Source organism: Pan paniscus, chromosome 13, assembly GCF_029289425.2.
Source record: "Pan paniscus chromosome 13, NHGRI_mPanPan1-v2.0_pri, whole genome shotgun sequence".
Lineage (NCBI taxonomy): Eukaryota > Metazoa > Chordata > Mammalia > Primates > Hominidae > Pan > Pan paniscus.
Window position 1 is genome coordinate 138,773,887 of NC_073262.2, and position 129,510 is coordinate 138,903,396.

Consider the following 129,510-nt stretch of genomic DNA (forward strand, 5'->3'; position numbering starts at 1 on the left):
CATTTATATACACTGATGCATGCACAGAAACAATTTCTCCAAGAAACACAAACCACTGTGACCTATGTTGGAGCACAGTGAGTGGCGTCACCATCTAGCGCTCAGGGAGCAGAGGTCCTGTGAGATGTCAGTTACCCGAGCAGTGATGTGCTGGCGGTGGCTTCCACCGTCTCCCACGAGCTGCTCTTGAGTACCTCTTCCCAATTCTGTGTTCCGTGACATCACATGGGTAGCTGGGAATGGGCCATGGTGGGAGTATTTACACCACGGAAATTGGCAAATGCTACAAATCAAGGTCCTCCCCGCCACAGACACCCACCCCCAGAGCCGGTTGTTAAGCCTTTACCGCCACACCTGAAATAAAGTGTTCTGCTCTATGGAACCTCAAAGAGGACTTTGTGGTCACATACATATGTGGAAAATGCTGAATATGGGACTTCAAACAGCCTCTGGGGGCTCAGGCCCCCCATCAGCATAGTGAAGCCTCCCAGAAGAGGTTGAGCAAGGAGGTCTAAGTAACTAACTGATTTTTACACGATACATGTTTTGTCACTGTGTTCTTGAGGACATCCTAAGGAAAACACAGTTTTTTGAGTTAAAATCTTTCATGATCTATTTAGACCCATTTGCCTATAGAGCGTGCCATCCCCTCTAACACCATGATCCCCTCTAACGCCGTGATCTAAAGCCAGGGTAGCAGAGCCACGAAGCAGTTAAGCATCCCCTAGCTAGGAGCTCATAATTGTCTCCATCTTACAAAAAAACAGAATGAGGCGTCAAGAGGTCAGGAACCTGCCCAAGGCCACACAACTGTGTGAAAAGGCAATGCTGAGGCCTGAGCACCCCTTGAAATGTTACTAACTACATCCCTGGGTGAGGGATCTAAGCCCTGGCTTGGTGGGGTGCATGTGTGTACACATGCTAAACTGAAACCTGATGTAGCAGTAGATTAAAAAGCAAAGTGAAGCATCCCTGGCAAAGTCAGGAACACATCAAAGATGCAAATTATCACCACTACCACGCATTACTATATTAGAGGGTCTAGCCAGTGCAATAGACAAGAATAAAAGGGGGTATAAATATTGGAAAAGGAGAGAGAAAACCCACAAAAAAATCAACTGCACACTGATAACATCTGAAATTTTCGTGTAAGATAAAGGTTCCCATTTATAATAGCAACTGATATTTGTTAAGCACCTAGACGTGCATTGCAGAAGGCATGTGTGAGCCTCACATGAGCAAAATTCTAAATCTTTCCAGAAGCACAGCAGAGACCTGAACAACAGGAGAGCTGGCCCGTGATCGCGCGCAACCAGACCGTATTGTGAAAATGTCACCTTACTTACCCTCCAGTAGCCTATAAATTCAGCACATTGGCAGTCAAAAGTCCAAATGGGTTTTTCAAAACAACTCAAATAGATGATTCTAAAATTCATTTGGAAGAGAAGATGCAAAAAATTAGCTAAGAAAAAGTGGAAAATGAAGAACAAGGAGGAACTCCCCACATCAGATAACAAAACTAGAAAAATTAAGATGATGTGGCGTTGGAGCAGGAAGTAACAAATAAATCAGGCCAGGCGTGGTGGCTTATGCTATAATCCCAGCACCTTGGGAGGCTGAGGCTGGCGAATCACCTGAGGTCAGGAGTTGAGACCAGCCTGGCCAACATGGTGAAAACCCATCTCTACTAAAACTACAAAACTTGGCCAGGCATGGTGGCTCACGCCTGTAATCCCAGCACTTTGAGAGGCCAAGGCAGGCAGATCACGAGGTCAGGAGTTCAAGACCAGCCTGGCCAACATGGTGAAACCCCCGTCTCCACTAAAAATACAAAAATTACCCAAGCGTGGTGGCGAGCACCTGTAGTCCCAGCTATGCAGGAGGCTGAGGCAGGAGAATTGCTTGAACCCGGGAGGCAGAGGTTGCAGTGAGCCAAGATCTTGCCACTGCACTACAGCCTGGGTGATAGAGCAAGACTCTGTCTCGAAAAATAATAATAATAAATAACAAATAAATAAAATAAAATAAATATGAAACTTAGCCGGCCGTGTTGATGCATGCCTGTAATCCCAGCTACTCAGGAGGCTGAGGCAGGAAAATCACTTGAACCCGGGAGGAGGAGGTTGCAGTGAGCAGAGATCATGCCACTGCCTTCCAGCCTGGGCAACAAGACGAGACTCTGTCTCAAAAACAAACAAACAAACAAATAGATGAGAGTTATATCTAGGTTCTGGAAGGTGGACCATAAACATATGGGAATTCAGAATTCCATAAAAGTAGCACATCACATCAATGGAAAAAATGAACTATTTATAAGTAGGGAGGGACAGTTAACCAACCATTCAGGGACAAGTATCCTTAGACTCCTACCCTGCCACAGGCAAAAATAAATTCCAAATAGAATTCATCTAGCAAATGCAAAATCCAAAAGTATTAGAAAAATATGGCATATTTTTAGAATTCTGGGCTGAAGAAGGCTTGCCTCATCAAAATATAAAAATCAAAATCTTAGAAGAACGGACAGATTTTGCTTACATAAAAATTATACAGTAAAATGCATCATTTGTCTCTTCTTAGAGGCTTTTTACCCCTCAGAACTTTAAGCAAGGCATCAGCAATAGGAAATACAAAGGCTAGAAGAAAATAATACTTTGACAAATCTAGTCAGGAGAGCATTCATGAGGATACTTGCATGAAGCCTTCAAAAAATCAATGCCATGGAAGGGGAGGTAGGTGTTCTAGAATAAGAGCGACTCAAATTCGGCTGGGCGCTGTGGTTCATGCCTGGAATACCAGTGTTTTGGGAGGTTGGGGTGGGAAGATTGCTTGAAGCCAGGAGTCCAAGACCGCATGGGCAACATAGTGAGATCCCATCTCTACAAACAAAAATTTAAAAATTAAAAAAAATTTTTTTTTTGTTAAATGGAGTCTCGCTCTGTCGCTCAGGCTGGAGTGCAATGGAGCAATCTCGGCTCACTGCAACCTCCACCTCCTGGGTTCAAGTAATTCTCCTGCCTCAGCCTCCTGAGTAGCTGTAATTACAGGCACCTGCCACCATGCCCAGGTAATTTTTGTATTTTTAGTAGAGATGGGGTTTCACCATGTTGGTCAGGCTGGTCTTGAACTTCTGACCTCCAGTGATCTGCCTGCCTTGGCCTCCCAACGGGCTAGGATTACAGACGTGAGCCACGGCACCCAGCAAAACTTTTTCTTGAAAGACAGACTAAAAATCATAGTAATCAAATGCAATTTATGAACCTTGATTGCTGTTTTTTTTTAAGCTATAACATATGAAGCACCTGAGGAAATCCAAATATGGACTGGGAATTGAAGGCTACCGTAAAATTACTGATAATATTTTTAGGTGGGTGATGATTTCAGAGTAAACTAGTCATATGTCTTTATTCTCAGAAGATGCATGAAGGGTTTAGAGTGATTCAACCACAAACAACAACAAAATATTAGCGACTATTGAATGTAGGTGATGTGTATACAGGAGTTCACGTGCTATTCTTTTAATTTTCCTATATATTTAAATTTGAGAAATAGATTTCATTGGATAAGCTGTGATGCTAGAATGGGATTTATATAAGCTATGACAGTGAATAACAAAATAACCCACCATCCTACTGAAGTGCTGGAAAGTTACCAATGCCCCTGAGTATTTCTCCCGTAGAGGTAACCTCTATCTTCAATGCTGTGCTAATTGTTCCCTTACTTTTTTTTTTTTTTTTTTGAGACAGTCTTGCTCTGCTGGCCAAGCTGGAGTACGGGGCACAATCTCAGCTCACTGCAACCTCCACCTCCTGGGTTCAAGTGATTCTCCTACCTCAGCCTCCCACATAGCTGGGATTACAGGCGTACACCACCACGCCCAGCTAGTTTTTGTATTTTTAGTAGAGACGAGGTTTCACCATGTTGGTCAGGCTGGTCTCGAACTCCTGACCTGAGGTGATCTGTTCCCCCTTGGCCTCCCAAAGTGCTAGGATTACAGGCATAAGCCACTGAGCCCAGGCTGTTCCCTTGCTTTTTAAAAGATAGTTTAGTTATTATACATAACAAGTACTTTTGCTTATTTCTGAGCTTTATAAAACTGGAAGCATTCTCTTTTTACATTGAACAGATTTTCCAAGATGTGTCCATGTTGTGTATTACTGAATGGAGTTCATTCATTTGTACTATTCCAGAATGCAGCACAATTCGAGTTTCCAGTTTTTACCATCACCAACCAGGCTGCCAGGAATGTTCTCACACACTTTTCTAGTGTGCAAGAGTTTCCCTAGGTCTATGGTCTTCCAACTCGCCCCTCATGGACTCCCTAAAAGAATTTGAAAAATTATATATCCACTCACATATTTTAAAGTTGAAATCTCAATTTTTTAAATCATACGTGTAATCATTGAAAAATATATAATCTTGGCACATTGTAAATATTAACATTTAAAGATAATTACACAAACCTTTAATTTTTGAAATAAAATAATTTTATTTTATTATATTTCAAGTGTACTATACAAAAAATTAGGAATACCAAAGTATTAGGAATTTTGTCAAATATTTAAAGCAAGAAATGGCCTAATCTGGTTTTGTTTTGTTTTGTTTTTGTTTTTGTTTTTTGTTTTTTGAGACGGAGTCTCACTCACTCTATCTCCCTGGCTGGAGTGCTGTGGCGCGATCTCGGTTCACTGCAACCTCTGCCTCCTGGGTTCAAGCGATTCTCCTGCCTCAGCCTCTTGAGTAGCTGGGATTACAGGCGCATACCACCATGCCTGGCTGATTTTTTGTATTTTTAGTAGAGATGGGGTTTCGCCATGTTGGCCAGGCTGGTCTCAAACTCCCAACCTCAGGTGATCCACCAGCCTCAGCCTCCCAAAGTTCTGGGATTACAGGTATGAGCCATCGCACCCAGTCCTGATTGTTAATAAATATGATTTGCCTCTCTTAGTGGCTTTTTTATTTTTAGCTTGAGACAGGATCTCCCTCTGTCACTCAGGTGGTGGCACAATCATAGCTCACTGCAGCCTTGATCTTCCAGGCTCAAGCAATCCTCTCACCTCAGCCTCCTGAGTACCTGAGACTACAGGTGCATGCCACCACACCAGGCTATTTTTTTAATCTTTATTTTTAGTAGAAATAGGGTCTCATCTCACTATGTTGCCCAGGCTGGTCTCAAACTGCTGAGCTCAAGAGATCCTCCAGCTTCAGCCTCCCAAAGGGCTGGGATTGCAGGTGTGAGCCACCACGCCCAGCCTCTTCACAGCAATACAGCTGTTCAAGCTACACTTTTTTTTTTTTTTTTTTTTTTTTTTGAGACAGAGTCTCACTCTGTCACCCAGGCTGGAGTGCAGTGGCATGATCTTGGCTCACTGCAACCTCTGCCTCCGAGGCTCAAGGTATTCTCCTGCCTCAGCCTCCCAGGTAGCTGAGATTACGGGCAACTGCCAACATGCCCCACTAATTTTTTTTGTATTTTTAGTACAGATAGGGTTTCACCATGTTGGCCAGGCTGGTCTCAAACTCCTGGCCTCAAGTGATCTGGCTGCCTTGGCCTCTCAAAGTTCTGGGATTACAGGTGTGGGCCACCGCGCCCAGTAAACTACACCGTTTTTTAAAGTGTGGATGCTGGAATACAAATGCCACCAATGCAGCGTCCCTGGTATCCAATTTGAAACTTCATGAGCAGCCTCTTCAACACTCAGAAATCTTACATTGCTCCATTTCTTTTTCTTGAAATTGTATATTCATTTTATTCTTCCCTCAATTTTTTTTTTTTTTTTTTTTTTTTTTTTGGAGAGAGTATCTTTTTGTATCTTTAGTAGAGACAGGGTTTCACCATGTTGGCCAGGCTGGTCTTGAACTCCTGACCTCAAGTGATCCGCCCACCTCGGCCTCCCAAAGTGCTGGGATTACAAGCGTGAGCCACCACGCCGGGCCCAAGTTTTTATTTTAATATTTGTTTCCTTAAAGTCCATTTATTGCTCATATTCTCTATGCTGGAAATATGTACATAGCATGAATTTTTAATTTATTTTAACTTTCTCTGACCTAATTTCTCAAATTATTAAACAATATTTTTGGCCAAGCGTGGTGGCTCACACCTGTAATCCCAGCACTTTGGGAGGCCGAGGCGGGCAGATCACCTGAGGTCAGGAGTTAGAGACCAGCCTGACCAACACGGTGAAACCCCGTCTCTACTAAAAGTACAAAAACTTAGCTGGCGTGGTGGTTTGCGCCTGTAGCCCCAGCTACTCAGGAGGCTGAGGCATGAGAATCACTTGAACCTGGGAGGCAGAGGTTGGAGTGAGCTGAGATCATGCCACTGCACTCCAGCCTGGGTGACAGAGTGAGATTCTACTTCAAAAAAAAAATTATACCAGCTGGTAACTTTCTTACTTCCTCTTCCATGTCATTGAGCACAATGCATTGAAAACCACCTGACTTGCAATAGGTTTATAAAGCAATCACTAGTCATTCACTTTTTCAATTCTGACATCAATATGTCTCAGTGCACCTAAATCGGACAATCTAGAACTTTCTGCAACCTGCGCTGATGCATCAAAGAAAAGATTTAGGCATGGGAAAGGGAAAGTAGGAAAATCACTTGTGAAAGGGGAAGCGGGAAAGGGGAAATGTAGAGAAGAGGACATTTGGAAGTTTGTCTGAATAGATTCCCTGAAGACTGTCAGTTTCTTGTAACTCCTTGGAAAATCATTGTGTGCATCCCTGTTTGAAACCATTGTTCTAGAATACATCGCTAAGAGTAGAGTTGCTGTGTGGTAGGATATGCATGTGTTTGACTTCACAGTACAAAAGCCAAACTGTTTTCTTACGTGGTTGTACAAATTGACATCCCCAAGTATGTTTGAGAGTTCCAGGTACTCCATATCTTTGCCATCCCTTGGTATTGTCAGGCTTTTTAATCTTTGCCAATCTGATGAATGTATAATGGTATACCATGAATGAATGTATAAAGGTATCTCATTAAATGGCTTTAGTGTGAATTTCTCTGATTACAAATGAGGTTGAGCATATACTCATAAATGTACTTGCCAAGCATGGTTTCTCCTTTGTGAAATCCCTATTTGTAGACTTTTTTTTTTCCTATTTTATATGGACTAATTTGTTCCTTTGTCATGAGTAGCTGTTCTTTATCATTGTTTAGACCAACCCCTTGCAAATATTTTCTTCTAGTTTGTGGCTTTTTTTTTTTTACTGCCCTCATTTGATGAACAGTGCTTTTACATCCTGTTTAAGAAATCTGTCCCAATTAGGCGTGGTGGCTCATGCCTGTAATCCTAGCACTTTAGGAGGCTGAGGTAGGAGGATTCTTTGAGGCCAGGAGTTCAAGACCAGCCTAGACAACATAGTGAGACCTCATCTTTACAAAAAATGAACAAAATTAGCTGGGTGTGGTGGTGCGCACCTGTAGTCCCAGCTACTCAGGAAGCTGAGGTGGGAGGATCACTTGATCCTGCAAGATCGAGGCTGCAGAGAGCCAAGAGTGCTCTGCACTCCAGCCTGGGTGACAGAGCAAGGCTCTGTCTCTAAAAAGAAAGAAAAATCCTCTCCTCTAGAAAATATATTCTTCTAAAATTTTTAAAAATTTACCTTTTACATTGATGTCTTTAATCTACTTGTAATTAATTTGTGTGTGTGGTATGAGGGAAGCCTCCAGTTGAGTTTTTTTTTTCCTGGTAAGATAATCCAGTACGGCCAGACATGGTGGCTCATGCCTGTAATCCCAGCACTTTGGGAGGCCAAGGCAGGTGGATCACCTGAGGTCGGTAGTTTGAGACCAGCCTGGCCAACATGGTGAAACCCTGTCACTACTAAAAATACAAAAATTAGCTAGGCGTGGTGGTGCATGCCGGTAAATCCCAGCAACTTGGAAGGCTGAGGCAGGAGAATTGCTTGAACCTGGGAGGCGGAGATTGCAGTGAGCCGAGATCACACCACTGCACTTCAGCCTGGGCAACAAAGTGAGACTCCATCTCAAAAAACAAACAAACAAAAAAGGTAATCCATTATCTCTGTCATAAATCAAGTTTCCAGAGATGCATGGGGTATATATATTGGCCCTTTCCTTCTGTTTCCTTACCTGGTTTCTTCATTCCCATGTCAATACTATGCTTTCTTCCTTAAGATAACTTTACAAGTCTTTTTTTTTTTTTTTTTTTTTTTGCGGTGGAGTCTCGCTCTGTCGCCCAGGCTGGACTGCAGTGGCGCGATCTCAGCTCACTGCAAGCTCCACCTCCTGGGTTCATGCCATTCTCCTGCCTCAGCCTCCCAAGTAGCTGGGACTACAGGTGCCTGCCACCATGCCCAGCTAATTTTTTTGTATTTTTAGTAGAGACAGGGTTTCACCGTGTTAGCCAGGATGGTCTTGATCTCCTGACCTCGTGATCCACCCGCCTTGGCCTCCCAAAGTGCTGGGATTACAGGCATGAGCCACTGCACCCAGCCTACAAGTCTTGATATCTGGCAGGATATTTCATCCTTCATCATCTTATCTTCCTCTTCTCATGGGTCAAGGCTATTCTTTTTTTTTTTCTTTTTTTCTTTTTTTCTTTTTTTTTTTTTTGAGACAGAGTTTTGCTCTTGTTGCCCAGCCTGGAGTGCAATGGCACAATCTTGGCTAACTGCAACCTCCACCTCCCGGGTTCAAGCAATTCTCCTGCCTCAGCTCCCAAGTAGCTGGGATTACAAGCATTTGCCACCATGCCCAGCTAATTTTTTGTACTCTTAGTAGAGACAGGGTTTCACCATGTTGGCCAGGCTGGTCTCAAACTCCTGATTCGCCTGCCTCAGCCTCCCAAAGTGCTGGGATTACAGGCCTGAGCCACAGCTCCCAGCCAGGTCAAGGCAATTCTTAATCCAAGCTCCTCAAATACCTTCAGGGGTTTTGATTGGTATCCCACTGAATGTTATAACCCAGTCTGGGAATAACTGACATGCTTATGACATTGAATCTTTCTGCCCAAAACTGTGGTGTCTCTCTCCATCTAGTCTGATGTTCTTTCATATCTCCGAAAAAAATGTTATAATTTTTCCTATGTGCTTTATATTTTTGTTGGTTTTAAATGTATCTTTCATTAATATGCTTTGACTTTCCCCTTCTTCATCCTATGCCTTTTATTTATTTTTCTTATCTTATTGCTTTGGTTATGATATATAGTAACAATGCTGAATAAAATTAATAATAGTTTTCCTATTTTCTTTTTAATAAGGCTAGTCAAGGGAAGCAGTCATAATGGAGAAGGAACAAAATAATCTGTAACTCATTGTGATCAATTAGTTGTAAACACCACTGCACTCAGACCACCCCATTACTGTTTTTGATAGTAAAGTGTGTTGCTTATTGTTTAACAAATATAAAATAGACTGAGAGAACATTTTTGCTCTACCTTCTGAACACAGATCCCTTGTCTCTTTTGTCTGTTGCTGCCTCCCCAAACCCCCCAAAGATTATCTGGCTTGGAAGGGCATGGTGGTTTATGCCTGTAATTCCAGCACTTTGGGAGGTGAAGAGGTGGGGATTGCTTGAAGCCAGAAGTTTGACATATGGCTGCACTTCAGCCTGGGTGACAGAGTGAGACCCTGTCTCTAAAAAAAGAACAAAACAAAACATTATCTGGCTCATGGCTCATGATGGATGCTCAATGACTATTTATTGATTTAGTAAGCAGATGTGTTTCCTCCAGCCATGGACAAGTGTCCATCTAACTGCACCATTTCAGTGTCCAGTCTTAAAATTTTTTGATATTTCATTTTGGTTTTAATTTTTATCTTTCTGAGTTGGAACAATTTTATATGTTTATTAACAAATAAGGAAAAAAATGCACTCGTCTGCTCTAACTCCACTAATGTCTTCCCGTACCGCTTGAAATAAAATTCAAACTTCTTTGCAGAGCCTCCAAACCTCCTCATGATCAAACATGATGAAGTGTCTGGCTACCTCTGTGAACCCATCATTCATCACTCTCCTCCTTGCCCAGTTTACCCAGTCACATTAGTCTCATTGCCTGTCCCTCTGCCTGGAATGTTCTTCCCCCAGATCTGTGCATTTCCTGAGCCCTTGCTTCTTTCTTTCTTTTTTTCTTTTCTTTTTTTTTTTTTTTTTTTTTTTTTTTGAGACAAAGTTTCACTCTGTTGCCCAGGCTGGGGGTGCAGTGGGGCAATCTTGGCGCATTGCAACCTCCACCTTCCAGGTTCAAGTTATTCTCCTGCCTTAGCCTCCTGAGTAGCTGGGACTACAGGCATGTGACACCACAGCCAGCTAATTTTTGTATTTTTAGTAAAAACGGAGTTTCATCGTGTTGGCCAGGCTGGTCTTGAACTCCTGACCTCAAGTGATCTGCCCGCCTCGGCCTCCCAAAGTGCTGAGATTACAGGCGTGAAACACCATGCCCGGCCCCTTGCTTCTTTCAAAAAGTTACCCAACAGTCACCCTATCAGCAAGATGGTCCCTGACCTCTTCATCTAAAATAGCCCATTCCACTCCCTACCTCCTTACTGTGCCTTATTCTCCTTCCTGTCACTTACATGTCTTCATAATACCTGACATTATATTACATATCACCTGTTGGTTTGTTTAGCATCAGCCTCACCCCATAGAATGCAAGCTCCATCCCCAAGACCAGAACGGTATCTGACAAGTCATGACCGCCCCACATATATTTGTGGAATCAATGCATTTGCTTTTCACCGTCCATGAACTGGCCATCCATGCCCTTTCCCAATTTTCTTTCTCTTTCATTCTAGCTCTTTATGTAGAAACATACTAATTCACCTTGTCATGTTTCTGACAAGCATTTTTCCCAATTGTTCCTTGTATTTTTCATTGTTTTTGATCTTTGGAATGCACAGAAACCTCTGTTTTTTATGTAGACAGCTTCGCTATTCTTCCATTGTGTCCTCCCCACACAGCAGATAATTATCCAGCTAATCCTCTTTCATAGTTTTAAAGGTTTCCTTTTATACACTGAATACTTTAATCCATCTGTAATTGATCTGCGGCAAAGTGGGAGGTGAAGATTGTTCCATCTTTCCCTCCAATTAGCCAGTTTTTCCAAATATCATATATGCAACAATTTTTCCTTTTCCACAAATTTGCAGAGGTTTCCTTATCATCGATTAAATTTTCATCTATTCTAGAGTCTATCTCTGAGTAACATAATCTGTTGATTATATAACGTAATCTTATGAGCACAAGCCGTGCAGCCAACCTATCTGGGTTTAAATTCCGGATCTACCAATGGCGCTGTGAGACCTTGGACCAGTTCTTATTTCCTCTGTGCCTTGGTTTTGCAAAATGTAGATGACAATAATAGAAAATTGCCATTTCATAGGCCTCAAAATCATCAAATACCAGCAATTTTGTATGGTTAAAGGTAATACCTACTTCCTAGGGTTGTTGTGAGCTTCAAGGTCAAGTGCTAGGAAGAGTGCCCATCACCCGTGCACACTGGGCAATCACCCCTATTGAAGCAAATGCCCCTCTTCATTATGTGTCTCTTTAAAAATTCTCCAGCTGGATTCATATGTTTATTCTTCCAGATGTGCTTTAGAACCATTTGGTCAAGCTTCCAAGATAACTCTACTGGGATCTGATTGGGATTGCATTGAACTAATAAAGGAGTTTGGGGAGCGCTGACATCTTTGCGATCCTTGTCCTCCCACCCCATGCCCACTGGTCTCCCTGCTGACTCCAGTCTCCTCTGAGGGCCCCAGCAGAGTTGGTTTCATCTGCTCTGGAAGGGAAAGGAAGGGAGAAGGTGGACAGGGCTGAACATCTGGAACCACTCCCAGCTTGCATCTGGAGGGTCTAACACAGGGCTGGACAAGGAAGGGGGCTCATCTTACTAAATCAGGATTTTCAGACCAAGGCATCTCTGTCAAGTAGAAATCATGTCAATGAGAAACTTTCCAGAAAACCTCACCTAATTCCTCCAGCTGGAGCGCTGGAGTGCCAGGGTGCAGGCAGCCTGTGGGCTTAATGTGCTGAATTACTCAGAAATTGTAGACTTGCCCTCACCAAGGACTTCGCTAAATGACTCCAAATTAGACTGCTTCCTTAGCTGTCAGGTGGCTGAGGCTGGGTAATGTGGGGAGGAAGGGTTATTATTATTTTTAAAAATTTATTATCATCATCATCATCATCATCGTCATCATCATCATCATCTACTATTCATTCATTCATCTTGAGAAAGCATTCCAAAGGCCTGTGGGGTCAGCACAGCCACCTCAAGAGCTCTGGGTGACCAGAGCAGACCCCCAGGAAGGCCCTCATGCCCCTGACACACCGGAGGGTCCTGAGCCCAAGGAAGTGCCCCTTGAACCAAAAAAGTGCTGTCCAACCTTGGCAGAGGAGAGGTGCCTTGAGAAAAGAGGGAGGGCTCGCTGCACAGAACTGGCCAGGCCCAGCCCTGAGGACTCGCCCTGCGTTCAGTGTCAGCTGTGAAACCCGGGTGCCCACAGGGCCAGGATCCCTCAGCCACTGCCCCAGCTCTGGTTGGTTGCAATCACTGAGCTCAAATGGGCCAAATCACTCCCAGAGCTTCAGAGGCAGAGTGAAGATCTCCAGGAGAGCAGGACCGCCAGAGCCCAGAGGGCACCTGCGGGGAGGAACCGGTGAACTTGGAGGCCTCTGGGCACAGAGCTCCAGGTGGCCAGTCTGAGTGAGGCCTGAACGCAAACCCCGTTATGTTGACTCCAGGCCATGGGGTCCCAACGCATCTCCACTGCAAAGTCATTCCCTGGGGTGACACCTGCTCATCCCACAGCCTCCACCCAGGGCTCTCTGGCCCTGAGCACCTTTCTCATCCACGCTGGGGATGAGGCCCCTGTGTGAACTCAGGGCATACTGGTCTCCTCACACTGGGTTCTACCTGTCTTCCCCGTGGGTTCTGAACGCCTGAGGGCATGTGTTGCACACAGGTGCCTGTCAGCCCCTCATGCCTAGCACAGTGCCAGCAGAGGACACTTAACTGGGGACAGGTCTGCTTTCCTTTGGGGCACTTTTGGCTGTCACATGACAGGGTGCCCCTCTGGCATTCATGGGCAGTCCCACACCACAAAGAATTGTCCTGTGCCAGTGCCCACAGTCCCGGTGGTAAAACCCTGCCTGTAGGTGGTGTGGGGGTAACCAGAGGACAGCCCCCGATCCTCTGTATGGCTGCCACCCACTCGGCACCAAGGGCACTGCCACAGTCCACCCAGCTCGCCCCCGGTGGCCTCTCCTTCGCTGCAGGCCTGCTGGGGGGAGAGAGTAATTAGAGGAAGAATGGAAATCTCCTGACTTCACAAATGTGACTTCGCAAAATGAGGCGGGAAGACAAATCTGTCTTCACTACTATTCATTAAAGAAAGTCCTTTATAAATCCCAAATTAACAATTTCTCATTTAAAGATGGGTGATTATCATTCTTTTCTGGCAATTTATAGCTTTCAAAATGCTGAAATGTGAAAATTATTGGGGGAAAAATTCCAGCTGTGGTCATAGAAAATGGAAATCCACTTCAAGACAATTGATAAACATATTCGAAATGATCAATAACCTCAGGTTCAAAAGTAATACTCACATACATATGTGTGAAGTGACTGCTTTGGTAATAGAAACGCTCTGAATGATCACATTAAGGTCGACATTCTGCATCCAGGCGGCTCGGAGCCCCAAGTTACCGGAAAATCAAATGATTCATCTGGAGGGATCTTACCCAGCTTGGAGATTCTTTGACTAAGGATGGTGACAACACAGGGTTGAAATTCTTATCTTAGCTTTTGCAATGCTTGGGCTCCTGCCATCTTTCTAACTAATCCACCAGGCACCTTTGAGGGAGGTGGGTGACCCTGTGCAAAGGAGGATTTGTGCAAATACTAGGAACGGAAAAGGCCTTTCTGAAATGACACTTCATTATTCATAATTGATACCTTCATTGAGACCTCCCCTGCCAGGACTAAGAATAAGACAGAGCCTGAATCCTGCCTCTACCCTGTGCCAACCCCAGGGACCCCTCTGCCTCTGAATCTAAGATATTAAAGTAGGTCCAATAAGATAGAACATGAAGATAATTGAGACCCTCTGGTTTTGTGGGGGAAACTGAGCTGAGATGGTATATAGGGGTTAAAGAGGTGCGTAGCCATCCTACGGAAGCACCTCTGGGTCACCAGCCCACAGCGCCATCTCCTTCCACAGACCTCAGGCTCCTCAGGCGGAGGGCACCAGCAGAGGATCTGAAGCCTGTTTGCCAAGTGAGTAAAGATGCTACTATGAATTCCAAACCATCTCCACAAAGGATAGGATTGAATGACATGGCCTTAAAATGTGGCAAGACAGACCTGGGTCGAGCAGGTGGAGGGGCTGTCATGGGAGAACCTGAACCAGACACACAGCAAACCCTAACCAAGGTGGAGCCACACAGGAGGACTGCCCTGGAGCCTTGTTTCTGTTCAGTCTTCAGCAGAAGAGCCAGCCTCTGTGTGGGTGGCGAGAGAAACAGTGGCTGATGGTGACCGGCACTCACTGTGTGCCCAGCTTGGCACGGCACCCTTTGCTTGCATTGGACCAGCTGGTGCTGAGGAGGAAACTGAGACTTGGAGAGTTAATCACCTGAGGATGGAAAGTCAGGTGGTCTGAGTTCAAAGCTGTGTACCTAGCCCTGAGTGGGCCGCTCATGTGGTGTGATGTTATCATGCACTTCATCTCTACTACACCATTCCCCTCCCCAGAAACCAAGCTGTCTGGAAGGCTGTACACCTGTGCCCTAGAAGCAAAGGGGAAGAAGTGCAGGTTCCGCTGGGTGGAGCGTTTTGATCGGGTTAGCTAAGGAGAGCCTCTGCCAGGAGCTAGACGCCTCTCTGGCCTCTGGACACAGCTGTTGCACCTCTCCCACAATTTCTATCCAACTTCAGATAACGATGATGAACTCAGCTGAGAAGAGAAGGAAAAGGAAAACTTGAAACAAGAGCAAACATCTGCAGCTTCCCCCCAGCACTGTCCGGTATCCAACAGCAGGGGTGGTCAAAGCTCTGCCTCTCCCCTCTCCCAGGACAGGCGTCCATTGTCCCACCCTTCCCCCACAGGCCAGGGGCTCTGCCTTGGCCCCTGACCCTGGAAAGAAGTCAGTGCCAGTGGCCTTGGCTCAGAACCCAAGGCTTGTGGGAGGGGACGAGGTCAGGATTTGGAGGGATCCAGGCCGGTTTCCGCTGCAAGTGCGGCCCAGCCCGAGTCCCCTGCCCAGGTCTGGTTGCTCTGTCTGCAGAAAGGGACCCTCACTCTTGCCTCTGGGCGGCTGTGCCATACGGGAGGGCAGGTAAGGTGCTGGGTGCAGGGACACCTCTTTCTCATTTCTATCGCATCCCAGGCCCCAGCTGGCGCGGTGGGAGAGGTGCCTCGGAGGCTGCCACGCAGGGCCACCAAGCATGGCTTCTGGCAGTCTGGACTGCACACACCTCTGCACGCTCGGAGGCCCGGCCAGGATGGGGTGGGGTCTGCTCCTCCTTTCTTTCCTTCCTCGGCCTGGTCAGGCTGGGCTTTTGTTATTCAGAGCCGGGGTGCCACTCTCTTCCTGGGGTCAGGCGGCCACTTCCAAACCCTCATGGCGCTCAGCTCTCTGCCGGGTCCCCGCCGAGCCAGGTGCATCGGGCAAGTCGGATGGGGGGCGGGGAGAAGGGGAACGCGAGAAGGTGGGGGTGGGAGATCCGTGTTCTCCCGGGCCCTGGCCTGGGGGCCCGGCCGCTAGCGGTCAGGCTTAATAGGATCATGTCGGTGTAATCCCATTTCAGCCATTGTCATTCAGGAGGCCGCGGGGCAGAAGCTGGGGGGCCGGGCCCTTTAGGACGAAGGCGGCCACACCAGAGACGCACCGGCATGACAAAGGCCGCCAGGGACCCAGTGGCTGTGAAATAAAGAGATGAAGGCTTTGGGGGTGGGTGCCCGGAGTGACGTCCGCCCCCCCACCCTGGGCCCGGCCCTGCCTCAGGCTTTTGCCTCGGGCCCAGGCCGCTCTCGAGCCGTGGGCGCGCCCTCGGGGCTTGGCCCCCGGTTTCGGTCTCAGGCCCCCGGGAGTATCAGGACAACAAGGTCGCCCGAGATGGGGCGCCGCGCCCCCCGACTGCCTCCCTGCCTCCCTGAGTGTCCGAGCCGCCAGGCTGGTAGGGCAGCCGGGCCTCCTGCCTCTCTCCCTCGAGGACCACGGGGTGCACGGCTTCCTGCAGGACCAGGCCTGGCGGCCTACCCCTGGGCTACCCTGGCCTCGGTTTCCCTCGCCCTAGCCTAGCACGTGCAGCTCTGGGCCGCACACTGGCGTCCTTCGGTGCCTGTTCCAGAGAGGGGATGAGGGTGTACCCGACCGCGGCACGAAGCGGGTGGGCTGGGGAGGGGAGTGCTGGGAGTCAGTTTAGGAGCCCTAAGTGTGTGTGTGTGTGTGTGTGTAGGGGGGCCTCGCGGTGGAGGCTAGGGTGTTGATGGTGGGCTGCCGAGGTGGGGAGCCGGAACAGCCCATAGGCCAGACCCGGGAAGAGCTCTGAGGTCCAGGTGGGGGTGGGGGCAGTGTGAACTGCGGAGAGGGTCAACCCAGGGACAGAAAGCGGGGGGTGCTCCATGCGTTGGAAGTTTGGGGTATGTGGAGAAAGCTCAGAGGCCAAACCCTGGCGGTGGGGGGAAAGTGGACTGCAGGATGCCGGGTGGGAGTCACAGACAAGAGTGGTGGGGGGTGCGAGAGTCCTCTAGGCAGAGGGGAAGGAATGGGGGGAGGGGCTTCCCGCCGCTGAATGGATACACTGTGAGAGGGAGCAGTCCACAGGGGCGGGGTCAGGGGCACAGGGGGCGTTCAGCTTTGCTGGGTGCCTGGGGGCAGCATTTTTGGCTCCCCCAGTGGGGTCGGACCCTTGGCTATTGGGAATGTGGAGAAATCTGGCAAAGCAGGGTTGGATGTGAAAGGGAATGGCACATGCACACACACACTCCCACTGTCACCTGCTCACACCCACACAGACTCAAGCAGTTGCGCACCCGCCCACATGCGCACACTCACACCCCTGCTCATCACAGAGCCACTCCGTGGGGACCAAGGGAGGCGCTCACAGGGACCTTTGAGTTCAAGCTGGAAAATCTGAGCGGGTTCCAGGGCAGCAGCACCAGGCATGGGCCGCAAGGGCCTGGGTCAAGGGGCAGCCTCTCTGGGGGTGGGACCCCCACCAAGCCATGATCTGCCATTGGCCCCCCGGTCCAAGAAGCCTGGGTCCTCCCGCAGCTCCCAAATGCATGGGCCTGTCCCCCCACCCTCCCTCTGCCCCAGCGGAGCAGAGGCTGCCGACTGCAGTGACAAAGTGTGCTGCCTGTCTCCCAGGCCCCTGTGCCAGCCAGGCCTCAGCGCAGCGCAGCGCTGCCAGGAGTCCCGCCTGTCCAGGGGAACTGCGGCTTGACCTTTCCCCAAAGCCACGGAGGGCAGGGCGGAAGTTGGCTTAGGCCCCCACTTCTGAACTGTTCAAATAGACAATCGGTTTTGATGATGTAATTTATAATTTATGCAGGTTGTCTACATACATATGGTGTTGCTTTTGTGCGTTGGGGTTTCAGGTGCTTTATTACTCTGCCGGTGTGATTTGCATTCATGTTTGGTTACCAAGATCATATTTCTCCTGTTTACACCATAAGGGCCTAAAATGAAGATGAATGCCACCTCCCTTCATCTGGGCTGTCCCTGTAGAACCCCGGCCTTAGCTTCCCCCAAGACCCCAGAGCCCTGCTACCCTGGAACTGGGCCCTGAGCACTGCGCTGAAGCTGCCTGGGAGGACCCAGCGGCCAGAAGGTCGGAGCAGGCCACCTGCTCTGGCTGTGCATGCCTGGGCAGATGCCTGGGGTCTCTGGGGACAGAAATAGGTGTGTGCACTGGAGCCTCCTTCCCTGGGAAGCCACGGCTGGGCATAAGCGAGCCACTCTGCCACACCGCCACTGAAGTCCAGCAGGGGAAAGAAGAGGGCCCCGAGAGGGTCTCTGCTGCCCGCGCTGCTGAATGCGTGGGCTCCAGCCACTTGGGACTAGGAAGGCCCCGAGGTGAGAACCAGAGTGTGATCCAGAGGCTCCTGAGGCCGGAAAGCTAGAAGGTCACTCCCGGCTTTCAGTGCACCTAGAACCACCTGCCATGGGGCATAACATGGGACTCTGTTCCAGACAGGTCTGGGGCTGGAGGGAGCAGCCTTGGAAGCCCTGTGCGAGCTTCACCAGATGCAGCTGAAATAATTAAGCCCATTAAGCTCAAACAAACAGAAACAAGAGGGAGAGGGTGCTGACCCTGAGAGAAAGGGTGTCTTGGAATGCAGCTACCAGCGATGCGCCCAGGCTTGTACAAGCACCTAGGCTGAAGGCCAGACGCACAGACAGCCATAGAGTCAGGATGTCCTCCGAGGCAAACCCGGGCTCAAAAAAGCCTGGGGGGGCCACTCCCTGCTCTCCATTTAGCTGACAAGGCATCTGTGAAAGAACCACCCAGGGGGCTGAAGACAGGAAGCAAAGGCTGGATGCACAAGCATGCACTAAGTCTCGAAAATTCCAGCGCAGGTTGGGATTTGAGCAGCTTCCAGTGCAGGTGGGTCCCGGCTGCTGGGAAGGTAGTCCTGGGCTCCTTCCGCAAGGGGAAGTTGCTTGAGGCCCAGGACCAAGCTAAAGAGGGTCCTGCCCCAAGAACAGGGAGATGGCTGTGGATTTTCAGCATACCTTGGGTTCTCCAATGGGGCAGGGGTGCCTGGCTCGCCAGGGAGCAAAGGCAGTCACTGGGTGGAGTGACTGTTCTTGTGGCCCCCCTCCGACCTCTGCCTGGGTCGGTGGCTGCGGGATGCAGGCAGCCCTGAGGCGTCCCAGTGCTCGGCTGGGGGCGCAGGTCCAAGGAGCTCCCAAGCGTAATTATTTGATCTGCAGATGTAAGTGGAATTTATTGTAACAACAAATATAGTGATGTCAAAACCCAACCTTGGATTAAAGCCGGCAGCCAAAGGGGAAGTGTATTAATTTCCAACAGCATCTCAGGCCAGAGCCTATTAGAACAAGCTATTCTTCAGGCCCCCCCATCAGAATTAATCATTGGGAGTTAATTTGAAGCTCAGACAAGTTGCTGTTAATTTAGTGCAGGGAGGACGGGATGGAATAAAAAGCTGAGGTGCTGGCCGAGCCTCGTGGGTCTCATTAATCAGCCAGCTGAGACGGCCTGGCTTGATTACAATTTGCAAAAAAATTCATTAGGGCCCGGGCGATCGACAATTTTTCTCTCTGCCTGTGATGTGACTCATTAGGCAGCCAAATGAAAGCCATGATGACGGCCATGATGACAGCGGCCATCAAGCGCTGCTTGTTTATCTTCCTCCCCTCGGCCTGTCTCCCGGGCCTTGGCCTCCCTGCCGGGCTCTCGGGGGCGCCCCGGGGCTCAGGGGTTAGGGAGGGAGGGGGTCAGCGCCCCGAGGAGCAGGAGGGAGGGCGGCATCGGCCACCTTGGGGAGCTCGGGCCCTCTCCTCCTCGTGCCTCCATAGGGCGAGGACCTCGAGGCTGGGAGGGCCCGGAGCTCGGTCCCAGGAGCGGGGCTTCCTGACGGCGGCCTCCGGTTCCGTGCGCTCAAAGCTTCGGGTCCCTCTGCCCCTCATCCCTGCCATGGGCTTTTGGAGAAGGCGGGTGGGGTTACACCTGTTATGGTGGAAGGGGATATGGGGGGCACTCCAGGATCTGCGGGGAGTGCCAGGGTCTCTTCCCCCGACCCGCAGTGCCGGCGGGGCAGAGGCCGCAGCTCCCCAACCTTCCCGGGTAAACTCTTCGCCCCCAGCCACGCGCAGACTGGCTCAGGTGTGTGGGTCGGGGGACGGCGTCCCTGCGGGCCTCGGATGCTGCAGCAGCGTCGTGTGGCCAGTGGGTACCTGCCCCGAGCAGAAGGCGCTCACCGGCAACCTGCGCTCAGCGCTTCCTGGCGGGCGGGATCCGGGCCTTGCGGCCCCCGCGCCAGGCCAGGGCGCGACCCGGGCGCCATCCCCTCCCTGCCAGGCTTCATGGCGCTGGGCGGGGCGCGGCCAGGAGCCTCTGCGGCTCTCGGCGCCCCGCAGAGCCGGCCGACGCCCTCGGAGGACTGGCCCTTCTATTTTATTGGGCTCGAAAACCAAGTCTGGGCCATTTTCCGCCACCGGAACTGTTGGGAACGCGGCGGGAAAGGGTGACTCGGTCGCTCCCAGCCTTCACCCTGCGCCTGAAGTTTGGGTGGAGGTCTTGGTCCCCAGGCCCCTCCGCCGTGGGGAGGTGACGGCCTGTAAGTAGTAAAAATTAAGTCAATATTAGTATTAACCCATGGCGGGCCGCGCTTCCCCTTCTTGGGCTGAGAACCTCGCCGAGGGCCGAGCGCCGCTGCATCGCAGCGGCTCACCGGCCTCCCCTCCTTCCCCCACTCGAAAGGCTGAGGCTGGCGAAGCCCCGGCTTCTCTCGCGCTTCGGGCTGCTGGCTTGGTGGCACCACGCTCACACTCGCTGGCCCGCTGAACGCCCCTGGGCCTGTCCGCCGCAGTATCTGGCGGCGCGCTTCGGGGTCCGGCAGCGAGCAGACAGGGTTCTGAGCGCAGGGCCGGGGTTGGGACAGGAGTGGGCTTGGGGACCAGGCACGCCCCGTCGAGATGGGGAGGCGCGCAGCTTCCCGTCCCTTGCAGACCGACTCCCAGCTCCCCTGCGTAGCCTCTCCCGTTTTCCCCCTTTGTGGTGCGGACTACCGGGGCGTCCTTAGGGTGGGGCGGTGGTCGGGTCCCGCCCCCTCGACCCCGCCCGGAGGGGGAGGTGCCGGGGCCGGGGGCGCTCCAGCCAGCCTCCGCCTCCGACTGAGGGCTGCCGGGAAGCCGGCTGGGCTCGCTGGGTTTTTGCTCCTGTCGCCAGATAACGCCCGGAGCCTGATTTATGGACCCTCCACTCTGCCGGCAGGCGAGCACCGCTTCTTTTCGGGCCGGAGATATTTGTAAAGGAAAGACGTTTCCTCCCTGGCTGTAGTCGATTTGGAGCATCAGGAGTTTGTGCAAAGCCACCAATACCCGCACTCGCTTGCCTCCTCCGGGCACCCACCTCCTCCTCTGGCCGAAGTTTGCCGGCCTACTAGGTATCGATTAGGCTGTGCAAAAGGGGGAGATAGATTTCTAAGGTGAGAATTAGGTTTTCTTAAATTCGTAATCCTATCGGCCCTCTTGCCCTCCTATTTTAAACCTGGCAAAGTGCTGGGTGGCTCAAGTCCAGGATGCCTAAGGAGACCTGTTTCAGGGGACGTTTCTCCAGTACTGGTCCCAGACCAGTTGCCCGGCCACACCCTGGCAGTGCCCGGGACGGTCAAATTCTGGACACACTTATGAGGCCCAGGGATTGGTCTTTTTCCCCCCCTCTCTCCTTTTTATTATTCACAAGACTGAAATTGTTTAAATGTCATAACTTATAAGAAAATAAGCTACATTGAAATAAATTAACACAACGGAGACGTGCTTCACATGGCTCAGATAGGATAGGCAACCCCAGGGGAAACCAAAGCCAGGCAAAAGCAAAGCAAAGCAAAGCAAAGCAAAGCGAATTTCCAGGCTGCCTAACAATGTCTGCTTTTCAGTCAACTCAAAAAGCCAGAACGCAAACCAAAATCAGTTTAAACCCCAGTGCTTGTTCTTGGGTTTCACGTTTACCTTTGGAAAAGTATGGAAAGGTGGCTGCTAACCGCGCAGATTACAGCAGAGGTTTTGTTTTCTTCTGGAATGAGTGGAGAAATTACTGGGTAATTAAGTCCTATAACTTTCAAAATACTGCAGCTGAGATCCAGTCTATAGAGATATTTATGTACAAAGTAGGATAGTATAATAAATATTTAGCGTGTCTTCTGGTGTGGCTGTAAGCCCCTTCAAAAGCAGTCTTTTAAGCCCATTTAGTGAATATATTCTCAATTTGCTTGGGATGGCCACAGTTGGGCTGTGACTTTGTTGCTTCAAACACAGTGGAGTCCACCATGGGTTCCCTCGGGTGCGGGGGCTTCTCCAGGTGGGTGCCAGGCCCTGGCCCTTCTGGACCCTCAGGGCCGGGCCTGTTCTAGCTGCTGATGCTGACTTCTGATAGCGAACCTGCTGACGTGGACAGGGATGGGGACGACGATCTTAGGGTTCCGGGAGGGCTCCCCTGTCTTGGAATTGGCATTGCCTGCCTTCACCCGTTTCCACTTGGCCCGTCGGTTCTGGAACCAGATTTTCACCTGCACCTCGCTGAGTTTGAGGGCGTGGGCGATCTGCGAGCGCTCGGTCAAGGAGAGGTACTTTTTGCAGTGGAACTCCTTCTCTAGCTCCAGCAGCTGCTCGCTGGTGAAGGCAGTCCGCCGCCGCCGGTTCTTGCCCGTAGACGTGGTGCTGCCCGCGGCGCCGCTGCTCGGCGGGGTCTCCTCCAGCGCGTGGCCCGGGTCTTCCTCCTTGTGAGCTGCCTGGCCAGTCAGATTGTCATCCGAGCTGTAGTCCACATCGCTCTCCAGCGAGAAGCTCTCCTCCTTGCCCTTCGGGTCGTCTTCCACCTTTGACTCGTCTTTCCCTTGCCCTCGGACAGCCCCGACTGAAAGCAAAACCAAACGGCATTTTATTACATTTCGCACACTGGCCTTCCTTTCTCCTTCCCACCGTCACTTGGACATTCCGCGCCCCCCGCCCCCCACCCTTTAGCGGATTGTCTTTCTATGACATTAACACATTGTGATTTCCTGGCCTTTGAGGGGTAGAGGAGGGGTGGGGGGAGCGTGAGAAAGCTCAAAGGAGAGGAGGCAGTACAGGCGACGGCCCTTTGCCCAGAACCATCACTCAAAGGGCCGCCATGCCTCCCCCGCACCCTCCCAGCCTCGGCAGCGTCAGGAGAAGAAGCAGGAGGCGCGAGGCCCAAGAGATTGCCCGCTTTGTCCCTGGGGTGGGGACTGGTTGAGGACTGATGGGGGGATTCACGATTCATCCTCCCCCCACCGCCACCATGAAAATGTAGTGAACCTCAATTGCTTCCTAACCGGAGTGGAGGCGTAGGGACGTGCAGATCCCAGACCATCTTTTTTGAGACAGACAACGTTGGTCAAAGGGATGTTTTGTGGCCTTATAAGTTCCCACCAGACACCCCCAACACAAACACACAGGCACAGCCTCCCAGCAGTCCGTTTCTCCCAGACAAGTAGCAAGACCAGCGAAGGGGTTTAAAAAGTCTGGGCGCCCCTGGGCACACGCACGGCTGAGACGCGCAGCCCAACCCGTCTCCCCTAGAGGCTGCAACCTACCCGGAACTCCAGGTCACCGCGGAGCGGCAGAGGCGGCCTCGGCCAAACGCATCGTCAGATAGATATGTGGCCCAGGGCAGCAGCTGGTCGCCGGGCGCTAAATGCCCCCCCTCCCGAGACCCCGCTTGTTGCGTGGCTCTGAATGTCCCCCGGAGGCCCAGCGGCACAGCCGGGCCTCATCCTCCAGCTCCTCCCGCGGGGGTCGAGCGGGGGCGCGGCCTCGCCCCCTTGGTCTCCCGCGGGAACCCGGCGCTGGCCCGCCCCCGCCTCCTCCCGCCCCCTCGTCCCGGCTGCGCGCGCCGCCGACTCACCGAGCGAAGCCTGCACCGCCTCGGCCGCGGAGAAGGCGAGCAGCGAGCCCTCTTTGGCCAGGAAGCCTTTGCCGTCCTCCGCGTCAGCCTGCAGCGCCTCCGCCTTGTCGAAGTTACCGCCGCCGGGCAGCGGCTGCGGCGCGAACTTGCGGGCCGCTGCCGCCTCCTGGTGCTGGGGCGACGCGGAGAAGCCGCCGGGGAGCGTGGCCATGAGCGTAGAGGTGAGCGCCATGCCCTGCGCCAGGCTGGAGCAGAAGCCTGTGGGCAGGCTGGGGATCTGGTGGTGAGGGTGTGCGGGCGGCAGCGCTGGCTGCAGCGCGGCCTGGGGCAGCGCGGGCGGCGGCGGCGGCGGCGGCGGCAGCACTACCGGCCGGTAGGGCATGAACATGGGGTAGCCGGTGTAGACGAAATGGCCTGGGCTGGGCTGCGGCGGGCTGCCGATCAGCGAGTCTATGCTGAAGGCGGTGCTACTCCCCAGCGGGCGCTGCATCATCATCAGCGACGGCGGGAACGCTGCGCTCATAGACGCGCTCGGTAGAGGCCAGCGAGAGGCGAAAAGTCCCCGCGCCGCGCCGCCGCCGGGAAGCCCGCCGGACGCCGGGAGCACCGCCGGGAGCGCCGGGCAGGGGCCGAGCGGGACCCGGAGAGCAGACGCCTCCGCCCCTCAGTCCTGGGCCCGCTGCATGCCGGGCGGGTGCAGGGGGTGTGCGGGGTGAGGCCGTGCGCCCCGGAGTGGAGAGGGCGCCCGGGCCCCGAGGGCTCGCCGGAGCCCCCGTCCGCCGCTTGCCCGTCGGAGCCCGCGCGCTTCGCGGGTTTGGCCCTCGGCCCCGGTAAGCTGCCGTCCGTCCGTCCGTCCGTCTGTCCCGCCGTCCGTCGCCTCCCGCGGGCCGCTGGGGAGCGCGCGAAGCCGGCGTACTTGTCTCCGGCGGGCGCAGCCAGCACCTTTAAATCGCGCTCCTCTTTCTCATTCACATTTTGCCTGCCGCCTGGCCCGGCTCGCCTCACGTGGGGCTGGGCGCCGCTGGCCATTGGCTGAGCGGGGCGGGGGTGGGGCGAAAGCGGGGCCCCGCCCTTTCCACCCAAGCTGGCCTGGAGCGGGCTGCGGGCGCCACCGTCGGAGCGCGCGGGCCGGGGAGCCGGAGCCTGCATGCCTAGCCCGTGCCGCGCAAACTTGAGAGGGGCGGATGGCACCTCCAAGGCTCGGACCTTGGGGCCCTGCAGCCTTGTCGAGGCCACCTCGAAGGGTAGCCTCCGGGGCCCGCACCCCCACGGCTGGGCCGGGGGCGCTTTATTTCTTTTACTGTATTTGCCATGGAACCAACCTGCCTGCGGCTCACTCCAGCGCTGGGTGCTCCGGCTGCGCCTGGGGTCCGGGCGAGGGTCCTGGAGTTGGGGGCAGGGTCCTGCCCCTCCGGAGCCACCCCCGGGGCGAAGGCTGGGAGCTGGCAGCGCCTGCCCGCCGCCAGAAACCCGCCGGGTTGCTCGCTGTAGGTCCGCGCTCCGGGTGGGGCGGGGAGGCTGCTGCTTCCCCCATCCCGGGCTGGGCCCTCCCGTGAGCGATCCCGTCTCTCATTTTTCATGACATTCTTAATCATCGCACCTATTTACACACTTTGCCAGCGCGCACCAAAATAACAACCACGATAATTATGATAATAAAGAGAGTCCTTTATCTGCTCCATCCTCGGGGAGGAAGGGGGGAGTTGCTGTGCCTCCAGATTGTATAACGTGAGATTATCCTGATGAAAGCTTTATGATGTTTGCTCAAATAAAAGCTGCGTTTTGTAAATAGGCGCTAATTAAGCACGTTGCGAACGCAAGGAGTGCTCACCCTGGCGCCGCCGCCCGGTTTCCAGTGCGAGGACTCGAGGGCGCGCGGTTCCTCTTTGCTAACTGCAGGATGGAGCCGATCCCCTCAGGATGTTTCCCCTGTTCTCGACAACGGTAAAGACCCCCAAATTTGAAAGTAAGGGAATTTTGGGGTGGAGGGAAACTAGGGACGTACTTATCCCCTCTTCCATTTTCAAACAAAAAACTTTCAGCTCTTGTCTTCCCTTTAAAAATGGAATCACTTCTTGACAACGGCAGACCGTGCAGAGCGCACCAGCGCGAGCGGGGCTTCCTCGAGCCTCCAAGGCCCGGGCTTCAACTTCCCGGGTCTAGACGTCAGCCCTGAACCGCCAACAGCACCGGGTTGGGGAGAAGGAAAGAAGGGCATTGTTAGTTCGGTCATTAAAAATCAGCTCACGCCGAGGAGCTAGTGGTTGGGGAGTTGGCCCGTGTTGGACGTGTGTTATGTATCACTTACAAGCACATTTAATTGGGAGATAAAGATAAATCGATCTTTATGAATTTATCGACCCGATTCTTTGAAGCTCTTTTTTCGCGTTCTTCCTCTTTCTCTCGCTCTAACCCCAAGGCCCCCCCGGGGGACGTCTTAATCCCAGATCAGCTCCTCTGCCAGGAGTCCCGCCGGAGACCCCCTGCCCACCCAGCAGACCTGGAGGAAAGAGGGGAGGGTGTGTCCTTGGCGCTCCGGGGCGCTGGGAAAACTCGCTGGTCCGCCGCCAGCCCTCTCCTCCTCCTCGCCTCCTCCCTCCCTACCACCACCCGGACAAAGACGTCTCGAGCGCGTTTCCCCACTCCAGGCCGCAGTAATAGATCGCTCCGGCAGCAGGCGGTTTGAAAGGAATTCATTAGGACGCTGCCTGGATTGCCTCCCCTGACTTCACGCCCAGACCCCGAGGTGGCTTAGGCAGTGTGAGGGGAAATGAATTCCCTTTGGGATCCATGGAGAAGGACGTGTCTGTGGGATCTCCAGGCTCTATCCCTCCTTCTTCACTCCCAGAAAAGAAGAAAAAGAAAAAAAAAAAAATCGAAGCCCAGGGCAAAAGGCTGATATCTTTATGAGCATAATAAATACTCCCCCTCATTATGAGATAGTTACAGTAACACAGCCTTGGGTGCCATTACCCTGTTTTTTGAATACTAAGAAACGCTCCACTCCTTCCTTGATTTACGTGGCTACAGCCGGGGCCCTTCCGGCTTGCCACTGACATGCCGGGGGAAGCTGTTATTCATTTTACCTAGGCAGGTTTGCCATGCACTTTGCTATTTCGCCGCAAAAATATTGTTCTAGGGACTTTTGTCGCCTGATTACCCTCCGAGAGGCAGGGATTCCTTTGATTATTTTGGTGATTATTCTACATTTAAAGTTCAGCAAGAAGATTTAGGTCCGCCGAATTATAGCTACACTTGAAATAATTTGATGGCATGTTATTTGCATCCATAAATTGCCATAGCAAGTATTGACTGCAGGGGTTATAATACTAATCTTTTATTAGTGAGTTCAGATAATTCTCATCAATATGAATTTTATTTACTAGTGCCTTTTTCGCAAATGCAATGCAGTAATACTTTCTCATCTAATGCTTAACTGCTTAGAAAACGACTGTTCGTGTCATAAAAGGATCCTTGTGTTTCGGCGTGATTAACAAGATTCATTCGGAGCACCTCAGCTACCTGCAAAGCGTTCAGAGCGTGGGGACTGCGGATAATAAAAGCCTTTAGAGTTTTTCCTCGGCTCCTCGGATAGATTTATGGGCAGGAGCGATAGATGCATGGCTTATCCATCCTCCGGATTCCTACCTGCTTAGCTCGTAACAGCCTCAAACTGCAGAGTCCTCCGTGACTCAGCTCGGCCCAGTCTACGCGGGAAAATCACCGGGCACAGATGTTTGCAACTTTGTCCCCTCCCCCCTCCAATTAGGAAAAATGAAGGGCGCACCCGAAGGGAGAGCTGGGTCCTCCAACTCCAGTTAACTTCGGGAACTTCCCTCCCCTCTTCCCCCCTAGATGAAGATAGCTCAGCCCCTGGGCACTTCACTCGACAGGTGCTAGGCTAGTGTCAGGTTCAGATGATGCCACTTAAAACCTCAGACATTCCGAAAAAGTGATGGTAATTAAGTTGGCCCCTCGCTTCGGGGTTGTCACAGGCTGCGCTTGCATGCAGATGTATGAAGGTTGAGGGTGAAATAGAAAACGCACAAGTAAATGAATATTCATGCAGCAAACTTGTGCTGGCCTGCCCAGCCCAGCCCAGCCCAATCCGGAGGAGGAAGCACCGCGAATGGAGCGCTTCGCTGCCGCCGCCAGAGTCGAGGTCGCGGGTGGTCGTGGAGAGGGTACGGTGTGGGCACCCGTGGTCTCGGAGGACGCGGGGAATCCTGCGGGCCTCGAGGGTCTGGCGCTCCCGCCAGTCGCCCAGTCCTAGGCGACAGGCTGGTTTCTCGGGCAACCGAGTTGTTTTTATTTACAGGGATTTTGAGAAGCCCGATCGTTTGGTCATTGCCGCAGCTCTTGCTCCTGGCAATAGTTGGGAAATAACTTGGGATGGGTTTTATTTATGGAAGGGCAATTGGGATTCACACCCAGCTAACCCTGAACAGTCCCTCCCGAGCCCAGGACGCACTTACAAAGGGGTGCTTGTGTAAAATTCCCCATCAGACACACTAATTTGCAAGTAGCAGAAAGCATTGAAGCCTCATCTTTTTAAACATTTTATTCAGCTTTTTTTTTTTTTTAATCTGAAAGCCCAAAATAGACTCCATGTGGTTCTAAGTGAAGTCAGCCCTTGGCTGGCTTTGAAATAGCTCCTGCAATTATGTAAAAGAGCCATTCACCAACAGGACGGAATTAAAAGGGATCTCGCCCGCTTCCCTTTCATTGCCAACCTCTCATGTTTGGCTTTTCAAAGCGCTTCCAACACGATGTCTTTCTCCAGGACAAAAGGCAGAACAAAAAAAGTCCCCAAACTTGTAAATTGAACGTCAAGGGAACTTTAAACAATTTAAAGCCCATAAATAATGATAAAGGGGACTGGCAAAAAAGGCAAACCCATTCAATTAATAGAGTTTCCCAAGCAAAGATCAAGTGGTTTATAAAATAAAAGTCTTTGGTTTCATTATTCTGCTCCTTGACCATGCAGAAAGCAGGACAGGGGGTTTTCTAAAGCTCCCTGAAGAAGAAACACTTTGCGGGACTGTGTGTGCTGCGACATTCTTATGTAGAAACTTTGCTTTTTGTCCCCCACCCTCAAAGTAGCAGAAACAAAACAACCGCAAAATAGAAATGTGAAGGGGAGGGGCTTTTCTTCTTCTTCATTTCCTCCTGGGAGTTGAAAAATGTTATCCGCAGGCCTGAAGGCTGGGAAACGTGACCCTTCACACCTGCGCCGCCCTCTCCACTCCAGCGACGAGGAACAGGAGGAGCCACAGCCGCTCGGCCCGCGAGGCGAGCCCTCGTGGCATCTGGGAATGGGAGGGTGGGGGTGGAATGCTACACAGCCCCGGAGCCCCTGGGGCGGCGGGCGCTGTGGCGCCGACGGCGCACCCGGCGAGCGTTGCGTGCGCTTGGAGCCCGGGACTACCCCAACTCCACGCGGAACTCGGCTCCCCCGGCCGGGATCCAGATGTCCGAGGGCGCTTGCGGGTGTCCTAGTTCTTTTTCAGAGCAGCCGTAACGATTGAGGCTGGGGAGTTCAAGACCACTGGGGGTAACTGATCGCCCATCGCCCTTCGTCCTGGAAGCCCAGCGCCCGCGCTCACCGCGCGTCTCTCCGGGAGCACCTAGCCAGGCAAAGGGGGATTCTCCGTGGGGACTGAGGTGTACGCCCGCCCCGGGGCTCCCAGCCTGGGAAGAGGGAGCACCAGGCGAAGGCCAGGCTGGGGGCTCGGGTCCAAGGGCTGCAGCTGTGCGGGCGGAGGCCGGGGGTGCGGGCGGGAGTGGTGTCCCCTTGTGTCCTGCCCGGGTCTGGCTCCGGCCGGGGTTCTGGAGGCCGCGTCCGTCGGCGAACCCCGGCCCTTGGAGTGTTGGGGAGGGAGACGCCGGCCGCCAGGCGCTTCTCACCTGGGTTTATCTCCTCCCATCTGCTCCCTCGGATTCCCGAGGCCCCACCTTTCGGGGACTTCAAACGCGCCCTGCCACCCGGTGCCCGGCTTTCATCTCCCGCACAGCAGGCATTGTTTGCGGGACTTCACAGAGATGCTAATCCCCGGGCCGCGGGCACGGAGGGGTGAGGGGGTGCGCTTTGGCCTGGGCTGGGGACCTTCGGGATGGCCTCTCGGGCAGCCCTCCTGAGGAGCCCGGGTCTGCTACCGTGCGGGCGCCGCATCCCGCCTGCCTCGTCCTGGAAGGCTGCGGGCACGTCGCAATGGGCCTGGGCTGGACGCAGCCAGCGTCCAACACGGAGAAAGAAGAAGCAGAGGCCAGAGACGATGGCCGGCGCTTAGCTGTGGGCCCCATGAGCTTCCAATGCTCGCCAGGAGACCGTGTGTCTAGGAGAGGCAGGCCATGGACCCTATGAGTCTTCCCTGGAGGCTGGAACCCCCCGGGACTCCTGGACACCCCAAACCAAGTCCCCAGCCGCTGCCTCCACGACGGCCCCGACCCCCTTCAGGGAAGTAGTATTTTAAAGAGGATGCGGTCTGCCCGGAGGGCACGCATTTAACCCTTTAGAAACCGCGCTGGAGGGAGCAGAAGGGTGTTGAATCAACAGCCATGCACACCAGGGGCACCCCTCCAACTTTAGCTTCTTCCGGGACCAAATGAGCAGTGATTGCTGTAGCAAGAACTGTTTCTTCTTCCAGAAAATCCTGCAAAGCAGAGCCTGAATTTCCTCTGGTTATTTCCTCCTCCTGAAAAGAATGTCACAAGACAGGGGCACGGCGTTGGGTATGAATGGAAAGGAGAGATGTTGGCTAAATGGGGAGTGAGAATTGGAATGGCCTCTGTCACTTGTAACAAATGCCCCCAGGTGGAACTCCCAGGCAAAAGTCATTGTAAAAGTCATTCAAAAGTCATTGGAATTCCCAGGGAAACGTCACTCAGAAATAAGCTCATCTGTAAAACTCAAGGGTAGGTGTGTCTGTAACTGATCAACTAGCCCCATTGACATTGCTGTAAAGGACCCCTGTGCCTATCAGAGAAAGCTCCTTAGGGAAATCACCCTAACTGACGGACTTTTCCCAGGAGAGAACAGGAGGGGAGTGTGTGCTGATGCGAGGTGGTGGGGGGTCCTTTCTGTTAACAAAAAAGTGAGGGCAACAGATTCCCGTCCTTTAAAGAAAGTAAACAGGATCACTTCACTTAAAGTAGGGCACCAGACTTACAGAATCAGAGAAAAGAACACTTGCCCTGAAGCCAGCTGGGGCAGACACATTTCCATGTCGGAGGAGCATCCCAGGGTAGATCTTTGCTCTTGTTTGAGAGACTTGAAAGCCCTGGAGAACCAGAGCCAGTGACGACAGACTCAACTGCCCCCGCCCCCTTCAGGCTCTTGGAACCCTCACCTATCCTGGGCTCCAAGGTGGGCTGTGAGGTCATGGTCTCACAAGAGGCTGAGCCAGCTCCTGAGCCATGAGAAATGCAAGGTAGGCTGGGGCCATCTCAAACAGTTCCACAGTTAAGTCACACCTCCTGATCATTCTCTGCCACTGGCCAAGAAGGTCGGGATGAGTTCACAGGAAGGAGAGCCTCTTTGTTTTTAGATCTGCAATTGTTCCCAGTGCCTCAGGTTCTTTAAGTACACAGCCCCTTCTTGATGATTGCAGAAATAATTGGGAATGGTGACCTCCTTGGCCTTTGAAACCTTTGAGTTTCTTCCATTTATCATGGGAAAAAATATGGAGAACTCAATTTGCATGACTTTGCTGCAAACAATTACATCTCCCTATGGGTGTGGCCTGAAGTTCCCAAGCTTTAGAAAAAGAGGGAATCAAGAGTGAGGTCAGAGAACAAATCCAAAGATCCCAAAGTATTTCCAGCTAGTGACCAAAAACTGCTAGAGTGTGTGTGAAATAAACAGGAACCTGAGGGAATGAGGAGAGAGTAATTCTTTGAGTCACAGTGGGAAAAATCCAGAAAATTGTTGGAATCCAGAATGCTGTCTCTCAGACATTCCTAGAGGACATTTCTGGGTTTTGTAGGAAATGAAAACATTTTGCATGGGGCATGTGGTCCGTGTGTGTGTGTGTGTGTGTGTGTGTGTGTAGCAAGTGTTTTGTTTTTTTTCTTTCTCTCCAAATGATGAACACAGAGTTAAAGAAAAGGTGTTCAGACTTCGCTATCTCGTATTTATTCTGCACAGTGACTTTAAAACACCCCTGCAGGGGGAAGTCATTCACAGGACCATGTGTCATTTCCCTGCGGTTCCTTTACACCCACACATGGAGGCGGGCAATTGCTATCTGCAGGGGACATAGCCATTGACACCAGAAGAGGAGCTGGGGGCTGGTTCTGGGGGGGTCCCGTGTGTGTCAGATGCCTAGTGTGACCAGGCCACAGCACAGCAGCCACCGCTGACAGTGACTTTGTTTGTGAATGGGCCTCTTCCAGGCCCTCTGTCTCCCAGCTCTCCCTCTGGGCATGTGAGAAAAACTAGTATGGGAAATGAACCAAAGTCAGAAGCTAATCTGGCTTGTCTCCACCTGGACAAACCTGTTCCCTGAAGTCTGTGACAATAATGAACATTGAAGCTTTAGAAAGAGCTGAAACTGATCATGGCTCAGAAAATGATGATGATTGGACTGGATATCATGTGATCAACTTTGATGCCTCCATTGAGTTCAGGGACTTTCTTCTTCCTCTACTTACCCAACCTCATTCCCTCCCCATCTCCTTATTTTATGCAGGTGAGTGTTTTAGAATCTAATTGTTACCGTGATATTCCTAGTCTATCTCTTGGTTATTATTATCGATTTCCCCCTGTTCTCAAGTTTCTTGTAGACCCAGTTAAAGAACAAACAAGACAATCCTGGAAACCTTAAGAGATGAGTGACTTTTTAAAGTTTAACTTTATTCTAACCAAAAAAGCTTCACGTTCATTTAATTCCCCATATTCTAAGTTATTTGGAAATTTATACTTTAAAATGAAGTGAACTTTATAATGTAGTTTTACATTATATTTTTAGCTGTCTAACAAGGTTATTTCCTATCTGTAAACATAACTCAAATAAGTACTATAGATTTTATAGTTAATGAGGGAATGGCAGGAAACAGTTTTATTTAAGGCTTCACAATTTTTGAAGTATTAACCTGAAGAGCCTCGTGGGTGTGCAGGGCGCTCAAGCACCCGGAGCGCCCCCTATGCACTGCATAAGTAATGGCATCCGCAGTGGAGGCTGGCTGGGCTCTGATCCAGGGTAGGACAGGACTGTCCATCCCCAGGGGTCAGAAGGGCTGAGAGGTATGTCCTATAGTTGGACAGGAAAAAGATCTCCAGTTTCTTTTCATTTTAAACATCCAGGCCACCAGAAAAGCCTTTGTCATAAACGATGGGGAAAAAAAATCAGACCTCCATGATTGCTGAAGATGTAAGAAATACCGTCAGATTTTGGAGGTGATCTTAGAAAATCTGCCTCGGCTTCCTTATAGAATCCATGTAAGGTTCTCCCGGCTCTGCCTCACCCCGAGCAGGTCCCGGAAGGGGATAGATAGGAAGCCCTCGGACGTCTGGGCCTGAGGGTCCTGGGCTGCAGCTGAGGCCACTCCCCATCTGCAGTTCTATTTGCCTAGTGGGCGGGAATCCCCGCTCTCCTCCACCAGCGGCCTGACTGTGTCCCAAAAAGGGGATAATTAATATAGCACGAGTTGATATGGGCACTGGGCACTGAACTCGATCGTGTAGCACACGTGGGCCGGGCGCCTGGCCCAGAGAGGATGCTCAGGAGGCCAGCTGCAGGAGCGAACACGCTGCAGGGCGCTTGGGGAGCGCGGGCCAGCCAGGGGCGAAAGCCTGTGCTCTCGGAGTGAGAGTATCCATGGGAGGGCAGCCTCTGGGCTCCAGATTCTGGGGCATTTATTATTTATTTATTATTAATTGATTAATTAATTTTTGAGACAGAGTCTCACTCTGACACCCAGGCTGGAATGCAGTGGCGCAATCTCGGCTCACTGCAACCTCTGTCTCCTAGGTCCAAGCGATTCTCCTGCCTCAGCCTCCCAAGTAGCTGGAATTACAGGCACGTGCCACCACGCCCGGTTCATTTTTGTATTTTTAGTAGAGACAGGGTTTCGCCATGTTGGCCAGGCTGGTCTCGAACTCCTGACCTCAAGTGATCCACCTGTCTCGGCCTCCCAAAGTGCTGGGATTACAGGCGTGAGGCACCGCGCCCGGCCTCTGGAACATCTAAAAACAGACCAGAGGCCACCCAATGGAACAGGATGCAGTGTGACATTTCACAACATACGACGCCTCTCCTGGGAAGGGAGAGCTCGCGAGCGCCTCTACTGGGTGGGCGCAGCGCCATCCCCATTGCACGAACCGAGACGGAGGTGCGGAGGCCGTCCCTGGCCCTGGAGAGTCCTCCCTCTGCCGTCTGCTCTCAGCACCAAGTCTGGCATCGCCAGGGCGCCAGGCACGGCCTTCCCAGGGAGAAGGCTTTTCTGTCATTTTTGATTATTTTACTTTAAATATGTGTGCAGAACCTTAGCTACATTCTTGTGGGCCAGGGATAGGCAACGCGTGCACCTAGGCCTCTTGCTTGCCCCCACACTCCGTCTCCCCAGGGCCACCCCCTCAACCCCCCCATGCCATCAGAGTTTTGACACCGCTGGAGATGGGGGGGGATGGGGGCGAATTTGGAGGCGGGACCCGAACTGCCGGCCAAGGACCAAGGGCTGGCCTCGCCCTTCGCTCCCACTGGGCACCGTTCTCGCCGCGGGACCTTGCCTTGAGCGCGCCCCCTGCGGGCCGCGGTGGGGATTGGCCCCTTGGAAAGAGGGAAATAGGCTGCGCGCGCCGGGGCGGGAGAGGCGCTGCCTCCAGTCCTCCCGGGTGGGGGTCTCCCCTCCGAGATCCCCGAGGGAACCCGTCCCGTGCACTACCGGATTTCCGGTCTCTGACCAGCTGGGGCTTCATTTCTACGCGTGCTTTTACTGCTCTCCTCCTCCTCCGGCGGTTTTTTTTTTTTTTTTGAAAGGAGCGAACATCCCCAGCTTTAATGCGGCCCAATTATCTCGTTTGCACGACTTAAAATGTTTCTCTTTAACTCATTTCAATCTAGTAAATATGCTTCAGCAAGTAGCTAATTTCTCAGGGATGGCTTCGCCTCGCCATTTGCATATAAATCTCGTCGGGGCCCGGCCCCTTCTCCGAGTGCGCGAGTCCCTTCTTCCGGTGCGCGGGTGGCAGGGAGCCAGGCCTCCTAGTCCAGGGAGGTCGCCTAGGTTTGGCCTAGGGAAGGCGGAGTCTGGGGTCCGCGACAGTGCCTGGGGACCAGGGTGGCAGGGAGGGCAGGGAAACTTGGGCCGGGGAGGGACCAGGACCTTCTGAGCCCCCCAGCCCCCCCCGCCGCCCCGGCCTCCGCCGTCCCTTATTCCGAGGAGGGGCGCCCGTGGGGTAACACGTTGGCGCGAGGGTCGGGGGCGCATTTATCCTTAAGTGCGTTTATTAAATCGCGTCTGGAGATGGGTGGGCGTGGATACAGGAGAGGAAATCTCAGGGCTCAGTCGAGCAATCTCCTGGCTTTAAATTCCGAATAAAAGTCTCAAATATTCCCGGGTCATGGGGGCACTGTCTCATTAAAACCACTCTCGTCCTGAAACTGCAATGCAGACATTAAAGTGCAGTATTTTTCAATTAGAGCTGACGAATTCAATCAAAATTCCATAGATTAGGATGAAATGAGGCATGGGTCATTTACAGGGGAATTTAATTGCCGAGCCATTAGACAAATAGTATATTTGCCATTCCCGCGTTATCCATCATTTTCGACATCAATACCGGGGCCGCATCTCCCCGTCCCGTGGCCGCCCGGCGTCGGCTGTAAACACTCCCTTCCCTGTATCTTCTGATTATATCTGATTTCATTTAGGGCCATGGGGGATTATAAATGTTCACGCAATCAAGTTCATTAGGACTTCAAATCGCATTTCTGATTGGGATCGCTCTGCCGCCGTCCTCCCAGCGCCTTTCAAACCCCAGCGCGTGGCTTTCAAAACATCTTTTTGAATTTAAAGCCTCACATCCTTTTGTCTTCCGACGCCCCCTCCCGCCCCACCCCTCCCGGCGGCTGCAAGCTCTTCGGGCCTCCTTCCCGGGGCAACAGCCCTGAACCCCTCTTGCTGCCAGCGGGTCTGGGGAGGGTGGGGCTGGGCTCCGCAGGCTGTCGGAACCCCCTCCCACGCCGCGCAGCCGCGGGGCGCTTGTGTCCCTGAAGCCTGAGCTGGGCGTGGAGGACAGGCCCCGCGTGTTCGCGGATCGCGAGTGGGGGCCAGCCCCGCACTTCCCGTCCCTGCCGGGCGCTGCGGGTAGGGGGAGCGGAGCGGAGGGGGCGCCTCCCACCTTTGAATCTCCTGGCTGAGGGCCTCTGGGCAGCGATTAGACCCACCCTTGGGGACTGGTGCTGGGGACCCCTTCCTGGGCTGGTCCCTTTCACTCCAAAGCCCCAGGTGAAGGCGGTAGCTGGTGGAGCAACGCGCTCTTCCTATCAGCAAACCCAAGAAACAAAGGGGGAGGCTCTTCTGGGGAGAGCGCGACAAGAAAGGCTCAAGACATCCCTTCCAGCACAGCTGAAAAATAATAGCTTAATATTAACTGCTTCTCATAAAAATATACTTTCACAGAGACACAGTTACAAGAAGCAAACCCTCATTTTATCCCGTACTTTGTGCTCATGGCTGTTAGCTGCCTCAGTAATTTAATTGGAATGGAACGTGAGAAATGTGTCATTTTTGAAGAATTTATGCATCACTTCCTAGAAATCTCATTGTGTTAACTAGGAGCCTACTGCGTTCTGTTTAGAACCCATAATCACATTTTTATGTGTCTGTATTACGAGTTAATGTGACCTCCTGTCTTTAGCAGATAAAAAAAATGTTCTCTTGCGATAACATCTGTATCAAACTCTGGCTTACATCAAATACGCCACAACCCTGGTTTTCCAAGGTTCTCCAAACTTACGAACTTTCTTAAGAGCAGGGAAAATAAATGTGAAGGGAAAAAGCGTCTACCAAATGAATAATTACCCGCTAAATTAAAACGCTGTGTTAAACATAGTCGACAGCAAATACTGCATTCTCAATCATGTTTATTGCTTACAAATTGCATTACAAAGAAATCCACCGTTTTTATCGGAGTGATTAAGCAAAGAATGTTAGGACTGCAGAAATACCATTCTGGAAAATTAGATGAAGGCTGAAAACCCAGCTAGTTACATTGCAATAGTAAATGTATAATTTTGTTAAAGAACACGTTTAACACGCAAATGAGGATTGGGATGTTATCATGGTATCATAAAAGAGTCAACTGAAAATTATATTTATTTATAAACACATTGCCTATAAACTGCACATATTTAATACAAAGGAAGCAGGCAATTCCATAATCAATATTTTAATTATTGAATTTTTTATTATGGCAGCACGATTCTATATGATAGTTTACGAATTTGTAGTTTTCGTAGGCTCCCCTCCCCTTTATCATGTGAGCTAAGATCTTCCTGTTTTCCTCCTTTTTAAATTCTGGGGAGAGTAGGTTGGTGGGCGAGGGTAAGACCGTTTGCTTATGGCGCCACCTGCAGGCCTCTCTGAAAATGAATTTCAAAACCTATTCAATCTTGCGCAGGGTTCTAGATTCCTCAGGCTTATTTTAGCAATTTAGTGAAATTAATTTTTGTTTTAACAGAGAAAGATGTTAACAATTTCAACGCAAATCCCGGAGTTTGAAAAGGATTTTGATGTTCTCAAACTACACTTAAATCCTAGAAATGAGATGCAGTATTGACCATAATTGAAATACAGGGGTTTCTGCATATCCCATCTGGACATAACAAATTTGACTAAGCAGTAATTTATCCTTAAAATAATGGAATAAAAGATACAACATTCCTGATTTATCCCTTGGTCCTTGGGCAGCCCTTAAAAGGTGAAAAGCACTTGGCAAGCTAATAGCACCCGAAATTGTAGTGATTGAGCAGCTTCTTAGGTGCCTGGCGTGGACAGGAGGCGGGGGCACTGGAGTGGACCAGCTCATTCCGCAAGCCTGTATTTTACACCATTTCTGCAGAAGGTTAAGTGTTCTTTGCAAAAGTTCAACAGCCTGCCCCATCAGTATGTGTCTAAAGGGTCATTTCAGAGGTTGGAAATTGGACAATTATATACAGTTAACTGGGATCAGCAAATGCTCCATAGACTTAAAGAGTCAGTGGCTTTGATTTTCTTTAAACCATACTGAGTCGATGATTATCAAGTAACTTAAATCAACATAAATATACTAAAAAGGCAGGCCTAATGCTGGGTTCAGAGTTTTAAACATAACACGTCACACAGTGCTGGGTCTGTGTACTAATTGCCTGTGGACTGTGGATTGTGTCTGATGGTCCAACCGTGAATGTTTCGTCCTGTCCTGGACATGGTTGGTGCGGACAGAGGCCAGCCTCCCCAGGACCAATATTAGTGGAGAGCTTCATTTGTGTATTTTATTTTTTTGAGATGGGGTCTCACTCTGCCACTCAGGTTGGAGTGTAGTAGCACGATCTCAGCTCACTGCAACCTCTGCCTCCCAGGGTCAAGCGATCCTCTCATCTCAGCCTCCTGAGTAGTTGGGACCACAGGCATGTGCCACCACACCTGGCTAATTTTTTGTATTTTTGGCAGAGATAGGGTTGCCCGGGCTGGTCTTGATCTCCTGAACTCCAGCAATCCACCTTCCTAGGCCTCCCAAAGTGCAGAGGTTACAGGTGTGAGCCACTGTGCCCAGCCACTTGTTTCTTTTTTAATTCTCTGTGGTCAAATGACAAGTAATAATCAAAGACATTCAATAAAAGTTGGAGGCAAAATATTCCTCTGTTGTCTTTTTTTTTTTTTTCTTTGACACAGGGTCTCACTCTGTCGTCCAGGCTGGAGTGCAGTGGTACAATCATAGCTCACTGGAGCCCTGATCTTCCAGGCTTAAGTGATCCTCCTGCTTCAGCCTCCTGAGTAGCTGGGACCACAGGTGCATGCCACAATGCCCGGTGAATTTTCAAATTTTTGGTAGAGATAAGGTGTCACTGTGTTGCCCAGGCTGGTCTTGAACTCCTGCGCTCAAATGATCCTCCTGCCTCCCAAAAGGCGGGGATTACAGGCATGAACCCCTGTGCCCGGCCCTCTGCTATCTTTTTTTTTTTTTTAAAGTAGAAATAGCCGGTAAAATCATCCTTTACTCTTTTGTTACTTTCTGAATTTTGAGCTGTGTGAATGTGTCATTAAAAACTAAATTTGAAATTAAAGGAAATAATTTAGGCCTTGTAGAATTGAGTTTAGGTAATACACTCAGTGAGAAAAAGAATGATGTTCAGTGTGAACTGTGTAAGAAAGGAAAACGTTTTTAGACCCTTTAATAAAACAAACAAACCAACAAACCAGAATATATTTTGTTCACTGGAAAAGAAGTAAGCCAAGATAATTCTAGTCTTAAAGTAGAATGCCTCTTTAGATGTTTATCAACTAGCTTACCTCCCTCTCTCCTTCTTTCCCTCCCTGCTTCTCTAATTGCCTCCTTTCCTTTTCTTAGTCTTGTCTCCCTCCTCCTCTTCTTCCTCCTTCTCCATCTCCTCTTCTTCCTCCTTCTCTATCTCCTCTTTCTTTTTGTTCTCTTTCTCTCTCTTTTTTTTTTTTAGACAAGGTCTCACTTTGTTACCCAGGCTGGAGTGCAGTGGTGCCATCTTGACTCACTGCAAACTCCACCTCCCAGGCTCAGGTGATCCTCCCATCTTAGCCTCCCGAGTAGCTGGGACTATGGGTGCATGCCCCCACACCTGGCTAATTTTTTGTATTTTTGGTAAAGATGGAGTTTCACCATATTGCCCAGGCTGGTCTCGAACTCCTGGGCTCAAGGTATCCATTCGCTTTGGCCTCCCAAAGTGCTGGGATTACAGGTGTGAGCCACTGTGACTGGCTCTTTCTCTTCTTCTTATTGATATGGTTTGGATGTTTTTCCCTTCAAAATCTCATATTGAAATGTAACCTCCACTGTTGGAGGTGGGGCCTGGTGGGAGGCGTTTGAGTGATGGGGGCGGATCCCTCATGAATAGCTTAGCACTATCCCCTTGGTGAGGAATGAATTCTTGCTCTGGTGGTTCACATGAGATCTGGTTGTTTAAAAGAACATGGCACCTGCCCCCTCTTGCTCTCACTCCTGCTTTCACCATGTGACATGCCTGTTCCCCCTTCACCTTCCACCATGATTGAGCTTCCTGAGGCCCTCACCAGGAGCAGATGCTGACACCATGCTTCCTGTATAAGCTGCAGAACCCTGAGGCAATTAAAACTATTTTCTTTATATATTACCCAGCCTTAGGTATTTCTTAATAGCAATGTAAGAACAGACTAATATAGAAAATTGGTACCAAAGAGTGGGGTGTTACTATAAAGATACCTGAAAATGTGGAAGCGACTTTGGAACTGGATAATGGGCAGAGTTTGTAAGAGTTTGCAGGTCTCCAAAGAAGACAGGAAGATGAGGGAAAGTTTGGAACTTCCTAGAGACTGGTTAAATGGTTGTGACAAAATGCTGATAGTGATATGGACAGTGAAGGCCAGGCTGAGGAGGTCTCAGATGGAAATGAGGAACTTACTGGGAACGGGAGCAAAGGTATAACTGGTCACCCTTGTTATACCTAAGCAAAGAGCTTGGCTGCATTGTGTCCATGCTCTAGGGCTTTGTGGAATTTGAACTTAAGAATGATGACTTAGGGTATCTGGTAGAAGAAAGTCTGTTTTTTTTCTTTTTCTTTTTCATTTTTTGAGATGGAGTCTTGCTCTGTCGTGCAGGCTAGAGTCCAGTGGCATGATCTTGGCTAACTGCAACCTCTGCCTCCTGGGTTCAAGCAATTCTCCTGCCTCAGCCTCCCAAGTAGCTGGGATTACAGCCACCTGCCACTGTGTTTGGCTAATTTTTGTATTTTTAGTAGAGATGGGGCCTTACCATGTTGGCCGGGCTGGTCTCGAACTCCTGACCTCAAGTGATCTGCCCACCTTGGCTTCCCAAAGTGCTAGGATTATAGGCATGAGCCACTGTGCCCAGCCTGATAGAAGAAATTTCGAAGCAGCAAAGTGTTCAAGAGGCAGCCTGGCTGCTTTTAACAACCTACAGTTAGACAGGGAAGCAAAGAAATGTCGTAAAGTTGCAACTTATATTTGAAAGAGAATCAATGCATAAAAGTTTGGAAAATTTGCAGCCTAGCTGTGTGGCAGAGAAAGAAAAAACATTTTTAAGAGAGGAATACAAGCAGGCCATTAAGCAACCATTTGCTAGAGAGATTAGAATGACTAAAAAGGAGCCTAGTGCTAATGTCCAAGACAATGGGAAAAAGCACATTTCAGAGATCTCCAAGGCAGCCCCTCCCATCACAAGCCCAGAGGACTAGGAGGAAAGAAAGGTTTTGTGGGGCAGGCCCAGGGCCCTGCTGCCCTGCACAGCCTCAGGACACTGTTCCCCGTATCCTGGCCACTCTGGCTTCAACATCAGCTCAACGGGGCCCAGGTACAGCTTGGGCTGCTGCTTTTGAGAGCACAAGCTGCCGTATACATTGGCGGCTTCCACATGGTGTTAAGACTGCAGGTGCACAGAATGCAAGAGTGAAGGAGGTTTGACAGCTCTCACTTAGATTCCAGAGAATGTATGGAAAAGCCTGGGTGCCCAGGCAGAAGCCTGCCACAGGGACAGAGCCTCCATAGAGAAACTCTACTAGGGCAATATGGAGGGGAAATACAGGATTGCTCAGCTGCTGGATGCAGTTGTGGGAAGGGGATCTCCACCCTCCAGACCCAAGAATGGTAGAGCCACTGGCAGCTTGCAACCTCAGTGTGGAAAAGCTGCAGGCACCTAACTCCAACGTGTGAGAGCAGCCATGTGGGCTGCATCCAGGGAAGCCATAGGGGTGGGGCTACCCAAGGCCTTGGAAGCCCACCCCTCACACCAAGATGCAGGATGCGGAGTCAAATGAGATTGTTTTGGAGCTTTAAGATTTAATGACTGCCCTGCCATTGCAGACTTGTGTGGGGCCTGTTGACCCTTTCTTTTGGCCAATTTCTCCCTTTTGGAATGGGAATGTACACTCAATTCCTGTACCACCATTGTATCTTAGGAGTAAATAACTTGTTTTTGACCTCCTAGGCTCATGGGTGGAAGGAACTCCAGATGAGACTTGGGGCTTGGGACTTGTGATTTAATGCTGGAATGAGTTAAGACTTTGGGAGGCTATTGCAAAGACATAATTGTATTTTGAAATGTGAGGAGGACATGAAATTTGGGGTCTAAGGGTAGAATGATATGATTTGGATATCTGTCCTCTCCAAATCTCATGTGGAAATATAATCCGCAGTGTTGGAGGTGGGGCCTGGTGAGTGGTGTTTGGTCATGGGGCAGATCCCTCATGAATGGCTTAATGCCATCCCCTTGGTGATGAGTGAGTTTTCACTCTGGTAGTTCACATACGATCTGGTTGTTTAAAAGAGTGTTGCGCTGGGCATGGTGGCTCACGCCTGGAATCCTAGCACTTTGGGAGGCTGAGGTGGGCGGATCACCTGAGGTCAGGAGTTTGAGACCAGCCTGACCAACATGGTGAAACCCCGTCTCTACTAAAAATACAAAATTACCTGGGCGTGGTGGCGCATGCCTGTAATCCCAGCTACTCTGGAGGCTGAGGCAGGAGAATCGCTTGGACCCGGGAGGTGGAGGTTGCAGTGAGCCAAGATTGCGCCATTGCACTCTAGCCTGGGTGACACAGTGAAACTCCATTTCAAAAAAAAAAAAAAGTGTTGCACCTCCCCACTCTCTTGTTTCTGCTCTTGCCACATAACGCACCTGCTCCCCCTTTGCCTTCCACCATGATTGAAGCTTCCTGAGGCCCTTGCTGGGAACAGATGCTAGCACCATGCTTCCTATATAACCTGTAGAACCCTGAGCCAATTAAACCGCTTTTGTTGATAAATTACCCAGCTTTGGGCATTTTTTATAGCAATGCAAGAACGGACTAATACACTTATCCATGTGGAATTATGCAAGTCCTTTAATTGTAGAACTTCCTAACACGTGTAGCACAGAGCATAGCTAAACACAGTCACTGAAACAATATTTTTGTCAGGCATTTTATTTTTTTGCTTTAACAAAGCAATTTGCTAGCCGTAAATACTACAAAACTATGAATAAGTTCCATCTCATCTGATGATTAAGATAGGGCCAGAGAACCCACTAGCCATTTTTGTCTCAAAGAATCACAGCCATCCATAAATCAGGTACAATATTCAGCACATCTCGACAGCCACTAGAACCCAGGTGACTTAGAACTCATTTCTAGTGCCAGTTGATTTCCTACCCCTTCTCTTGCAGCTGTGATGTCATGTTCCTGAGAAGTTAGGGGCAGAGTGAAGGATTCTTTCCAGCTGAGGAGGTTCAGTTAATTACTGTGTGACTTGGTCCATGCTGACCAAGAGCACTTGGCTGAAGGTCTGGTTGCCATAGTTCATATGATATTGACTTGGCAGGGTGGGACTAAGGGAATGCTCATCATAGAAATCACCTGACTGCCTGTGGGACACTGATGAGATCGATGGCCAGGGAAGCCACACAGTGCACAAACTGCCACCCGCCCTGGGAATACGACAGCCCCCGTTCAACACAGGCCCATAGGCAGAGAGAACATGGCCAAGAATGGGGCCCTTCTCTCCATGCCTTCCTAATATGCCCAAGTTTCTCCAGCAGCCTTGAGACAAGTTGTCCTATACTTGGCTGTGAGCACCACAAGCAGGAGGGCACCAGTCAAGTCTGTCTTGTTGATGATGGATCCTTGGCCCCAAGCACTGGGCTCCACCCCCAGCAGACTTTCAAAAGTGATAGTTAAATGAATGAGCAAATGTCAAGAAAAAAAAAAAAAAAAAGAAACCCAGAAAATAGTAAGTGTTGATGAGGATGTGGGGGAATTGGAACTCTTGCGTATTGCTGGTGGGAAGGTAAAATTGTGCAGCTGCTATGGAAAATAATATAGAGGTTCCTTAAAAGATTAAATCCAGAACTACCATATCATCTGGCAATCCCACTTCTGGGCATACATCTAAAGGAATTGAAAGTAGGATCTGGAAGAGCTGTTTGCACACCCATATTCATCGCAGCATTCTTCACCATAGCCAAGAGGTGGAAACAGTCTAAGTGTCCACTGACAGAGGAGTGGATACACAAAATGTGGTATATACAACAGAATATTATTCAGCTTTTATTTATTTATTTTTATTTTTATTTTTTTTTGAGACAGAGTCTCGATCTGTCGCCCAGGCTGAAGTGCAGTGGTGTGATCTCGGCTCACTGCAACCTCCACCTCCCAGGTTCAGGCAATTCTCCTGCCTCAGCTTCCCGAGTGGCTGGGACTACAGGCGCCTGCCACCATGCCCGGCTAATTTTTTGTATTTTTAGTAGAGGCAGGGTTTCACCATGTTAGCCAGGATGGTCTCGATCTCCTGACCTCGTGATCGGCCTGCCTCGGACCCCCAAAGTGCTCACTACAGGCGTGAGCCACTGCGCCCAGCCTATCAGCTCTTAAAAAGAAAGAGGCCAGGCATGGGGGCTCATGCCTATAGTCTCAGCACTTTGGGAGGTCGAGGTGGGAGGATCACCTGAGTCCAGGAGTTCAAGACCAGCTAGAGCAACATGGCGCGAGACCCTGTTTCTACAAAACATTTTTTTTTTTTTTTAGTTAGCCAGATACGGTGGCGTGTGCCTGTGGTCCCAGCTACTCAGGAGGCTGAGGCAGGAGGATCAGCTGAACCCAGGAGGTCAAGGCTGCTGTGAGCTGTGTTCATGACACCGCACTCCAGCCTGGGTGACAGAGTAAGACCCTGACTCCAAAAAAAAAAAAAAGAAGGAGGAAATCCTGTGGCATGCTACATGAATGAATGTTGAGGACACTATGCTGAATCAAAGAAGCCAGCTGCAAAAGGACAAATATTGTATGATTCCATTTAGTAGGAGGTATTTAGAGCAGTCAAAATTATGGGCAGTAAGTAGACTGGTGGCTGCCAGGGCTGGGGGGAGGGGAAACAGGGAGTTGCTTTTCAATGTGAAAAAGTTCTAGAGAACTATTACACAGCAGTGTGAATCTATTTAACACTACTGAACTCTACACTTAAGATAGCTAAGAGGAATTTTTTTTTTTTTTTTGAGATGGAGTCTCACTCTGTCTCCCAGGCTGGAGTGCAGTGGCACAATCTCTGCTCACTGCAATCTCCACCTCCCAGGTTCAAGCAATTCTCTGCCTCAGTCTCCCGAGTAGCTTAAATTACAGGTGCCCGCCACCACGCCTGGCTAATTTTTTTTTTTTTTTTGTATTTTCAGTAGAGACGGGGTTTCACCATCTTGGCCAAGTTGGTCTTGAACTCCTGACCTCGTGATCCACCCGCCTTGGCCTCCCAAGTGCTGAGATTACAGGTGTGAGACACCGCACCCGGTCGGGAAAATTTTATATTATGTGCTTTTTACCACGATAAAATGTAAAAAAAAAAAAAAAAATTAAAAATAAATGAACAAATGAGTGAATGGTTTATTCCAAAGGAATTTCATGGATTAACTCTTCCCCGGAGCATCTGAATTTAAAAATTCTTAGGGGTGAACATAATGAAAAAGAAATAAGTCCTCCATGTTGGCAAAACTTCAGGCAGCTATGGGGGGACCTTTGGGGATCACTGTGAGAATCGTGTTGCTGTTTTTAAGCCGCAATTTGGGGAAAAATAAGCTTTTGAAAACCTAATAATTGATGATTATTTATTAGATTTTTAGAAGTGTAAAGTCAGTATGTTTTCATTTATTTATTTATTTAAACAGTCTTGCTCTGTCACCCAGGCTGGAGTACAGTGGTGCAGTCTCGGCTCACTGCAACCTCCACCTCCCAGGTTCAAGTGATTCTCCTGCCTCAGCCTCTCAAGGAGCTGGGATTACAGGCAACCGCCATTGTGTCCAGCTAATTTTTGTATTTTTAGTAGAGACGGGGTTTTGCCACATTGGTCAGAGGCTGGTCTCGAACTCCTGACCTCAGGTCATCCACCCGCCTCGGCCTCCCACAGTGCTGGGATTACAGGCAGGAGCCACCATGCTTGGCCAAGTCAGTATTTTTTTTTTTTTTTTTTTTTTTTTGAGATGGAGTCTCCCTCCGTCACCCAGGCTGGAGTGCAGTGATGCAATCTCAGCTCACTGCAACCTCCACTTCCCGGATTCAAGTGATTCTCCTGCCTCAGCCTCCCGAGTAGCTGGGATTACAAGCATATGCCACCATGCCAGGCTAATTTTTTGTATTTTTAGTAGAGACTGGATTTTTCCATGTTAGCCAGGATGGTCTCGATCGTCAGTATGTTTTAAAAGAGCTCTGCCTTCTTCCAGGACTCTTAAATACATATTTAAAATTTTAGAAAGTCAGCCAAACTGTTTTCTATGGTAGGGTGGGGTGGAAGGGGTGGCTGGAGGGTATAGTCTTAGAAGACAGGCATATTTCCATTTTCAGAATTCAATGAGGACTGTGCTCCTTAAAGGCCATGGTGGCTGTGTTTCTTACTGTTCTTACCCTTGCTATTTAAATAACATTGCTGGCTGCGCATGGTGATTCATGTCTGTAATCTCAGCACTTTGGGAGGCTAAGGCAGGCAGATTACTGAGCCCAGGAGCTCAAGACCAGTCTGGGCAACAAAGCGAGACCCCATCTCTACAAAAAATAAAAAAATTGATGGTGTGCACCTGTAGTCCCAGCTGCATGGGAGACTGAGGCAGCAGGATCCCTTGAGCGCAGAAGGTCGAGGCTGCAGTAAGCCACGTTCAAGCCACTGCACTCTGGCCTAGGTGACAGAGCGAGACCTTGTCTCAAAAAAAAAAAAAAAATTGCTATTTTTTTGCCCATTTTTTACAGTCTCTATCTTAATATTGGGCTGTTTTCTTCTTCTAATGATAAAACAATCCTAATAACAGAAGGAACCATTTATCAAGTTCTTTCTCTGGGTTGGGCTCTGGGCCTGGGTTTTTGCAGTTCCTCTGCTCAGTGGGGCCTGCAGATCAGGATCCAAGGTTAACAGAAACATCCAAATGCTTGGAGCCACAGAATCTGGGCCCCACTCCAAACCTCTAGAGTCTGAATCTGCATTTCAACAAGATCCCTTCAAATTTGGTGAAGACCTGCCTTACACCAGACATCTTACTAATTCCTAAGTGAGAGAGGTGCAGATATGTTCACTTCCCAGGTAAGCAAATTGAGCCAATTTCAGTTAAGTCATTGTTCTTGTTCAGTGGAGAAGCTCTGAACCTATCTCTAAGGTGTTACCTTGGGCTGCTACTCATCTTCCAGTGTATTGCATCCCTTTCCAGGACAAAGAAATCTTCCTAGAGTCCCACTGAGACCAAACCTGCTCACTTGCTTCGTGGTTCCTCATAGCCTGTCCAGTGAAGTTCAGAATACTTGGTCTGGAAGCCAAGTACCTCCTGATCTGCCCCCACCTTCTCTAGCCTTGCCTCCTTCCAGCTGCCAAAGCATGGGGATCCTCCTAGCCAGGAGGATAAATCACTATCCCTCCACGGAACCCTGTACTTCCCTGCACCCCTGCCTTCATTCAAGTTTTCCTTTGGAGGCAGTGGTAACTCCTGAAAGTCTATGTAGGAGAGGCTTGGGGAGAGTCATCTGCCTGGGATGGGGATCTGAGGGGTCTTGAAGCTGGGTTTACGTAGCCCTTTTGTAGGACAGATCAATTGTCCATCTCAAAGGGTGGGTGAAGGTGGGTCAGCTGATGGAGCTGGGGGATGCTGTCTTATCACTCCCTGGGCAGGTCCACTGTGTTAAAACTTGATTGTCCACCAAGGTGCACCCTGGCTAACTCCTTCATGATGTCCATCCTCACTTCCTGGGCTCTGCCTGGGCCCCCCTTTCACTCCATGATGGGCTTTACTCATGGTGCATATAACATCCCACCTCACCCTGCAGTTATTTGCTGGGGTCTGAATTCCCTTTCCAGATTCTACCAATGGGAGGGTGGTATGGTTTGTATATTTGTTCCCTCCTAATCCCATGTTGAAGTTTGATCCCCAGCATTGCAGGTAGGGCCTCATGAGAGGCGTTTGGGTCACAGGGCCTTGGTGACCTCCCTGCAGTATTGAGTCAGTTCTTGCTGGATTAGTACACTTGGGAACTGATTGTTAAAAAGCCCAGCACCTCCTCCTCTCTCCCTTGTCCCTCTCTTGCCATGTGACACACTGGCTCCCTTTCATTTTCTGCCATGAGTAAAAGCTTCTTGAAAGGCCTTACCAAAAGCACATGCTGGCACAATGCTTCTTGTACAGCCTGCAGAACTGTGAGCTGAATAAACCTCTTTTCTTTATAAATTGCCCGGCCTCAGCTGTTCCTTTAGAGTGATGCAAAACAGACCAGTACAGAGGGAGTGTCTCCTCTGAGGTTCATTGGGGCAGCACCTTGCGCTGGCTGTAATGGAAAAAAGAGAGCCACTGCTTGTCCTTGGAGGATGACCATGAAGAGTCTTTGCTTTAAAATACAGAGTATTCATAGAAAATGTGATGTCTCATAGGGCCAACAGATCAGGAGATGACTGCTATTGAAAAGGTGTTTTATTGCTCATTGTTCCTAAGAGGAGAGGGTATGCTATGACATGGGGGCAGCCCATGAGGAAGCCCCAGGGCCTTTCAGGAGGCAGGGGAGGAATGGGCAAGAGAGGGCAAGGCTGAAGTTTGTCTAGTTTGGATAATTTCAGCAGACTCTGGGGCATAGGACTTTCCCAAGTTGTGTGGCACCTGCTCTGGAGTAGACAGTGGTCTGGCATGTGAGAAAGAGTGGGATATAAGAGGGGGTTGAGGTGTGGGCTCTGGGCTCCAGATTGGTTGGCTAACATTGGAAAAGAATGCTTTGTGTGGAATTGTTTACTGTTGCTAAGAACCAGCTAAGCCTGGTGGGTGGGGGGCAGTCAGTTCCTCCTGGGTCAGCAAGGCCCCAGATGTCAAAGCATCTGAATAGAGAAAGTAAGCTGGGGGAGGGGGCTCACTCCTGCAATTCCAGCTACTCAGGAGGCAGAGGCAGGAGGATTACGTGAGGCCAGGAATTAGAGCCTGGGCAACATGCGAGATCCCATCATCTATATAAAATAGAAAAAATTATCCCAGTGCAGTGGTGTGCACCTGTAGTCCCAGCTACATGGGAGGCTGAGGCAGGAGGATCACTTGAGCCAAGAAGGTCGAGGCTGCAGTGAGCTATGATTGCACCACTGCACTCCAGCCTGGGTGACAGAGTGAGATTCTGCCATATATATATCTGGGCACGTGGAACCAACATACGTTTTCTTCCTAGCCAGACACTGATGGTCAGGCTTTTCTATGGCTAACTGATCCCAGATAAGTGCACTGGAGAGAGATGCACCATTTTGTGGGAACCACCCTCTACCCCAAGGTGTATATATATATGGAATAGAGAAAATAAGACAAGGTTGATATAGTCCTTGTTGTCTAGAGCATCTCTGTTGGCATGTGACGCTCAGGCTGAGCTGAAGGCCCCTTTGATCAACCTGTGTCTGTTCCTGGCATCTGACTTCCCAGACTGTTCCTGGAGCTGGAGCAGTGGCTTTTGGTGAGGGTGTCACATGAAGACTCACACAGGATGGAAACTTCCACTCACCATCCTGCCGGTGTCCTCCTGGGGAGCTCTGGGCTGTAATATGCTTGGGAGCACTGAGAGCACCGACAGGCCCTGGGCAGGTGCACGTGCCTTGGTTGCAAGTGTTCTTTCTCAACATGCAGGTCCGTTGTGATCTAGGGTACAGAGTTTCCCCGGGTGGTCGGGCCCCAGCGGGGTGAGAGGCCTCTCTGTGAGGGGAGGATCCCAAGGCTCAGGGGCAGCATGAGGGCTGCTAACACACTGGAAAAATACATATACAGTAGGTCCTTAAATAATGTTTTGTTTAATGTCATTTTATTATAACACCGATAAGAAACAAAACTGATTCGGCCGGGCGTGGTGACTCATGCCTGTAATCCCAGCACTTTGGGAGGCCGAGGCGGGCAGATCACCTGAGATCGGGAGTTTGAGACCAGCCTGACGAACATGGAGAAACCCCGTCTCTACTAAAAATAAAAAATTAGCCGGGCGTGCTGGCACATGCCTGTTATCCCAGCTACCAGGAAGGCTGAAGCAGGAGAATTGCTTGAACCTGGGAGGCGGAGGTTGCGGTGAGCCAAGATTGCGCCAGTCCCGCGCCAGTCTCAAAACAAACAAACAAAAAAACAAAAAAGAAACAAGACTGATTCCTGGGCAAGGCCACTGTCTGTGTGGGTTTTCTCTGGGTGCTCCAGTTCCCACCCACATCCCAAAGCTGAGCAAGTGAGGTGAGCTGTCGTGTCTGAATTGTCCCAGTGTTGTGTGTGGGTGGGTGGGTGTGGGGGGGTGTGAGCACCCTGCGATGGAACAGCACCCCGTCCAGGCCTGGTTCCTGCCCTGCACACTGAGTTGCTGGGGTGGACTCTGGCCACGCACGACCCTGAACTAGAATAAGCACATTAGAATATGAATGAATGAATGAATGAATACAAATTATTGTAAAGTAAAAATTCATAAGGCATACAATAATCATCCAAATGCATGACAATAAATGATGCAGTATGAGAGGGCCTAGCAAGCCTGCCACATTGGTGACTGTTCTGAACTTCGTGGTGGTAGGAGGTGCTCCTGACAAGGTTCGTTTTGCAAACATTTATTCCTTGATCTAACCCACCAGCAGGACAACCACCATCACATACTGATTCACCAAAAATTGGGTAAATAATTATCTTACTTGTTATTCATCTCTTTTAAAGGTATGTGTAGCTTGCCTTTATTTCAATCTTTACTATTAGAATTGTATTGGTCTTTATTTAGAAGTGTGGTGATCTTTTTGTGACCAGAAATATGCTGTAGGAACATCATTCTTGTTTATATCAATTAACCTTGGGAAAACTGGCATTATTATACCTCATTTAGCTTAAAGCTGGTTCCCTAGAACCTATCGAAGACCTTAAGTGAGGACTCACTGTACCTTTTGGCTTAACTGTTGTTGAAAGGTACTTTCCCAGACCAAGTGCTGTGATAGTCACGATTTCACTGGATTTTCACAAGCGACCCTGAGAGGCAGAAAGGGCTTTTGTTGCCAATTCCATTTCGAGGTGAACCTGAAGCTTGGCAAGGTCTGTGCTTCACCTGGTCCCACGGGGAGCAAGTGGGAAGGGAACTCCCATCACCTCCATCTGCATCAGGGCACTCTCCAACACGCGGCCTCCACGGAAGGGCAGCGAGGAGAACAACAGTATTGGTTGCAGCGTTCTGTGTTTCAGTGCAAAACATCCTGTGGCTCCAAAAGTAGATAATTCTGCAGGGGCTTTGGCAAGGGTAACAGGGGGATGAGGTCAAAGCACCTTTTGCCAAACAGTCTGCGAAGGGCACAGCGGCAAAGATGCTGCAGGCAGCGTGGGGTGAGGGCCAAGGCAAAGAGGGACTGGTAGAACGGCTTGTGCATCTGGAAGGGAAGGTAGGTGGATTAGAAATCTGGGCACGTGGAACCAACATACGTTTTCTTCTTAGCCAGACCACTGATGGTACAAGCGGGCTTTTCTATGGCTAACTGATCCCAGATAAGCGCACTGGAGAGAGACGCACCATTTTGTGGGAACCACCCTCTACCCCAGGGGCTTGTGTGCTCTTCCAAAGCACAGTTCCTGCCGAGTGAGAGGGGATTCTGACTGGGGTGACTTCAGATGCTCCAGGTGGTCTCCCCGAATTCCGTTTTGCTCCATCCTCTTTGCACAGCAGCCCTACAGCTCTGGGGTGGCCCTGTTCATCTCCCCCAGTCATGACCAGCTCTTCCCTTCTGCCAGGGAGGGGCTCAGGAGCGAGTGCATGGCATTGGTCTGGTGGTCAGTCATGCACACATGACTCAAGTCAGTGAAACAGAAAAAACACACACAACTCTTCTCACTCTCTTTTTTTTTTTTTTTGAGATGGAGTCTAGCTCTGTCGCCCAGGCTGGAGTGCAGTGGCGTGATCCCAGCTTATTGCACTCTCTGCCTCCTGGGCTCAAGCGATTCTCCTGCCTTAGCCTCCTGAGTAACTGGCATTACAGGTGCTTGCCACCATGCCTGGGTAATTTCTATATTTTCAGTAAAGACAAGCTTTCACCATGTTGGCCAGTCTGGTCTTGAACTCCTGACCTCAAGCGATCTGCCTGCCTTGGCCTCTCAAAGTGCTAGGATTACCAGCATGAGCCACCGCACCTGGCCTGTTCTCACTCTCTTTTAATGGACAGTCACCTGTGGACTTTGTCGTGGATAGATGTAATCCCCATAGCTTCCTTGGTCGTATCTTGAGCTGCTGGAGCATGAAGCTGACTCACAGGGCTGGATTAGTATGTCCTGACATGGAGCCTAGGCCCGTGGATTCAGGCGGCTCTGGCCTTTCTTTGGATACTGGTTAAGAGAACCCTGGCGTTTTTCAGGCCAGCACGGGGCTCTGAGCTCCTTGAGGCCACGGCACCGCAACTACTATAACAAGCTCCTGGCTGTGTGATTATGGAGCCTCCAGAAAAAACCAGAAACGTGCAAATACACCCTCATTTCCCATTCTTCCTTTTTCAGATGTATAATACTTAGCCAAATATCAGTGCAAAACTCCCCATGCAAAGAAGCAAAAACAGACAAAAGTTTTGTACTAAAGATGGGCAGAAAGGCAGCCCTCTTGCCTGGAATACTTCCTCAGGAATCACTTCCTTCCAGGACTCTGACACGCAGAGCTGAGGGTAGGAGTTGAAAAGCACCTCGATGACTGCGGGGACAGATGCGCAGGTCTTCAGCACCTGGTGGGAAGAGGTGAAAGACGCAGCGTAGGCCGACTGGGTTCTGGGTCTCAGTGGGGAAAGGGTGGGGGGTGTGGGGGGATGCTCTCCCTAGCTGTGTGACCTCCCTACGCCCAAGCCACACAGGGAACAGCAACAGAGCAGTACCACAGGGTTGCTGCAGGGATCACATGAATTAGCGCACACAAAGACACAAGGCAATGGCTCTGCAAGGGAGCCCTCCTTCCCATCATGATGGCCGCCCAGCCAAAGTCTGGGCCAAGTGCTTAAGCATTCAGGTTCCCAGGGGGGCTATGCTGATGGCTTGGCAGGCCTCCTTGGCCCCCAGAGAGCTGCTCAGAGAAAAGGAATGAAGTTCTGCTAGGAGGAAGTTTGGCCCGAGGATGGTGTTCCCAATTTCTTACCTCAATTTTCAAATGTGTCAGGAAATTGAGAATTGGGGAAGAGGAATTGTTTTGCTGTTGAATTTCCTCTTCACTTGGCATTTCCATTTTATTTTCACAGTCCCCACTGGCAAAGATTCCTATTGCCTTATTCACAAATTTATAATTCAAGTCCATTAGCTTCACCATAAAGATGGGAACACTATTTGCTTTTAAAAAATAAACTTTTTTTTGTTATGGAGAAGTTTGAACCTTCATACAAAAAAGTAGTGCCAATAGTATGATAAACTCCCATGTACCCCCCCCCCCCATCAACCCATGGTTGATCCTGCCCATCCACTTCTCCTAAGATTAAAGCAAATTCCATGTATCCTATAATTTTATCTGTATTTCAGTGCATCTTTTATATGACCCTTTGAAGAAACAAAGATAATATTATAGCACCTGAGAAATTAACAAGTTTCATAATATCACGTCATATACAATCAGTGTTTAAATTCAAAGATTTCTCTTAAATGCCATTATATTAACAAAATAATTTGTTTGTTTGAATAATCATTCCAGTTAAGGCCGATATAATGAGACTGGTTGCTGTGATGTATTTTTAGATGTCTTTTTTGTTTCATGTGACTTACTTGTGGTGGGAACTGGGTTATTTGTCCTGTAGCATTTCTCACTGTGGGGCTTTTGCTGATTACATCCCTGTGGGATTTGTGGACATGCTGCTCTTCCTCTGTTTTCTGTAAATTAGTAGTTGGATTTAGAAGCTGGACCAAATTCAGTTGCCGAGCGCAGTGGCTCAGCACTTTGGGAGGCTGAGGCAGGCAGATCACCTGAGGTTGGGAGTTCAAGAGCAGCCTGACCAACATGGAGAAACACCGTCTCTACTTAAAATACAAAAATTAGCTGGGCGTGGTGGCACATGCCTGTAATCCTAGCTACCCGGGAGGCTGACACAGGAGATTCGCTTGAACCTGGGAGGTGGAGGTTGCGGTGAGCCGAGATTGTGCTATTGCACTCCAGCCTGGGCAACAAGAGTGAAACTCAGTCTCCAAAAAAAAAAAAGAAGCTGGACCAAATTCAGATTCGATTTTGGAGAGGGGCAGGGCAATTTCATAGCTCTCTCTTTTTGAGGTCTAAGATTTGCCAAGTGTTGTACAATCGTTCTTTCTTTTTCTTGGTTGAGAGACCAGAGGTTATGCAACTTTTCTAAGCCCAGCTACCATATATCTGCAGCAATGACCTGAACCACTACCGGGGCCTGCCCTGCATCATGTCTACTGGGGCTCTATGGACACAGAGTCCAACAAAAGAAAGTATTGAAGTCACTCATGGAGGCTGCTCACTTCACAACTTGCCTCCCTTCTCCACAGCTCCAGACCTAAAACCCCTTTAAAATACACATATGACAAACTAAAAAAAATTCATATTCCTCTGTTAGAGGTAACTACTATTAACATTTTGTGTATGCTAATGTTTTATGTGTTTAGACAGAAAATTAATATATATGACAACAATGGGTGAATGCTTTGCATATGATTTTGAAATCTGATTTTTTTTCCATGCAGAATAGATTGTGAATCTATTTACAAGTAATTATCCTTTTTTCTTTTTTTTTTGGATGGAGTCTTGCTCTATCACCCAGGCTGGGGTGCAGTGGTATGATCTTGGCTCGCTGCAACCTCTGCCTCCCAGTTCAAGCTATTCTCCTGCCTCAGCCTCCCAAGTAGCTGGGACTACAGGCAGGTGCCACCACACCCGGCTGATTTTTGTATTTTTATTAGAGACAGGGTTTCACCATGTTGGCCAGGCTGGTCTTGAACTCCTGACCTCATGATCCGCCCACCTCAGCCTCCCAAAGTGCTGGGATTACAGGCGTGAGCCACTGTGCCCAGCCCAATATGGACTATTTACTTTTGTTTTGTTTGACCATTTGTTTTTCTTCCTTTGTGAATTGCTCAATTATGTCTTTTGCTCATTTTTCTATTGGTGTGTTCATTTCTTCACTGATTTGTAAGTACATTTTATTTATTAGGGTTATTTTCAGGTAGACAATAATTTTGCAAATAATGATATTTTTTTCTCCTCAATATTAATATTTCTTGTCTTATTACACTGCCTAGAGCTTTTCAGTTCAATGCTAAATAACAACATTAATAGCATGCATAATTATCTTATTCCTAACTTTAATAGGATTGTCTCTAATGTTTCACCATAAATATAACCTGGAACATTAGTTTCAAATAGATACCCTGTTCTAAGTTAAGAAAATATCTTTCTATTCCTAGGTTACTACAAAGTTTAAGATGTAATTTCATTTTTTGCCTTTTTCTAACCAAGTTGATAGAAAAAGATTTTCCAGGTCGGAAGTGGTGGCTCATGCCTGTAATCCCAGCCCTTTGAGAGGCTGAGGTAAGTGGATTACCTGAGGTCAGGAGTTCAAGACCAGCCTGACCAACATGATGAAACCCCTTCTCTACTAAAAATACAAAAATTAGCCAGGCATGATGGTGCACGCGTGTAATCCCAGCTACTTGGGAGGCTGAGGCAGGAGAATCGCTTGAACCCGGGAGGCGGAGTTTGCAGTGAGCTGAGATCATGCCACTGCGCTCCAGCCTGGGTGACAGAGTGAGACTCTGTTTCAAAAAAAAAAAAAAAAAAGAAAAAGATTTTCCAATACTGATCCATTTTTGCCTTCATAAAACAGGCCCTATTTGGCTATTCTTCTATATTTAATATACATATTATATATAAAAATATAAAATGATAATATCACTATATATCAGAGAGGGATATATATGCTATTATATATACTAGATCAGGCTAGATCTTCACCGTATCTATTAATAAGCACACTTTTCTCATTTGAAATAGTAGAGTATACATAATACAGTGCCAGACTCAATTTACTAAGATTTTTAAATCTCTTAATAAATTTGGTTTATAATTTTTTGAGCTATTTTTGTCAAGTTTTAACATCATTTTATGTTAACTTAGTAAAACTATCTGAGAAAATTTGTTTTTTTTTAATACTTGGGAAGATTTTAACAAGTAGACCATTATTGGAATCAGGAAGGCACAGTAGATCTTGCATTTGACATTGTCTATGCCTGGCATTTAGCTGCAGGTAGTAATTTGATAGTTTTCATTTCTTTCATGGTTATTGGCACATTTTATTTTGATTTCTTCTTGAGTCCATTTTGTTAATCTATATTTTCCTGGAAAATAATCTTCATTTTAAAGAAATTTAGCATTGCATAGATAACAGTCAAGGTCCATTAGAAAAGAGATGGAGAAGCCAGGCACGGTGGCTCACTCCTGTAATTCCAGCACTTTGGGAGGCCGAGGTGGGTGGATCACCTGAGGTCAGGAGTTCGATACTAGCCTGGCCAACATGGTGAAGCTCCATCTCTACTAAAAATACAACAAAATTAGCCAGGCATAGTGGTGCACATCTGTAGTCCCAGCTCCTCGGGAGGCAGAGGTAGGAGAATTGCTTGAATCCAGGAGGTGGAGGTTGCAGTGAGCTGAGATCATGCTACTGCACTCCAGCCTGGGCGACAGAGCAAGACTCCGTCTAAAAAAAAAGAGATGGCGAGTTCGATATGGGATCATTCCAGAAGTGTTTATTGATACAGGAACTATTTAACCAGATGTGGGTACAAGGAAACTGACAAGGGTCAGGGCAGCAATGTGGGGTCGTGGCAGAGGTATTACCACCCTGGGCTGAAGGGCCAGTCAGGTGAGCTGTCTTAGCAGAAGCAGCAGTCCTTGCTTGGGGATACACAGCTAGCCTGAGGCAAAGAGCCAGCCCAGAGAATGCATGTTCTGCCCTCACTCTCCTTTCCTCCCTCCTGCTGCCGGGACACCCCACTGGCTATACCCAGCTGGAAGGCAGAGGGCCGAGAGCTGTAGAATGAGGTCCATACGGATCCATAAAGGTGGAAGGAAGAGATCTTCACTCTATCGATGAATAAGCACCCTTTTCTCATTTGAAATTCACTGTAATTGTATTTTCAATGCTTTTTTTCCTGTTTAGTTTTGCTGGAGGTTTTTCCATTTTACTCCTTTTTTCAAGAAATCAGCTATTGGATTTTGTTGATCAGTTCTCTTTTAAAATATTATAACCCATTAATTTTTGCCTTTATCATTATTAACTCCTTTCTCCTATCTCCTTAGGTATGTTTTGTTTGTCTTTCATGCTCCTTGGATTGACTGCTCAGTTAATTTCATAACATTTTTTTCCTAGAGTCATAATAAAGGCAACTTTCAAAACGGTATAAATTTCCCTTTGAACGTTGGTAGGGTCATAGCCAAGAGTTTTGAGGCAGTGTTCCCTTCCCTCCTTCCCTCCTTCCCTCCTTCCTTCCTTCCTTCCTTCCTTCCTTCCTTCCCTCCTTCCCTCCTTCCTTCCTTCCTTCCTTCTTTCCTTCCTTTTTTGAGACAGGGTCTTGCTCTGTCACCTATGCTGCAGTGCAGTGGTGTGATCATGGCTCACTACAGCCTTGACCTCCTGGACTGAAGCGAACCTCCCACCTCAGCCTCCTGAGTAGCTGGGACTACAGGTGCATGCCACTATGCCAGGCTAATTTAAAAATTTTTTTTTGTAGAGACAAGGTCTCACTATGCTGCCCAGGCTGGTTTTGAACTCCTGGGTTCAAGCGATCTTCCCACTGCAGTCTCCCAAAGCGCTGGGATTATAGATGTGAGCCACTACACCCGGCTCATCTTTCTTAAATAGTCTGCAGTTAAATAACTGTTGAGGCAGTACTTATTTGAGAGTGTGCTATAACATTTTCAAATGGTTATGTTATTTTTTAAAATGAACAGACTTTTTACTATTAATTTTCTGGTATATTGCAATATGGCTGTAGACAATGTCTGTTTTGGCACTAGCAGAAGTCACATTTCATTTGGTTCAAAATATGTTTGTCACATTTATGATTTGGAGCTACTGCACTTCATTTTTTTTTTTTTTTTTTTTTTTTGGCTCACTTGGTCTGTGATAGATATGAATTAAGAATCACCTAAATTATTTTTCAGTCAATTTCTCTGTTTTAACACAATCTTCTTTGGCACATAAAGTTTATAATGGTTATCTTTTCACTATGGGTTATATCCTTGGTCAATATCAAATGAATATTTTTTCCCCTCTCATTTTGTGTATTTCCTTGGAATTCTATTTGCATATTGATATAAAAGTACATTTTTTTTTTTGCCAGAATTATCTCTGCTCATTCTTTAATTTTTTTTTTTGAGACAGAGCCTCACTCTGTCACCCAGGCTGGGGTGCAATCACGAGATCTTGGCTCACTGCAACCTCCATCTCCTGGGTTCAAGCAATTCTCCCGCCTCAGCCTCCCAAGTAGCTGGGATTACAGGGACCCGCCATCATGCCTGGCTAATTTTTTTGTATTTTTGTAGAGATGGGGTTTCACCATGTTGGCCAGGCTGGTCTTAAACCCCTGATCTCAGGTCATCCACCCTCCTCGGCCTCCCAAAGCGCTGGGATTACAGGTGTGCGCCACCACACCTGGCCTCATTTTTAAATTTTAACCTTTTGTTTCACTTTGTTTTAAATGTATTTGAGAGTCTGTGTTGGTAAGAGGGTAGTTTAAGCAATTTTCATTTATTATCATAAATCAAGCGTTTGGTCTCACTCTGGTCTCACTTTATTCTTTTTGGTTTTTTTCTGCTTCTTGTTTCCTTTGTTTTCTGGTTCTGTTGTACATGTTTGTATTTTCTTTGGATTCATCTTCCGTATTCTGGAAGTATGCATTGTCTTTAAAATGCTATTAGTTACCTTCAAAATAAAAAAAAAATCAACCTAGGCCTGATGCAGTGGCTCACGCCTGTAATCCCAACACTTTGGGAGGCTGAGGCGGGTAGATCACGAGGTCAAGAGATGGAGACCATCCTGGCCAACATAGTGTGGTGGCATGCACCTGTAGTCCCAGCTACTCAGGAGGCTGAAGCAGGAGAATCACTTGAACCCAGGAGGCAGAGGTTGCAGTGAGTTGAGATCACGCCACTGCACTCCAGCCTGGCGACAGAGTGAGACTCCGTCTCAAAAAAAAAAAAAAAAAAAAAAAAAAAAAAAAAAAATATATATATATATATATATATATATACACACACACACACACACCTATAGTTCTCTAAAAATCTAAATAGTATCTTTTATGTTCCGGATATGCCATCATCCTTTCTCTTACATTTCTCTCTTAACCAGTTCTTCTCCCTTCCTTTCTTAATAATACTGGAGTTTTAGTTCCAGGTTGTCATTATTATATGATCATATTTATATTGCGTATCTCCTTCAGTAACAATTTTGGTATTTGCATTTAGTTTTACAATGTGTTTCCCAATTATTTGTCCCTGTTATAGCTGGGTTGTATGCTCACCACCTGTCCTTTAAGCCATCCCTTCTGTAGGTATTTGCCGAGCTCCTACTAGAAAGCAGGGATTGTGTTATGTCTGCATGTTATGATGGCCAGCTCCACCTTCACAGAGCTTTACAGTCCCAAATATAACAACAACAATACAGTGCTGTGGTTATATGAGGGGGAGTTCAGGGGAAGATTTCTGGAAGAAGTGACATCCAAGCCGAGACCTGGCTCTGGAGCAGGAGTTAGCAGGGGGGAAAAAAAGGCATGGAGAGTTCTGGGGACAAGAGTGTTCTAGGCAGAGAAAACGTATTATGCCAGGTTTGGGAGGTGAGATGGGGCAAATAATGTTGGCTGGGGCATGAGTCTGACATGGGGAGTGCTCAGAAATGAAACAGGAGAGGAAAGCAGGGAAGACCATGGAGTCCATTATCTGCCTGAGAAGGAGGCTGGCACAGGGAGCACTTACCAGGTATGAGTGGAGGAGAGGCTGGGTCTGATTTTAATTTTAGAAATATCACCAAGGCTGGGTGTGGTGGCTCATGCCTGTAATCCCAGCACTTTGGGAAGCCAAGGCAGGCAGATGACTTGAGTCTAGGAGTTTGAGACCAGCCTGGGCAACATGGAGAAACCCTGTTTCTACAAAAAATACAAAAACTTAGCTGGGTGTGATGGTGTGCACCTGTAATCCCAGCTACCCAGGAGACTGAGGTGGAAGAATTGCTTGAGCCTGGAAGGTCGACGCTGCAGTGAGCTATGATTGCACTGCTGCACTCCAGCCTAGGCAACAGAGTGACACCCTCTCTCAAAAACCAAACCAAACCAATCAACCAACCACTCAACCAACCAACCAACCAACCAACCAACCAAACAAGGACATATCACCAAGGCTGGATCTGGGGAATAGTTTAGAGGAGACAGAGAGCCCAGTGAAGAAGATGTGTCCATCTAGGGGAGAGATGGTGGTGGCCTCACCTCAGGTGGTGGCAGTCAGGAGGGTAGGAGATTTTGAGATATATTTAGGGGGAAGAGTGGGGAGAATCTGGAGATGGATTTCCCCCTTCCTGAGCTCTTCTTTAGTGTTATCTCTTTGTCAGCTGGAGTACATCCACCTCAATGGGCCATTAGCCCCAGCCACTCCCCCATACTGTCCTTACCAAAGGCACCAATGCTGCTCTTGGCCCAGGCTCTGCCTCGCCAGTGGTCCATGCTCTGCCTCACTTTACTTGCTGTGTCAGCCACGCCTGACATGTTGACGACATCTTCCACCTCAATGCAGCCTTCACTTGGCTTTGAGGAAGGTGTGCTCTCATTCCTTCCACCTCACTGGTTGCCCCTCCTCAGTTTCCTTAGCTGCTGTCTCATCTCCGTCCTTCAGATGTTCGACCGTCCCTGCATTCAGGCCTGTTCCTCTTTTCCGTTTACTCTCACTTGCTGGTGATCTTATCTGGTTTCCTGGCTTTAAATACCATCCTTTGTCACTGACCCTCAAAGGTATATCTCCAGGTTGGCCAAATCTCTCCCTCTCAAACTTTGGGCTTCAATATCCAGCTGCTTACATTGTAGCTACACCTGGCTGTATCCCACACTCAACATACCAAAAACTGAACTCCCTTGTTCACCAGGTCCCAACCTGCTGCGCCACCCATAACCTGCCCCATTCCCAAGTGATAGCAAATTCATTCTTGCAGTCTCTTGGGCTGGAATCAGAGTCATCCATTGCTCCTGTTTCTCCTACACTCCACATACCAAAAACTGAACTCCCTTGTTCACCAGGTCCCAACCTGCTGTGCCACCCATAACCTGCCCCATTCCCAAGTGATAGCAAACTCATTCTTGCAGTCTCTTGGGCTGGAATCAGAGTCGTCCATTGCTCCTGTTTCTCCTACACTCCACATCCCATCTGTTAAAAAATCCTGTTGGCTCTACCTCCAAAATATATCCAGGGTCAGATCGCCTCCCTTGTCCACACCACCATCATCCCTCCTGTGAATCACAGCAACACCCTCCTAACTCATCTTTCCACATCTGTTCTCCTCTTTCTCAAGTATCTGCTTAACATGGCACCGAGAGGAGGATCTTTACAAAATATTGTTGGATTGCATCACTCCTCTGCTCAAATCCCTCCAATGGCCAAAGTCATTACAATGTCCTGTAAGACCCCACACAACCTGTGCCCTCTCCCTTACCACCCCTAATCTCATCTCCTACTCCCATCCCACTAGCTCCTTCCATCTCCAGCCACACTGGTCCCCTGTGGTTCTGTGCGCAGGGCTGGCCCACTCCAGCCTTAGGCTACAGATGGCTGGTCCTCTGCTGGACTGCTTTTCCCCAGACATCCACACAGTGGGTCCCTCACATCTCTCAAGTCTTTGTTCAGCAGTCACTGACCCTAACTGCCTGACTTAAAATTGCAACTGCCTTCCACCCTTTTAATTTCTCTATAGTCCTTATCACTTTTTTGGTCTGTTGATCATGCTCAATATTTAATGCCTGTCTTCCCCATTAGAATGTAAGCTCCACATAGGCAGGAATACTTCTTTCCCCTTATCTGTTCACTCACTTATCCTATGTGCCTAGTATATTGCTGGGACATGACTGGTGCTCAGCAAATACTTTTTGATAAATAATTGAAGTATTTTTTCTTTTTCAGAAAATGCATTAGAAAGGCATGTTTTATGAACCCTTGATATCTAAAAGTGTCTTTCATCATCAAAATGAAAGTATCTTCACTGAGTCTAAAATTCTAGTGTCCAAATTTTCCTTTCAAAATCGGTGGATGATATTTCATTGTCTTATGTTACTATTACAGCAGAAACATCTGAGTCCAGCCTGGTTTTTATTCCTTTATGAATAGCCTGTTTTCTGCTTAAATACTTTGCCAGATTTTTCCATGTCTTTTTAGAACATTTTTGTTAGAATGTATATAGGTATGTGCCTCCTGTCATTGATTTGCAGAGAACACCCTTTTTGATTGCCAACCAAAAGTTAAGACTTTCAGTGCAGCTAAGTTTTCTTCTATTATGTCTTTGGTTATTATTTCTGATCCATTTGTCCTAGACTCCTTCTGCAGTAACATCACTTATCTGTGGGTTGGCTCTCTATCCTTTATTACCATCACTTTCTCTTTTAGTTTCTTGGGTTTTTTTTTTTTTTTTTGCACTTAAGAATAGTTTTTGTCATTAGTATTTCATTATAGTAACATTGAGGTTGACTTTCCAACAATTCAGATGATTAGTTTAATCCAATCATGGTAATCCAATCTCCTTTGCCAGTTATTGGTTCAGAGAAGGGCAGGTTTAAGGCAACTGAGGACACCTCCTCAGGGTTTCTAGAAGAAAGGAACAACAGGATATGAACAAGGAAATGGGCCCATTGTTGCTGGAAGCCATCTTGTGACCATGAGGGAGCCATTCTGAGGACAAAGCTGACTCACTGAGGATGGCAGAGCAGAGAGTTGGGAAGCACCAGGTTCTTTGAGGACATCATCCAGACACTGAAACAACCAATTCTGAAGCCTGCTACTTCTGCACTTACTGTTATATGAGATAAAAAGATACATTTCCTTATTTAAACCTGTTTGAATTGGGTTTTCTGCTACTTGTGATTTAAACCACCTGTATCAGAGTCCAATCAGGCAAAGGAAACCACTCTAGGTATTTCAACCAGAAACAACTTTACACATGGAATTGATTATGTAGGTAATCAAACTGCTGAGATTCCAACAAGGGGAAGGTGAAGTAGCCTAGAGATTAGCAAAATAGAAAGCTGTCATTACTCTTAAGAGTTGGTGGGATAGTGGGATGAGGTAGTCTAATCAGAGTCCAGAGACCAGGGCCATCCGCTGGAAGCAAGTTGAGTCAGGGGCTACCCACTGGGGACTGGGGCCATGAAGGGAGGGGCTGTCTGGTGGGTGTTGGTGTCACAGAGACGATGCAGGTGCTGCTGGTGGAGCTACACAAGACAGAGACAAAAGAGAGAAATACCCTGGTTTCTTTCTTCCTCCACACTCGTTTCCCATGGTGTCTCCCATTGGCTGAGTCCGACTAGAAGCCAGCTGATGGGGGCTCTGAGTGCAGTTTTGAGGGGGCTTTCCCTTTCCCCCTGTCACCCAGGATGCAGAGCAGGACCCAGGAACAGCAGGAAAGGGTCTGAGGGCACACGGGCCAATGGCCCAGCACGGATTTGATTCTTTCTTTATGAATCAACTCTGCCTTTTCCTTCTTTAGTGTATACTTCAATCTGACTGTGCTGTTAGTTTCTTGGTGTAACTATCTCCTCCATCTTCCTTTTCATGTCATTCTATTGAGTTTTCATCTTAACCAGTACTGTTTCGATGAATCCCACAAGCTATGTCTTGTCGTACTCCATAGAGGATGGCACATACTTTCTGAGATTTTCTTGGATCTCCTGTTTTCTGGATGCTGTTCTATTTTTCGGTTTGTCCTCTTTTCCCCCATGAATCTATTCCTTTTTCTCTTTATTAGTCTTTGATTAAGGAGAGAACCAGATGCAAATTTTGCCAACATGCAGGGGAAGTCTGTGGTCCTACTCTGTGCCCAGCCGGGAGACTGTGGAGGGACAACGTGGAGGGAGGGGGACGAGGGCCTGGCCCAGCCCCGTTCCCAGTTGGACGGTTTGCCCGGTGGACTTGAGCTTCGGCCTGGAGGCTTCTTCCTGCTACCCTCTTCCTGGCAGTTGGCAAGTTGCTCTGAAAGCTGGGTTCCTCTGATTTTCACATCTGCACTTTACTGTGGCTTCACAGGCTTTCCCCACTGCCTGGCTGACTTTTTTTTTTTTTTTGGTAATGTCTGCCTGACAGCCTGGAAACTTACGGCCGTGCAGCAGAAGGACATTGGGTCTGGGTCTTCCTAGACTCAGACATGAGGTTGCCTTGTTGTTGCTGTGGATTTCCTCTCTCTCTTTCCCTCCTTTTCTTTCTTCCTTCCTCTCATCTGTGCCTTCAAAGCTATCTTTTGGAGGACAGGAGCTGTTCTTTCTAGACTGGGCATCATATCGACATCATAAGAGCTATTATCGGTGGTCCCCTCCCCACGCCCAATTATTTTTGTTCTCATCCATTACTGTCACTGAGTCAGGCTTAGCAGGCTTTACGGAAAGAGAGAGACAGAGCATGAACACGGAGACACGGAGAGACCAAGCCACAGAGGGAGTGCCTGGCAGGAGGCCTGGGGCCAGCACGGTCTTCCCAGCCCATCTCGCCAGCCCTGTCCCTCTCTGCGCCCCACACATGTTGATATTTCTGGCTCACACGAGCCCCACTAACATGCCATTTCCTCGTGCACGGCAGTCTCTGATTTCAATCATCCCCTTCTGTGTTAGGAAAAAAATCACGCCATTAAGAAGGACTCACGCTGGACCCCTCGGGATGGAGTCTGCTGCTATTTATCTGGTACCCTAGGCGATGCTCAGGTCTTGCTCACTGCAACCCTCCAGCGACCCTCCCACTGGCCCTGTCACTTCTCTGCAAAATGTTAAATGGCTCCCAGGGACTGCAGGTAACCCGGACATGCCCCACCCTGGGAAGAGCTGCTCTCCCTTAGAGCAAAAGCACCACCTCCTCCCGCCCCTCCCCCACCGGGTCACAGACTGTGACAGAGTCTTATTGCCTGTCTCTGGGAATTCATTTTCTGTCTCTCCTCTGTTCCACCTCTCTGGGGCTCCCTGCCCCTCCCCATCCTCTGCATCGTGCCCCCTCATGTTTGCCAGGCAGCTGGCTGCCTTCATTATTTTTACGCCAACACAGTTTAAAAATCTCCGCGGCCTCCTTGCTGTCTGCGGAGAGGCGGCTGCCACATTACTCTGACATGCTGATGTCATTAGTGTCCACGCACACCACACTCTCTTCAGCTAATGAGGCGGCAGAAAGAAAATTAAGGGGAAAAATCACACAGGCACATTGCTTTATATGTAGATGGAGAAATAAAACAACAGCAAGAAAAACACAGGCGCCCTACTTACGATCTCCCCTCCCTCCTCCCACTGGGGACTGGGTGCACGCAGCTCTGTGAAGATGGGAGGGGGAGCCCTGGTTTTTGACTACTGCTACTCCAGAAATCTCCCACTAAAAATCCTGTGGAATCGGGATAAGCGAAGTCCCTTTACCTGATTTAGTAATTAGGTAAAAAGAAAACATGAAAACTTTAGGTCTCCATTTTCAGTATGGTTAGTGCCCAGAAGCTGAGACAAGACCAGAGATTTGCAGATGTTTCTAGAATCTGCTTTTTTTTTTTTTTAAGACAAGGTCTTGCTCTGTCGTCCAGGCTGGAGTGTAGTATTGCAATCATGGCTCACTGCAGCTTCCACCCCCTGGGTTTAGGTAATCCTCCTGTCTCAGCCTCCTGAGTAACTGGGACTACAGTTGCATGCCACCATGCCCAGGTAATTTAATTTTTTGTAGAGATGGTGTCTCACTATGTTGTGTAGGCCAGTCTCAAACTGCTGGGCTCAAGTCATCCTTGTGCCTCCCAGAGTGCTAGGAGTATAGGCGTGAGCTATTGCCTCTGGCCTAGAATCTGTTATTCTTGCACCAACCTCCATCCCCCATGCAAGCTATGTGAATCCCTCACCTGGACTGCCACCACAGCCTGTGGTTTCCATCAGCCCCTACCTGGTGTGTTCTCTACGTCGAGCTTAGAAATTCCAAAATACTGATTGGATGATGTCATCTCCTTCCTTGAAAATGATGTAATCAACTCCCAATATTCCAAAGTCAGAGGCCCAGGCCCTTAAGGCCCTGCCTGGCTGCCTAGTCTCAACTGGCGCCCCCTAGCTGTTTCCTCTCCAACGACTAGCTCATTTTTCCAACTGCACACATTGCCGTGCCTGTCCTGCTCCAGGACATTTGCCCAGGACGTCTGTCTAGAATGTTTGTCCCCCGCTTCACACAGATAAGCCTTCAGCCTTCAGATCTTGGCTCACTCATCACACACTTGAGGGAGCCTTGGACCCTGCCCCCCAGCCAGGTGAAACCCCTGTTCTGTGCTTTCAAGGTGAAGTGAGCCTCGGCCTTGCAGCACTTCTCACCATGGCAACTTCACCTTAGTGTGTGTACTTGTCTGATCCATGTGACAGGCAGCTCCACCAGGGTGGGAAATACATATGCTCCTGCTCTTCACCGTGACTCCAGTACCAAGCACCCAAGTTCCCCCAAAATGTTTGTTGAATGAATACATAAGTACTAAAGGGATGCCCGTGGGAAGCATAGCCGATGCCTACATGACTTGGGGGAAATCCTTCATTACTGGTGTTGTCCCTGCACTTCCCCGACTGGTAGACAAGTTTGAGTCTGAAGTATTATTAGTATTTCATTTTTACACAGGGGAAAGTGGAAATGCAGTCCCTCTCAACCACAAATTACGCAGTTTCTGCATCTGTGAGTTTCTCATATCTGGGAAAACCGTGCGGGTCATCAGACCCGGAATGCAATCCATAAGTCTCACCCTGAGAAAACCACCTTTGTGATCATGGCATCTCCTCTGCCAGGTGAGAGTCTGAACTCTTTACAGTCACCTGCAGGTGCGTTTTCCCGGGCTGCTGCTGGCTTCTGCACCACAGGAAACAGAAGGCCTTTGGGAAATAGCACAAAATAGGAGACAGGGTAGGAGGGGCTGGAATGTGCTGGCCACGCATGCTGACTGCAAATGAAAAGTGTTCATGGACGGGTGTCAGGTGACATCCAGGGACAAATAAAGCTGGCCACGTAAACTGAGCGGTGAATCAAGGAGGTTCCCAAAGGAACACCTGTGAAGGAGGCAGCGGAGGGCAGGGGTTTGAGCCCTGGCTGGGTGCTGCTGCTGTCAGCTCTGTGTCCCATCTTGGAGCGGGGCTGGACTTACATCTTCCCACACGCTTTGATGCTCCATCATTTTCTGGGGTCAAACCAGAAATGTGCTCCTCAAAGAGGCAAGAAGAGCAAAGTAGTGCTTCCTTGGAAAAAGATCACATGGGACTTCATGACTGTTTCACAAATTCGTATTCCAGGTAAGGAGAGGCTGAAGGAGAGAGACCCCTGAGCACAGCCTTTTATCCAGACCAAGCATCCAGCCCAAAAAGTCACCTGTGGCAGATGCCAAACAAGTTCAGGTCCACTTCTGTGTGTGCTTCTCTGCCTTCCTACCTGCTGTCCAACAGGCCCAGCCCCAGCCTGCCCTGACATCTTCCAGAATCCAAACCTGCCAGAATCCACAGCCTGCCCCCTATGCCTGCCCTCGGTGCCCTGTCCCTGCCCCCAGTGTTAACTAGCGGTCAGCCAGGCAGAAAGGCCTGGCACTGTCAACACGTGGGCTTCTGAAGCCGTGACACTGCCTTGATTCTCACTGCAGAGCACTGCGCCGGCTCGGAAGGATGCCCTGTGTCCGCCTGCCGCGACGATGGTGCCTTTGTCTGGGCATGGGGAGCTGTGATTTATGTCATAAGCTCGCTGTGAAACCTTTTGCCTCGGTAATTCTGCGCTCCATGGGTGTCTCTTTACATCTATTCACAGTACGGCTGCTGCCCACGGACGGCTTGCCCTGTGACAGTGCTGGTGACTCTGCGCTCGGCTCGCCATGGCGCCCGTGTGGTGCCTGCCCAGCATCTTTGTGGCTGGCTGCAGCGTCTGTTGCGTCTGTTGCTTTGATGTCGCACATGATTAGATGCCGTCCCTGGAGGAGCGATTGCAGGGAGACTGGGTGGAGGAAGAGGCTGCCTCTAGCTTTCCACAGAGTTTTGCTTCGGTTGTGGGGACCAAGCTAGAACATTACAGGCACTGCTGCCTTTGCTTGGGGGATTCTCAGCATGGTGAGTGCATCCTCATCCACCATCCTCTCCTGGCCAGGTGTAGGGGTACCCGCTGGAGGTGTGGGGGAATCCCAGTGCAAAAAGGTGGAATCCTTATTTCCAAAGACTTAATGCAGGCCATGAGCCTGCAGTGGCTGGAATCCCTTTCATTCATTCAACAAACACTGATGGAAGGTCTGTACTTGCAGGCGCCATGTTCAGGGAGGCAGCGGTGGGCAACGCTTTTTGCAAAAGCCTCAAGGTATTAAGATTTCTCAAGAAAACTCCAGTTCCTTCCAGAATGGGTGGGAACTGACAAGATTCCTTGTCAAGCACTTCCCATGGCTTTTTGGCCCCCAGGTACAACAAATCTAAACCTACCCCCAACCTGAATGGAGGATGAGTTGCACCACTGACTGACCCCATTTCTGTGTGGCTGACATAGTACTGGGGATCCCATCCCAGAACAGGGCCCCTGAGCACCTAGAGAGGAGGTGCTGTGCTTTGTCCTGCATTTCTAGTCAAGGCAGTGTAATTTCTACAGCCTTGGAAACAGAGTCCAGGGGTCAGAGGTCCTGTTCCTAGAAATGATGCCTGTGGGGCTGCCCCTAGGATTTGAAAGCCTGGTCAGAGATCACTCAAATTGAAACAATTTCAAGGCTAACAAAGGATTATTTCTAGTCACTACTGAAATATATTGACTCCTTTTTTTTTCTTTAAAATAAATTGCCCCATTCTTCCCTGGATAAGTAAGTCAGAAAAAAATAATTGCCCCAGATATTTTCCCCTTGTGGCCCATCCTGTAACTTTGTTTTCTCTTTTCATTCCTTTTTTTGGAGACAGGGTCTTGCTCTATCACCCAGGCTGGAGTGTAGTGTTGCTATCACAGCTCACTGCAGCCTCCACATCCTGGGTTTAGGTAATCCTCCTGCCTCAGCCTCCTGAGTAGCTGGGACTACAGGTGCATGCCACCAGGCCCTGCTAATTTTTTTAAAAAAATTTTTGTAGAGATAGGATCTTGCTATGTTGCCCAGGCTGGTCTTAAACTCCTGGACTCAAGTGATCCTCCTGCCTCAGCCTCCCAAAGTGCTGGGATTACAGGTGTGAGTCACCATGCCTGGCCTCTTTTCATTCTTTATGCAGTTGCATATGACAAGGGTTGAAGTGTGTGTTGGTTTAATGCAGACACAGTGTGCATGGGAAGGGCAGTGAGTCTTGTTTCCATGTTATAAGTTGATGAACTAAGCCTGCTAATGATGGGAAACATTAAAATGTAAATTATAAATATAAAAGGTAGCTGTCACAGAACATAAGAATGCTAGCATTTCTTCCCTTTCAGGAGTCCACTATATTGAAATCATTGCCTTAGTGGAGCACCACAAGACAATTACCCAAAGAGGGGGTGAGACAGCATCGGGAAAGTGCCATCCTGTTTGTCAAGTGAGCAAACACTAGGGGAGTTGTCTCGGGGGACTTTCTAACCTTTCAGAGGCACAGTCTACTCTGAACGCATCTATAATGGAAAGTTAGCATTTGAGAGAAATGAGTGAATCTCACTTCTCGATGGTTCAGACCACTGAGAACACTGTACTTTTGAATATTAGCTTTTCAGCTATTTGTTCAAAACTAATCAGGCCAAAATATGTCTTATGTCTATGAGTGATGAGTCTTGGTTGATGGAGATAATTTTTAAATTAAACACACCCGGATTTTACATCTAATGGAATGACTTCCCTTCAATGAAGTCTTTTGGGGAGGACAATCTGTTACTCCAGCCAATATTTTGGAAACATTTTCAGTCTTTTGGGTTATTTTCTGAGGTGAGAAATCTTTATTCTTTATCATTATTATTTCAGGGTAGATCTGACGGGTGGAACAAGGATGAGTTGTTCAGAGTCAAGTCTGCAAGGCTGAGCCAGCAGAATGGGGGTGAGGTCCCAACACTGCAATGACCTGGGCAGGGCACTTCACCTGACCGAACCCCAGGGAGAGGGAGAATATCACCTGCCTCTCGTGTTTCACTGCAATGTGGTGAGGACCGAATGAGAGAAGTCTGCAAATGTACGAAGCGCTCTTATTAACAAGGTGGATGATCAGATTGGGTAATTTTGTTTCAGATCAAATGCCAGATGTGGCAAAAGACTGATTTTCATCGTTCTGAAAATTACACTGATGATGAGCTGCCAAAATATTTTGAGCTCTGACTGCATCATCGAAATAAGTGCCTGGCGTCCGTCCCCAGGTGACTACTTTGAAAGGATGCATTCTTGACATGCAACCCCTTAATTGTCTCGTGGCTCTAACCAGAAGGCTTCTAGGCCCCTGTTCCTCAAAATGGGGTCCCAGGAACAGCAGTCTAGGCCACACCCGGGAGCTTGTTAGCAATGCAGGCTCTCCCACCCCAGACCGGCAGAGCAGATTCTGCATTTTCACAAGTCCCCAGGGGTGCCTGGGCCATTACACTTTGAGAGCGCCGCATGCAACCCAGCTCCCAGGCCGGTCACTAAGTGGCAAAACTCCAGGGCACGTGCCAGCCGGGCTGGATCCTGCCTTACCTTGGGGAAGGCGTCGGGCCACACGGTGGGAGAGCCGTGGTTGAGCAGCGCCTGCACCGTGCGCTGCGGTGAGGCCTGGAGAGCGCAGGATGCGGTCTGCAGCACGCGGCCCAGCGGCGAGGCCCCGCCATAGTCGAGCGCGCCCGCGTCGGCGCCGTGCCGCAGTAGGAGGCGCGCCAGGCTGTGGCTCGCGTGGCCGCAGGCTTTGTGCAGCGGGCTGCGCTCGTCCTCGTCGCGCGCGTCCGCCTCCGCCCCGCGCCGCAGCAGCAGCGCGCACAGGCGCAGGCAGCGCCCGTGCTCGTCGGGCCTCCGCGCCGCACCGCAGGCCGCGCTCAGAGCCGTCTCTCCGCGGCCGTTCCTCGCGTCCACGTGCGCCCCGCGGCCCAGGTACAGGCGCGCGTGCTCGTCCAGGCCGCGCTGCGCCGCCACGTGCAGCGGCGTGTCCCGGCCCGTGCCGCCCACGCGCTGCACCGAGGCCCCGTGCTCCAGCAGCGCCTGCGCGCACCTGTGGGAAGCCAGGGCCTGTCACTCGGGCGCCACGCAGGACGCCCGCACCCTTCCACCCCCGGCCTGCTGCTGCAAAATATCAAGTGACCTCTGAATGAAAAGACATGCTCCGCTCTCCCATACCAAGGCGTCAGGAGTTCAAACTAAACTGGAAAAAAAAAAAAAAAGAGATTATGGCAAAACCAGCTCCTGAGTGGTGTAAATAGCAAAGGATATGCCATAAGAATCCACCTGCAGAGTTACAATTTATAAGGAAATTTTAACTGCTTGGAGCTTCCTGGGAAGGTGATGTGGTTCAAATGACGGTGCTCCATGCACTGGTTACCTGAGCTCTTTGTCACACCTGGAGGTTAAGGGTTTGGCAGTCACAGTTCTAGGGAGAGGCCCTTGGGGGTCAGACTCTTTCCCGGCCCCCATCTAGCCCTTCTGGAAACCGCTCAGCTTTGTGAGGGTGTGAGGCAAGCCTTGCCTTGCACCACGAAGGGACTTTCCCCATCCCTCAGGACACTGACTCAGGCTGGCACCACCCTGTCCTCTGACAGTCCGGGGAGCATTAGGTGGGAAGCACAACCAGGCCCTGTTGTGAGCCTACCTGTGCTGCTTGAACAGACTGGATATTGGCTGCACCTGAATTCCACAGTGGTCTCCAGGAGCTTCTAGACCCCCATGGGAGCCTGCGGTCTTCCCCAGAGATGAGTGTCTTCCTTCTGCTGCCTCCAGGAGCATGACTGTCCTCTACCCCAGGCACCAGGCTTCCTCAGAGCCTCTCCCATCCCCTGGGGGCACTCTAAACAGCTCAGCCTAGGCTCAGATGCCTGGTGAGAAGTGTGTCCCAGCCTGGAAGCCAGAAGACAGTCATACAGACCCTCTGCCCTCCGCTGGTCCTTGTCCTTCATGGACACGGAAAAACACAAGCCCACCCCCAACTTCAGCCACCTGCTCCCATAGTCACCTGCCATCGATAAGGCCGCTCCAGCCTTGGAAGTCTGCAAACATGCCGACTTCAGACTACAGCCCTAGTCCTCTAGCTCCCCAATGCCTGTTGGTCCTACTTGCCATCTTTGCTCTGTGGAGACCTGAGCCCTGGACCTCTCGTTTCTCTCTACCCTTCCTGGCTTCAGTTCCTTTCCTGGGCAGCACTGTGGTCACCTCGTCATCTACATCCTCAGTTCCCTTGAATGGAGGGGACCATGGCCATCCCCTACCCAAATGGCCGAATCTTCAAGCCGGAGTCCATTCTTCACCCCCCTCCTTTTCTCTGCGGGTCTGCCGAGCCCTGTTGGAGGACGCAGCCTTCATGGAGCTGGCCTTGGTCTCAGCTGGGCCTCAGTTAACTGATACCTTTCAGTGTTAAGGCCACCTCCTCATGCCTTGCTCTCCACTAACCACTCCTAATGTTGACCTTGGTCCTCAAGCTTCCGCCCTCTTCCTTTTCAGCTGTCTACATCAGCTTCATCCAGGGTGCAGCTCCCAGGAACTCCCTCACCTGCCTGCCTTCTGCAAACACATCTGTTTCAACACTGATTAGAATCTGTTTTGACAACAGCTGTTGCCTCCCTCTTCCCCAGGCCTAAGGAAGGCACCCCCTCTTGATCATCTTGGCCCAGAGTTAGTCGTCTTTGGCTTATTTGGGGTCTTGCTATAGATGACTTGCTCCTTGCCATTTTCCTGTCTTTCTATTTCCCTGCCCCATTTCAACTGGTCACTGAGCCATCTCGTCACCTGAACTGCTTCCTCCCTCCACTCCCAGTGTCACTGTCCTTTGTTGAGGCCACATCGTTTCTCGGAATGCTTATAAGTCTCTTCATTTGCCCCTTGCTGCAATCTAGCAAACTGCATACTATCTGGAAAGAGCCTTTCCAGTGCAAATCAAATGTGCCTGCCAACAACCCCACCGCTCCCCCTGCCTGCTGGGCGAAGCCCACACTGCTCTCTTCAGGACCCAGGACACATCATGATCCAGCTCCTGGGGGCTCACCGGGTTCACCTCCTGAGGCGCCGCCTCTCCATGCTTCAATTCTGCCTGACCAGGTATGGTGCTGAGATCACACCCTGCCCTGCCATGCCCCCATGCCCTCTGCTTGCTCCTTCCAGGTTGCCCCGCTGCACGTGATGGCCCACACAGTCCCATCTTTCCTTCCTCTTGGAAGCCTTCCTGTGCCACCAGGTAGAGGGGTCACACCTCTGTGTTGTCACATGCCTTGCACTACGTGCCCAGGCACCACATTGGTCACCCCATATTTCAAATATTTGTTGGGCCAGGTGCGGTGGCTCATGCCGGTAATCCCAGCACTTTGGGAGTCTGAGGTGAGTGGATCACCTGAGGTCAGGAGTTTGAGAACAGCCTGGCCAACATGGTGAAAACCCATCTCTACTAAAAATATAAAATTAGCCGGGCGTAGTGGTGGATGCATGTAATCCCAGCCACTCGGGAGGCTGAGGCAGGAGAATCACTTAAACCCGGGAGGTGGAGGTTGCAGTGAGCCAAGATCGTGCCCCTGAACTCCATCCAGCCTGGGGGCAACAGAGCGAGACTCTGTCTCAAAAAAAAAAAAGAAAATCTTGGCACCTTCAACTCCTTGGGTGTAGAAATGGAGGCTTTGTTTATCTCTGATTCCCAGTGCCTATCATAGTGCCTATCACACTATTGGTATTCCCTAAAAACATATTGAACAAACATATTCCATTAATTAACATCTTTCAGCTTTTCTTTATATTGCCGCTGCTTTTCCTACTATATTAACCTAACTGGGGCTCTGAACAAGATCACCCATTGAGGGTTTCCCGGCTGCCCTTAAATCCATTTATATTTTTACCTAGAGGCTCTCAGTATTTTAAATTCTCCCTTTGGATTGTCTCGTTTCTACATCAGCAGTGTCTTGAGAAGTGGTCTGTCTTGAGTGAAAGATCTTTACAAACAAGTACAGTTTGATGTGGAGTCCTTTGGGACCAGGACTGGCTAAGGGAGGATGCAAATTTTACAGTCAGAGCGCTTCACTTTGCTTCCTGTTTGCTTCTCTGGGAGGAATTTTGAACAGTGCAGCAGGACGTTAGAAATCAAGGGTTCCTTCTCGTTTTGCCACTGAGCCTGTGTGCACTTGCAAACAATTACAAAACATTTTCTTCTTTTTAAAGAAAAAATTTTTTTAAGCAGCTCAGCCTCTCTAAAGAAGTCCACAGGGAAATATGACCAGTCCCCTTTTCCACGTGCACAGCTTATAGCTGGCTAATGGCCAGGCTTTTCCACGTGCACAGCCTAGCTGGCTAATGGCCAGGCTGCTATCTGCAACACAGATACCTTTCAGAGGAATGAGGACACTGGCCCACCCTATGGAGGGCTGTAGATGCTCTTTTCATTTTTAATGAAGAGCTTCTAATTGGCTAAACCTTGGCACTTTTTTAGAGTGGGCAATGGTTTAAGTTGCAGAACCACGGGCATGGGAAAGAAACAACAAATCGACTGGGGCACGTCTGCTGGTACACGGTGGCAGTCATTAAAAATGAAGGTGTGAGAGCCTATTTAATGGCATGGAAATACATTTGCAGTGGATGTGAACAGATCAGGTTACAAAATAGCACCGCTGTACGGTCCCATTTTGAAAAAGCTTAAATATATCTATGCGTATATGAAGAATACCAGAAATTGGCCGGATGTGGTGGCTCACGCCTGTAATTCCAGCACTTTGGGAGGCAGAGGCAGGCGGATTGTGAGGTCAGGAGATACAGACCATCCTGGCTAACATGGTGAAACTCCGTCTCTACTAAAAATACAAAAAATTAGCTAGGTGTGGTGGTGGGTGCATGTAGTCTCAGCTACTGGGGAGGCTGAGGCAGGAGAATGGCGTGAACCCGGGAGGCAGAGCTTGTAGTGAGCCGAGATCGCACCACTGCACTCCAGCCTGAGTGACAGAGTGAGACTCCATCTCAAAAAAAAAAAAAAAAGAAAAAGAAACCAGAAATTTTTCATTTTATTTTTTAATTGATTTTAATTTTAATTTTAATTAATTTTTTTAGAGACAGGGTCTTGCTCTATCATCTAGCCTGGAGTGCAGTGGTGTGATCATGGCTCACTGCAGCCCTGAACTTCTGGGCTCCAGCAATCCTCCTGCCTCAGTCTCCCAAGTAGCTGGGACTATAGCTGAGTGCCCCCATGCTCGGCTAATTTTTTTTTGTTTTGTTTTTGTATTGACAGGGTCTTGCTATGTTTCCCAGGCTGCTCTCAAACTCCTGGGCTTAAGTGATCCTCCTACCTTGGCCTCTCAAAGTGTTGAGATTACAGGCATGAGCCACCGTGCCCTGCCAAAAAACCTAGAAATTTAGAGGGCAATGTGTGTTTATCTCTGGATGATGGGCATAGTGGGAGCTTGTTTCCTTTTTGCCTGCATGCGTTTTTCAAGTTATCCAAAATAAGTCAAGGTGCAGTTTGATACAAGAACCACAACAGAGGTTATTAATGACAAAACCATCCCTACCTGCTGCAGCAACAGCTCATGGATCCTAAGAATATCCCTTTGGCTTTCCAGGTTCCCAGAATACGCTTGAAATTTCCATCCATCTGTTTAGGTATAAGCAGCATTTTGGAACGTATGTATGGCAATGCCCATGAGAAGGTGAGGAGAGGAGAGGCCTGGGCTGGCTGGGAGCTATTCAGTGATAACAATCGTGGTGACCTCTCAGACCTGACCCCAGGACCCAGGCCCATCCTTGAAACGCTATCATTTCAATCCCTCCTATCAACGTCACCAGTGGAAGAAATGGCCCAGTGGGGAAAGCTTACTGTTTGTCATTTCATTGCCTTCTCTGTATCAATGCCACCAGTGGAAGAAGAAATAGCTCAGTAGGGAAAGCATCCCTGAAGCCTTTGCAGGTCTATGTCTGGAACCCAGCCTTGGCTGAGCCTTTTACTCCAAGGCAAGATTTTGTGAGTGGGTTTCCTGCTGTCCTGATAGAAAGGCAAAAGTCAGAAAGGCCTGGGGTCAGGGTAGAACAGTCACCGTTGGGATCTAAGGGTAGAATTCCCATCTGAGGATGTCAGAACAACTTTGTCTTTATCTTGCAAGGATTAAGGAGACACCATGTTGTCTCAACAGCTTCTGATATGAAGCAACTCGGACAAACACATTCATCTCTGAGTCCCTCATCTCTGTTTTCGATAATGACTGCAATGACAGGCTGTTACAGGGGCCCAGGGTTGACAGCAGAAAGAAAAAGTAACTTGAGCCAAAAGGCAGGAGTTAATAGAGATGAACCCATCAAGGACTGTTGAATCAATGTCATTCCAATTCATGTCTATGGGGTGGGGGGATGTGGGACTTTGGCCACTCCCTGCACACCCTCCCATCCACCCTCCAGCACCTTCCCAAAGCACTGGCTTTTCCTAGTCCCTTCCCAGGGCACAAGGCCTGGAGGCCTCAGCCTGGGCTCTCCCACTGTTTCCTCCTTCCTTTACCCACCTGTCTCACCCACCTGCTCCCACCTGTCTCAGCTGCCTGCCAAGCCTCCATGCTCCCTGCACGCTCTGCCCAGATACCTATTCTCTCAGCCAGAGCCTGTCCAGGCTTCCACTCTCTCGTCTCCCCTGCCTCCTGATCACCCTCTTTATTCAAAGCCCTGGAAATGCTGCTTCTCTGCCTCCTGGTTCTGAACTGAAAGGTCTTTTGGATTCCCCAGTACTTGGCCTTTTTTTTTTTTTTTTAAAACAACTATTTATCTTTAGTCCCTGCAACAACTTTGCATTGTAGGTGGAATTTACAGTTGGGGAAATTGAGGCTTAAAAGGCCAGTGACATGCATAAGGCAGGAAGTGGCAAAGCAGAGGTCTCATTGCTTCATGAGGCTTCCCACTGTCAGTCACACACCCCTCCACTGCCCCTTCCCACTGGTTTTATTTGTTAAGCACCTTCTCTGAGGCAGGTTCTGTTCTAGGCGTTTTCCACAAGTTATGAGTGATCTTTTCATTCATTCAATAAGCAGAGAACATGTGCCATGCTCCTTTCGAGGTAAGGAGAAGTGTTTCTTCTCTTATCACTCCACAAGAATTCCTGGACAGACTCACTGACAGAACACTGAAGGCAGGGCAAGGCGACCCATGGACCTCATTCTACGGGGTGGCACAGTAACCAGTTCTCACCCAGTCCTCCTAGCTACCTGGCACGGTAGATGGCATCCTCCCTCATTTTTGGTGAGGAGTTCATCTTTGAGGTTTAAGCAGTGGTCTAAAGGGCAGGGCCCGGCAGAGGATGGTGGCCTTGCAGTCAGTGTGTCCTGTTTGGGATATGAACTCCAGCCCCCACTATCCAGTGGTGAATACAAGGACTCCACAACCACCAAAAGATGATGCTGGCTGAGCGATGCAACAACAACAACAACAACAAACAACTGCTAAAAATAAGGCTGCATTCAAGACTCAAACGTCACCTTTTGTGTGTGTGTGGGGGGAAAAGGACATTGCTTCTGAACATTTTGTTGGTAATGTTAAACATCTCATATGGTTTGGTTGTGTCCCCACCCAAATCTCACCTTGAGTTGTACTCCCATAATTCCCACGTGTTGTGGGAGGGACCCGGTGGGAGATAATTGAATCATGGGGGTGGTTTCCTTCATACTGTTCTCTTGGTAGTGAATAAGTCTCACGAGATCTGATGGATTGATAAGGGGAAACCCCTTTTGCTTGGTTCTCATTCTCTCTCTTGCTGCTGCTGTGTAAGACGTGCCTTTCACCTTCCACCTCCCCAGCCACATGGAACAGTAAGTCCAATAAACCTCTTTCTTTTGTAAATTGCCCAGTCTCAGGTATGTCTTTATCAGCAGCGTGAAAACGGACTAATACAGTATCTGTCTCCGTAAGTCACCGGAGTCCTTGGGCAATCCTGAGCTCCCTCTCCTGTTCTCCTTATGTGACTGCTCCTGGAATATCTTCTGACAGACAGAAGGGGTTGAGCACTACACAGTGTGTTCAGTGGGGGTAATGGGTGTTATGAGCTCGTCTTGTTGAATTACTGTTACTGCTGCTTTTCCTCCTCAGAGATGACACGGAGGCAGATGGGCTAGAGACATGTCCCAGGGGAAGGGTGGCTGCAGCTGAAGGCTGGGTCCCAGGGTGGGTGCTGGGCATGTGCCAGCCTATGGGGGCAAGGTTGTGGGGGAGCCTTGGGAGGAAAACAGAGCCGTGTTTTCTAACGAAGCTGCCGCAGGAAGGTTTCCTCCTGTGGCTCTATGCCCCAGCTGACTCCGATGAAGGACGGGGAAGCCACAGCTCCACGACTTTGATGGAGGAGCAGTTCCACTTTATTTCCCTGGACCTTCTGCTGAGGCTTTCCTTTGGGGATCTTCCATCTACCCCTTTCTGTTCTGCATTTTCTTTTCTCTCCCTCTCTCCTGGGATGCTAAGCTATGAGACTATCAGACATAAATGTTTACAATTGAAATGGCTGATGTGAATAGACAAATCCTTCAGGGTAGGAGGGCGACTGAGAAAAGAAACTGGTTGGCCATTTCTATCATCATGGTTTCCCTTGGAGCAATGGCTGCCAGCCATCTTATGTTTTTCTGAAGTGTGGGATGATTGCAGTGGATGATGATATTTTGGGCAAATTCTCTCCCCATTGTAAATGGAACCTTGGCAAACTGAAAAATGATTTAGTGAACAAGATTTGTAAAGTCAGCTCCACTGTGTGCCCCATGATATAGTTTGCATATTTATCGCTGCTGAAATCTCATATTGAAATGTAATCCCCAATGTTGGGGGCAGGATGGGGCCTGGTGGGAGGTGGTTGGTTCATGGGGGTAGATCTCTCACCAATGGTTTAGCACCATCCCCTTGGTGCTTTCCTCACGATAGCGAGTTCGTGGGTGATCTGGCTGTTTAAAAGTGTGTGGCAGCCAGGTGTGGTGGCTCACGCCTGTAATCCCAATACTTTGGGAGGCCGAGGTATGTGGATCACCTGAGGTCAGGAGTTTGAGACCAGCCTGGCCAACATGGTGAAACCCTATCTCTACTAAAAATACAAAAATTAGATGGGTGTGGTGGCACACACCTGTAGTCCCAGCTACTTGGGAAGCTGAAGGAGGAGAATCACTTGAGCCCTGGAGGTGGAGGTTGCAGTGAGCTGAGATGGTGCCACAGCACTCTAGCCTGGGTGACAGAGCGAGACTCCATCTCCAAAAAAAGGTGTGTGACACCTCCCATCCCTGTTCCTGCTTTCACTGTGTGGTGTACCTGCTTGCTGTTTGCCTTCTGCCATGAGTAAAAAGCTTCCTGAGGCCTCCCCAGAAGCAGATCCCAGCATTATGCTTCCTGTACAGCCTGCAGAACTGTGAGCCAATTAAGCTTTTTTTCTTATAACTTTCGCAGTCTCAAGTATTTCTTTATAGCAGTGCAAGAATGGCCTAATACACTTCACATGCCCACTAAGCAGCATTTGACTTTCTGGAAGCTTCATTCGTGTGCCTTCCTCAGTAAGGCATGCATAACATTTCTTTCTCTTTCTCTCATCCCCTGGTCCCAATATACTAGGTGAAGAGGAAGACCCAGTAGCATCAGAGTGAGAGGAAAGAAAAGGAGGAAGTGGAAAAGAAAAGACTCTATTAGCTTCTTAGACAGGGATAGGGGTGAGGTGGGGGGAGCTTTAAACTGGATGAGAGAAACATTGTATGCATGTAGGTATGTATGTATATTTTAATACAATAACTTCTGTGAGGTACACACGCAGAAATGCACAGGTCTTAAGAGCACAATTGAATGAATTTCAACAAAGGAATATACCTATGTAACCAATACCTCAATGAAGACATAGAATATTTCCATTTTGCCAGGAATTTCTCCTGTGTTTACCACCAGTCAGTCATACCCCTGTAGGCAACCACTGTGCTGATTTTTCTCACAGTGGGTTAGTTTTGCATTTTCTAAAATTTTCCACTTTTTTGTATCTGGCTTCTTTTGCTCAGCATCATGCTGTTCACATTCATCCATATTGTTGCCTGCATGGAGTAATTCATTCTTTTTTTAAATTGCTGAGTCATATTCAATTGTATGGATATACCACAATTTTAAGCCATTTTCCCATTGATATTGATGGACATTTGCATGTTTCTATTTTTTGACTATTATAAATAAAGCTTCTATGAACATTTTTGTATAAGTCTTCCTGGGGACATATGTTCCCATTTTTCTTAGGTAAACACCTAAAAATGGAATTACTGGTAGGTATGTATTTAACTTTGTAAGAAACTGCCAGTTTTCCAAAGAGATATCATTTTACCCACCCAAAACTATGTATCAAAGTTCTAGTTGCTCCCTGATCTTGTCAACATTTGGTGTTGTCAGGTTTTTTTTTTTTTTTTTTTTTTTAGCCATTCTAATGCATGTGAAATGGTGAATATTTATTTGTGGTCTCATTTGCATTTCCTTGATGATTAATGATGTTGAGCACCTTTTCATTTGCTTATTGGCCATTTGTATGTTGTTCATAAAGTGTCTGATCGAGGCTTTTGCCCTGAGTGTAAAGTTTTGATTTGGCCTGGACTGGCTTTTGGATATTAAAATGGGACTTGCCAAGTGACCAGAAAGCTGAAGAATGTACCTGGGATGCCATTGAGGGGCAGGGAAGGGGACACACTTGTAACACAGCATGTTTGGAGGGAGGTGGCCAGAGATAAGTGGAGCTACTTCCTGATTATAGACAATTTTTGGGAAAAAAAACTTCAGTTAACAAAGGAGATGCAATCTTTTAGCATTGTTCTCACAACCTTTGGCTTTGGGTCCTGGCTCTACTGGTTTCCGTTCCGTGCAACCTTACTGGCATAACACGGACTCTCTCTGAGCCTCGGTTTTCTAATCTGTGTACCATGCCTTGCAGGCCTGAGAGGCTCGGAGGAAATAAGACATTTGCACATGCTCAGGAATGTGTGACATTCTGCAAATATTAAATCATCTATTGGGTGCCGCCTCTCTCTGACATCTCATTCTTCTCTGAGATCTCATTCTTCAGTATTCCTCAAGATGCCTTAAAGTCCTATCAAACAAGACCATGTTCTTCTCTCTACTTGAATAACCAATCAGTCACTCACCTGGGATGTGGAAAGAATGTATTGTTTTCTGGATTATGTATCAATGCCTGTGAGCCTGGCATCTCAGGCAGGTGAACTTCCTGTTCTTAGGTGGAGACTACTGGGTCCCCCCACCCATAAGATAATTAGCTGCTTTTATAGATCCAACTCCAGCTCATGAATCATTTTTAATTTATTTTTTGTTTTTTTAAGACAGAGTCTCACTCTGTCACTCAGGTTGGAGTGCAGTGACATGATCATGACTCACTGTAGCCTCAACTTCCTGGGCTCAAGTGATCCTCCAGACTCAGCCTCCCAAGTAGGTGAGACTACAGTTGTGTGCCACCATGCCTTGCTAATTTTTGCAGAGATGGGGTCTCACTATGTTGCCCAGGCTGGTCTCAAACTCCTGGGCTCAAGCGATCCTCTCGCCTTGGCCTCCTAAAATGATGGGATTACAGGCAGGAGCCACTGTGCCCACATGATTTATTTTTCATTCAGTTGAATTAACACACCTGGGACAAATAAGTAAACTTGCATGCTTTTCATTAATAAATTCCATGAGGAAAGCAAGTCATTCTCACTTTTGTTTAAATCAAGACAGCTATAGACAAGAAAAAGAATAGGCGTCAACACATTCTTTTCTTATTTTAATTATCTCGAATAAAAAAGGGGTCAAGGAGAGGAATCTGATAATAAATAGGGCGAGGCTGGCATGCAGGCTGCTAATGTGAACACAGTTACTTTACTGTAACTTTTCTTTTTGGGAAAATCTCTTCAAAAGGCTCCTAGATTAAAGCTCTGATATCCCTTTCAGTGTGTTGAATTCTGAATTCTGAAGCTTGCTGGTTGGAAGGAAGCACAGGTAATTTTTTTTTTTTAATCCCAGGAACTCAGAGACTCAAAGGTTTTAAAGTCCTGTGCCCATGGCGAATTGCCAACTAAAAGGGGATGGAGCAGAACGGGGTCCCTAGGTGTGGAGACCATTGTCATCAAGAGTCAGAAAATGGAATGGCTCTGTATGTAGGTCAGCGACCCCCTCTCTACTGTGAGGTAAAAAAATTAAGGATGACCTAAAATCTACTGTGTTTAAAAAGATTGCAGAGAAAGTAGCTCTTTCTTGTCAAAGTGATAATGTTTATACTACCCGAAGCCAGACCTCCTCAGAGTATGACTTTAGGGGGACTCTTTAGAGCTGAAAAGCCATGGTCAAAACCTCAGGCCCTTTCGACATCTATTAACTTTTTATCCTTCAAGGTAGTTGGCTGTGTTATTGTAGAGGTGTTCAATGGGACCTGCCAGCATATTCCATTATCATCATTGATATTGAAGGGATTCTAAGTCAGCTGTTACAGAGTTCTGCCTGAAATGCTGGTTTATTCATCACTTATCTTAAACTTTCCCCCAATAATCCGGATTTAAATAAGTCAAGAGTGTCAAATTAAACAGCCAAAGGGAAAGACTTCCATAGAGCGACACAGAGAAGAGAAAATGAAACAAGAAAGAAGAAAGAGGAGGAAGAAGAGGAAGACGGAAGAAGAGAGATTTTTTAAATCCCCACTTTAATAAAAAGACATTTAAAAAGTCCTTATTAAACAATGGCCTGGGCCTGTATGATTTTTGTAAAACCAACGGAAGCCAGGATATTAGATTCTATTGTTCAGTGTGTAAGCTGAGTGGCTCTGGTGGTCTGCATATGGCCTCAGCTCCTTATGGTGTCCAAATGTAAGCTTGTTGGCTTCTCTTCAGCAGTGTTGTAATGATTCACAGCATTTTGTGTTTATTTTGTGCTATGATTGGGTGCTGCATTCTGATTTCTTAGTAAGAAGCAATATTTTTCTGATCCTTTAAAGTGGGAGAGGAGTTGGGGCCCAAGGTATGAAGCAGACTTGATTTTTAAAAACCTTTTTATTTTTAAATTATTTTAGATTTTCAGAGGAGTTGCAAAGATAGCATAGAGAGTTTCTGAATACGCTTCACCCAGCTTCCCCTAAAGTTAATATCTAATATTATTATGGTATATTTGTCAAAACTAAGAAATTAACAATGGTACAAGACTATTAACCAAACTGTTGACTTTATTTGGATTTTACCGTGTTTCCCACAAATGTTCATGTTCAGTTTTAGGATCTAATACAGGATACCATGTTGCATTTAAAGAACTTAATTTTGAACAAGAGAATAATAAATATAGCCATGCATTTTGGCAAGGCGGGGAGGGAGGAATGGTGAATACTCTGACTTGGAATATCATCAAATGGGTTATATTTTCCATAGGAACATGTTATAATGGGGAGTTATGTTCTTGACTAAAGACATTATAGCAAATAAATCATAAATGACCAATAACTATGGAGATAAAGGAAAGAAACATCAAGTCCCCAAATGAATTTGAAATAGTAAAATATAGTTTCAATTCCCATAAAAGAAATACAGTGATTAGACATGAGGCCCCAACAATTGCAGTCAGCACCTGCTCCTTACTATATGCTAGGTGCTCTTCTAAGCAAATTAGCTATAGTAATTCATTTAATTCTCATAACCATCCTATGTAGTAGGCTCAATTATCAACCCTATTTTACAAGTGAGAACACAGAGACACAGAAAAATAACTTGTCCAATGTTGCACAGCTAGTAAGTGTTGGAATTAGAATTCAACCTGGGCCTCAAATGTGGTAAAATATCTATGTGTAGATATAAAATTGTATAGTATGAAAATGTGATCAAACTTGAATGCAATCAATACACAATTGAATAATTTTGCCTCTTTTCTTAGTATGTAGAAAGACTTTTGCAATTGATTTGGTTGGCTTATGTCCTTTAATGAAGCTGATGCTTCTTTCTGTCTTAGAAACTTTCTGGTAGAAATCCACTGGCATCCCATTCTTAACCTCCGTGCATACAATATATTTGACATATTCTGGTCCAATGTTTGACACATTGCCATAGCATTACCTTCCTCTTCCCTGAAACTGCAAGCATTTTGAGGGCAGGGACTATGTCTAATGCAGCCCACCTCAGCCCCTTACAGGGTTCAATAACTGGTGATTGAATGCTTGCAGGAATGGAGTCAATATTGGTTGACCTTGAAGCTGTGTGTTTCAAAATAAATGGAATTTCTATAATTTTTTCCACAAGATGACACCTTTTTACATCCCAGCAAATCATCTATCAGATGAGTCAAGAACAAAAATTGGAAGTGAATGCAAGGTAGAAATTAATCCATGTCTAATGAATAATTGGAAAGAAAACCTCCTGGTGGAAAGTGGAGAATGCTTGTAGCCAAGGACAGAAATGTGTCACAAGGTTGGAACTTACTCCCTAATATGATTGGTAATATTGGATTTCTCAACCTCCCAAAGGGCCTCTGGGCTCTCAGGCTGAGGATTCTATGAAGGGGACCCCAGCAGAGCCTGGTGAGCTCTCTGAGTGGAGGAGACGGCACTGGAAGTCTAGGGATGCCAGGACAGCTGGAGTTTGTAGGGTAGGGTGCTGGAGAGGAGAAATCTTCACACAGAAAGAACTTTGCAGAGGGCCCCCTTGATTATTCAGCTCAATACCAATTAGTGTGTGGACATGAGGAAACTACCTAAGCTGTGGAAAGAGCCACCTGAAAGGAAGGATTAGAACCGACTGAAATATGTCAAATATTTTGTGTGCATAGAGGTTGAGAGTGTGGGCTGGTGGATTTCTACCAGAAAGTTTCTAGGACAGAAACGGTGCAGTGCTCATCACATGCACAGGTTCAGGAATAGTGGCTGTTCTCAGCAACCGAAGTGTGAAACCTTATAAATAATTAGGTATGGAGAGAGTACCAAAAAGAGTTGTCTCAGTAGCAGAAAAAAAAATTAACTTTAGACTAGCCACCGATTGACTTCTGATTAATAAAGCTTAAAGGCAAGAACCAAAAGGATCAAACTATTTCCAAGTAACTTTACATTCCAGAGCAGAGATCAAGAATATTGACAGGAATACAAAAATATCAAACACCCAATGAAATGTAGAGAAAAAACCAAAAAATCAAAAGTGACCCAGAGGCTGGGGGCAGTGGCTTATGCCTGTAATCCCAGCACTTTGGGAGGCTGAGGAAGGAGAATCATTTGAAACTAGGAGTTTGAGACCATCCTGGGCAGCAAAACAAGACCCCAACTCTACAATAAATAAATAAGTGATACAGAAATGACACAGGTGATAGAATTAGTAGGCAGGGCCATTAAAACACTTGTTATAACTATATTCCACCTGTTTGAAAAGGTAGAGGAAAGACTGACCATGTTAAGTAAAATACAGAAATATAAGTCCTAAGATTGGAATTCTGAAATTGAAACTACAATGTTGGAGATAAAAATATAGTGGATAAGGTTCATGGCAGATCAGGTATTTCAGAAGAGAAGATCAATCAATCAATCAGAGAGAGAGGCTGAGCAAAATGAACAGAGCATCAGTGAACTGTGGAACCATCTTAAGTGGCATAGTGTATGTGTAATTGGAGTCCCTGAAGGAGAGTACTGGTTGTATAGAAAAAAATGTGAAGAAATAATTGCCAAAATATTTCCAAATTGGATGAAAAGCATATAAACCCACAGATCCAAGATACTCAATGAATCCCAAGCATAAGAAACATAAAGAAAACTTGCCTGGCATGGTGGCTCACACCTCTAATCCCAGCACTTTGAGAGGCCAAGGTGGGCAGATCACCTGAGGTCAGGGGTTCAAGACTAACCTGGCCAACATGGTGAAATCCTGGCTCTACTAAAAATACAAAAATTAGCTGGTGTGGTGGCATGCACCTGTAATCCCAGCTATCTGGGAGGCTGAGGCAGGAGAATCATGTGAATCCGGAAGCAGAGGTTGCAGTGAGCTGAGATCATGCCACTGCACTCCAGCCTGGGCAACAGAGTGAGACACCATTTAATAATAATAATAAAAAGAAACATAAAACTACATCAAAGCACCTCATAACCAAATTGCTTTAAACCAGTGATTAGAGAAAATCTTAAAGCCAGATAAAAGGATATTTATTAGCTATAAAAGAACAAAGATGAAACTAGGAGTTTGAGACCACCCTGGGCAGCAAAACAAGACCTCAACTCTACAATAAATAAATAAGTGACACAGAAATGACACAGGTGATAGAATTAGTAGGCAAGGCCATTAAAACAGTTGTTATAACTATATTCCACCTGTTTGAGAAGATAAAAAGGGGATAGCAGATTTCTCATTTTAAAAAATTTAAGTTAGAAGACAGTAGAGTTATGGATCTAAAGTGCAGAAAAAATAAGAAGAAAATAAAAAACCAAACTGTCAGCTCATAATGCTCTACCCAGCAAAAATACCTTTCAAATACTCAGGTGAAATAAAGACTTTTTCAAACATACAAATACTGAAAGGACCCATTACCATTAGACATACAGTGCAAGAAATGTTAAAGAAAGCCCTTCAAGCAGAAGGAAAATGATACTAGATGGAATCTTGGAGCCACACAAATAAATGAAGGGAAGTGGAAATGGTAACTATATGAGTAAACATAAACACTTGTTTCTTATTACTTCAATATATTTAAAAGAAAATCCTCTGTTTAAACAAAAATAATAGCAATGTATTGCAGGACTTATATATAGAAGTAAAATGTACATTACCAATAATAGCACAAAGGCCAGGAGGAGAGAAATGGAAGTATACTGCCATACAGTTTTTATACTACACATGAAGTAGAATAGTATTACCTGAGAGTAGAGTGTGATAAAATAAAGATGTATACTGTAAACCAGAAAGAAATCACTTAACACAACAAAAAGTTATATCTAGTAAGCCAAAAAAGGAGATAAAATGAAATCATTAAAAATGTTCAGAATAAAAGGTAGAAAGGAAGATAAAGAAAACAAATAATAGATGAACCAAATAGAAAAGAAATAGACATTTGCTTTGAACCTAACCATATCAAAATTACATTAAATGTGAATGATCTACACCCAGTTAAAAAACAGAGACTGTCAGATTGGATTAAAAAAAGCAAGACTCAATTATAATCTGCCTACAAGAAGCCCACTTAAAAAATAAAGACACAGGTAAGTTAAAAAATGAAAGGATGGTATGGTAGGCAGTCTCTAGCATGGTCCCCCACTGAAGTCTATCTTCTGGTGTCCATGCTCTTCTCTCCTCTCCTTGAGCGTGGGCAGAACCTTTGATTTGCCACTAACCAATGGACTATTGCAAAGGTGACAGGAGGTTGTTTTGGTGAATAAATTACAGAAGATTGTAACTTCCATCTTGCAAGCAGATTGTCTCTATTGTCTTCTCAGCTTGCATACTTTGATGAAGCAAGTTTCATGTTAGAGAGGTCCACATGACAAGTGCTATGGTTGAAATGTTTGTGTCCCTCCAAAATTCATGTTGAAACTTAATTCCCAATGTAATAGTATTAAGAGGTGGGTCATTAGGAAGTGATTAGGCCCTCATAGATGGGATTAGTGCCCTTATAAAAGGGCTTAAGGGATTAAATTTGCCTCTTCCATTTTTTCTGCTTCTCTGCCATGTGACAATGCAGCAACACAATGCCATCTTGGAAGCAACACAGTGCCATCTTGGAAGCAGAGAACATGCCCTCACCAGACAATGAATCTGCTGGCAACTTGATCGTGGACTTCCCAGCCTCCAGGACTGTGAGAAATACATTTTTATTATCATCACCCCTGGCTAAGAGTTCTCGCTATGTTGCTCAGGCTGGTCTCAAACTCCTGGCCTCAAGCAATCCTCCAACCTTGGCCTCCCAAAGTGCTGGGATTACTGGTGTGATCCACTGCACCTGGCCTAGACCAAAGAATATTACTAAAGATAAATAATTTCATAATGATAAAAAGGTCAGTTCTTCAAAAGGACAGAATAATGCTAAGCATTTATGTACCTAATAATAGAGCTTCAAATTACTTGAAACAAAAACTGACAGAACTGCAAAGGGAAACAGACAAATCCACAATTATACTTAGAGAGTCTGACACTCTTCTTTCAATAACTTGTAAAACAAGTCCAATGAAAATCAGCAAGGATATAGAAATATTAACACAGTTAGGCAATTTGATTTAATTTACATTTATAGAATACTCCATTGAACTACTGCAGAATATACATTCTTTTCTAGTATACATGAAACATTTATCAAGGTATAGCATATCTTGGATCATAAAACAATTCTCAGTAAATTTAAAAAGGACTAAAGTCATACAAAGTAAATTTTCTAGCCATAATGGAATTAAATTAGAAATCATAAGATATCTAGAAAATCCCCACATATTTGGAAACTCAATAACATACTTCTATATAACCCATGATTCAAAAAAAAAATTAGGAAGTATTTAAAACTGATTGAAAGTAAAAACACATATTAAAATTTGTGGGATTCAGCTAAAATAGTATGTAGTGAGATATGTATAGCACTAAAAGCCTATATTAAAAACCATGAAAGTTCCTGACTCAATGACATTAGCTTCCACCTTAAGAAACTAGAAAAGAAGAGCCAATGAAACTCAATGTGAGCAAAGAAAGAATAATAGAGAGTATAGTGGAAATCAGTGAAATAGAAAAACAATAGAGAAAAACAATGAAACCAAAAGCAAGACTTACTGGGGGGAAAAGAAGACAAATTCTAGTATCATGAATGAGAGAGGTGATATCACTATAGAATCTACAGCTCTTAAAAGGACAATAAGGAACAACTTTATGGCAATAAGTTAAACAACTTAGCTGAAAGAGGTCAGTCTCTTAGAAAATACAAACTATTAAAGCATTAAATAAAAAAGAACATTTTTTTATTTAATGTTACAAAAAACATTACAAGTTACAAAAAAAAGAAAGAATCTGAGTAGCCCTATAGCTAGTAAAGAAATTAAATTCATAGTTAAAAACCTTATTACAAAAAGACATGTCCAGATAGCTTTACTGATGAATTCTACCAAACATTTAAGGAAGACATAATTTTATACAAGGTCTTCCAGGAAATAGAAGAGAAGGGCATACTTCTCAAATTATTTTTTCTCAAATTATTTCTGAGACCAGCATTACTCTGATGCCAAAACCAGACAAAGATATTACAAGAAAATGAAACTACAGACCAATATCTTTCATTAACATAGATGTGGATACTAAATATTTTTTTCAGCAAACCAAACCCAATAATATATAAAAAAGGATAACTCCTCATGATCAAGTGTGGTTTATCCCAGGAATGCAAGGTTGGTTTAACATTTGAAAATTAATCAATATAAATTATTTTATTAACAGACAAAACTTACACCTTATGATTGTCTCCATATATGCAGAAAAAGCACTTGAGAAAATTCAATATTAATTCATCATACAAACTGTCAGCAAACTAGAAACAGAAGGGAGTTCTGTATCTCTGAAAAAAGGAATCTGCAAAATTTTACAGCTAATATCATACTTAGTGGTGAATTAATGTTTTCCTTAGGATCAACAGGAACAAGAAAAATTATCTGCTCTCACCACTTTTATTCAACATTGCACTGGAGGTTCTAGCCAGTGCAATGAAATAAGGAAAAGTAATAAAAGGCATCTAGATTGTAGAAGAAGTAAAATTGTATTTATTTGTAGACGACATGATTGCTTACAAGAAATCCTATGGAATTCTACTAGAACAGTGAGTTTAGAAGGGTTATAGGATACAAAGTCAATATACAAAAATAAATTATTATAAATTTCATATAGTAGTTACACACAATCAGAAATGGAAATTTAAATATACAGTTGACAACAGCATCAAAAAATGAAATAATTAGGGATAAATCTTACAAAATATATGCAAACCTTGTTCCCTAAAAACTATCAAACACAGCTGAGAAAAGGAAGAAATAAATAAATGGAGGAGTATATTGTGTGCATGATTTGAAAGCCTCAATATTTTTATTTTTATTTTTCTCCAAATTGATTTATAGATTTGGACAACATAACCCAGGAAGCTATGTTGTAGAAATGGATGAACTGAATCTAAAATTCATCTGGAAATGCAAAGGAGCTAGAATAGCCAAAACAACTTCAAGAAGGAAGAACAATGCTTGAAAACTTATACTACCTGACTTCAAAATTTATTATAAAATTACAATATTCAAGACAGTATGGTATTGGTGTTAAAACAGGCAAATAGAGCAATGAAACAGAATAGAGATGAAGGGGGATGGCTCTGCCATGGCACCCTGGTGACCCTGCACATATCCACATAGGCCACAAAGCAAAACTGGAACCACTACTGAATCTACGTCTTGGTAGAACACCTGGATACTCCTGGGTTGGAAGCTTGTAAGGAGTTGCTATAAGACCCTTGCCCCCTCCCCTGGCTATGTCCCCTAGGAGGCTGCTATGAGATGGTTTCTCAATGCCTTCTGGATCCTGAGGAGGCAGGGACCTTCCTGCTTCAGCCCCTTCAGAATAGAGATACAGGCTATGAACCTCTCAGCTCTGATCTAGGCATGGCTGCTCAGAAATGGGGTACTCTTCAACTTGCGTTGACATCATCCAGCCCCTTTTGTCTAGGTGTTATCCTTTTTGGTGTGTGGCATAAAGATTGTGAGGAGCCAACACCACTGGCCACTCTTCCTTTCACTCTTTATGTAATAGAGTGGCTCCTCACGTCTTCACCAGGTGAACCAGTCAGACCTTGCCCTGCTTTGCACATGCTTGACAAGAGAGCTCAGAAATAAACTCACGCATATATAGTCCATTCACTTTTGACAAAGGTGCAAAGACCGTTTAGTGGAGAAAGGAAGGGTTTAGATTCACAAATACTTATTTTCGACTAACAATGCTGGAACTGTCAGATATCCACATGCAAAAATAAATAAATAAAAAAGCTTCAATCCCTACCTCACATCATATTCAGAAATGAACTCAAAATGGATCACAGACTTAAATGTAAAATGTAAAGTTATGAAATTTCTAGAAGAAAATATAAGAGAAAATCTGTATGACCTTGGGTTAGGCAAATTTTTTTTTAGATATCATAACCCAACCTAATCCTTAAAAGAGAAAAAATGGATAAACTGGACTCTATAAAAATTAAGAACTTATGTTCTTCAAAAGACATTGATAAGAGAATAAAATCTAAGCCAGAGACTGGCAGGTAATACTTATCAATCACATATCTCACAAGAGATTCATATCTAGAATATCCCAAGAAACCTCAAACTTAAATAAGAAAACCAACCCAATTTTAAAAATGGGCAAAAGATTTGAACTGACACTTTACCAAAGAAGATACAGTCATGTCCCTTATAACAATGGTTTTGGTCAACAACAGACCACATATACAATAGTGGTTCCATAAGATTATACTGTACGTTTTCTATGTTTAGATACACAAATACTTCCCATTGTGTTATAGTTCCCTACAGTATTCAGTACAGTAGCATGCTGTCCAGGTTTGTAGCCTGGGAGCCAGAGGCTTAATCATATAGCCTAGGTGGGCAGTAGGCTATGCCATCCTGGTTTGTGTAAATATACTCTATGATGTTTACACAATGATGAAACAACACATTTCTGAGAATGTATCCCCATCGTTAAGCGACAAATGACTGTATGTGGATGGCAAGTAAGTTCATGAGACAATGCTCAACATCGCTAGTTACCAGGGAAATGAAAATCAAAACTATAACAAGATATGTGTACACACCTATTAGAATGTATACAATTAAGGCCTGACCATACCATGTATTGGTGAGGCTGTAAAGCAACTGGAACATGCAGACATCGCTGGTGCGGATGTAAAATGGTACAACTTTCAAAACTAGTTGGGCCATTTATTAGTTATTGTTATTATTATTTGAGACAGGGTCTCAACTCTGTCACCCAGGCTGGAGTGCAGTGGCGTGAACATGGCTTACTCCTGTGCTCAAGCGATCCTCCCACCTCAGCCCCCTGAGTAGCTGGGATTACGGGTGCATGCCAACATGCCTGGGTAATTTTTGTATTTTTTGTAGAGATGGGGTTTTGCCGTGTTGCCCAGGCTGGTCTTGAACTCCTGGACTCAAGTGATCTGCCTGTCTCAGCCTCCCAAAGTGTTGGGATTACCGGCATGAGCCACCGCACCTAGCCTAACAGTTATGTTCTTAATCATACCGTGTGACCTAGGTATTTATTCAAAATACATAAAAGCATATGCCCATTCAAAGGCTGGCACACAAATGTGCATGATAACTTTGTTTGTAGAAGACCCAGACTGGAAACAATCAAATGTCTCCCAACATCTGAATGGATGAACATAACATACTGTGGTTCATCCATACCACGGACCGCTACCCAGGAATAAAAGGAATGAACTACGGACACACACAGCAACACAGATGAATCTTAAAATAATGATGTCGAGCGAGAGAAGCTAGATAAAAGACTGCAGATTCCATTTATACAAAATTCTAGAAAATTCAGACTAAGCCAAGTAATAGAAAGCAGATGCTAGGGATGGAGAATGAGAAAGGGGCCAGTGGGAGGGAGAACCGTGGGCACCGTGAGGCCACAGGGGGAATGATAAATATCTGCCCTCCATGGACTGCGGGGTGTTGCACGAGTGTATAAGTCTGCGGAATTTATCAAATTGTACGCCTTAAACACGTGCCGCTTGCTGAATGTCAATCACACCTCGGTAAAGCTGCTTTTAAAGAGCATTGCTAGAACCTTGTTTCCTTCCTCATTCTCAAGACTGGCGGGGGTCCACGTGGCCCTCTGAGTCCCCCCTCTGAACTCAAATGACCTTTCTTAGGTGGGTCCCCTGCCTGAGTCCCTGAATGCCCAGCAGTCCCGCCTGCCTGCGTTGCTGCCCCTGCTGGGCAGGACATCCAGGCAACTTTGACAGTCGGTGGAGAAGCAGCAAGGGCGATGCGGTTTCTGAGAGCCGCGCGGGTTCCCAGCTCTAAACGTGGGCGACTTTCCTTAATCTTCCCCCAGAGACAGAAGGCCATGCAACGACAACTCCAAGGGCAGGGGCTGGAGCATTTTGACTAACAGAAATGTCAGGATGACACAATGCAAGCCGAGAAACTCCACACGAGTCCTGTGCAAAGACACGTGGCCCCGCTGCCTTTCCGAGACCCGGAGCACCCGCTGGGAGGGCGCTCTCTGGGGACGCGGGCTGCGGGACCCCCAAACCCCGCGCCCGGGCGCGAACTCGCTGCGCGGCCGCTGGGCCTCCCTAGAGGCCGGCACAGCTCCGCTTCCGAGCGGGCCTGGAAGCCCCGCCCGAGGAGCTAACCATTTATGTCACACTGTGACAATTATTCTGCATAAAATTATCATTAAAAACCCTAATTTTTCAGCCTCCAACCCCGCCAGTGGCCTTTTAGCATCCCCGGCGACGGCGGCTGGGCTGTGATCACCGCGCTCATTACCTCGGCGTGGCGCCTCCCGCGCGCGCTCGCAATCAAGCGCTAATTAAACCCGCGGGGGCCGGGGCCGGGGCGCGGGGCGAGGGCCGGGAGGTGCCAGGTCTGGGGTCCCGGGTCAGGGATCTTGGATCTGGGTCCCGAGGCAGGGGCCGGGGTAGGGACGGGGCGGATGCGGGTCTGGGGATCCAGTGTGCAGAGTTAAGGGTGCAGGGTCTGGGTCCGGGGCCGGGGGCTGGGACGGAGGCGGGGTCGGCGGTCTCGTGGGGGGAGGCGGGCGTCTGGTCTTGGGGCGGGGCGGACGCCGCGGGCCTGTCCCGAGGTCCTTACCCGAGCGAGGCGGCCGTGCGGCAGAGGTGCAGAGGCGCCAGGCCCTCGGCGCTGAGCAGGTCGGGGTCGGCGCGGTGCTGCAGCAGCAGGCGGACGCAGGCGGTGTGGCCCCCGAGGCAGGCCTCGTGCAGGGCGCCGCGGCCGCCTGGGCTGGCGTCTGGGTCTGCGCCGCGGCCGAGCAGGTGTCGCACGCAGGCGGTGTGGCCGTGGGCCGCGGCGATGCACAGGGGCGTGGTGAGCTCACGCTTGTACTCCAGGGTCCAGAGGCCTGCGGGGAGGGAGGTGGGATGTAAGGTCAGGGGGAGGTTAGTTGTGGTGGTGGGCGGTGTTCCTTAAGGCCGAAAGAAAGTGAAGCCGTCTCTTAAAGGTAGGTACCAGGTAGGCATGTAGGGAGAAGAGGATAGAATCAGAGACGCACACAGAGACAGAGAGCAGAGAGACACACTGGGAAGAGACAGGCGTAGACAGAGGAAGAAATACAAAGGAGAGACTGAAGGCTAAAACCGAGCTAGAGAGATGGGGCGCCAGGTATTGAGAAGCAAGAGGATTTTGCCAAATACGGGGGTGACTGGGAAATGGGGTCAGTTAAAAGCTGTCCAAGCAGGGTGCACGGTAGGCGAATTTAAGTGAGGAATTCACGTGTTCCAGGCCCTGAGTTAGGGCAGCTTGAAAGAGGAAAGTGGGTTGTGGAATTTTCCCGAATCCAGCACTCCCTTAGCTGAGCTCCAAACTTGTCCCTTTATCATTAAGAAGAGACAACAGACAAAACAAACTGACCCACACATCACCAAGGTTGTTCAAGAAAAGGACTCAGAGAAAGTTTAGCTCTCTTGCAAGTGGCTGAGTTTTCAGAAGCACACTTTGATGTGGTGGTCCACATTCAGCACAATCCTGGTTTGTTTCTTTGCGCTTTTTAGGGGTGTGTATGTGTGTGTGTGTGTGTGTGTGTGTGTGTGTGTGTGTGTAGGGTTGCTCTTTCTTGAGGGATGAATGGAGCAGGTGCTATACATTTTTACTTCTCTGAAAACTTTGGCACTTTCAAAAAGCCCGTGGAAGGTTGTTAGCGGCCAGGAGCGCTCGTGGAAATGGGGGATGTAGTCCCTGGTGAATACACATCAAGGGGCAGGATTTCACATGGCAGGAAGGCCTTCTGATAATGATGGAAGAATCGATACTGTGGCTGTAATGAGCCGCAGAGGAGACCCTTTTCACGGGCCACCTCCTTCCCAGGACCCATGCTGAGCAGCCTTGAAAGTCCATTCATTAATTACCTACCCGCATGTGGCGCCGAGTTCCAGCCGCCCTGAGTCCCCGAGGCCCAGCCTGGAGCTTGTTGTGCACTCAGTGGGGGAAGGGGGGCCTGTGGGACTGGCATGGAATGGTGGTGGCCAGAGGCCCCAGGGACATGGACCTGCATGGGTTTGAGCTGCCCTTCCCAGTGAAGACCGGGTGGGATCTGGAGGGGGTGATGGAAGTAGTCTATCTACATTGTTATCCCCGTGATAACAATAACCTACATTCCTGCAGGTGCCAGCTCTTGGTTTTTTGATTCGATTTGTTTTTCTGAGAGATGAAAGCTACTTACTGCCTTCTCTGGGGAATGCTAAATCCCCAACCCAGCCCCACCCTACCCTAGCGCTCAGTAAACCCACCCTGGATTCCTGAGTCTTCTCAGGGACTGATGGGAAGAAGCCATAGGTGGGGATCTAGCTCAGCCACAGTGTGGGCCAGCACCGTCTCCAGGTCCTTGGCGATGCAGTCAGGAAGCCTGAATCAGCTTTCTGTAACTCCCGCCCTCTGGTCCCAGTTCTGCCACCAGGAGGGACATGAATTAAGGCTTCTCTGCATGTGGTGTGTCCCTCTAAGCATCAGCTCCCCCATGTCAGTGCTCTCTATGACTGTGGGCTGGATGGGCTAGCATTCCATCACGGAGGGGCACTGAGATGGTGGCCACTGGAGACCTGCTCCGTGTACTCAGATCAATCCCTTCCCCACCAGGGGAGCTGGAATTGGCCACTGGGAAGTCTTTTCATGGGAGAGCACATGGGGCCACTGCTTTCAAACAGGGTCTGGTCATTTCTGCCGCTGGAGCTGCTGCAGGGCAGTCAGGTGTCTGTGCCGGAGGAGGCTGGAATCCAGGCAGCCTGAGCTTGCCTCCCTCTCTTCCCAGCCTGTGTGGAGGCCTTGGGCCACTACTCACTGTCCGGGCTGCCGTTTCCTCAGTACCAGCCCACATCCCTTTGCTGTGGGCGTGCTCCAGTATCCTGTCGTCCAGGTGTACCACAGGACAGCAGCAGAACTTAGGGGTGGGAAGATTCGGGAGGGAAAGAGGAAACTGATTTTGGATACAGAATGTGCAAATGATGGGTGAACATGACTATCTATTTGAAATGTGACATTTGTGTGTGTGTGTATGTCCAGGGCTGCAGTTGGTATTTTTGGTCTGGGATAGGTGAGGGAGAGGAGGCCCAGAAGGGGTCGGCTGCGACATGCAGCCCCAACAGGAACTGCCATTTGCCTTTCCTGCAGCCCCCACCGCCTCACTGGTTGGCAGGAGCTGCTCGGCCCTCTGACAGTGTTTTGAGTTTATTCTCTTCTCCCCGTGTGAGGTATAAACAGAACTGTGTCAGTTCTTTGGAAGCCAACCTCTCGCATTCTTTGCCTGCCAGAGCTTACGAGTCAGGGACATGGGACACTGGCCACCGGCCACTGACCTCAGATTCTCAAATCCCATGGTCTGGCAGAACTGCTGTAGATTCCAACGCTTGTGAAACTTCTTGGTAAATATGTTGCATCTGAGCCGGTGGCGGGTGGGGTGCCCAAAGCAGGGTGCCAGCCGAGAAAGCCCCAGATGCAGCATGGTGGTCAGCAAGTGTCTGCACATCCTGAGTGGGCAGGGGGAGGAGGGGACCTCTTTCCACTTGGGAGGTCTGCTTGTCTGCCCAGCACACAGTGACCATGTTCAGGCAGCAAGAGCACCTGCAGACATGTATGAAGTCAGGACCTCTGGTTTCTTCCTTTTTCCTTCCCCATTCTTGGGATTCCCCAGATTCCAGGAGGAGGATCTACAGAGAGCCCTGGGGTCCTGCCTCTACTGATGCTGGCTGTGCCCCTGCTGTAGCTGTGGCATTTGCAGATTCATAAAGGACCTCACACAGAGCTGTGTGCCAGAGGCTGCTCCGGGCGCAACTGAAGGAGAGACTTTCCTTCTTCAGCACCCACCTCCCTGGCTGCCAGATGCAGGCACGGGCAGCTCCGCACCTAAACCAATGCTCCTTTGTAAAGACAAGAGGCACACCCAGCGTCATCGGATAGGCATTCCCACCAATCGCTGCTTTGCCTTTCCAACTGGATCTCTTATAGACCATCACCTAAAACCTACACTTTACTGTGAGCAAACTTCATCAGATGTCCTTTTCTTGTGTACGTTAAACCCAGTGCCACTGTGCCCAGTCTACACACGGGAGCCTTACATTCCCGGAGAGTATTAGTAGCCCCTTAAAAATAAATGACTGAGCTTTAAAGAACAAGGGTACCTGATAGTCCAAACGTGGCTGGAGATTTCACCTGCCATTCCATCTCATCCTTATTGATCTCAAACACCACGTTGGCATCCTGGAAGAACTGGTCCATGAGGGGCTTCAGATGGTCCAGGTCCCCTGCGACCAGGGCAGTGTGGTACTCCTGCACCGGGGACCCTGCTCTAGCTTGAGGCTCCTTCTCTGTCTTTTGAAATATTTGAAGTTTTCCTCTCACTGGCCCTGGCTGTCTCTCCATTGTGATGCCATCGATTTCAGAAGAGTTCTTCAGGAACAGGAAAGATGGTCTTATGGAGTGTGAGCTATTTCTATTGTCATTACTCAATTGTCATCCAGTTGGGGCTTGATGGTGGTATATTTATAACTCCTGTGGGCTCCGATGTGATAATGGTTACTTGATATGACCAGGGGCATGTGAGCACTGGGATGCCGCAGTACTCAGCCACCCCCTTTGTGATGATATAGATGCTAACTCTGGAGACAGACACATCTGGATAGCTCCAAAGCATCTCTCCATGCACCGAGGGCAGACTCCCAGCACACATTTAATTGTGATGGACTCATTTATCCTGCTGTTGGGCAGATGATTCCCCAATCTTAAATAGCATTGAATTTACCTGTTTATGTGGAGTAAGTGACTCACTTACAAAAATTTGGTGACCAGAATACTTAGCAAATAAGTAATATCCTCTCAGATTTTTTTTTAAAGTACTATATTTGGAATCTGAAAATAAAAGTCTTATGCTCAGAGGAAAGAAACAAGTATTTATGAAGCACCCGATGTACACCAGTTGCTTTTTAAGTATTACCATATTTATTTCTTTACTCCCAATAACAACCACATGAAGGAAATAGCATGGCCACGGCCGCTTGGCAAGTTAGCAGCTGTGCTATGATTGGAACCCATGTGCGTCTATCTCAAGAGTCCATCCTCTGTCCCCCACGCCACTCTGCTGGCTTCCAGTTGCATCAGGTAGGACCTACTCAGAACTGGGCCAGCACTGTCAGGAGCCACTTTCCAGAGAGGCCTCTTGGCTGCCCAGGATTTAGTCTCTCTCCAAGCGAAGGCGGTGCCAGGTAGCGGGACCTACTCTCAGGGTGATAGGGCTGAAAGGGTCTGTCTGCTGTCACTAGTTGGCGATCTCCACTCCCAGCTCTTGTATGGTTTGGGTGCTATGAATTGTTTGTACATTTATAAATAGTTAGGAAAAATCAAAAGAATAATAATATTTCATGATACTCACTGCACCCTCCACCTCCTGGGTTCAAGTCATTCTCCTACTTCAGCCTCCTGTGTAGCTGAGATTACAGGCATGTGCATATCACCACGCCCTGCTAATTTTTTTTTATATTATTTTTCGTAGAGATGGGCTTTCACCATGTTGGCCAGGCTGGTCTCAAACTCTTGATCTCAAGTGATCCGCCTACCTCAGTCTCCCAAAGTGCTAGGATTGCAGACATGAGCCACCGTGTCTGGCCAATCCCAGCACTTTGGGAGGTCGAGGTGGGAGGATTTGTTGAGTCCAGGAGTTTGAGACCAGGCAAGATAGCAAGGGTCCCCCCATCTCTACAAAAAAAAAAAAAAAATTAGCTGGGCGTGGTGATATGCACCTGTGGTCCCAGCTATTTGGGAGGCTAAGGTGGGGAGGATCACTAGAGCTTGGGAGGTCGAGACTATAAGGAGCCATGATTGTGCCACTGTACTCCAGCCTGGGCAGTGGAGTGAGACCCTGTCTCAAAAAAAAAAAAAAAAAAAAAAAAAGGGCTGGGCGCGGTGGCTCACGCCTGTAATCCCAGCACTTTGGGAGGCCGAGGCGGGTGGATCACGAGGTCAGGAGATCGAGATCATCCTGGCTGACACAGTGAAACCCCGTCTCTACTAAAAATACAAAAAATTAGCCGGGTGTGGTGGTGGGCGCCTGTAGTCCCAGCTACTCAGGAGGCTTAGGTGAGAGAATGGCGTGAACCCAGGAGACGGAGCTTGCAGTGAGCCGAGATCGTGCCACTGCACTCCAGCCTGGGCAACAGAGCGAGACTCCATCTCAAAAAAAAAAAAAAAAGAGTAATTACTACCTGAAATAAGTGAAGCTTGTCTTTCTCGGTTTGAAGAGTGTCTTTTTGCTTTTTTTCCCGTCCATGTTCTCTGTTGCCATGACCAGTGATGAGCAGATGTGTGTTCCAAGGGTTGTGGCCACCCTGAGGATGTGTGAAGGAGGCCCCACTGGACACTGAAAATGACCAGGTTCCAGATAAGTGTCTCTGGGTGTTAGGAGGCTCCATAGGACAGATGCAGGGTTCCCAAAGACATGATCTGGGGCCCTGGTACCTGTGAGTTTCTTCCAGGGACAGAGAACTGATCCCTAAATGTGCGTCCCTTGCTGAAGATGAGAAATGCCACATTTTTTTTTTCAAATGAATGATAACAGTTCTTTATTAGTAACTTATGAGTTATTTACTAAGGTTTGGTTTGGTTCAGGGCTTTATTTTATTGTCAAAAATTAAATAAGCTCATTTTTTTCTTGTAACATAAATAATATGCAATTCCTTCCTTTTTTTTGAGACAGAGTCTTGCTCTGTCACCCAGGCTGGAGTACTGCAATGTGATCTCTGCTCACTGCAACCTCTGCCTCCAGGGTTCCAGCGATTCTCTTGCCTCAGCCTCCTGAGTAGCTAGGATTACAGGTTCTTGCGACCAAACCCAGCTAATTTTTTAATTTTTAGTAGAGACAGGGTTTCACTTTGTTGGCTAGGCTGGTCTCAAACTCCTGACCTCAGGTGATCTGCCCACTTTGGCCTCCCAAGTGCTGGGATTACAGGTGTGAGCCACCGTGCCCAGCCTGTTTTTCTTTCTTTCAACCATTCTTGTTTTTCCCCACCAGGAAGTTGGAATGGGCCAATGATGGTGAGCTACAGAATTCTTTGGCCTGTGCACATGAGTTACAATACAAACTATATGAGCAGAGGCTGGAGGGAGGTGAAAGGGTCAGGAGGGCTTTGCCTGGATGAGCAGAGAGAAGAGCAGTGCAGTATGGGCCCAGGAGGGCTAAGCAGACCCTTGCCCAGGGAGGCGGGCATAGCATAAGCCCCCATTTGCTCGCAGCCAGTGTTAGACCTGGGGACCCATGGGATCCCATCCCCACATGGTGTTGCAACCAGGAAGCAACAGCAGAGAATCAACAGGAAAACAGATGTGAAATCAAGGAGTAGAGCTCACTGGGCTGTGCATCCTTGGTCACAGTCGAGCTTCCTAAGCCTCCTCTTATGCCAGTTTCTCCTCTCTCAGTCTTCTCTGCACACAAAGGCTGCCTTGTGACTCCCCCTACCCCTCGTTAAGTGCCCCCCGAACTCTGAGTGCCCAACCAGAGCAGGCTTTCTGTGTGGGCTCTTTATTTGGAAGAGTAACCTGGCTTTTGGGTTGCCCCTTTCACCAAGATCTTCTATAACTAAGGAGTGCTCAGCAAAGGGAGACCTTTGATTTTCCTTACAAGAGATTGCAGCAAAGGGTGGAGTAGAAATCGAACACATTTATGGTTTGATATAGATGTGTTTTGACCCTTGTTGTAGAACGCTTGTTCTGACCCCTGTTACAGGCATGAGTTTATGTACACAGACTGACCCAAGGCCTGGAGGTTCACCCAAATGATAAAACCCACCTCTCTTCTACAGAGGAGGGCTGCAGGGGTGCTGGGTGGGGAGGGATGAGGCCACGTTTGGCAGTCTGTGATGCAGGGGGATAAGGGACAGGGGCTGTGCTGTGAAAGCTGAGGGGCTCACACGGGTGAGAGTCAACCTCAGCTGGGTGTGGGGGGAGACTTGGCCATGACCCCAATTGGTTGCCGCGGGGGCCATAGGTTTATTTTTTACCATGTTTATCTGACCTCTGGGCAAAGGCTCAGCTCTGGGGCTGCAGAAGGGCCCATTGGGCTTAGCTCTTGTGGGGTCAGGGCTAGCTGCCCTTGGGGGCTGCTGCTCCCTGGACACCCACTGCTAGTGACTCTGTGTCAGGTATATCCCTGCAGGTTGATACCCTTGATGTCATTTGCAGGTGAGGAAACTGGGACTCACAGATTCAGTTACCTTTCTCAAGATTTCTGAATCCTGACATAGCCAGTGCCCAAGCACCTTCCCGTGAGTAAAAGGGCTTCCTACCTTCCCCTCACCGTTGTCCCTGGAGCATGCCACACCTTAGTATAGGGGTCTGCAGTCCCCAGATAGTGCCTTCGTCTCTCCAGGTGTCTGTGCAGGCTGTTCCTTCTGTCTGCAGTCCTTATTTTCCCTCCTTGCCTGGCCAGCCTCGCTCATCCTCCAACACAGCTTAGCCTCCCTTGACCTCCAAGACCAGTCCTGATGTCTGTCCTTGCACTCTGACTGTGGCACTGGGCGCTCTGCTATTACTGCTGGTTCCTTGTCTGTATCCCACTTCACCATGAGCTTTTTTGGAGGACGGTGGGGGCTGCTGCTTCCACTCTGGGAAGTTCTTCATGCCCCGCATGGTGTTCCACACAGAGAAGGTCTTCAATGCCAATAGTGAAGAGAACGAATGGACTGGACTCTTTGAAACTTGCTCAACATTAAAGCTCCTCAGTGGTTCTTGCTCTTATTCTTGGCCATCTGTTGCCTTTCACCCTTAGGGAAGAACACCATAACGTGGACGCTCGGCTGGCCTAGGGCAGGTCTCAGGTGCTCAGCGTGGGGACCTACCTCAGATCTGTGGGCTTTACTGCACAGCCCACCTTCCCCCACATGTAGAGATCCTTACCAGGTTTTATAAGAAGACCTGGCCTGGCACAGTAGCTCACGCCTATGATCCCAGCACTTTGGGAGGCCTAGGTGGGTGGATCACTTGAGGTCAGGAGTTCAAGACCAGCTTGGCCAACATGGTGAAACCCCATCTCTACTAAAAATATAAAAATTTGCCTGGTGTGGTAGCACATGCCTGTAATCCCAGCTTCTGGGGAGGCTGAGGCAGAAGAATTGCTGCTTGAACCTGGGAGGCAGTGGGCTGAGATCATGCCACTGCACTGCAGCTTGGGTGACAGAGCAAGACTCCATCTCAAAAAAAAAAAAAAAAAAAAAAAAAAAAAAAAGACCTTGGCCGCTGTATGCCCCCTGAGAACTCTTTAAAACTTTGTTTCACATGTTTTTAAAGTTCATCTCCCTTATCCACATCATCAGTAGCAAAAGCAGCATCAATGTCATCAATTGGAACAGCAGAGATTTTTTTTTCAAAGAGCCCACTGTGTGCCTAGGACCCTGCTGGTGCATTGGAAAGTGCATCAGTAAAGAAGAAATAGACCATGTTTGTAAGGAACTTAGAGCCTTCATCGGAGATCAAATGCATTTGCATGCATAAAATGACCAACAGTAACACAGTGGAGACCACTTCCCTTCTCAAATGTCCACCAGAACAACATGATGGGCTTCAGTCTCATCTCCTTCCCCCCCTTCATTTATGTATTCTGTAGTTGCACTATTCATTTTCCCACCAATATGAAGCTCTTTGGGTCTTTCCTTTCTCTAAGCATAGCCATTTTGCCATTTTATTTTTTCTCAGACTAATTGTTTGTGATTGGATAAATTTCTGAAGGACTTACTCATGCACAGCTATAATCTGATCCAACTGTGTTTCACTTTAACGAATTTCCTGATGCCTGATATAGCTTGTCGTTGGTTATTTTTAAAAGGGATGGGACACTAGAGGTAAGTCCAGGGATAAAAGCCATTCCACACTGCACCAGACGCTAAATTTAGCTTTCCAGTGTTATTTGTCAACAGCTTCCTAAGTATCCAAGTTTGATTTCAGTAGGCAAGGTGTAGTAGTCAAGAAACAGACTCTTTTTTTTTTTTTTGGTGACAGCGTTAAAAATAGCTTATGGTAGATAGCATTAGTTCATAAGTAAGACATGCAGATTACTTCATAAGCATGGCAGAGAGCTGTCTTTTTTTTTTTTTTTTAAAGAACAAGAATAGCCACATGTTGATGACTGCATTAAAACAAACAAACAAATGTGAAAACCAACTCATTCATTCATTCATTCATTCAATAAGCATTTATGTAATCTTTATTATGTTTTAGGGTGAATCTTAAGGTTTGAGGGTTTGGAGGCAAAAAACCTAACAATATCCCTGCCTGCAAGGATCAAACAGGAGAAAGCAAGGAGCGGAGGACTCCAGAAGACAGAAGTTCTTTAGGTTTCTTTCCCAGCAGCTGAATGATGCCCTGTAGTTACATGAATAACACTGTTTTCTGACCCAGTGCTCTTGACTGTGCTCTTTGTTGCCTGCTGCCTTCACATTTATCTATAGCTTGCTTGGGTCAAGTCATTTTAATCTCATTATTTTCTTGGTCCTCACCCTTCTCAGCTTAGTCAAAGCCAATACATAGCCTCAAGATACAATTCAGGTTTTATCTTCTCTGCCAACTTTAGTACGTATCCAATGCAACTTCTTTCAAGAGTGAATTTGTGTATGAAGTTGCTGAACAATTGTCAAAGTCTTTGAGGAATTGTGATAAAACAAAAGAAGGACCAGAAGACTAGAGGTTTAGTTTTCAAATGGAAAGAGACTTCGGACAGACTCGTGATCTTGACATTAGACCTGGGCAAGATCCCTACATGGATTATGAAAAAGATTGGGAGTATTTAGAAAACAGAGTGGAGTCACTTGGAGCTCCACGAGTCACTAGGAACACGTCAGGGTGGACTAGAATTTTCTTTTCTGACAGGGTTATCATAAATATGCAGACGGGGTGTAGGCAACAACCTGCAATGCCAGTTTCATGACAGCCTCTTGGAAAAGATGGAAACAGTGCGAGTCTTTCTTTAGGAAACTGGCTAAATAATGTGAACTGGAGAAATAATACACGTGATGCCCCAACAGCAGTGGTTCAAATGTTGGCTGCAAAAATGAATCACCTGAGGAACTTTAAAAAACACGATGCCTGGAGCCCACCTGGTAGTTTCAGGCATAATGGGTTGGAGGTGCAGCCTGGGCAACAGGACTGTTAAAAAGTCCCCAGGTGGCTGGGTGTGGTGGCTCATGCCTGTAATCCCAGCACTTTAGGAGGCTGAGGCAGGTGGATCACCCGAGGTCAGGAGTTTGAGATCAGCCTGGCCAACATGGTGAAACCCTGTCTCTACTAAAAATACAAAAATTAGCTGGGCAAGGTGGCGCATGCCTGTAGTCCCAGCTTCTTGGGAGGCTGAGGCAGGAGAATCGCTTGAACCCGGGAGGCAGAGGTTGTGGTGAGTTGAGATAATGCCACTGCACTCCAGCCTGGGCAACAGAGCAAGACTCTGTCTCAAAAAAAAAAAAGAAAGAAAGAAAAAAGAGTCCCCAGGCACTTCTAACATGCAGCCAAGGTTGAGAACCATTGCTGTGAAAGGCAACCATGGAATCCGTGACCCTTGCAATGTGGTGTGGAATGCCTTTTATCCCTGGACTTACCCCATTTTGTGTGATACATATCGTGATTTGAATGAATTTGTGGAAGGGTAGCTATCAGATGCGTGGCATGGAGCATGACACAGCCAAGATTCCAAAAGGTCTCCACAGGTCAGAGCAACAGGCCGATTCAATCAATGCCACAAGGCAGCATTCAAACTGCAGGCTCATAGGAATCTGTTGTCCTTGTGAGTCGAATGAAACAGCTATTCACTACTATGGGTTCCCCGTTTGGGGCACTAGAAGTTTCTTTCTCTTGTTTTTAAGTTAAGAGGTTGTTGGTTGTTTTGATGCATTGATATTTATACCCAAATTTAGATGGCATAAATGCAGCAAATTATTTGAAAACATTCAAAGCATGTCTGTACAGTAAGAGTAACTCGTGTCAGACAGATGTCCATTTAAGTTCCCTTTCTCATTGGTACTCTTGGCTTTGTAGAACTGAGAGTCCCTCTGAGAACTCCAGAGAGCCCCTGTGCTTTGCTTCCTGGTGTTGTCCTTGATATCTATGTTTGCTTGCATTGTGTACCTTCTGCTCTCCTCCCACAATGGCGGCCACAATTGGCTTCTTTGATTTTTCTTGGTTGGTTGGTTTGTTTTCAAGCTAGCCCACTAACAGCATCACTTAGTGTATCTGGCAATCACACTGAGGATGTGAAGGGGTCTGTCACAGTTTGCACAGCCTTATTCCACTCTTCACTTCCATTTCTGTTTCCATTCTCTCTGGTACAGCCATGGAAATCCTCCCCCTTTTTTCTCCAGTGTTGTTCTGTGCACTGCTAGGGCCCGTGGGGTTTCAACGTCTATTCCAGGGTGTTGGTCAAGGAAATGCTTCTGAACAAATACAATGCCCTTCTTGAAAGAGAGGGGTTCTGATGAATATAATTTTCTCCAAGCCAGAACATTTAGTATTTTTAGTTTTTCAAATGGTGTACTTATTTGACAGAGGAAGCTCATTTGTGTGGGTGGACCGTGATAGAATACTAAACAAATGTAATTGCTGTGGTCTTTTGTTGCAGACCATGAAGTGAATTTAGGAAAAGGAAGGCAAGAATCCAAGCAGGAGAGGAGGCCCGGCTTGTGTCTGGCTAACTGAGTGAATAGACTGAATTTCTCTAATACTAGCCAGGTAGTCAACTGGATTAAAATATACTTTTGCAAAGGATATTTTGGAGACTTAAATAATAAGCATGATGTTTTGTCTGCAGGAGACACAAACATGAGTTCTTTATAATTGAGTCCTATAGTGTAGGTAGCTAATGAGAGGGAGTTTTTGCCTCTGGATCAAGTGAGATGAAAAAGGTAAAATCCACCTTGAAATTATAATGGGGTATCCACATGGTAGTGTTTGAATGGTAACTATTATTTTCATGTGACATTGGGATCTTTTCTTCTTGCCATTGAGTTGACTAGTGGTTTTCTTTTCCTCAGAAGCCTCCAAGGATTAATCCAGCTGAGGCTGAAACCTGGAGCTGGTGGGCTTTGTGGCAGGGCCAGGCTCTTTCTCCATGGCCACAACTTTCCATGCCTTCAAGCCAAGAGGTAGAATTTTTGAGGCTGCAGGACACCCTGCCATTTTCTCTTGTTCTTGGGGGATGGCAAATGTTCAGATTCTTTCCTAGGTCATTGGCAAATGTCTGGCTTCCTTCTGGAAGTGTCCAAGTGGACAGACAGGGGCAGGAAGTCATTACTCTTGTGGACATTGTGAGATTCCGTGCATTCTTTCTTAAATATGCCAGCGCACGTTGTTGACCTGGTCAATTTCCTTCATCCCTTTTTTACCTGAAGCATTTCTATAAATGGCCACGTACTAAGTCTGACTGGACTCTGGGATAATAACATCACTACCAACTGGTGCAGCAGCCCCAGGCCTTCCAGTGGAGTTACTTTCACACCCTTTTCTGGTCTTTATTCTTCCTGTTTTAATGTCTAAAGCCACCTTTCCTTCACCCCACTTCCTGCAGAATTAAAAAAATATATTTTAAAAGTAAGAAGCTGGGCAGGTATATAAAGTTCTGCTTTTAAGAGTTCCAGGACACATCCATCCACCAGAGTTAGTCACATAGACATTAATATCAAAAATGTTAAAGTATCTCAGCCTCCTCTCTGAATAACAATGTTAGCACAGCACACCTCATTTAACAAAACATTAAAACATTTTACTTCCTCAGATCAAGTGCATCTATTAATAATGACTTAAATTGTCTGTGCTGATTTCACATTATTAAGAAATCTCATTTCCATCATGTGGAGGAACACAATAAGGGAGGAAACCACCTCACTAACTTATTTTCCCATCACTGCTACCAAGCCCAGTGCAGATAATGCAGAACAACAGTCACTTCTCATTATTAATGTGATCTTATCCAAAGGTCAAGTGCCGCTTTCATTGGCAGCCCAGGAGGGCTTTTTTGGAGGCTCAGAAACAAAGATGCCCTTGAACACCGTGTATCCGCTGTGGATGAGTGCAAAACGCAGCGGCCCAATCCTCAGCATGCACAACCACGAGTAAATAGCCCTGGAAGGACAGTTATAGACTCTGGGGACGTTGCTGGAAAGCGTATCATTGAAGCTCTCCCTGATAAAGGTGACGAAGTTTCTTTACAACTGGCGTGGGGATTTAATTACATGATAAAATTGCAGCTCCTGCCTCTTGAGACAAATTGCATGTTCAGACTGATTGTTTTTTATGAATCTCACACAGGGAGCAAAATACTTCTCTCTTGAAGTTGGTTTGCTTTGATTGTTCTGCCCTGTGATCCTTTATATCCCTTCTAGAAACGAGAAGTTTACCTATCCTGCAGTTGAGAAGGGTGGTCTGGGAGACAATTTGGTCGACACTGCATCCAGCAAAGTGAGGCCAGTTTTGTCTGATGGAGTTAGATTCCAGAATTAGAACTTTAAACTTCCAACGGAAAAACAGGAAAAAAAATGATAAGAACTGTAAGTGACTGCTGAAACACTGGACTGCTAATCACGTTCAATTTTACTAACCTAAAATACAAGTTAAAAATGACAAGAGATCTTTTTGCCTATTGTGAAAGATTTTTTAAAAGTCAAGTTTTTGAAGAGTTCAGTGACACTAATGCTCTCCCAGTTTGCAGGTGGGAGGGTAAATTTCTGTTCAGTTTGGAAATGTTCTATACTGAGTTTACATGTACAGAGCATATTTCAGGTACAAGAAGCTTACAGAAATAAATAGTAGAAATCTGGCCGGGCGTGGTGGCTCATGCCTGTAATCCCAGCACTTTGGGAGGCTGAGGCAGGTGAATCACCTGAGGTCAGGAGTTCCAGACCAGGCTGACCAACATGGTAAAACCCCATCTCTACTAAAAGTACAAAAATCAGCTGAGTGTGGTGGTGTGTGCCTGCAGTCCCAGCTATTCAGGAGGCTGAGACAGGAGAATTGCTTGAACCCAGGAGGCAGAGGTTGCAGTGAGCCAAGATTGCGCCACTGTACTCCAGCCTTGGCAACAGAGTGAGACTCCGTCACACACACACACACACACACACACACACACACACACACACACACACACACAAAGTAGAAATCCTTGCCTTTAAGGAGTGTTGAATTGAGTGGGAGGGTAGACGTGGCCACCATCAACTAGCGGTGGAATCAGATCACTGCTATATGGAGGTACAGGTGTTAAGATGGGGATGCCTCAAATAAGGAGTCAGAGTGATGGGGTAGGGATAGGGCCAGCTTCCCCCTAATGTGGCATCTGAGCAAAGTGACAGGGAGGTGTAGGACACGGAAGGTGCATTTCTTCCCCAGGATGTCTGTTTTCTCTTCTTGATCTATTGCTGCGGGGAGCTGTACCCTATGTTCTGGCCTGAGCAAGAGGCAGGTGTCACTAGCCACCATGCTATGGCGCATGGGGACACAGGTGCAGTCAGGAAGGCAGCCAGCCCTTTGATGATGTGGAGGGGTCAGGCGGAGGGGCACCTGAGCAGGAAATGAAGCCGCCACAGACAGCAGACCTGTGATTCAGGGCTGAGAGGAGAGGAGGGGCCTAGATCCTTTGGCGGACACAGAGATGAACCACCCAGGCCCCAGCTGTAGGGAGGACTTGTCACCCCAGCTGTCAGCTCCTCCACGGTTTGCCTCAGCTGCAGAGCTGCCTCACCCAAGAACACTTCTCCCAACGTGGCCAGATCCAGTGATGGATCCAGGTGCAGCTAGAGCTGTCCTGCCATTTTGGCCCCATGCAGGGAAAACTGTGACAGGTCATCTCTGTTCCAGAGCTGCCCCTGGGGTCAGCCAAGGCATGGTTAGGCGGCGTCAAGGATCCCCACCGCCCTCGCCAGCCTGGCTTTCTAGGTGTTGATCCTAGGAAGTTTCCTGCCAAACTCCGGTCAGCACCCAACGCTGACCCCTGAGCTCACGAGCCACTGGGAGGATGGTGGGTGTGTTCCTGGCACACAAGAGGACAGGAAGCAGCAGAAGAGGCAGACGTGCAAACGCCAGGAAGGGACTGTGGACAGAGGTGTTGTGGAGATGTGGCTTGGACCAGAGTTTCTCAAGCACCCGAGGTGAGGGACCAGGGATTTTCTTTTCTGAGTCTAATTTGTTGCAGTTTGATTCTCATTCAAGGGGCTCAGTCTTTATTTTTCTTTTTATTTTTTTAAGGACACCGTCTCACTCTGTTGCCTAGGCTAGAGTACAGTGGCACAGTCATAGCTCACTGTAACCTGAACTCCTGGGCGCAAGTGATCCTTCCACCTCAGTCTCCTGAGTCGCTGGGACTATAGCCACTTGCTGGTTAACTCATTATTATTATTATTTTTGTGGTGGGAGATGGGGTCTCACTGTGTTGCCCAGGCTGGTCTCTAACTCCTGGCCTCAAGTGATCTTCCCACCTCAGCCTCCCAAAGTGCTGGGATTACAGGCCTGAGCTACTTCACCTGGTCTGGTTCTCTTTCAAAATACAATGAAATTAGTTACTGGCAAAAAAAAAACTGAAAAACGACAGGTAATTACAAGTCTGCAAATCACACACATGGATGTTAGGTTAAAATTGCTGTAAACATGTCTAAATACTTACTGTCAATTTCGGTCAAACACTTCCCAGAGTGACTCCCACCTCCTACCACATTCAGAGTAGCCCCTGTGACTGTTCAGCCTCTGGGTGGGTGCAGGGATGCCGGGAGAGAATGGCAGGGATGCCAGAGTTAGCTCAGGGTACATCTTTAGGCCTTTGGATGCCTGTTATAAAATTTAAACTGTGTTTTGGTGACAGGAGTCACCAAACTTTTTCCATAAAGTGCCAGACAGTAAATATTTTACATTTTGCAGGTCATATGGTCTCTGTGGCAACTGCCCAATTCTGCCACGCTCACATGAAAGCAGCCATAAAGAATATGTAAATGAAGGAGGTGGCTGAGTTCCAATAAAACTTTATTCATAAAAACAGGAAGCCAGCCCACAGGACATAGTGTGCCAGCTTGCTGTAGGCAGTACAGAGCATGGCAGCTTTGTGGGAAGAAGAGTTACATGAGCATCTCCATATATCAAACTGATTGCACCCTTCTCTCTGCACACGTTTCACCCCTTCACTCCCATGGAATCTGCTCTCTATTCTCAGAGTAAACCTGACTCAACAACAGGAATTGAGCACCCAGGCATGCGAGCCCACACAGCTGACTCCCTTCTATCAACTCTGCCCTTCTTCTGGTTGGCTGAACTTCTTGAATCTATAAACTTACGTTTTTTACCACTAAATTTGGGAAACGTTTGGTAGTTATTTCTTTAATCATATTTTTTCCACCCTGTTATTGTTCTTCTCTTCTTTCTTGCACTTTAGGTGTGTATGTTAAACCTTTGATTTTGTCCCACAGATGCTGTTCATTTAATTTCCCATCATTTTACTTTCTCTTCTTCAAATCAAATATTTTTCTACTGATGTTTTCAAATTTGCCGGCTCTGTCTTCTGTCCTCTTCCATCTGCTGTTAAGCCCATTGTTGATGGGAACAAGACCAGCCCTAGCTTCAAGGGAAGTGGGTGTTCGGGTTTGGATTTGTGTCCCCGCCCAGATCTCATGCCAATTGTCATTCCCAATGAGGGAGGTGGGGCCTGGTGGGAGGTGATGGGATCATGGGGGCGGAGTTCCCAGGAACGGTTTCCTGCCATCCGCTTGGTGCTGTTCTCAAGATAGTGAGTTCTTGTGAGATCTGGTTGTTTAAAAGTGTGTAGCACTCGCGACGCCACTCTTTCTCCTGCTCCTGCCCTGTAAGCTGCCGGCTCCCCCTTTGCGTCCCGCCGCGACTGAAAGCTTCCTGAAGTCTCCCCAGAAGCCGAAGCCGCTACGCTTCCTGTACAGCCTGCAGAACCGTGAGCCAATTAAACCTCTGGCATTTCTTTCTTTTTCTTTTTTTTCTTTCTTTGAGACGGAGTCTCATTCTGTCGCCCAGGCCTGAGTGCAGTAGCGCGATCTTGGCTCACTGCAACCTCCTCCTCCCAGGTTCAAGCGATTCTCCTGCCTCAGCCTCTTGAGTAGCTGAAATTACAGGCGCCCACCACGACGCCCAGCTAATTTTTATATTTTTTGTAGAGACGGGGTTTCACCATGTTGGCCAGGCTGGTCTTGAACTCCTGACCTCAGGTGATCTGCCCCCCTCGCCCTATCAAAGTGCTGGGATTAGAGGTGTGAGCCACTGCGCCTGGCCTGGTATTTCTTTATCACAATGCGAGAACGGACTAACACAGTGGGGAGATGTATTTCTTTTTCAGGTGGGCACATTGCATGCCACAGGGATTTTGCTGGTAAAGCAGGAGAGGAGGGTGGCTGTGAGGGAATAGCTAGCAGCTGGTGGCCTCTCCTGGCACCTGTCCTTTCTCCTCTATCTTCTGCTTTACCTAAGTAAAAGAGTCAGGTGTTTTCTTTCCAAATTAAGATGACCTCATTCCTTTGCTGAATGGCTCCTCATGGCTTTTCCAAGTAAGTGTAAACACCTGTGCCTAGAACGTGTAGCCTCAAACAATGTCATCCCAATCTCTGCCTGGGGCTTCCTCTCTTCTCTGATTTACACACCCAAGTCCAAGTTGTGTCCTACTTCCCTGTCCCACGTGCCATGCCTTCGGTTCACTACGTTTCCTGCTCGCCTCCCTTTATCTGGGCTTCCTTCCTTTGGATCACAGCCTCCCAGGAACATGCTCCTGTTTCGAGGGTCAAGTCAGAGGATTTCTACAGTGTTCTCCCTGTGCTATTTGGTGCATTAATATTTATTTTTTATTTATTTATTTTTAATTTCTATGTATTCATTTGTTTTTTGGAGACCGGCTCTCACTGTTGCCAGGCTGGAGTGCAGTGGCATGATCACGGTTCACTGCAGCACCTTCCAGCTTAAGTGATCCTCCTGCCTCAGTCCACCAAGTAACTGGGACTATAGGTGTGTGCCATCATGCCCAGGCTAATTGGTGTATTTTTTGTAGAGATAGAGTCTTGCCATGTTGCTCAGGCTGGTCTCAAACTCCTGGGCTCAAGAGATTCGCCCACCTTAGCCTCCCAAAGTGCTAGGGTTACAGGCATGAACCACCATGCCCGGCCCATAAGTATTTATTAGGTACCTAGTATGTGCAGGATGTGGCAAATAAGACAAACCTAGTCCCTGTCCAATATCCAGGTGCAGAGGTTGGCATTAAAAGATAGTGGGGCATTGGATGGGAAGCTAGAATCAGGCTACAGAGAGCATGCCTGCCATTTCCAATTAGTTCCTTCGGAATGTTTATTTCTCAAGCAGAGCACTTGTGGCAGGAAACTGTCGTCATCTCAGAAAGGTAGAAAAGCCTCTTCGCTATTATTCTCATTGCTTTTTGTTCTTTCCAAACTCTCCAGTGTGCTTGGGAGTGATGCTAATAGATGGATGTCATCAGCATACATTATTTCTTTATTAGCCCGTTTCTCAATTTTGATTCTGAAAATATCCTGATTTAGTCTAATTGCAATTTCACTGTGTTCCACAGGCAGTGACAGTTCATACTTGGGGGGAGCTGAGACGCGACCCTGTAGGATTTTTTTTCTTGTCCATATGCCTTTGAAGCCGGACCATTAGCTCTAAGGCATGCATCTCATCTCATCACAGTGTCATTCAACCTGCTTCTGGGGAAAAAAAAAGAGCCTAGGGTGTGTGTCTCGTAGAAAGCAAAGAAACATTTTAATTCTAGGTGGTGGGAGATATTTTTCTGTATCTGAAGAGAGGGCTGCTGCAGCAGCCATTTTATTCCTAAATAATTCAACTATATTCAAAGATAATCTGATGTTATTGTAGGAAAGTGTATTTCTAATAAATTCCACTTGATCTGGGTGAATCAATTCAGGCAGCGCATAATTGAGTCTGTTAGCAAGGACTTTAGCAAGAATTTTGCAATCAGCGTTAATTAAGAAGATGGGACAATAATTTGTGCATAATTCCGGATCTTTTCCTGGCTTGTGAATCAAAGTAATAAGAGCAATGCTCAGGCTGGTGGTGGGATAGTGTCATTAGGTGCTGATTTATAAGTACTTAGAAAGGTTTAATTTCATTTTGCTTCGAGCAGGGTCTCCCTGCCCCCACGCTCTCTGGTGGAGTGAGCAGTCAAGACAGCAGAGCGCTTCTCCTCCTGCCTGCCCTGCCGTGGGTGACCTCTCGCTTCCCATTTCTGTTTTTATTCTCCAGCCTAGCACCCCACTCACTTGCCCATGATTTTTTGGGATTATTTTTGCTCAATGATTTGAAACCAGGGACTCTATCTACTGAGATTGTGTACACGTGTGCATGACTGTGTGTGTGCGTGTGTACATATGCATATGTGTGCATCATGTCAGATTAAAGGGTTGTAGACAGCTTCACTGGGAAGTTTTTTCAGGGACGTTCCTGCAAAATGTCTCTGGGTGGGTAGGCAGCAAGAGCCCCTGACTACAAGTCAGGAAGCATACCTGCTCCTGCTCTGCTCCTAACTGGCTGTTGACCAGCAAGTGAACACAGGTGAGCAGCAGTGTTCCGGTCTGTAGAACGCAGCTGTGGGATGAACTACAGGTGCTGTGGAGCACGGGAAAGGGCACTGGGTTTATATTGCCAATTGTCTGTGGAACCCAAGGTGTGTCATGCAACTTCTCCAAGCCTCATTTGCCTCAGCTGGAGGAGTGGAAAGGGGAGAGCTCTTGGAGATGCTCTCACCTGTTCTCCAGGGAACAGCAGGGGCTTGCGGCATTGCCAATTCCTCCTTCTTTGCCTCCGTGTAGGACCAGTTTCAGTTTGAACATACGCTGATTTGGGGACTTATTCTTCCTAAGCCTTGAGCCAAGCTGCTGCTTAATCTGTGCATATGAGTTCGTAAACCAGCTTCCTATGCACCTTCCAGCTGGTATCCTCGCTGCCTACTTGACCTGAAACTCACCACTGGAGGCCTTCCTTCGAAGGCAGGGTGTGGCCCACACAGGCCCCTGTTAGAATCCACCACTCCTGGGAAGGCAGTGTGGGTCGGGAGGCTTTGTTGATCCCTTCCACAAACACAAGCCGAATGGCTTGTGTCCCCCCAAACTCAGGTCTTAGAACCTGAGTTAGTCCAATTGGTAAAGATGCTTAGAGATGATCCAGACCAATCCGTTTTTGAAAATGAGGAAATTAAGGTTCAAAGAGGTGGTCTGACATGTTCAAGGTCACACAGGTCACGGGAGAGCTTAGGCAAGAACCTGGGTCCCCTTCCTCTCAGTCCCTTGCCCTTCCCATTACACCACATCTTGGCACCATCATCAATGGGTACGCTCTTGTCACTGCGTTGGAAAATGATTCCTCTAAGGCGGGAGCTGTGCTCATTTAATTTAGAGTCAACCATTTGGTTTGTCCTGAGTGATGTTATTCTCCAGGCATAAGGAAGGATGTCTGAGTTAAAGGAGCAGGGGATATGGCCCATGTGTCATGGTTCGCCCTGCATCAAGCCTTAGATGAGAAGTCTAATTCTGCAAATGGACCCCATTTTCACATGTGTGCACATGTCCGTGGTGTGTTTACCCACACTCATTCCCCACCTATACATGACGCTGGTGAGATCTCTTAATAAAAACTCAATTAGTATTTCTTTAACTTTCCTCTGGGTGCTTAAATACTATTACCCCAAACACAACATAATGCCTCTATTTTTCTATTTCAATCAAGAATTCAAGTAGCATCTTGACTTGTATATAATATATCAGCAGCAAAATCATGGAATGCTGACATCCTTAATAATAGCAATTAGTAATCAGTTGTTTCTTAAGTCGTTTGATTACACCAGTTACCAAATTGTACAGTTGATGCATTTGGGGGGCGAGATGGGTCTCACTGCCCCTCCCTCAGCCGTCCTTTCTCCCTCTCTGTGTTCTTTGCAGCTACTAGCCAATTGGTATTGAAAAGAGGCAAGCACAAATAATGCAGTTGTTGCTAATATTAAACAGTAGAGTAGAGACTTGGCTTTAGCAGAAAGTAGAATTAAATATTTCTTTGCAGAAACCCAAATCCCAATAGTATCTGTGGAAATGCAGTCTGTGCCCACCCAGCTGAAGGTGAGCAAAGGAGCTTAGCTCTTCCATGCCAATCACTGCACCCAGAGTCCGAGCTTTCTCTCAGGGCTAATACCCTGTGCTAGGCTCTGGATATAATCGAGTGTTAGGCGAGGTTCTGGCCCTAGAGGAGGTGGCATTCGGGTTTGAATTATCCAGTTGGCATATAAAAAGCAGCCTAGCAAGGCCATGCACTTCCATAATGGATGGAGACTAAGGGCTTTATGCTTTCATGCAGGGAGGATGCACGATTTCTGTCCCAGCGGGAAGGGATGGCCTTCCAGTGGATGTGACCTCCCCTGCGTGGGGTCTGGAAGGATGAGATGGCAAAGGTGAGCAGAGGAGGTGCAGCCCTGGCTGGGAGGAACCTGTTGGGATGGGGAGGCTGACTGTAGAGCGTGGGGGGCTCGGCCTCAGTGAGCGCAGCAGGATGTTGGGCATCTCAGGTCCATCCTTGCAGGAGAGCAGGTGCCTTTGCAAGGGCACAGGCCAGTTGCCTGTTTAAGAGAATTATGACTGATGGCCATTCTCCTGCCTAATTCCTGCCTCAGCAGGGTATGTTCTGTGCTTTCCCCCAATGTCTGCTGGGGCTAAAATTTTCAGTTCCTTTGACTTCTGCCTGCACCAAGGTGGGGGCACATGTTCACCTGAGGGACTTCTCCAGAAAAAGCCCTTTCCACCATTGGATGCCACTTTTTCTCTATGCTTTTTTTTGGTGATGTTGACATGGATGCATCAAAATAAATTCTGTTTCTTTCTGTTCTATTTGGTGGGAGTAGTAAGTTCACAGGCCGATGAGCATGGTGATTGCACTGCAAGAGGCAAGGTCCTCAAGTGATCATGTTAACATGCAGAGCGAATGGTTACTTTTCTTTTTCTTATTTTTTCACATTGTCATCTTTAGAATAAAGCTCAGAGTTCTGTCTACTGGGCTTGTCCTTGGGATAGAAACCTCTTCCCTCTTCTTTCCCCCAGGTACTTTTGCCAACATGACCCTCGACTCTTGCCTTCTCCTGGCTCAGGTGGGCATCCCCAGCTCTGCCCCCTCTCTTGGCCCAGCTCTGTTTTCCTGTGTTATCATTCCTTCCTCTTCACATTCCTCCTCTCAGGGATTTCAGTGTTTGACAGTGTCCATTCCCAATATGTGCTGCATTTCAAGGTCATTGCCATAAGTTTTGACCACTGTTCAAAAATTGTAAAGACCCTACATGTAGCTTAGAATCCAAACAGCTCTTTCTCCCATCAAGGATGGTCCCCCCAAACTCGCCCTTACCTTGAGAAAGAGAACATTTGCTCCCACAGGAAAAAGGAACCTATGCCCATTTTAGGCTGCGACAGTGAGTCTTTGGGATTATGGCCTCAGAGAAGCATGGAGAAGGAGGGAACCTAAACGATGAACCAAGCCAGCAGTGGTTCCCAAGGAGCATCTGCAAATCACCAATTCTATGGGTTGTCAGCAGACATGAAAGTGAGGTTCTGGGTTGAGATGAGAAACCGTGCCAAATGCAATTGCAATCCTTAAGTCCCTTTGTGGTAAAACTCCTCCAAGCCTTTGATATGTCATCATGCCAGTCTCTGAGGGGAGGACCCAGCAGAAAGCAGTTCCCAAGCTCATCCCACCATGGAGCTCTTCTCAGGAAGCTTGTGGGTCTCTGTGTGGGAAGCACTAATTTAATCTCATACCCTCGTTAATAAATGGAGACGTTGGTCTCGAGACAGACAGTGAGTTTCCTGAGGTTACACAGCTCAGTGGAGTAGAGGTTCAATAAATCATCATAATCACAGATCCCTCTTGTTTCTATCTTAGCCAGTGGCCCTATCCTCTATTCATCACCACAACCTTCCCATTGAGCCCCCCAATTATTTGTAAAGATGCTTAGAGATGATCCACACCAATCCCCTTTTTGAAAATGAGGAAATTAAGGTTCAAAGAGGTGGTCTGACATGTTCAAGGTCACACAGGTCACGGGAGAGCTTAGGCAAGAACCTGGGTCCCTTTCCTCTCATCTTTGTCACTTTGCCTTTGTGTCTTCCTTTGCATTGGCTTAGACTCCTGCCATCTCTCACCTGGGCAACTGCCTTCAATGAACTCCCAGCTAGACTCATCTCCTTCCTAGCCTTTCTCTGCCTCCTTCAAATCCTAGTTTCCCATGTTAGCCAGAGTGGCATACCCCAAATGAACGTCTGACCATGTTGCTCCCTGCACCCTTGTCCTGAAGTCCAGCCTGCTTTCTCTGTGATAAAGTCACTGATAAGGCGTGCCCTAGGATCACGTGTTTAATCATTTAGCATACCATCGTCCTGAATTGAAGCAACCTGGAACAGACCCAAGCACTTTAAACATGTCATTAGTATAAAATTGTCCCTGAAGTGCTGAATCATTAGGTAGGAAAAAATACATGTGTATGTGTGTCAGTCCGTTTTCTTCCTGCTGATAAAGACATACCAGAGACTGAGTAATTTATAAAGACAATGAGGTTTAACGGACTCACAGTTCCACGTGGCTGGGGAGGCCTCACAATCATGGCAGAAGGTGAGGGAAGAACAAAGACACGTTTTACATGGTGGCAGGCAAGAGATAAGGAGAGCCAAGTGAAAGGGGAAGCCCCTTATAAAACCATCAGATCTTGTGAGACTTATTCACTACCACAAGAATAGTATGGTGGAAACTGTCCCCATGATTCAATTATCTCCCACTGGGTCCCTCCCACAACACGTGGGAATTATGGGAGCTATAATTCAAGATGAGATTTGGGTGGGGACACAGCCAAACCATATCAGTATGTAATTTATAACTGTGGAAGAAATGTAACTTTCTTATAACAATTTTCATAGTTTCAAGTGTTTGGTAAAATGAGACACACAGTAAAGATTTTACAGGGCAATTAGTAATGTGAAAAGAAAGGATATTTAGGTTCAGGATTCCCAATACACAAATCTTCAACCGGCTGGGACTGGTTTATGAAGGAAGAGCTGTTGAGAGGACGCTTGCTGTAGTCAGGATCCCAACAGAAAGCAGATGGCATGAGCTCAGGGCATGCTGAAGGCAGGCAGGGTTACAGGGGCTACAGGAGACCACTTACAGGTGGCAGCAGCCACAGTAGATGGCCATTCCTAACCCTGTACCTGATAGGGCTGGAGGAGGGGCAGGAGCTGCTGGGCAGGAGCCAAGCCTTCCACAGAAGGAGGCTGCTAAACCCAGCAGCGATCTGGCAGGGAGAGCCGGGGAAGCACTCGCCCTAACCTGGCTTTCCTCCACCTCCTATCATTAGTGGCACCCAACAGGAGCCAGAGGGCAAGTGGGACTGACGCAGTTTGCAGAGATCAGCCTTGGGGGGGTGCTTGGGCATGGTGGGCCTCAAGGGTGAATGCAAGATGTACAGCTCAGCACTCCCAGTCCAATCACTGCTTGTGATGACAACCTCCCCTAAACCCCCCCAGGGCAATCTTCTAGAGAGATGGAAGGTACCAAGTGTGGGATCATGGCTCCTGGGCCTATGGACCCCCGCCAGATATTAGGAAAACCAAGGTGAAGAGGAAGCAAGAGAAGGTTCCTCCCTAAAGCGGCTTGCTTAAGTCCCCACTGAAAGGCAGCCCAGAAAGTAGACCCAAACCAAGGGAGGGTGGGGCGGACCCCCTCGGAAGTTCCAATCTCAGACTCCTCGCCTCAGCACCCTGAAAGCTCCATTCCCTAGCAGCAACTCCCACTCATGTCCCATCTGTGTTCCTCCTGCATGTTGTGCACATGTGTGCATGTGTGCACCTATGTTGGGAGGGAGAATGGGGGTGGAAAGGAGCCCTCAGCATCCCTTAGGGGCCAAGACTAACCTTGTCCCCTAATCTGACAAGCTGGGAAACAGCACAATACAACTAAAAGTAAATCACAGGTCAGGAAAACACTTTCAGGAAACCTAACAAAGGGATGATGTCTATGTTACGTGAAGAAGTCCTACAAAATGATAAAAATGATTCCCAGAGATGGAGAGTTCCTGCCCAAGACCCAAATAGACAAGTCTTGCACCTGATGAGGCCTACAAAGAAAAAATCCTATGGACAAGACTTTGTCCAGACCTGCAAAGAAAGGATGGGCGACAGGCAGTGAAGAATTACCAGTGTATGCTTATTAAATGGCAATTTAATACAAACATTCATTACCAGTGATGCTCCTTGGTGAGGTTGTGGTGAAACACATCACCTCACTGTCAGAGGGAACAGAAACCCTTGCGGAAAACAATTTGGAACCAATTTAGAAACAAGACACTTTGAAAAAATGTTATGTTCTTGTTCCAGTTGTATGGCTCCTAGGAATTTATGGTAAGGATATAATCCCAAATAAGAAAAAAGCCATATGAATCCTAATAAAGATGCTCGTTACAGCATTATTTATAGAAGCAAAAAGGTAACCAAATATCTTTTTGTAGGCATTTGGTTTAAGTATTTCAGTAGGGGATTGAAATTGGGAAGACTATGTAGCAACATGGAAAATGCTTTAGATTTAGATTTTGTAGATCTCAAGGGAGCAGAACACACAATTATGTGTATGATATGGTTATCAGTGGGTGAAATTTACACACGCAAATGGACAGGCTTGGAAAACAATGGAGCCACAGAGCAGCCACTGTGGTAGGATTAGTTTTTTTGTGTTGTGTTGCACTTGTTGCTTATGTCACACACGCATGTACATGGTCTATGCAGTATACATATATGCATGTATGTATGAGAGTCAGATATCCGAGTACATATCATTTGCTTTTTCCAAACATTTGCCCCTCTACCTCCAGGATCTGCCCACCCCATCAGCGTAACTTAGTAATTAAATCCCAGATGCAGCAGGCTCGTTCTGGTTACCTAGCAGCATGCCGGTGGGCAGCTGAGCCGAGGGGTCTTTCATCCAGTCGTCATTGGCCAGTTCTATCACAGCGTCCACAGGCGTGACTTCAGTGCAGATTAAATCCTTCACTCTCTCCTCATCTTTGGCATCCAGGGCAGACTTTAATCTCTTCACTAAATCTGAGTTGAGTGGGTAGTCGGGAAGGTAATCCGAGTTGGACATTGTTTTGTCGTTTGTGCAGTGACCAGCCCTTCTTTTCTTCCTCTAAAGCGACTCCAAAGTCAGCAGCTGTCCGTGAGAGTGGCGTGGGGGCTGCTATAAATAGCAGCACCCTGGCTCCTCTTACAGTCCCTGCGGAGGGCTACCTGCCAGCAGGGAGGTGTGAAGTAATCTTTCCAGAGGCCTCAGCAAAGGATTATTCTAGAGATGGGGGCAGCAGACATGTTTGTGAGTGGTGTAAGAAGGAGAGACAATATTTTCAAAGACAGCTTTCATGGGTATTGTTGAATAATATCTTCTTTTATCAGAAGTGAGGCTCTCTCCTGAAACTTTGAAAACCTCTTCCTGGCACTGGGCTTGGACCTCCATTCTGTGGAAAGGAACATTTTCTAATATTCTACCCCTTGTGTTCCTTCACTTCCTCTAAAAGGAGCGTCTGGTCACCTGCAAATTGGACATGCCTCAAACGCATAGAATGGAATGGAATCTTTGGTTTCCAAATGCAGAGAAGGACTGGCTGATCTCAGGAAGACGAAAGCATCACAGAAAAACAAAAAAAGTAACCTAAATATTACCTGCGACCTCCCTATGCCTCAAGGCTGGTAAACTTAGCTCAAAGCCTATAATTCCATGACTTGTGGAAGTGTGGAGCCCTCAGGGGGATTTCTGTGCACTCCTAGGGGCAAAGGTGGGGCTTTCTCTCCTTGACCTGTGTCTTCAGTGTGCTTGGGTCTCTGTGTGCCAACCTGTGCATAAGCACAGCTGTGCCTGAAGCTTCTCTGCTGATGCCAAGTGTGCTGTGGTCTCTGAGGGCCCAGGGTGGGCTGTGGAGCTTACAGGGCCTCCTTCGCCTTGCCTTCTATCTCGCCGTCTTTTCCATTCCTTACTTTCTTTCTTCTCCCCTGTGCTTAATTTTATGTCTCAATTTGGCTAGGACCCCAGTGCCCAGAGACTTGGCCCAACACTAGTCTAGATGTTTCTATGAAGGTGTTTTTGGGATCAGATTAGGATTTCTTGAACCGGCAGACTTGGAGTGAAGCCGATGGCTCTCCCTAATGTGTGTGGGCCTCCATCAATCAGTTGAACGTCTGAATAGAACAAAAGACTGACTTTCCCTGAGCAAGAAGGAATTCTGGCGGCAGACAGCCTTTGGTCTCAACCTCAGGTCTTCCCTGGGTCTCCAGCCTATCAGCCCACCCTGCTGATGATGGATTTACCAAGTCTGCACAATAGTATGAGCCAATTCTTGAAGAGAAATTCTCTCTCTCTCCCTACATACTGTTGGTTCTGTTCCTCTGGAGAACACTGACTAATACACCCTCTTCCTCCTTTCAGCTCATTTGTGTGATTTTCCAGCTTCTGTTCCACCTGCACTTGAGGTGCCAGGCACTGTAGTTCCTGCCCAACATCCATTCTCCTTCCACCTGCCCAACACAGCCTGGCTTTCTTGGTGGGGGCACTGTGCCCAGCCCCTGGGGATGAGTCACGTTGATTTAGGTCAGTAGTGTCAGTCCCAGTCTCCTTTGCCTGCACTCAATGTCCAGTCTCCCTTGCAACCCAGTTCTGGCTGCTGGTAAGCAGGCATGGGCTGCTGGGGTGAGTCTGGGAAGTTATGTGCTTTCCTGATCAAGAGGGACAGAAGTGGCTGGCAACACCCTTTCCTGTTCTTGTTTCCTTGAACATGGACATGATATCTGGAGGTGCAGCAGCCACATCACAGCTGGGAGGCAACAGATATGAAATGAAGGATTAACACACAAAGGAGAGTGGGATGGAAAGCGGGGGAGAGACTGGGGATGACATTTCTGAACCCCTGCCCCAGCTCTGGGGCCCCAGCCACCAGACCTCTTGTCTTTATGCCATAAGCACTTTCTGTGTGTTTTCTGTTACATACAACTGAAGGCATTCTTGGTTGATACAGGTAGTGTATTTACTCTGCCTTTCAATCATGGAAATGTCCTGGTTTTAGTCTAAGGAGGTGCGGGGGGAATGGCTCAGCCAGTGAAGAACTTGAGTTGATCCTCCCAAGCCTTCTATTCTTTGATAATAGTAACGACCTGCCTTCTACGATAAAACCCCAGTGGATTTTGCAATGACAACAGCCAACTTCAGACTCCCCGAGTGGAGGCGCAATGGCACCTTAGTTTGGGCTCATGAATGAATAGCAGCCAGCGCCACTGGAGTGACTACCTTTTAGTGTCACAGACCCTGACAAATGGACCCCGATGGAGACATCCTTGGAATCTCTGGCAATGGACTCTGCCCAGAAGGGAAATACGAACTCTGAGGATCTGCCTGCTGTTCAGAGGCTTGACCGAACTGCAGAGTATAATTGGTCTCTGCTTCTTTCTTTGACCAAAGAACTGGTGGTTTTGGAGATTTTTGAGCTGAAATTTCCAAGCACAAATACTTTGCAGCATCAAATGTCTTACAGGTAGGGAGAAATCTAGCACTAGTACATTTGTGTAGATACAATGAAATGAGGGGTAGTGACCACAGGAAAATGATCAGCACTGGGTTAAGGCAATTTAAAGAAACAAAATGAGAATTATTAGAGACTGCTATCAAACTTCAAATCAGAAGGGAGGTAAAGATGAAGCACTTGTTAGGCAGATAATAAGATGACAAAGCCTCAAAATACGGCACTCACGGATCTTAATTACCAAGCTATCTGCTGGGTGTTTAATCAGTGGCACATACACTATGCTAATTATTCCGGCTAATTTCGTTATAATGCAATTCTTTATCAACCCTGCTATGTATAAATTAGGAATTGAAATGTAACTAACACAAATTATATTTAAGGCAACATGAATTTCTTTATTTCAGCATGAAATCTTCTAGTCTCTATTTCTTTATCTTTCTTTCTGTGATTATCTAATGTCACCCCCTCCCCAACCCAGCCCCCCACAGCCTAAACCATCATTTGAGGAGAAAGGAACCCAGCACAAATATTTCCCCTTTTAACTTCTAGGAAATCATTCGTTTGACTTTCTCCTTCAGCGATTGTCCTTGAAAGGTGTAGAATATATTTAAGCAATCAGTGACAGACGGATCCTAGCTTTCTCTGCATCAGATAAAGGTTGCTTTATTGTTCTATTTTAATTTTTAAATAATCATTGGAGGGTGCCATAATTCATGTATTTTCAGTGATGTATGTAACTTACATCAAGTTATGTTTACAAATGTGTTTAGATGAGGGCTAATAACACGTATCTTATAGAGAAGCATAAATATTGTCTGGAATTTTTAATGTCATGCGGCTCTGCATCCAAAGAGGTCAGGACTGCCAGGCTTGTGATTTTCTCCTCCATCAATACTTTTGGTTTTGAACAAATTTGCAGCAAAATAACAAAGCCTAATAAATCAGTTGATAAAACCGGGGTCTAATTTAGTCCCAGCACTAAGTCTGTTGCCAAGGGAGGGCCATGGTCTGGAAGAAATGAACAGTCGCAAGTCCACAGACCCCCCTGTGACCTCAGAGAAAGGGACAAGCACTGTGGCTGTCTAGACTCACTCAAACTGACTGAGACATAGCCCTGTCTGTGGATTCACCTCTGAGACTCATTTCTTCTTTGGGCCTGAAATGTCCCTGCTTTTCCCTGATAGCGTGGAAAGCAGCTCCTTCATCCCCTGGTCCCCTGGGTGCTGTTGGGTGCTTACTCGCCTCCAGATCCAGCTGCTGGGCCCTCCCCACTCTGGGTCAGCTGGGGCTTTGCTCCCAGGACAGAGGCTTCCATCATCTTGCATCATCCTCTCTCCTGTCTTTGATTTCCACTGTCTTATTTTTATTTCTCCTAATTCCCAGCTCTGGCGACATAGACGTTTCTTCTTGTGGTCAGAAGCTTTTTAATTTTGCTAAAGATTAATGCTTTTTTTTTTTTTTTTTTTTGACAGAATCTCACTCTGTTGCCCATGCTGGAGTGCAGTGGTACAATCACTGCTCACTGCAGCCTCTACGTCCCGGGCTCGAGCTAATCCTCTCACCTCAGCCTCCCGAGTAGCTGGGACTACAGGTGTGTGCCACCATGCCAGGCTAATTTTTAAATTCTTTTTAGCAGAGAGAGGGTGTCACTATGTTGCCCAGGCTGGTTTCAAACTCCTGGGCCCAAGCAATCCTCACGCTTCAGCCTCCCAAAGTGCTGGGGTTACAGTTGTGAGCCACCATGTCCAAATTGAATTCCTTTTCAATGAGTCTTTTCTAGCTTTTCTGTCTTGACAGTTTTGACTGAGATGTTTGTGTGAATGTATTTTCCATTCTGTGTGGGGCCAGGCTCACCCATCAATCCACCAGGCTGCAGTAGCCACTTTGTAGTGCAATCTTGGTACTTGAACTTGAGGTGGCTCTTTGTGCAACGAGAGAGCAGGAGCCACTTTGATTTCCTGTGGGTCTTCAGAGGCTGGAAACAATGCAATGGGATGTGGGCACAGACTAGATGTGATGAAAGTCATTGACAATTCTTTTTTTTTTTTTTTTGAGATGGAGTCTTGCTCTGTCGCCCAGGCTGGAGTGCAGTGGCATGATCTCGGCTCACTGCAAGCTCCGCCTCCTGGGTTCACACCATTCTCCTGCCTCAGCCTCCTGAGTAGCTGGGACTACAGGTGCCTGCCACCACACCTGGCTAATTCTTTGTATTTTTAGTAGAGACGGGTTTTCACCGTGTTAGCCAGGATGGTCTCGATCTCCTGATGTCATGATCCGCCTGCCTCGGCCTCCCAGAGTGCTGGGATTACACTTTGGTGGGCGTGAGCCACCGCACCCGGCCAAAAGTCATTGACAATTCTTGAAAGATTTTTTTTTCTCTATTGGGGCATGATTTGTGATGATGCAAGGATGGAGTTGTACAATTGGAGTTGTGGGTATTTTCTACCAATATAATCATCAAAGCCCAAATAACACACAAATGATTGTCATTCAGTAAACACTTTCTGAACCCTGGTTAATGCCAGGCACTTCTTGATGTGCTGAGATTATAGTATGTTGATTATAAAATTCACAATATGTGCCAGGCACTTTCTAAAGGTGTTGTGAATATATCTTGTTTTCTCCTCTCAATGGTACTGAGGTTGTTATCACTTGGGAGATGAGGAAACTGAGTGGGGAGGTACTGTTGAAGCCGTATGTCTATTAAATGGCAGGGTTAAGATGCAAACACACAGCCTGGCTGTGCGTCCCAGTGTTGTGTGGTCCTGGCTCTTGCTCTGTGCCCAGTTCTGCCATCTCCTAGTCAGCTGCTTCTTCTTCCTTCCTGTTATGGTTTGGATTTGGGAAGAATGGTTTCATGGGCCAGGCCCAGGGCCCTGCTGTCCTGTGCAACCTCAGGACACTTCTCCCTGTGTCCCAGCCACTCTAGCTATAGCTGTTGTTAAAAGGGCCCCAGGTGTGTCTCAGGCCTCGCTCCAGAGGGTGCCAGCCAGAAGCTTTGGTGACTTCCATGTGGTGTTAAGCCTGAGGGTGCACAGAGAGCAAGAGTTGAGGCTTGGGAGCCTCCATCTACACTTCAGAGGATGTATGAAAATGCCTAGATGTCCAGGCAGAAGTCTGCTGCAGGGGTGGAGCCCTTATGGAGAACTTCTACTAGGGCAATGTATAGGGGAAATGTGGGGTTGGAGCCCCCACACAGAGTCCCCACTGGGGCACTGCCTAGAGGAGCTGTGAGAAGAGGGCCACCATCCTTCAGACCCCAGAATGGTAGACCCACCAACAGCTTGCACCATGCACCTGGAAAAGTGGCAGACATTCAATGCCAGCACTTCAGGGCAGCCATGGGAGCTGAACCCTGCAGAGCCACAAGGGTGGAGCTGCCCAAGGCCTTGGGAGCCCACCTCTTGTATCAGTGTGACCTGGATGTGAGACATGGAATCAAAGGAGTTTATTTTGGAGCTTTAAGATTTATGACTGCCTTGCTGGGTTTCAGACTTGCATGGGGCCTATAGCCCCTCTCTTTTGGTTAATTCCTCCCTTTTGAAATGAGTATATTTACCCAATGCCTGTACCCCCATTGTATCTTGGAAGTAACTAACTTGTTTTTGGTTTTATAGGCTCATAGGTGGAAGGTACTTACCTTGTCTCAGATGAGACTCTGGACTGTGGACTTTTGAGTTAATGATGAAATGAATTAAGACTTTGGGGACTGTTGAGAGGAATGATTGTATTTTGCAATGAGAAGGACATGAGATCTGGGAAGGGCTGGGTGGAATGGTATGTTTGGATCTGTGTCCCTGCACAAACCTCACATAGAATTGTAATCTCCAGTGTTGGAGGGGAGGTGGTTGGATCATGGGGACAGATTTTCCCCTTGCTGTTCTAATGCTACTGAGTTCTCATGAGATCTGGTTGTTTAAAAGTGTGTAGCACTTCCCCCTTCTATGTCTTCCTCCTGCTCCTGCCATGTAAGATGTACCTGCTTCTCCTTCACCTTTGGCTATGATTGTAAGTTCCCTGAAGCCTCCCCAGCCATGCTTCCTGTACAGCCCGTGGAACCAAGAGCCAATTAAACCTCTTTTCTTTATAAATTACCCAGTTTCAGGTATTCCTTTGTAGCAGTGCAAGAATGGACTAATATACTTCCTGTCTGTTATTTTGGTCTTTCTTGATATGCAGTTTTGTGAGAAAAGATGTAGAAGGGGTGGGAGGGAAGAGAAGAGGGGCAAGGGCTAAGGCAAGGACCAGGAGTATTGGGGGAGACTTTGACAGAAAGAGGCCTGAGAGTAGGTGGGAATTGGATAAAGAAAGAAAGGCCATTACTTTGATATAATCTCTTGGTTGCTGGATGGTGTTTTCCTAATCAAGATGCTTATTTGAGACTAGAACACAAGGGTCATGGCTTTTAAAGAGTTATTTAACTAATTATGTGAGACCCTGTTGTGAAAGGAAAATCTTGGCACCCCAAAATTACTAAGCTAAGGGAAAAGTCAAGCTGGGAACTGCTCAGGACAAACCTGCCTCTGCTCACTGAGATAGATGCATATTCTGATGGCCTTCTTTGGAAAGGCTTATCAGAAACTCAAAAGAATGCAACCATTTGTCTCTTCATCTATCTGTGGCTTGGAAGACCCCTCCCTACTTCAAGTTGTCCCTGCCTTTCTGGATGGAACCAGTGTACTTCTTACATATACTGATTGATGTCTCATGTCTCCCTAAAATGTATAAAACCAATCTGTGCCCCAACCACCTTGGGCACATGTCATCAGGACTTCCTGAGGCTGTGTCATGGGCGCATGTCCTTAACTTTGGCAAACAAACCTCCTAATATGATTGGGACTTGTCTCGTCATTTTTTCTTGACTGACACTGTCATTGGGGGTAAGGGGATCATCAATCAAGCACAATGATGTAAGGTGGAAAGTCTGCCCTCTGATAATTAGACATTAAAATCACCCTAATAGATCAAAGCAGGACAGTGTAAAGTCACTTAAAGGATGAAGAATAATTTGAGACAACATATGTATTCAAATTTAATCCCCTACCTCCATCTCAAATCATCTTTGAAATAAAGGAAAATGAAAAAAATGGAGAAAATATGTATCAGTGATTAAACTTAGGACAAAATGTATCCCTGTGACAAAAATTTTAAGAAATTTCTGGCATCAACAGGGTGGGCAGGCTTGAGGAAGGGTAGACCAGCTGGCCAAGGGTGTGAGTAGACAGAAATGCAGGCTGGGGCCCTGGGGTGAGGGTGGGGCAGATCTTGCCTCATTGGCAGGTTCAGAAAGGGCCCCTGAGCCCCACAGCGTGCCCAGAACCTCAGCATCTCATGTCACGCTTGGCTGCTGGCGGCAGTGAGCAATGTGAGGAGGGCTGTGGTGGGCACATGGGGGGCAGTCATGCATGCTTCAGAAAGGCGCACAGCACCTGCCATTCAGGATGGTATAGATTAAAAAATGAAACACACAAGAAACAGGAACGGAATACCCTGCCCCAGCGGTGAAGCTCCTTGGCCATCACTCTTGCTAGTTTTTTTCAATTTCCATGCCTCTATTACAGAAAAATAAAATTTCCATATGGTTAAAGTCTGTCCTCTTCTCTTTGGGCCTGAAAATATTTGACCACAGACACATATAATCATGATCCAACCCATCTGTGGTGGACAGCCTTGGAGATGGCCCTCATATTCGTGCCCTTGTGTAACCTGCTCTCCCGTGGGCTGGGCCAGGCTTTGTGACTTGCTTCTCACAGATATGGTGCCACTGAAGCAGAAGTGTCTCAGATGAGACTTTGGACTGTGGACTTTTGAGTTAATGATGAAATGAATTAAGACTTGGGGGACTGTTGAGAAGGAATGATTGTATTTTGCAATGAGAAGGATATGAGATCTGGGAAGGGCTGGGGTGGAATGATATGGTTTGGATCTGTGTCCCTGCCCAAACCTCACATTGAATTGTAATCTCCAATGTTGGAGGAGAGGCCTGGGGGCAGATGATTGGATCATGGGGGCAGATTTTCCCCTTGCTGTTCTAGTGCTACTGAGTTCTCATGAGATCTGGTTGTTTAAAAGTGTGTAGCACTTCCCCCTTCTATGTCTTCCTCCTGCTCCTGCCATGTAAGATGTGCCTGCTTCCCCTTCACCTTTGGCCATGATTATAAGTTCCCTGAAGCCTCCCCAGCCATGCTTCCTGTACAGCCCGTGGAACCAAGAGCCAATTAAGCCTCTTTTCTTTATAAATTACCCAGTTTCAGGTATTTATTTGTAGCAGTGCAACAACAGACTAATACACTTCCTGTTATTTTCCTCATATTCGTGCCCTTGTGTAACCTGCTCTCCCGTGGGCTGAGCCAGGCTTTGTGACTTGCTTCTCACAGATATGGTGCCACTGAAGCAGAAGTGATGGGTGGCCACTTTTGCGATTAGGTTATAAATTATAAAGACACCGTGGCTTCTGTGTTGGGTGCTCTCTTTAGCTTCCTCCTGAGTGGCTCACCTTGGGGGAAGCTAGCTGCCTTGTGGTGAGTCAGCCCCAGAAGTGGGGCTGGGGAAGGAACTGGAAAGAGGATGTGCTGGGGCTGCCAACAGTCCCGTGAAGGGGCATGGCAGGAAAACCTTCAGCCCTAGTGGAGCCTGAGGGTGATGACAGCCTCCTGAGAGACAGAACCACCCACCAAAAGCCACGT

The 129,510-nt window shown here is 47.7% G+C and overlaps 2 protein-coding genes and 1 long non-coding RNA gene across 6 annotated transcripts; 1 reads left to right on the plus strand and 2 right to left on the minus strand.

Moving 5' to 3' along the window:
• Positions 1-20,145: 20,145 nt before the first annotated feature.
• On the minus strand, positions 20,146-24,551 carry GBX2 (gastrulation brain homeobox 2). 4 transcript variants are annotated; one of them, XR_004670360.2, is made up of 3 exons: positions 23,592-24,551; positions 21,677-22,580; positions 20,146-20,281 (listed from the first exon to the last, which is right to left on the minus strand). XR_004670360.2 is itself a non-coding variant. In XM_057301551.1 (3 exons), exons 1-3 carry the CDS (start codon positions 24,112-24,114, stop codon positions 22,472-22,474), a joined length of 669 nt encoding a protein of 222 aa, XP_057157534.1. In that variant the 5' UTR covers positions 24,115-24,551; the 3' UTR covers positions 21,369-22,471. The 4 variants fall into 4 exon arrangements, 2 of the variants coding, with proteins under 2 accessions (XP_057157534.1, XP_034811311.1); XR_008624613.1 differs by lacking the exon at positions 20,146-20,281 and adding an exon at positions 20,298-21,123; XM_057301551.1 differs by lacking the exon at positions 20,146-20,281 and adding an exon at positions 23,281-23,317 and having other exon boundaries at positions 21,369-22,580.
• LOC117979494 (uncharacterized) lies at positions 23,720-91,182 on the plus strand. The gene is made up of 3 exons (XR_004670363.2): positions 23,720-23,812; positions 87,681-87,795; positions 90,082-91,182. It is a non-coding gene; the product is annotated as an uncharacterized LOC117979494 (long non-coding RNA).
• ASB18 (ankyrin repeat and SOCS box containing 18) lies at positions 36,670-120,402 on the minus strand. The gene is made up of 6 exons (XM_055109252.2): positions 120,198-120,402; positions 97,383-97,505; positions 93,847-94,114; positions 70,581-71,085; positions 52,362-52,475; positions 36,670-51,143 (listed from the first exon to the last, which is right to left on the minus strand). Exons 1-6 carry the CDS (start codon positions 120,400-120,402, stop codon positions 50,958-50,960), a joined length of 1,401 nt encoding a protein of 466 aa, XP_054965227.1. The 3' UTR covers positions 36,670-50,957.
• Between the last annotated feature and the right edge of the window lie 9,108 nt (positions 120,403-129,510).

Coding starts and splice junctions, on each gene's coding strand:
- GBX2 (XM_034955420.2), bottom strand. CDS start 24,114: ATGAGCGCAGCGTTCCCGCCGTCGCTGATGATGATGCAGCGCCCGCTG. Junction 22,581..23,591: donor GGCGGTGCAGGCTTCGCTCG/GTGAGTCGGCGG, acceptor TTTTGCTTTCAG/TCGGGGCTGTCCGAGGGCAA.
- ASB18 (XM_055109252.2), bottom strand. CDS start 120,402: ATGTCCAACTCGGATTACCTTCCCGACTACCCACTCAACTCAGATTTA. Junction 97,506..120,197: donor GCCCACCGGCATGCTGCTAG/GTAACCAGAACG, acceptor CCCTGGTCGCAG/GGGACCTGGACCATCTGAAG. Junction 52,476..70,580: donor GGCCCGACGCCTTCCCCAAG/GTAAGGCAGGAT, acceptor TCTTCCCACCAG/GTGCTGAAGACCTGCGCATC.